Raw genomic sequence first — 128660 nt, 5'->3', positions numbered from 1 at the left:
TTTAAAATCGCCCTCCTCCAGCCCCCCAGCCTCCTGAATGCCGTCCCCGGTATCCACTATGCGCTTTATGCCGATGACCTCACTATATGGACCACCAGCGGCTCCAGCGGCGCGCAACAAGATGCCCTCCAGCAAGCCATCGACACCACCGTCGCCTACCTCCACCCCATAGGCCTAACGGTCGAACCAAACAAGTCAACCCTTCTCATCCTTTGAGCCCGCAGCCGCGGCCGCCCAGCACAACCCACCCCGGACCCAAAGTAACCATCTACGTCACTCCCATACCCCAAGTCACCACCATTCGTATATTTGGCGTTCCTTTTCACCACGACGGCTCCGGCGCCATCCTTCCCCCACAGCCCCACAAGACGATCACCCAACTGACGCACCTCATTTGGCGCATCCGCGGCTCCACCTACGGCCTCAACGAATCCGACACCTGCAAACTCGTCCAAGCCCTCCTCATTAGTAGCCTCCCATACAGCTGCCCTTTCGTCACCCTCAAGATACAATAAACCAACAAGCTGGGCGCTCTGATCCCCAAATCCAACACACGCCTCCTCCAGCTTGGCACCTACAACACCCTCAGCGAAATATTGGAAGCCCGACGCACTTCCCACCTGCACCGACTCTCCTTCACACCTGCCGCTCGACGGGTATACTTCAGCGCATCCGACGCGCGCCCGCTGCCACGCCACACGCGCCCCAACGTATTCCCCTGTCCATTCGTCAACGCATTCGCGTCCCTCCCGTTCCCAAGCATACGCACCCCTTGTACAACCGAGGCCGCCGCCACGCCGGCGTCCAATTCCTCAGCAAATGCTGCGGCACGGTTCCCAACGCCCGCTATACCGACATCGCCCAGTCCTCCACCTGCCACAGCACCACCATCGCAGTCATCCCCAACGAGGGCCGCCCCCCCACCGCGGCCTCCTAGCGTCCCATCCCCACTCTCACCGCCGAGTCCTTCGCCATCGCCCACACTGCCCTGATCCACTGCCACCAACCCTACCTGACCATCATCACTGACTCGCAGCAAGCCTGCCGCCTCTACCAAGCCGGCCTCTCCCCGCAAGCAGCCATTCACCTCCTTCAAAGCCTTCCTGGGGAGCTGGACCTCTCCATCGTCTGGACCGCCGGTACTTCTAGTTCACTGTACCACCGGCCACTCCGGCCTATGAGACGGCCTAAGCCGCAGTCCGCGCATTCATTACCCAGGCACTTCCCTCGCCTCGTCTCGCCTCGCCTCGACCAAGCAACTCCCCCACCCCCCGACCCAGTAGCCCTGACACCTATTGACCCCTGTACAACTCCATCCTCTCCCACTACACCAACTCCGGACGCTGATACCTCCCCCTCCCTTCCCTCACCGCCGAACAAACCTACCTCCTCCGCCGACTACAGACCGAAAGCTACTCCAACCGCATCATCCTATCCCACATTTCCCCTTGTCTCTTCCCACCCGACTGCCCACATGGTCGCATTCCTCTCAACACCTACCACCTCGTCTTCTCCTGCCCCCAACACCCATATCCCCACCCCTCCCCTTCCCTTGAGCAGTGGGATCATCCGAGCTGACCAGCTCCGCACCGGAGCGCCAGGTCGTCCTGTTGCAGCGCGCCCTGGAGGCAATCCGGAAAAGAGGCCTCCCCGACTTAGGAGTCTAACCACACCCTTTTACCCCTTCCTTTAAGCTCAATAAAGATTTTACCATCGATCTATCCATTCTGCCCTACAGAAACAGACGGAAAGCAAAGGTTCTAGATGTACTATGTCAAACAAACCATAACATCAATTGGCACAGAGAAATGGACGTTAGAAGAGTTTTATTTTGTCGGAAGTGTAACAAAAATGACCGTGTGGTGAGCGTCTGCACCGTGGTTTCGAACTTCACTGGCGCGTTGATGACTTGTTGCTTTATTCCAACATGGTGACGGGGGTTGGCATGTTGGAATAAAGCAAGAACTCATCAACGAGAATACAAATTGAGAGAAGCGACCAAGCGTGTAATGCCCTGCATCTGCACAAAAATGCTTAAATTAATTGTTATAATCACGTAAATGAAGATACTGGTCGCGCGGAATTTCAAGAAACCAAATAGGGCATATCAACGAAAAAATTACCGAAGTTAACTTAATTACCAAATCAAACATATGCATCTTATACATCTCCCCACAAAAAGCAGACGAAACAATTCCCTGAGGTACTTAACTCTGCTCACGTGCGTTGAAAGCAAAAGCGTTGCGGTACATACCAACATCACATTTGCATCGTTTTCTTCACTTTCGCTTCTTTGCCGTTTGGCACGAGTTACTCAACCGCCTTATTTCCTGCTACACCTTTTATACGTCTCTTTCTTCGCTTTTGCCTCTTCTTCTTACGGTGCGAATTACGTCAGCAAGCACACTGGCACATGCCACTGCTGCCTTACCATCAGAGTTCTGCGCGGCTGGTATTCACCTGTTGTATTAATGTGCCATCATTTTCAGGTGTGATCCGCCGCAGTGGCTCAGTGGCTATGGCGTTGTGCTGCTGAGCCCAAGGACGCGGGTCGAATCCCCGTCGCGGTGGCTGCTTTTCAGAAGGAGGCGTAAAGCGAAAACGCCCATGTGTTGAGATTTTGGCGCACGTGAAAGATCCCCAGGTGATCAAAATTAATCCGGAGTGCCCCACTACGGCGCGTCTCATAGCCCATTATAGTGTCAAAAAACACAGGGGTCATGAGGCACTCCGGATTATTTTTGCTCATCCGTTCCAGTTTGGACGACCAGCTGCGGTTGGTGGAAAGGGCCGTCGCAGCCATCACCACGAATGGGGTCCTGAAATGAGGAAACCTCTCCGAAATTTTTCTTGCTAATAAAGAAGTTCATTCTCTCTCTCTCTCTCTCTCTCTCTCTCTCTCTCTCTCTCTCTCTCTCTCTCTCTCTCTCTCTCTCTCTGATAGCGCATATGTAGCTTCGGTGAGTTAAACTCCACAATCACTCAATCATGTTCAGGTCACGCGGGAGGCGTTACTAATATACAAATTTTACGTTTCAAAATGATAGCTTTTGTGAATCTTGCGAAACGCGCACATTGCCCCTCGAAGCTCTCGATTCCTGGCCAATCCCACAAGAGTGTATGTGCCACGAAGAAAGGAACAACGACAATTTTTGTTCTACGTTGGCAACGTGCGAAGACTGTGCAGACGCGGGTTCAAATCCCATCGGATCGCACGTGTGTTTTTATTTGCTCTTCACAAGCGCTGAATTTCTTGGCTGCACAAGAACTACAACACAAGCTGGGAAAAAAAGGCGAAAACCTCACATTGCGAAAATTGGCGACCCTTGCACTATGTCTTTCATCTGCGAAGTTACGAAGCCTAATTGCGATAATGGTGTAAATGGACATCAATGGCACAAAGAAACAAAATGGAGCTTTAACAAAACAAAATCATTCAGCGCGTTCGAACACTCACAGCGAAATATGGCTGTAAACAACTCGCCATCAAGGCATGCAAGAGGCGTAAGAATGCTACGCATTGGTGACAGCCCTCTCAATTTCTGCGCATTCTTTTACGGTGCCTTTCACCTTTTCCTCTGTCTTATTTTTCTCGAAATGTTCTTTTACTAGCCTCGAGCGCAGAAAGGGTATAGGACGACACTTCTCTGCCCTCAGGGACACTATTTAATCGCAGTGGTGAACTACGACATTGGTTCGCTGAAATGGTGCGGATATAAGAATAACGTCAGCAATGCATACTTACATGAGAAAAATTTTGAAGGCGAGAAAACTTCGGAGATATATATTGGTGTGAACACACATACATCATCTATCAGCGGCCTAGAACATGGTAAAAAAATCAATTTTAAAGTGTGCGAAACGCAACCAAGCAGCCAGCTGAGGACCTCGTGCAATCGACATTCCCGGGATGTGAAGTAACATCCAAACGCGTGACGTGTTTGTGTTGGCCGCTTCCGCGCTGCCAGCGTTTTTCGCCGGTTCGACGCTTTGATCGGAGGTCGGAACTTTTGCTCTACAGTTCTACAGCGATTCGAGGCACTCTATTTTATTGCTTTTTATTACACTGGACGCGAAAACGCGCCGGGGACACGACAAGCGCACTGAGCGAGCCGCACGGTCGCTGCGCAGGCGGCGGCCACGGCCCTGAAGTGGCGCAGGCCGGCGCAGGTAGCTCGAGCGATAGCTTAATGTTACCGCCGCCCGAAATGGAACTCAAGCTGCAAACAAGGCAGCACATACGAGAAAGCCCAACACATCTGTAGGCAGACCTGTAGGCAGACCGGCCGGCTGCTCCCAGCGCGCGTCTCCAGCCCCCCTCTGCCTACCCAGCTTCAGCTGGTGGACAGATCACAGGCGTCGCGGACTGCACTCGCGGCGCCTGCATCACGTCTACGGTCGCTTTTTAATTAAACGGCTGTCGAGATCAGTACGTAGAGGCATTAGCAGAGACTGCCGCCGGCACGGAATCCGCAGCGCTACGGCAGCTCTCGTCTGTGATATCCGTCCGACAGTCACGTGGGCAGCTTTGTTTATACCAACCCACGGTGTACACCGTGTACCAACCCCAGCCTTTCGCGGCACCCGCTGAAACCGAAACTGCGACTGGCCGCGTTAAAAACATACAACCTTCGCGCGCTGAAGCAAATGAGCTTTCTACACGTGATAAATAGGTTATTAACTACTTATCGCAACAAATGGAACGGAATGAATGACTTTATTATAGGAGGAGTACAATAGGCCCTGTTGTGGGACATGGGAAAAAGGGTAGGGGAAGATTGTTCATATAAAGTCTTTTCACTGCACTGTGAGCGTTCACTTAGCCCGAATGCAGAGGTGAAGTTGTGGCGATGGACACTCTAATACGACCATGATCGGGGTATCCAAGGAGCCACAGAGGGTGTGTTTGGGGGGACAGAGAGTGGGTGACGATCCGCCATCGTACTACTTTATAGGTTGTATTCACTGACGAGGCGCGCATGCCGGCAACCATGTCCGTCGCCTTAGAAACGGGGACGCGCGGCCACCATCATGGCGGCACACGCATCAGGCCGTCCTACCGAAATCAACACCATTACCTTATGGAGAAACACGGGTTTATTCCTTTCACTCTAAGCGACTTACGTCAAGTGTTCCTCTCCGCGGCGGAATGCACCCTCAGGTTTCACGTGGTTCCGCTGCGCGTATTCGATTACGGAGCCAACGGATGTCGCGTAGCCCTGTTTTCGCCACCGGCGTGCTCGGAGGCAACGTTGCTCGGAGGGACTTCGTTTCGGCGGCCCGTGGTTTACGTGGGCCGCCGCCCTGGATTTGGTTGCGCCCGGCTCTCGCCCTGCTGGTGTGAGCCGTCGAGTGCCAGCTCCCGTGGTTGGAATTGCCGCAGACTTCGCTCCTCGTCACGGCGAGCTCGCTCGAGCGCCTCTACGTTTAACCGTTCCCTGCGAGGCGTCTTGTCTCCCGGACGCAGCATGACGCCAGCCAGTAGCGTTCGAGGCTTGTTGTGTGCGACGAGATCAACCACAGTGGAACTACTCGTCTCTACTCTTTCCTCGCCTTTGTAATGTACTTTTCTCTATTCTATCCTAGCATCACTTCAAAATGTCGCTCGAGTCCAGGATTCCTGCCCAAGCGCCCCTAGTTCTCAAAGCTGCCACCACGTGCCGTAGCAGAATGGAATTTTGTCTACACGGGCTATTTTCCCTCATTCTTCTCGGGGCGGTCGCCGCGTTCGACCGGTTTGACTGTCAAGTGCGACGGCGCGGTCAACTCCTTCTCCTTAAGTTAATTGTTCGTCTGTGAGCGGGGAGTCACTTCAATAGAGTTCCCCCGCGACTATTGTGGGATGGCAAGCGGATGCCTCAGAATAGTTGAAGCTTGAGCCGGTTGGTGCAAAAGTTGGGACGAAGCGAAGACGAGACACACACAAGCGCTTTACCTCTACTCTGAAAGCGGATGCCCTCTGCGTTAGAATTTTGGCGGAGCTTGGAAAGGTTGTCCGCTGCGAAGTAATTCACAACAACTACTAGATATACGGCTTATGTCTATCTACGACGCTTTTTTCCTGTTTATCGCACATTTCATACCACCAGAAAAAAAAAAAAAGCATTCGATAATAATTACTTATTTCGGACAGCTACAACTGCGGAACGATATTTTCGAGTAAAAAATGCTACGGCAGCAGCCGCCGTTTCTTTCTTCCAAAATTTGGTATTCTTGAATGGCTTTTGAGAAAATTCAAATTGCAGGGACGCATCTATTTACGTGAGCAGAAAGCATGAAATTTCAAAACGCGTTCAAAACAGTACCTGCGAGCGATGTTCCCGGTGCGTCACCTTAGCTACTTCAATGAAGTTCTGGAATTGATTCATTTTATGACATCGTGACGTATCAATAATTAGTTTTAGAATTCCTCTGTCACTGCTCATTATTACCTTTCCGCACGATGCGAACTCACGGACACACCACTAGAGATAAAGATTTGTAACTAGTGTTTCAACTAAGGGCTTAGCTTCCATATGAGTAATATTCTACATATATTTATTTATTTATTTATAACTATCTCTCAGTTTCCTCGATAAGGCATTGAGTAAGGTAAGCTAAAAAAGACAAGTACAAGTTTTAGCATGTGTAACAAGTAATGCGTGAACGGGGTATATAAAAATGAACGCTAAACATAAGAAACGCATAAAACAAACCTACACATAAATGAGGATCTCACCTCATGGCAGAACAAAAACTGCAATTCACTGCACGGATATCGCGTCTGATGAATATTAAATTTTACTGCATTTCCTGCAAACGATGTCGATCGCATGAAGACTCCTAACGTTAGGTGGCTTCATTAATTTATGTTGTCGGTCGCCCTCCAAGCCCGTGGTAATCGCGAGAATTATTCGTTTTAAAAGTATTCACATATACTGTTTTCTTTTCCGTTTTTCTTGTTTTTCTAGAAATAAGAACTCCCATTGCCAACACGCCATTTACCACAGCAGAACGCCTTTGAGGCGATATAAGAATAACAAGGACACTGCGCTAACATGAGTGCTCACTGTATATGAACTCCGAAACGTATTGTAGAAAAATTCTGAATTTAAATCACCCCGAATATGTGTACTCCAGTTACAAGGCCGAATACAATCCGCGAATTGGAGTGAATTGGTAAACATTCATGTTGGATACACATAAAGAAGTGCGGGGGTCACGAGCAATAGCGTTAGGTCAAAAGGGGGAAATCCCCGCTTCACGTTTTATGAGGCGCACCACAGTGGATTCCTCCGGATTAATTTTGAACACCTGGGGATCTTTAAAGTGCGCCGACATTCCGGACACACGGTCGTTCTTGCTTTTCGCCTCCACCAGAAAAGCGGCCGCCGCAGCAGGGAATCGAACCCGCGTCCTTGTGCTTAGCAGCGCAACGCCTAAGCCCCGCTTTACCCACACCCTCTCTTTTCGGAACCGGCTTCCGAAACAACGACAGCGAGCCCCCTCATGACAAATACATTTTTTAGGCGAAGCTCATTTGAATATATAGTGTTTTTTGTATTTTGCATGTATGCAAACAAAAAGTTACGTATCTGAAGAGTGAGGCGTTCTTTACCGTGGGGCGTTCGAAAAAAAAATGTCCCGGTGTAGGCATTGTCAGTACACGGTCACCACCAATGTCACTCGCCGTTCTTGACCTCAAGCTTATGCGTCTCAAAACTCGATCGGCGCCATCAGTAGACTAGTTAATATGATGCGCCGTCTGCTCGTTCGCTAGAGTCAAAATAAAAGTGCGTGGATAAATGTACATGTCTTCCTTGAGGATGCCCATCGTCAACTTTCAACAGAAATTAAATTTGTTTACACCTTTCCGGTAAATTTGGTGCCACCTGCGTGTCACGTACCAAGATAAGCTTCGCTGGTAATCCACATTCACCTGGAATGTCTCGTGATTTTTCTTTTCGATTATTCCTCACAAAATTGGGAGCTATCAATCTACATTTATTCTACTATAACACTTACATGTTCCAGCGTGACCAATTCGACACTTATTGTTGCTGCAGACATACATTCTTACGCAGTAATATTACCACTCCAGGCACATCGGATAATCTCAAAAAAAAAAAAACTGCGAGCAAATTAACGGGGACAAAAACACACGAAGACAGCAGAGAACCCCGTTAATTTCCGCGCAGTTTTTTTTTTAGATGCATTATTACCAACTCGCCCAAATCTCAACCCTTTTACATCGGATAACTTGGAAACCCGCTCAAAACATTTTAAAAGTGTAGCTTTTCTGTGTGGACTCAACACGCAAACCCTTCTGTCCGTCTGGGGTGCAGGATGTGCCAGACTTTCCTGCATGCGAAAATTGTAAGAATAAAAGGCCCTGAACCTTCGTGTTTTAATACAAGAGCACTCATATCGGCCTTCCCAGGGAAATCGAGAAAACGGCCGCAACAGCACTCAATTGTCGTCGTCATGATTCCACAGCTCAGACGACAAGGACAGAAAGAAAAACGCAAGACAGGCGCTAAGTACGACCGGCGCATGCGATTCGCATGCGACTGATCCGCCAAAACCCGTCCTAACAATCAGTCGTAATGATCAGTCGCATGCGAATCGCATCCGCCGGTCGTTCATGTGTCTCCCGCTTTAAACAAGTCCTCGCCAAAAACGAGCATCTGCAGTATCTGGGAGCTTCCAAAAAAAAGTGAAAGGTATGACATCATGAAAAGTATGTCATATATGTGGGCTTTTGTTTCCGTTCCATGGATGTATTATATATACATGGTGGTTTCGTCAATAAACTTTCAGCGCCTGTTTGGTGTCCTTTCTTTTATCTTTTTACTGGCCTAAAATAACGTAAAATTACGAGCAACAACAGTTGTAATAAACACGTTCGATTTGCGTGCTTGCAACTCCCATGTTAACAACGGGCGCGGATTTTGCTGCCTCAAACGCTCGCTCGAATTCGTTTTCGTACCGAAATGACCTGTACCGAACCGCCCTGTACCAAAATGTCCTGTACCGAAAAGACCGTACCGAAACGCCCTGTACCGAAAAGACCAGGACCCCCGAAATGTCCGTGCACCGAAATGTCCGTGTACCGAAAAGACCGTACCGAAACGCCCTGTACCGAAAAGACCTAGACCCCCGAAATGTCCGTGCACCGAAATGTCCGTCCACCGAAATGTCTGTGCCGAAATGTCCTACACTGAAATGTCCGGATCCCCATTTGACTAAAATGCCACCTTTGAGCTGACACACAACGTTTTTCAAGACCATTTGATTGAAATGCCGTTTGAGACAAAAGAGCACGACTATCGACCTTTAAAAATCTCCAAGGCCTTTGAAACGCGAAAGCTTGTACTCTCGCACCCAGTTTGTTCGTGCCGATTTGCAATTATTTGCGAGTAAAACTTTGTTATTAAAGAGCTCGCTCATAATCACTTTTCTTTTGTTTTTGTTTACTATCACTCGGTCGACTACTAGAAAGTAGCTTAGACTCCCAACACCGGTGGTACGAAAAAAGAAAAAAAACTGCCTATCTTGTGCAAGTTTTGTGAGCCGCGGGATGACGTGCCTTCGAATATCTCTAAAAGTTCGTATGCACACGTGCTTGTGGGGTCGCAAATGATCGTCATTCAGCGGAATCAATGGGAAATTGGGTAGGCCCATTACCAATTGGTTCCTCTGTAGGACCCACACAACATGCAGTGAAGGTAAACTTTTGGCTGCGACCTGTCTGGTTGGGAGGCTACAAATGAAAAGCTATAATTACACTTCAAACAATGGTACAATAAATGGAGAAGCCTACGTTTCACAACCAGCTTTCTTTCTCAGGGGTGACTGGGGTCAGCCTGCTGCCGCGTCCGATAGCCTTTCAACGCGTTAGGTATCTCACAAAGCCCCTCTCTGTCTAGCGCAGGCCATGCGTGTACACAAAAGTGAGAGTCCCAAGGTAGGGATTAAGGTATTGTGACGTTGTGCCACCAAGTTTTCGTTCTCGACGATGGCCGTCCCGACGAAGTCGTTTCTGTGGCCGGGTGCATGGCAGTGCTATAGCTATACATGCACCATGAGCTGACATAATCTCTTTACTGCACAACAAAGAGCCACCGAAGAAGCCCCCGAGGACACAATGACCAGTCTCATTCGCCCCAGTGTCGCCCATCTCAAGGAACAGGCTTGCTCCCTGCACCCTTCCGCGCGTCGCCGTCATACCGATGGCGCCCCTTTCCAGGAATCGCTCCTTTTTCACCCCGTTGGCCTCCAAGGCTTCAAGCCGGGTATAATAACACTTCCGACATTGTTGGATGCAGACGTCTCCTCGCCTGCTCCCATTATAATAGGAAGGAACTTTTAATCGGCTGGTGTGGCGAGAGCTGCAACAGTTGTCTATAAGCTTTCGGAGCCCACTTTGCACAGTGGAAAAGCACAAATGGCACCCCCGACATAGGAGGCTGGTTCTCCAGCAACAACCCCCCCCCTCACTGGTCAATCCCCTTAGCAACGCCACTGTAAGTGCGATCGCTGATTATTTTTGAGTAGAACCAGAGTCCTTCAATACACCGAATGCAACGACGACGGGGTGATAGAGAATATCAGGAAAGGCGAATGCACACGTGCTTTAATTAAAAGGCACTTTGGTTTCTTTCCTTTTTATTTTTTTCGTGACGGTTGAGGGGCTCATTAAACGCGGAAAGTTTGGTCTCTCTCTTGGTCTGTTTGTCAGCCTGTCTTTCTGTTCTTCGATTCAGCCGCCCGGCCAAAGTTAATGCAGAGGAGAGTTCTAAACAATTAAGTCCGCTGGCAAAGTCAATACTTGTGATTATTATTGAATCGAAACAAAACATTAAGCATATGTGAAATAAAACACCAATATATAACAGATATTTGCATTGTTCCTTAGAAAAATTCCAAATGAGTAGTCCTTGAGAAGTTAATTATCTGTACGTATGCTGCAGAAAACATTATTACAATGCATTTCCAACTTCTGATAAAACAAACAATGCAAACCCGCCGCAGCCCCTGCTAACAACGAAGCCGGGACGGAAGCGTGCGGCGATAAAAAGAGAGAGATAGAGAGTAATTTATTGCATGGAAAGAAAACACAGAGAGGTCGGCCTGATCGTATAGTCTCTGACCTGCTACTTTGTGTGGGGGTGGGCAAGGGGGAAAGAGCATAGATGGAGAGGGTGACAGGTATGACGAATATAATTGGTACCTTCCGTAATGCATTTCTAAAAACACCTTATTAAGCACTTGCGTTATAAAAAAAAAACCAACGCATACAAATGCGGAATGCCGAGAAATTGCCCTACATCATTTAGCGGTCTAAAAAGGCACAGGTTCCTTTTCCCGCGCAGTGGCCCTCATTTCCGCAGCCTTTGTCGTAGGGGATCCGCAAAGTGTGAAAATAAAATAGTTACTCTCGCTGATTTTTGAAAAAAGAAAAGCGATAATAAGTCGTCAAAACACGACCGAGGAAATACGGTGATACTGTCACTGATTTGTTATATAAAATACTTAATAAGTCGCTACAAAAAGAATAATGAACAATTATGTTTTATAAATGCTACAAATATCCCAGCTAATATTCAACAAATAAACGGAAGTTTTTTTGGCAAGGCCGCACAACCAACTGCTGGCCTAAAATAACGCAGAACTGCGAACAGGAACATCTGTAATAATTAAGTACGAATTGCGTGCTCGCAACCACCCCGTAAATAACGCGCGCAGCCTACAGCGATGCCGGAATTCGCCTTTGTACCGAAACACCCGTGTCCCGAAAGGTCCGTGTCCCGAAACGCCCGTGTCCCGAAAGGTCTGTGCGCCGGAAAGAGCGTACCGAAACGCACTGTACCGAAACGTCCTGCACCGAAAAGACCGGAGCCGAGCGGGACGGCTGCCGGCGGCGGGCCGCCGCGGCGGCTATGGGGGCTGTAGAGGATGCCGGCCACTACGAGAGAGGGCACCACACGTTCCCACTCTCTAACCTGGCATCAGACTCCAGACAAAAAGTGCCCAGTAACATTTTTCTGTGAACCAATCACGTGGAATTTTATGGCGTCTTGAAGTTAACATACTGTAGTACTCAAATCCGGGAGAGCAATTGGATATCTGATCTTGCAGCGACACAGTGCTCGATTTAGGAGAGCCAAGTGGTCCATTTTTCAGAGATTGCCCATAGACGCCATTGACAAAAAGTTATATGCCCAGGTAACACGCATCGTTCGAGTTACATGATTGAAAATATACAGTAATGGAGAGTGAAAGCTGTTCTGCATACAACCGGGAGAGCAATTAGCTCACTGGTTCGGGTGAGGAGCTATTGATTTTTCATTTTTCGCTCCCTTCAGTTACGGAGCGTCGCGCCGCCACACGCCGACAGAAGGCGCTGCTCTCCGCGGAGGCGCTTGGGCAGGAATCCTGGGTTCGGTATTATTCATATCTGTTGACACCACGGCCTAAACAACGAATGCGAAGTGCAGCTGAGGGCAGGTAGAGCGCCACCTCATAATGTCAGTGCAATAGACGCCACCGCCTAGAATTTGAAACGTGGCAGACGATGCACGCTGGTGTTTTTTTTTTTTTTTTTTCTGCGAGATGCGGGCGCAAAGCGCATGCCAAGGCACAGTGGCCACGGACATGGCGGTTTTCAGTGTTGCCAAGCGAAGAAATCGCCCGCTAAACTTTTCAGTGAATACAACCTATAGAGACCTGTTTTGAGACCGAATTCTGCAATTTTCTGTAAAATTTTGGGGTTGTTTTTGAGATGTTGGACATGTTCTTCAGAAGTCGTCGGGGGTACTTGCGTTGTAAGGAACTGGTCGCGGTCAGTTGAGTAAGCTGAACATGCCCAGATGAGGTGGAAAAGGTTCGGTGTATTGTTGATGCCGCAGTAGGGGCACCGAGGACTAGCAAGGTGCCTATGCGTTGTCCACTTGGAGATGACGTCCGGAGTGTAGGCCGAGTCAGCGTAGTCTTTATTGGCAAAAGTTTATCCTGTTCTTGGCAGGGACTGCAGAGGAGCAAGAAAACAAGGTGGTGAGGCGACGGCAAGCCGTTGCCGGCGGAGGTTCTTAATTCGACGGTATTTTTTCTGCATGCCTGTCGGGGCTCAGGTCGTCCCTGGATGGACGCGGGAACCATGGGAGGATTGTGTAAACACTCCCGGGCAGCAATGCCGCAGCATTATGCACCGATAGGTTTCCGTCCGCTCCATGTGTGTGAGCAGGAGTCTAGACCAGGCGTATCTCGAACCCTTCGTGAGTGTGAGGTCTGAATTTTGTAAAGAATGTTGGTGGCCGTAGAACTGGGCGAGAAGGCCCTGCTCAGTTCCCGCAGAGGGACATGGCAGTCAGTGATGACACGGAACTTGTCGGTGGTGATAAATAAGGTCGCACTTTGTATGGTCTGAACAGCGCCGAGGATTCCGAAAAGTTCGACTTCATCAGTGAGACCATATGTGTTTGTCACGTTGCGAGAGCCATTAAGCTGGAGGATGTCAGGGCAGGTACAGGCAAACGCTGCTGTTGTGCCGTTCATGGCCGCGTCGGTGAAAATGTCTATTTCATCGGGAGCTTTGTCGTTGGCGAGAGTGCGAACATATTGTTCCCGTACGGCGCGGTTACGGCGAGAAATGGGTCGGCGTCTGAGGTGGCCCAGGGCGGGTCGCTCCCAGGGTGGAATAGCAGGTGGAAAAGTGTCAGCATTAAACGAACTGTTTAATGTGTCCCACTTCAAAATAGATTGCCGTTGAGGCATGTATTCAAGGTGCTTCTGAAAGCGGAGTCGTCTCTTCTACCAGGTTAGCGACGGGAGGAAGCGAAACTGCTTCCGACAATACGTCTGTTTTGCTATGTAGTGGAAGCCCCGAGATATGGTACGGATTAGATGTCTGTTGAGGATGTTCAGCTCGTTTAAATGGCGGGGACGCAATTCATAAACGGGGAACCCTTAAGTCAGTCGTCCGTGCGGAACGGCACGAGCAAGCATGAGACATGCATTCTGACGTGATCCGCCATATTTTCCAGAGATGCGAGTTATCAAGTGTAATGTGGAGCGCCAAGTAGCTTTTAAATGGCGAGTCCATGCAGCGGGACTATTACAGCTGCTTATCTGCAACCCCAGGAGCTTATAATGCCATTTTTAGAGGTAATAACCTTGTTGGCCACTTGAAGTTCGATGGTTTGATCCGGGCTCGTCGCGCGCTTGCCGTCCAAGCCGAGGAATTCTGTCTTTATTAGGAGATCGCTACAACAACAACAACAAAAAAACAAGATGCAAAATTTTTGGGTTAGTGCCCCTTTAAACGAACGCGAACGTTCGTTTAAGTATGCATTGCTGACGTTAATGAGTTGTGAATGCTTGAGCCAGGCCCACAGTTCCGGAGATCCTAGCTGCGGTTTCAATGGCCTTTTCTGTCTACAGTTAAACCTGAATGTAACGATCGACCTCTACGTAACGAATTCCTAGGTTTAACGAAGTTTTTCAATCCCTATTGGCACCCATATTGAAGCCCATGTTTTTACGACCTCTATGTGCCGAAGACGTTGCGGTGGTTAACCTTCACGCAACCTTGGTTGAAGGATAACTGCAACGAAAATTTACCTGCCCCAAATTCTGCTTCAACGTGTGGTATGCACCACTAAAGTCTCTTGTGACGTAATTTTAAACTCCACAAACGCGCAGTTTTTTTTTATTATAACCGTTCGAAAACACGCCACTTTAGCCGACAGAGCACCTAGCGAAGTGTCGCCACAACTGCGGCGAACTTCCGGATGTGACGTGCAGTCAGGACTCCCGTGCGGCCGTCGCCTCTCCTCAGTAGCCTTTTTACGCTGGCCTCACGCGAGTGAGCCTTGTAACCTTGTAATTCGTGCCTCTTGCGTGAATAATTGCTTTGACGCGTTGCCGTAATGCGAGAATCTGAAGAAGTTTTGGGTTGCCGAGACGTAAAGAGCAAATTCGAGGAGTGCCGGCGCTGGTATACGCGAGGCCTGTTCAGCGTCGGCCGAGGCCTGTTCAGCCTGTTCACCGTCGGCGAGCGAGTACAGCAGTTGCACAACGGCCGATTTTGTGCTCGCAACGGTGGCAGCAGGCTCTCGGTCCACTCGACGAGCACGCGCGTCGCGTGTACGGCCTACGCGAGGCGATACGCTGTTGGCGCGGTTGGTCCAAGGTATGGTTGGTCGGTGCATCGGCGGTCGAACGAGTACGGCGGTTGTGTGGCGCACTGCAAGATCGCCGCAGGGCGGCTCCACGAACGTCCGACGCGAGACGATACGCTGTCGTCGCGGCTGGTCAGGGCACGAATGGGTGCGGAAGCTGTGTGGCGGTAGGGCGTCCCTACGAGTGCGCAATACGCAGAACGGCCGACGCGAGACGATGACGCTGTTGCTGTTGTTGTCGCGGCCGGTCGGGGCGTGAACGAGTACGGCAGATAGCTGTGCGGACCACTGCACGATCGCGGCCGGTCGACTCTTCGGGAGCGCGAGTGGCGCGAGTCCGGCCGACGCGAGGCGATACGGTGTTGTGATGTTGATGATGATTAGTGGCTTTCTCTTTGAATTGAGGCGTCGGTTGTCAGCAACCGACTTGCCTGTTTTATTACGTTTACTTGCCCTACTCCTAGCTAACCTATAGATTTGCTTCCTCCCTCCCATCTCTCCCTCTTTTCTGTTTTAAGCTCATCGCCCCCCCCCCTTTTCTCCCCTCGCTGTTCTAAATTCTCATCCTTATGATTACTCCGCCTGCGTACCCACCTTTCCCTACTTTTCCTCCACCACCACTCCAGTCGCCTCACTGTTATCGCGAAGCCCCCTGGCGTCACATCTCTGCAGGATTGGCTGTATCCAAGGGATAACGCCAACGACGTGCTACTTGGACTGTGGGCCTTCGTGAAGGAGGCTTACCTCGTCAATAGAACTTAAGCTTTATCGACCCTGAACCCCTTCCCCTATTTCCCCCAACAGGCCAGAGTGCCATCCTTTCTATATAAATTTATTCATTCATTCATCGCGCCGGTCGGGGGAGGGGGGGACAAGTACAGAACGAGGCACGCGTTCAGCTCAAACAACTTCGTCAAAAAACAAATAAATACTAGCCTCTGTTGGCAACCCAGGAGAAAATGGTAGCTGCCCAGCTGGTAATTTAACCATAAACCAGCTGGGACCAGCTACCATTTTCTCTTGGTAACGTTTCTCTCACCAGTTAAAAAAAAAAAAACATCGGAGCACACTTGGCATCATTGAGCCTCGGGAAAGGTCAGTTTCACGACGCCAGCGAAGACACTGCAGTGCTTTCGTCGCTGCATGACATCATTACCTAAAGATTTGGCGAGGCACCCTGCTAACAGGAACAAAACTGCCCGTGTAAATAAAAGTAATAAAATTCTGGATTTGAACTTTGATATAACATGCGCTTAAACCGCATTCTTACACGCTAGCCCGCATGTTCCGACGCTTTCCTTCCGTGGTAGCTTTTTTCGTTCTTTTCTCTCACAAACGTACGGGATGATTCGATCGGCACAAGGCATACTGGCTGTGCTGGCGCCCATCTAGCGTTCCACACTGCTTTTTGTGTACCCATTTCCTAGCTCCCAACTTCTCTACGACGCCTCGCGATGCCTGTGCTTTCGTTTTACCGTATCAGCAGCTCACAGCGAAGCAATAATGGTTGCACGGACTTCCCAACCCCTTTCAGCGCAATGTTTGAAGAAACGGACAACACGAAGCACGTCGAATGAATGCGCGCCGTCTCCTCACAGGCAGCCGTGGGCGAATCCGCTGGCTGCGCCAACTCGATCATGGAGGAAAGGTGTAACTATAGTGCCTAGAATATTCTAGAATATCCTAGAATATTCTAGGTCGTCGATTTCGGCCGTTCGTAATGGCCGCCCTTTTTTCCAGTTTCGGTTTGAAAAGAGCGTTTTTGATCTTCGTTTACGATGCAGCGACGCATATTGGGGCCTCCAAATTTTGCATGTAGCAACTTTTAGGATAATACTACCGTAAAATAGTGCATTTAAGGAAGCAAAAATTTCGTTACAGTTGACCTTTAACCTTGACACTCTGTGTAGAATAGTACCCCGGTAAATAAAAATTGTTCACACGAGGTGTGCGAACTAAAGGTAAAAATTGTTCGCACGCTACGTGCAAATCAGATATAACAATTGTTCGCACGGGACGTGCGAATAGGGAAACCCCGTGAATTTTCGTGTGACAAGGTGACAAGTGCGGTGGCACCAGTGGTATGGTGCCAGTGGTACGGGGTAACCCAGGCATGGAACCTGGGTGCTCGTCGTGAGGATGTGGCGAGTGTGACGGTGGCCTGAACTGATTGGAACCGCGTCGAGTGTGAGTTGCGGAGAATCGTCGCTACCTGCGGCAACCACTTAGCGTTGACGGTAGAGTCGCAGGCTTTGCTGCAGTTCGGTGGCGTTAAAGCAGCTAAAGTCCTTTCTTACGCTTACGAAGGGACGTTAGTGAACCGTAAAAAGCTGTAGATTTGAAAAGCTTGTTTTCAAGTCCTCGAAAGTGCTGAAATTTGTACAGAACATTGAGAATTGTTCAATTTTTCATTATAGTAAGCATGGAAGTAACATGGAGCTATGTAGAAACTGAGTGAATGTTTGTTGCTCAGTTGATCTCATTTAACCACTAAAAGTTTCCGCTTCGTACCGTTAAACCTGTGTATAACGAAGTCGCCAAAAGGTTCGCAATTTTTCGTTACATGCAGGTTTTCGTTACATGCACGTTTCTTCGAGTTGAAGCTCGCGTGAATGAAGCAGAAACGAAACCAAAACGCTAGACATCAGTGATAGTGAACTTACCCTTAAATGATTTATGTAACAGTGAAAAATGGTGTAATTTGCGCGTGCTGCTTTCCCTCGAATTTAGTCACTACACACGGCACTCCAAAGTAGAAAGTTCACTTACCCCGTATTCACATACACAACTTGCATAACTTTTGTGTTTTGACACTTTTCGGTGCCTTAATTATAACCCGTTTCAAGGGCCAAACTTATGCGGAAAGGGCGCCTTTTCGCGAACTTGATGCTCTTTGCCTCACTCAGCATTTATTGAGAGGGTGCTAGCTGGGATACTGTACCGAGCGGCGAAGTTCTTCTTTCTTGCCGGCGGAGACGGCATTTGAAATTGCGAGCTTATCTGAAAAGACAAAACTTTTCGTTTACTGGCAGCAGAACTCATCACCGACGAACCGACACCACAGATAGCGGTGGCGACTCGCGACTACATGCCGACAGGCAGGCATAGCGCCTACCGTCACCGCACTGACACTGCATTGCGTTTCTCCAGCCGATTTTACAGAAAAACTGCAAAAAACAATGGGTCATCAGCGTAGTGGATTCGTTACATCAGGGTTAATCGCCGCCAGGGCCGTACCCAGAGGGGGGGTTTGGGGGTTCGAACCCCTCCCGAAATCTTTTCAGGCAGCGCGTAAACAATACTTACTGTTGCTTTCAGCAAAACTACCCCCTTCCCAAAATTCATAAACCCCCCCCGAAAAAAATTTCTGGGTACGGGCCTGATCGCCGCAACGCCTTCGTCACATGGAGGTCGCGAGCACGTGGGTTTCAATGGGGCCGGCAATGGGGAATTGAAAAACTTCGCGAAATCTGGGAATTTGCTGCATAGAGGTGCGTTACATCCAGGTTTAAAGGAGCCATGAAGAGAAAACACAAGTTTGGTTCATTCAAAAGATTGTCTTGTTAGAATCATACTGACACCACTTTTAACGTAAACTTCGCTCAAATAAGCTACATAATTAGGAAAAACGGGAATGGTCATGCGACCCACCAGCTCATTTCCCGCAACAGAACCTATGTCGTCACGAGCTAAGCTCTGCGATTGGCGGAGGCTGGCAGAAGCAGACGCAAATTAGGTAGAACTTACAAACTAGACGAACGAGCGATTTGCGCTTAAATTTAGGGCATATTCTTTACAAAGCAATAAGAATGATGGGACAAACAGTGGAAGTTACGAAAGCACATGTAAACATAGAAGTACTGATGCGTTCTGCTGTTCGTACTGCGCACAGCATGCTTGGTTTAGCTGCACAGCACTACGGGGCTTGGGGTTGTCTCAGACGACACTGGCCGATTGACGCAAGCAACGGTGTCTTACATGACCCCATTTGTCGAGCGAGCACTGTTTCAGGGAACGAATATTTTCTCCCAGAACAAAAACAAGCCAGGTTTAAATGCGGGCAAAAACAAACCAAACGCTTGCCACGGTATGGTGGCGCCATCTAGGTTACGGAACGTAAAGAAACGCGGGAACAAACCAACACCGCTGTACAGGGTGGAGACAACCTTTGAACGGGCCCGTGCCGCCGCAATTGGGCCAACGGGCTCAACGCGTTATTCTTTCCGTTTCCCACGAGACCTAGCAACGCGAAACAGACAATATGATTCAAACTTCTTCAGTAAACCGCGTTGCGGCGATAATTTTAGCGCGGTTTTGACACAATGACTTGCTTCGGCGGCGAGTGAGCAACCGAAAATGGCGGTGCCAGCGTATACGTGTCTCTACCCTGTACGGCGGATGCGTGAATGAAGGTACTCTAGGCTGCAGAGCGGTTGGTTCCAGTGATGTCACTTGGGACCACGAAAACGCACGATTGAGCGGGAAAATCAAAATTTTAACCTAAATTGTTTAATTTCTCAGTGAATAAAGCACCGTTTGTATCCGGACAAGCGCTGGGGGCACTATAAAACACGAAATCTTTCGAGTAAAACCAACTTGCATTTTCTCTTCATGGCTCCTTTAACTGTAGTACGGTGAAAGTGCCGATCCGTCGAACTGTAACGAGCGACGATGAGAAATCGTCGGAGAAGGAAATGTTGCTGTGCATCGTGTTAACTTGTTAAAATGTGGGCTTCAGGCACATTCCTATCTTTTGACGATTTCTCACTATTGCACACCTCCAACCTCCCCTGAACGCTGGTCTTTCTATACCCCTGCTACACTGGCGTCCAAATGTCATTTTTCTCAAATGCGAAGTTGTGCAGCGCTCCACTGGGTTTTGAAATGCCATTTGGCTTTAAGTGACATTCGAGCCAAATGAGCACCCAGAGAGACATTTTGGGCTCTCGAATGCCGTTTCTAGCATTCTCGCGCACAGCGTTACAAGTCAGCATAAACAAATACATTACTGGCGTACTTAAAACAAACAAAATATTTGTAATTGTGGGACTTCATTTACTTTTCATTCATTTACTTTTCATTGAATTATATCACGATGTAATAATTCCGTACCCTCAGCACCAGTGCGAGCAAGTGTCTAAGCAGTGTGGTGAGACAGCACAAAACAGCACAAAAAACCTCGATTGCGATCCAGAATTAAGCAAAAACCATGTGAAAGCTTACGTTATTTATAATTTGATATCATTTTAATGCCAAAGACTGCTGCTATATTTGATTGTTGCATTATTGTGTAAAAACAGAACTCAACAGCAGCAGCACTACGCAGCACGGCGAGCGATTTTTAAAGCTTTTAAATGCCATCGAAATTGTAGTGGAGCATGGCAGATTTTGAATGGCATTCGACCCTTATTTGAGTCAAATGATATTCTGTTCGAATGACATTCTAATGCCAGTGTAGGAGGGTCCTTGAAAACCCACACTAAGAGCATTGAAATTCCTTAAAAAACCCTTGAATTTCGGTTATTTAAACCAGCATCTCAGAGAGGGTATGTTTGGAATGAAAATCAGTTGTTACTCTGCGCTGGTCGTTGTATCTCCATTTAGTGTGCGCAAGGTTATGGTCGTGGATGCAAACCAGCTAGCCTACATTTCCAGTTTGATTTACCTACTTCTGCTTGAGAGCAATGGTGTTACGACCACTGTGAATGCAGCCTTCCAGCATGGAAGTCACCTTACGTGGTACAAGACAGGCCCTTCTAAGCCTAACGGCTTACCTGAAGACAAAGACCTGCCCTTCGCTGCGGACTCCCAGCAGCAGCAGGCTTCCCCCCCCGCACACTGCCTGTGTGGGGTGCGATTCTCACATTTCGGTTATTTAAGCCAGAATCTAAATGAGAGGTTATTTTGTAACCCAAATAAAAGCGATAGATTTTTTTCTTCTTTTCCCAAAATAATCTGTGTTGACACGTTCAGTTTCGCAAGCGGGTTGCGTTGTTAGTTACTTCAGGCTCTTAAATGAGCAGATATCAGCATGCGTGTTAAGAAATGTAAAACTGTAGCTGTCAGAAACTGCCAGACAAAGTGTAAATGATGTGAGTAAACCTTTCGCGAAAATTGTGTACAATTGGATGGGGGAAATGTGATGGGGGGCATGGAAACCATTTACAGCTGTGTAAGGAAAATTTTCACTGCGCCTCTGCTTGATGGTGCTTGGCTGGCATTGGTCAAAATACAAAGTTGAATTAGTTATTCATGGCAAGTGACCAAATTCTGGGCCTAAACTTTTTAAAGTATGGGCTTCATTCAAATGAGCAGGAAACAACTGCCTGCTGTTGTAGGCAGGGCAAGATGTTGGCACCCATATTCTAAGCACTGAAGGGCGGGTGTTGATGCTTGCAGGCGAGCCAACATGGAGCCGCAGCAGCGGCAGTGCGTCTCGGGACCATCACTGTGCCGGTCGTACGTGCGGTTCGTGAACAAGACGTGCCGGCTAGTGGATGTGATCTGGCTCAACTATGAAGGGCTGCGCATCAAGTACAAGAGCCTGGGACCCAACCAGGTATGCGTGCCTAGTGCTGGTGGCAGTGGCAGTGCTGGTGAAATGGGCAAGCCCAGTGAGGGTTTGGTGCGTGTGAATACATAGGGAGTGGGCAAAGCTGCCCTGGCGCCTCCATGGGCTTGAGGACATCATCCGATGGCTGCGATTCGTTTCTTTTGGCAGTTGAAAGACACGGCACAAGAACCTGAGAAAACATCCCATTACGATTTCGTATTTAATGGCATGTTTCAAGTCAGCCCTTAAAGGCCAACTGCACTCAAATTTCACCTTGGCCGAATTTATTTTGAACATACAGTACGTACCACCAAACCAACCGGGACATGACTGGTAGCCCCGTGAAATGTGGTGTTAATTAGTTAGAGAGGTTTAAAATAGCTCCGTCGCAGGCGACACTGCACTCGCTGGCGGATCACGCAAACAGCCATGAAGCAGAAAGGACATTGCGGCCGGCCAAGTGCTTCGTTCTCCGTCCAGCCATGAGAACCGGTCGAGCTCCGCTGGGCGTGCTTCTCCAAGGGCTGCTTTGAGGGCGAAGCGTTGCACGCAAGTTTGCTGCGGCCTGCCAGTCGCTTGCAGCCGCTCACTCGTCATCTGCGACGTCACTTCAGTCTGGCCGTAATGGCCGTGCGCTTCTCAATTTTGGTTTCAAAGTCGCCAATTTTTTATGGTCGTTTGCACTGTGGATACGGGTATTTCAGCTGTCATATTTTGTATCTTGCAGTCTTTTTGGGCAGACTGTACGGAAAGAAGGTTTTCAAAAGGTCGAAGTTTTGAGTGCAGTTGGCCTTTAACAAGATGTGCCAGGAGAGTTCTTTGGTGTACTCAGTGGCAACTGGAATTTGCTACAGTGCCAGTAATCGGATGAGGGAGGGCGTTTGCGAAGAGCATAAAAAAAACGTATATTCTCCAACAAACACAATGCAGACAAAAATACCAACACTGCAAACTGAATTACAAAAGAGAGCCAATACAAAATCAAAGCTAAGCCAAACGTGCAATAAACTAAAAAAAAATAATTCCAAAGAAAACACGTAGAAAAGGTTCCACCAAATGTTCACCCTGGTGAGGCAGAGCTGTCTGGGCGTTGTGCGTTCATGCGACAATGCGTGGTAAGGTGCGACGAGGCATCGGCAATGGCATCAGGTGTGCCAGGACGTTTACAAGGAAGAAACACCGTTGTCCTCGTTACAGCTGGTCTGCTCAGCAGCCGCTCACCAGGAGTTGAATCTCGGCCACAGGATGCTAAGGCGCCAGTTGGACCCCTCATGAGCTTGGGCTTCGACAAGCTTCAGGTCTCCCACCTGGACGTAGCACTCCTTGATCCTACCTCTTCCACTCCTCCCGGTGTTCTCCCATTCCAGCAAGGCCTCCCCGCTCTTTTCTTGTGGCCAGATAAGTAAAAATAAATGCAACCGTGGGGTCAACCGTCGCTTGCGCACTGTCGTCTGCTGCGCGTCCTCTTCGGTCTTCTGGCGACAAAAAAATAAGTTGCTTCGACGGCTTTATCCAAGCTGGAAATGATTATTTAGAGCCGCTTGATCGGCTACTGGATTAGTTTTGGCATACAATGTGCTGTAGGCCAAACGATAACTGCAAATTTAGTACTTCAGGTCGGACCTATGTTGTGCTGGAGTGCCCGCACATGCGCTAATGGGTCCAGGCAGTTGCGCGGACGCAGAAACAATCGCAACCTAAAAACCGGAGTTAAGATAGCAATGAATAACTTATGAAAGCCCAAAAATAAAGAATTATGCACTTTAAAACACAATTTAATGTTAAATTGTCAATTTGAATAATTACTTTGTTTTTTACCACATACGGTGGCGCAGTGGCGCCACCGTATGCATGATCCAGAGCAGGGGGGTCCAGGTGCGGGCCGTTTTTTGAGGCGGAGTTTCGCAACTGCCTACATCGAAGAGCTCTGCCAAGGATGTGCGTGTCGTCGTTCAGCAAAAAACAAAGTGGGACGTGTTTGCTTGGTGGTGAACAGAAGACTGTGTGGTGAAAGTGTAGCAAGCCAAAATAATAAGTTCTATGCATCACATGCAGGAATTCTTTGGATGCCAAAACATGAAGTATACAAAATCCCTTTCACTTGTGGGCTGCACCATGATGTAGGTCAGACTAGCAGGTGGATAAATGCAAGTCAGGAAGTGCACCCGTCCAGCTTGAAAGGACAGCATCTTGTGTTTGCCCAAATGAGTATAGTGTTCAACCACCCTGATCAAACTACCAGGAAGGTTGTCGAGGCATGGCAAGTGTCTAGAATGATGGGAGCTTGCGTGAGCCATCCATCTGCTACCTTATCTGAAAAGGAAATTTTAGGTGCTCAATAACATGAGATAGGGTATCGTGATAGTTGAATATTGTGTTTGTGTGAAATGCCAGAATGTGTAGGCATCTACTCATGCGCGGTGGTTACTGAGGGTATGTTTCGAATGAAAGTCAGGTGTTAGTCTGCGCTGGTCGTGTGTCCCCGTTCAGTGTGCGCAAAGTCACCGTCATAAATGCGAACCAGCTAGCCCGCATTTCCAGTTCGATTCACGTGCTTCTGGTTGAGAGTAAGTGTGCTGTGACCACTGTGAACGCAGCCGTCCAGCATGGAAGTTGCCTTACGTGGTACAAGACTGCTCTAACGGTGTACAGGCCCTTCTAAGCCTAGCTGCTACTAACAGCTTTCCTCAAGACCCAGACCTGCCCTCCGTTGCAGGCCCCCAGCAGTGGGGAGGGGTCGAGCAGCAGCAGGCTTCCCTCCCACGCACAAAGAGACCCTTTGATAAGTGACTTTCTTTGTGTCCCTTATGGCGGATCGTTTTTAATGCTGGGACGTGTGCTTTCAGCAGCACCTAGGGGCCATCGTGGAGACCTTTGGTGTTGCTAGCAAGCCTCCTCTCGTTGCCGTGCCATGCTCTGTGGTATTCAGCACATCATCATTGCGCCCTTCTAGTGATCACTGTGGATCTGCCACTAGATACAAATTGATTCAAATTGAGTCTTGATGAGGAAGCTGGTGAGCTGCACACACTCAAGAGGAGAAAATTCTTGAAATATACATGACCGCAAAGTTTTAATGGAAGCTACAAGTAGAGTTCTTCAAGCATGCATGTTCTGATGTGCATTCTTGACCAGATGCACACTGTCTAACTGCTGAATTTTTGTCCAGGAGCAGAAGGCATATATATAGCAGCGCGTATTCCCTATACAGGGGCATGCCACCCTCCTTGTATACCTGTTTGTATAATATATGTTTTTAGTTAATGAAGCAAACACATAATGTTACCAGATGCCGCTATATTGGCACACCCACATAATCCAGGAAAGTTGAACTACGCTGCCCGATAGTTCCAGGTAGCTTGAAAGACCTCGCACGACTGATTTTTGTGCTACAAAGTAGCAATTTGATAAAGAAAGTGCGTTGGTATTCGCCACTTTAAACAATTCATAAATGCTTTTCCAGTGGTTGAAAGCACATGGCGGAGAAGGCCATGTCTCCCTTCCTCGGCAGGGGTGAAACCTGAATGTGGGTTCAAGCAATGCAGGAAAAATTTTCATTCGTATTTTACTGCACGTTGGTGTTGTTGTAACCTGCCATATTTGTGACCCTTTTGATGGCCACAAATATGGCAGGAATCTGGCATCAATGTCTGCTCACAAAAAAGCGGTAAAAATCCACACGGACAAGCACCATCGTATGGACACATTGGCAGAAATTTTGAGGGGGTGGAAAGAAAAAAGTAAAACATAAAGCAAGTAAAACGGGGTGACATAAAAATGGACAGAGCAAATGTGCAACCTTTCTCCCTCCCATTTGGTTGCACGAGCTGCATTTTTCTTCTGCGGTCTTTTTATTTTTTTATTTTTCATATCTGTCTTGTGTAGTGTACACAGTGCACTTAACCTGCAGCAAGGTGCAAGTAAATGAAATGAATGGCCGCCTTGCCTCCTCCTCCAGCTTTGAAGCAGTGTTAACGCCCGCTTCTTTGCAAGAGCTGGGGTCGCACGTGAGCTTTATTTGTGTGGCCTACGGTGCTTGCTCTGGTAGCAATCTGCCGAAGGGAAATGTGAAGAGGGGAACCAAAGTGGCAGCAACCTCCGTGCAGCAGTGTGCCCATGCACTTCGAGATTGTGGGCGCCTGGCAGTGGCAGATTTGGAATAAGTCGGCTGCACATCACGGCACACTACGGTGAGAGCAGGCGTAGCCTGCTCAAAGCCTGTTGTGTGCCTAGGATTAATTGGTTGGCATCACATGGAACGGCTGGGAAACTACTATCGCAGAGACGCGTGTCTGACCTTGCCAGGTGCTTCGGGGCGTCCCCAAGGTAAATATAACTGGTAGCGAAGCTTCCATAGAAGCCCATACGTTCAGAAAATGGCGGCTCTTAAGCTGCTCATGGGGCTTAGCGCCATCTGTGTGAGGAGGGAACACTTCCGGCGGAACAAAAAATAAACAGGATGTGATGCAAGATCCGGTCAGAAAGTGACGTCATTTTGGTAGCATTAGCGGGAAAATTTGACTTCAAAATAGCCTTAGCAGGACTCTGATCGCTGAGGGCTCATGTCATTGCCATCTGACGCAAGTTGGCGAGCCCTTGGCGTGTGTGCTTCAAGTCAACCCCAGTTTATACTCGTGACTAGAGAAACGCACTTTAGCATACTGTCGTATGATTCGCCTCGGTGTTTATAAAAACATCTTGCATCTTCTCTGAACCTTTATTCTGTATTCATGCCTTCCACTGCTGTATAAAAGCAATCAGTTGTTTATTTTGATTGCAGCGGGTGGCAAACGTACACCCCCCCCCCCCCCCCCCCCCCCCCACGACCAGAATTTTTTTTCTGCCTTGTGATACAGAGCCCAAAATGACACTTTACCACTCTCCCGGCCCCCCTTTTATATAAAAAACGTGCCCACTCCTTACCCCGATACCAATTTCTACCAACGCCACTGCTAAGTTTAATTTCGTCGCACATACGCAGGTTGCGTGCGTGCCTTAAGTATAGATCAAGGTTATATAATGCTTGCTCAGTTTGTGTACTTCTGTTCTAAGAGAAGAAATAACGCATAGTCATGCTGTAATCAAGACATTTGAATTTTATTCCAGGATGAACATAAAACAAATTTACCACACTGCACAAAATGAGCACATATACAATAAGTACAAAATGTTCGTGGGCACTACATGCATTATGATTTTCCTTACGCACCGAAAAATTGACTTTACCCGTAACACATAGCATTATGAGCAATGAAAGCGTCAACGGCAGAACTACTTCCAAACAAGAGAAAAGAACTAGGCACTGCATCTATACGCAGAAAACCGGGCCGCAGGAATGCCGATTCACGAAAGTGCAGCGAGCACCCTGCAGCTGTCCCGGCGTCTTATCAAGTAGACAAGGGTTTCTACAGACCTTCACTCAGCATTCACGCCTGCAATTTCCTGGTTGCATTATTAGGCAAGTGTCGCAACAGATAAGTAAAAAGAGGAAAAATGGATCAATGCAAACCAAAGCGACGGCAGTATGTAAAAGCACATAGCAGGAAAGATCTGGCAGCAGCGCAGCACGGAGCAGCACAACACAGTACTGCGATGGAAATAATGCTTGCGCATACAAGTGCCGGAAGCAACGAGCACTACAAGCGTTGTAATGCCATAGAGAAGACACTGAGATAGACAATTAAAGCGACTCGTTTAAATTCGAGTGGTACTACGCCGAGAAGTCCTAGAGTAATTGACACAACTTGCTCTGAGCCAGCCTGAGGTGAAATCAAGAGATAACTGTGACATAACAAAGCTTTAGACCCATTTTTTTCGAAGCACCACCACGTCCCCTTACACAACCCCCGTGCACATATTAACAGTACAATAGTTTCGCGTTACCTGAGGAAATGAGAGGAAAATGGTGCAGTAAAACGCCAGGTGTACGGGAGTTGCTGTTGCAACTTGTACAGCACATCGTTTCTGTAGGTACCGACGAAAGCGCTCTGCTCCAACCGTTGGCAGCATCGTCCCGTAGTTCACCGTGCCTGCCGGGCACGGTACTAAACGTGTTCACCGACAATACAACGCACCTCGCAAGTCCACGCACGGAAAAAATTAAGTTCACACCAAATTAACAAGGAAAAACTAATGCAAATGCGCACCACCAAAACACACGAGGCGCGTTTCCTAGCAGACGAACTTTAGGAGCGCCTTTCCGATCACTACAAGGACTGCATCACAAAGCAATGACATGTGCCATTCTTCAGAGGGTGCTACAAAAAAGGTTTTTGAGAATGAACGGCATTTTCATAAATTATTTATACACTGTGCCTAAATAAATGTGATTCAAAAATAAATATAGTTCGTAAAATATAATTGTTGTTTTATTGTTGAATAAAACTTGGTTTTTTGTTACTAGTGTTTGTTCCCTCCTCACCTAGTCGCGCTTCAATCGCCACTCCCATAAGCCCCCATGCTGATGTCGCTGGCAATAGGTTCTGAACCGCTTTTTGCCCGAACCTTCGCTACCATTTATATTTACCTTGGCGTCCCACTCTCTCCGCACCGCACCATGCTTGGTGGGCTGAGTGTGCTGCCAAGATCTGAATGTGGGGAGCGTTTGACCTGCTTGCCTCGTGTCCCAAGCAGTGCACGGCTCGACCTGTGGCGGTTACGCACAACAGTCAGTTGAGCCCCCCCAGGTGCAGCGTTTTGTGCCCTGTTGTGCCCAGGTGTTTGACGTGGACACCTTTGTGAACCACCCGTGGATCTTCCGGGACTCGGTGACGCGGGACCACCTGGTGGTTGGGCACCAGGAGGTGTTCCACCCGCCCAGGCCGACACGCGTTGGCCCCGACGGCCGGCCCGAGTACACACGCAAGGTGTTCCTCATCACGGTGCCAGGTCAGTGGGCGAGTTGTGCAGGTAACAAGCAGCCGAGCTGGAGGGGGGGGGGGGGGGGCAGCCATGGGAAGCGCTTCGTGGCACAGGCTCGCCGCTCGCGTGGTCCGTGCTCGTAGCACTGATTCAATATCGGGGGTTCACAATCTGTGCCAGCTTGTGCCAGGGTGCACAAACTGTACCTGAAACTAGCCAATGGCCAGTTGCAGGCACTCCTTCACGGCAGCTTTGGAAGTAGCCGTCAGTGGCTGCTGCATCTGCAGGAGCATTTCACAGATCGCTCCTCCTGCGCTTACCGCACTCATCGACCCCGTGAACCACCTCGGCCCTTGTTCTGCCCCCTCGGGACTGGAGCTTGTCCTGATTTCCGCAGTAACCCTGAGGGAGTGCAGGCAGAATATGGAAGGATGTGCTGTCTGATCCCTTCAGTGAGTGGTTGCATTGTTGGGGTCCTTCCACCTGAGTTGAGTGCCTGCATGCACTGCCTCACGAGGCCCAAGTCATCCGACACCACATTGTGAGGGAGTAATTGTCCCTTTGTGTAAACTTGTTTGCATTTTGCTGCCGTTATGTTGAAATGGCAAAACGTATTGAGGCCAAGCACATATAGTGTTCAGTGGCCTTGAGGTTTCGTTACTTTATTTAGAAAGATTTGCATTATACTGAACAGCCTGCTAATCGAGGTATAACTGTGCAGATAGGTTAAGTGAAAGAACCGCCAAATCAGGTGCCTTCATTCGTCAGAAATAGCTGCACAAACATTATGGTGCAGTCAGACCAGCCCAAGAACGTCGCCCCCATTTTTATGCTAACTTTAAGTGCAGTTAAGGAATATGGGTAACTACTAGGGGTGTGTGAATACTTATTTTTGCTTCCCAAGCAAATAATGGTTTTGTTCGATAGTTGTGAATCAAAGTAAATATTGAGCCATGTTCAATAAGAAAAATGAAATTTAGAAGTTCTGAGGAATGCTTCAGTAACTAACTAACTTGGAGCAAAATAAAAGGCTCGCATAAAAGGTGTGGCAAGCTTTTCATTTGAAATAAAACAAGCAGAAAAAATCTCTCCTGCTGCTCTTAGCTGTATTGATATTAGATTAGATGGGGGAAGTGTTCACCTCTTTTGGCGACTTGAACCACACGTGCTTTGGTGCACTGGTGTCTCTTTTTTTTTGACTAACCATTTTATTAGCACATTTTAAGACTGAAAAATGTGAATTACAGTTTCATGGATTTTGTGAAAAAAAAGGAAAAAAGCAGCACGGCAAGGCTTAAAAAATGAGCCCGGTTCACGAACCCTTCGTGCTGTGGTGGTATTATCCCTGCTTGCAGTGGCTCCCACTGCTCCCAGTACTCGTCAATAGTATGGCTTTTAAAAGAGCACTTACACCGCACATGTCTTTGCGCACACCCAGGAGAATCCTAAATGTCGGTTGTCAGAAGGGCATGTCATGCCAAATATAAAAATATGTCAAAAGAGTTGATGCCAAATTGGCACAAGTGCATGAGGACAAACGTGCATGGCAAACCAGCTTCACAAGCACCGCAGTGTCAGTGCTAACTAGTCAAAAAAGCTTTACCTTGGAGTCTAGGGACATGAAACTTGACAAGTTCGTTTTTTTATGTACTATATATAAAAAAAAAGAGGAACATTGCAGGTTTAAAATCCTTTGCACATAATTTGATCAGAAAACCCATGACTCGACTGGGGGCTATGATAGTACAGTTAAAGCCCATATTAGCAAAGTCACCGGGAACCACGAATTATTCTGTTAAATCGAGAACTTTGTAAAATTGGGACTGCCATTTTACAAGCAGTTGATTCCATAAACTCGATATCTAGAGGGAGGCGCATCTCAGAAGCTACAATGACATTGTAGTTGTGGCAGCCGCGGCGCTTGCCTGGCGATAATTTAGCAGTGTGCCAGAAGTCCACGGTGAAAATAATAACAATGAAAAGCTCGGGGTTGTGGGATAAACGAATTTATTTCCTGGCAAGAAAGCCTGTGATTTCTGCCTGTGTGCATTTCGTTAGCATTGGGTGGACGTACTTTTCGTAGCAAATGCACTTTCAACGCGTCCTTGGTTCCCCCAGCAAAGTGCCTGAGCAAGACAATAGCGTCCTTCACCTGGCTTGGAGCGGGCACAGGAGCTTCAGCAGTTTCTGGGTTGTCGTCATCCTCTGACACCTCTTGTGCGCCGGAAACTGACTGTACGATTTCTTCACCGTTCAATACCTCCGTCGTGTCGGTGTCTGCATTTGTGACGGTGCTCAGATAGTTGTGGAAGCCCAGGTCTGCTGCCGCCTCATTAAGCCGATGAAGCTGTTCCCAGGAACTGGGCAGGATTTGTTTTTTTGCTCGTATTGACGGCTTGCGGAACTCGAAATACTTGCTTAAATCGGGAATGGCACTGAATCTATTTGAATTCATAAAAGCATGGAGCCGTAGAGGTACCTGCGTGGGAACCCGAGCTTGTTTGTTATATGGGAAATTCGTAAGATCGAGTTTCGTTAGATCGAGTTTTGACTGCACAAAGCTGGGCTTTCTTATCTAGACTGGTGGTGCAGCTTGAGCGCAACCATGTTATAGAGGAACAGAGGGGCAGAGTTGGCCCCATGTGCGGAGATAAGAGGCGCTGCCCAACAGCACCTATTTTGTCTTTCCATTTAGCCACCGGAGCAGTGCGGGAAAGCCCATTGCCGGCAGTGGGGAGTGCCCGTGCATGTTTTCGAACTTCGAAATACAGTCAAACCCCGCGATAACAAATCCCACGAGTATGAAATTCCCGTGGCAGCAAAAAATAGAAAGAAGTCCATGTATTTCATATCTCTTGGCAACAAAATGTTTTTGGACAATGATCCCGCATTAAAGAAATGCGCTCCAAGTCCACGCACTGGTACTTCTACACTTACATGTTCGTTCATAACGTTCGTTGTTTACCCCACCATTTTTGCGGCCATAAAAAGAATGTGCACTAAATTTAAGCACAAATAGCTCGTTCTGCAAGATCGAAGTGATGAAAACAGCGCGATGGATGGGACACGCGAAAGAAGGGACAGACACAATGCAAGTGTTTGTCCCCCCTTTCTGATGTCCCGTCAGTCGTGCTGTTTTCATTGCTTCGATTATGTACCAACTAGCCCAAGTTTCAACGCTTTTTTCATTCTGGAAGCTTATAATCCTTGTTTAATTTGCATTGGATTTTGTCGGCCTCAAGCCAATTGCAATGAGCTGCCCATAATACGTCGCAAGTTGAGTGTGGAAAAGTAGTTAGGCTGTTGCGTGTCTTTTCTCCGTTGTCCTCATTATATAGCTTATTTTAATGAAGCTTGCATTCAAAAGTGGTGTCAGTGCTTTTCTAACAAAGCAATCTTTCGAGTGAACCAAACTTGTACTTTGTATTCATGGCTTGATAAACAATAAAAGGTGTGTTTATTTGAACCAATCTGTGGAATATAGACGGGAACAGAAGTTTCCCAAGTTCACTTCAGTTTTCCTTTAAAGGTGAAGTTCAAATTTATAATTATCTATTGAGTGCTCAAGGAATCTGAACATTCCGGCTGTTTTGGTGCTGTCATTTTTTGCTGTCAGTTTTTGAGGTCAGCGTGCAATTGAACAGCATGCATCCCTGTGCAGTGTTGGAAATTCCTTGAATTTATAGCACAGACATCGGGCAGGGGATGAGAGAGGATTACACGTGGGCATTGACCTCCAGTAATGTTTGTTTCGGGGCAATAGAAATGTATACATAATTTGTGCTGATGAAAATAAAAGAAAGAAACAATGTCGTTGTTACGTTCAAAAGCTTGCATCAAAGAACCCAGCAACACTTTCTTCAACTTTTTTCGAACTCTAAAATCCTTTCAGAACATAGACAACAAGTGCAGCAAGTGCATAGAATAGGGTCCCACAAAGAATTTCATGCGAAAATTTCTGCTCTATGCCTATCAGGTAACTAGAAACTTGCTCAAAAGATTTTCTCCTCTTTCTCAGTGTTGGCATTGGTTTATGCGCTCGAATGACATCGTTTGAGCGATGTCTCGAGTATTGGCCAGCCTCCATCCAGTTGCAGCAATGAACACATTCGATAGCCACGTTAAAGAAATTTGCCACAAGTGCAAAGCAGAAACTGTAAGGTGAACCCGCTGCGGCGAGCAAATCACTCAGTGCCACGCTGCTTCCAGGCACGAAGGAAAGAGTGAAAGCGTTTGTCGGCAGTGTTGCAGGGGCCTTTTAATGCAGGAAGATCAGCTTCTCATTGCAAAGCCCGGCAGGGTGCAAACACAGGCAGCACCTGAGTTTGTCTTTGTGCTTGCCAGGGGTGATAAAATATTGAAGCTGGCTTGCAGGGCACCAGCCGCAGTGTACATCCAGGAAGCCAGCTTGTCCACGTGCAGCAGTGAGCTGGGCGAGCTTGTGGTTACCGCCAAAATGCACTGGCTGCCTTCTGCAGGGCATGTGCAGCTGGAAGACGATAGGGAAGGGTTGTGGGCCAGCAGCACATTCCGATGACGTGGCTGCACCAATCGACACCTCCTAGATAAGGAAGCCCATGCACTGCTTCGCACAACCACTTTGTTTCAGTGTCCTTAAGGGACGCGAGGTCATTCAGAAGGACAGTGAGTGAGCCAAGGTTTGGCGTCTGTGGCCCCCTGAGGAAGTGTTTCCCTTGGTACTGAGGTTGCCGACGTTACGCAGCACTTTGTCCCCGTGCTCTCACTAGAACCCGTATGGAAATATATGGGCATGAAGTGTCCTTGAAGTTGAAACAACCTGCCCGACATAAAGGTTAAAACGAAGCATTTGTGTCCTTTGTGGGGAGTGTGTGCAAGTGTGCACATTTTTGGCACAGGTGTTCCCAATGTAAAACCGACACGTCAGCATGGAGACCGGAGCTCATGCGCAAAGGGGAGAGTCACCAGTAGTAGTAGATGTGGTTTGAGGGAGCACCTGTGGGATATTTAAAGCCTGCCCCAATTTTATGTGCCTTGCATTCTGTACGCCTAGGTAGTTTATTCCCTAGAAACTCAGTGAAAATTCGTGGCACTTGTGCACCTTTTTTTTTTCTTTGTTCTTAATAAGGAGAAGTTAAAACTATAGTTTGTTATACATAATTATATCTAAGAAAGCGAAGTGAAAAATGGACCCGCATATAAGGCAAGGTGAAAAGCACAAGGTTTGTTGACGGCACAAGTGCCCTTTGACCATTGTATGTTGTCCACTTGACATCATTGCCAGCAGTTTGACATGCCTTGGAGGCAAAATCCTCTTGGCATTTTTAAGTTACAATCTCTGGAAAATAACAGTAACCACACGCAGGGCACCTACCTTCCAGTGCTGTAGATTGGTGTGGCACTATACCAAAATTGCTGGGAAGGTGTGCTGTTCCTGCCAAGTTGTGATGCGATATATGGCCTTGTTTAGGGCGAACTCTGTTTTAAAGAGGCCACGAAGACGAAAACCATCTTTGTTTTGTTTAAAAGAGCTAGCCTTTGGTAACTCACCCAGCTCAATTCCAACCACAACAGACGTTTCTTTAAAAGAAAAGACGCAAGAAATATTGCGAAACTTTAAAATTTCGCCTTACAGGGACGTAGTATGGGCCCACACTAGAAGCATAGTTATCGGTTTATTAGCTACACATTAGCATTCAAGTGATGTAGTCAAACTGGACTGGATGCACCACTACAATTGCCCAGTCCCGTTTCTTGGCGATGGCTCCGGTCAGCGGCAGCCAGTGGCACAAACATCATTCGGTGACGTATAGAAATCGCCGGAAAGTGGCTGGGGAGGCACCACTGCTTCGTGTGATTTCTTCAACATCCCCATTATTTATTTGAACCTTGCTATAAAATCGGCGTCATTGTTATTAGGACTAAGCACTATTTTTAATGAACCAAGCTTGTATTTTGTCTTCATGGCCCCTTTAAAGACCAATAGCCTTTCGCGCGCTCCTTCAACCCGAGAATTTTGGTCCGTCTGTCTTGGTTCAGCCACCTGGCCAGAAGTGATACAAATTCTGAAACGAGAAGTTTATATAGGTAAGACCTTTCCAAACCAGTCTAACACCATACCTCCTACTTGTCGATATTGTTGAGCAAAAAGAAAACGTTCGAGACAAAACGTTGATGCACAACTGGTGCTAGCAGTGTTCTTTTAATTGAAAGTGGATGTGACCTTGATTTTTGTGGTAGCCAATAGGCACTGAAAACGATGTTCTGACCCGAAAATACAAGAAGGGCCAAGCCGAGACCTCGTGGCGGCATTCAAAGAAGTCTGACAGTAATGAAAGGTTCCAGTAGGGATGGTGCGCGAGCGGTAGAACACAAGAAAATTGATTCGGGTTGGGCAGACCCCCACTGTGTTTATCGTGGGAGGAGCAAAGCAGAAGGGGAAGGGCGAGGGGGGGGGGGGGGGGAGGAGGAGAGTGGCATTTACGTGTGTGTAGGGACAGCAGAAGACTGTATCATCTTTCGACGACATTTGCATCAAAGTGTGCAGATACGTGGCCAATTTTTTATATCTTTATGCTTTAAGTGAAATGAATGAAATTTAGATGCTGCTTCTGGCTTTCTCAAATCACCGTTGACTATGCTGTGTAATGCTCAACATTTTCGTTGTTCTCTGAAAGCTGTATCAGCTGCGGAAATGTCCAGCAGCTGATATCTCCCCAATAAATATTGAAGTTGGGAAAAAGACCTCTGTACTTTAAGTAGGTTTATAAGAGGATACACCGGATATATTGAATTTTTCATGAATGTAATAATGACAGAATTAACCCTTTGATGCCCAATGTTGCAACAACTCAAGCAATTTTTTTTCTCACACTTCGTGGTTTTTTCGACATTTAACACCATCTGTTGACAGAAAAAGGTTCCCGGACCCTTCAAAATTAAAAAAAAAAGAGAGGGAAGCCCGTACTTCCATGTGCTAAAAAAAGTCTTGTTTATGGGTGTCAACTCGCATCGAGCCCGAGGGCTCAATGGGCTAGTGACGGGTAAGCGAAATTGTGAAATTTCGTTGTTGTTACAAATGATAGCAATACAAACTTTGCATTATTGTCTTCACTTGAACCATAAATCATGCTGATCAGGTAGATTTCTTCTTCAACTAATGTATGGGCAACCAGTGCCGAGTGTTTCCGAGTTCCCTGGGTCGTTGTGCCCGTCGTAATGAACCAAATTTTTTTCTAACTTCATATTTGTGGTGTCAGAAGTTCTTTTAGATCATAAAAATTATTCAAAATCTTTAAGCTAAAAACTGAAGTTTTGGGCATCAAAGGGTCAAGTCCCAGTAGGGAGAAATTTTGAATTCGAGCGGTGGTGGCAGAGCTGAACCTGTCGTCCTCCCTGCCTAGCGGGACGTGGTGCTTCTATTCTTGGAGTGGTGACTGAGAGCGCGCTGCCTCACTCCTCTCTGTGCAGTGTACTCGCTGAAGGAGAACTGCTTCCAGGAGATCCGGCGCTGCATTGTGTCCCCCGAGGCCATCTACCAGACGGAGATTCCCCAAGCCCTGCAGAAGGAGTACCTCGTCTACTTGCAGCAGGAGTGAGGCCTCCTGCTTGAGCTGCTGTGCCGCCCGGGTTGCGCCCCCCGGCTGTTTGAGCGCAAGTGGGCAGCAAGCATTCTGCTCGGCCCAGCGCCCAACTAGAGCACCTCCTAACCACTTGCAAGTGCTGCTCCAAGCTGGAGCGAACCAGGGGCTCATGACCAGGGCTTTCTTCCACTTGGCACACCAAGTGAGCCACGTGTGCAGGAGGCTTGGGTGCTGGCCACCCAGCTGATGTGTTTGTGAGCAGTCTTTGTGGGCTGGCTGCTCCAAGAATGACGGGACAAAGCAGAAGAAACGCACAACACAGACACTGGTTACAGAGTACCAGCATGCCGTTTTGCCCCGCCAAGAGCTTGTGGCAGGAAAGTGTACAAATGTGATGCAGCATGTGCAAGTACAGCTGAATAAATGTGCTTTTTAGTCATACCACTTTTGCTTGCTTAACAGTCCCCCGGAATTGATGCATGTTCGGAGGTGCATCATTGTTTGAGGTAAGCATTTCCACTTTTTTTTTTTTTTCGTATTCTCTCAGCAGCTGGTTACTTGTGACAATGCTAGTAGTTTTGCATTGCATGCTGGCGGTGTTGATCTGAAACGGTGTCATACCAATCTACCATAGCTTGAGGTTTGTGAGCTGTTTGGCTAAGCTTCATGCTTCACGCCTCACTCCGGCCCATGCCTGCTGAGACTACCTGTGCTACACGAGCGTTCGAAAAGAAATTTCAGTCGAATGACCTTCGAAATTTCAAATGCCATTTGAACTGGAAGGAGTTCTGTTGATCTACGACAGTTCTCAAAGGCAGCTGAAAATTTCTGCGTTTGTCCATCATGTTTTGGTGTCGCCACTGCTGCGTTATTGACAAAAATTTAACTTTAGAGTTAAAATGAGCAGAAAAAACAATTATTAGGTAGAAACTGATAACAATTTACAAGTACACACAAAACATGCGCTGACAGCCAGTTCTTTTTCTCCTTTTATCGCAGCACCGGTGTTGGGAGTACCAAGTTACCTTGTGATCGTACAGCGAGTGATAAAAGACAAAAACAAGTGAGAAATTATGAAGATTGTGCACTTTAAACCCCAATTTTTACTCGTAAATAATTGTTTTTGTAATTATAGCATGCAGAAACTGCTCCCGAGAGTACGGCCGTTCGCGTTTCAAAGGCCTTTGCTAACCTCGAAGGTCATTGTGCAAAGGTTACTTTAGTTAGTTACACACACAAAGGTTAGTTACCGTAGTTACACACACACGTTCATTGTATGAGCAGTGTGCACACACATGTCAGTGCTGTGTCCACAGAGAGCCACATGGCAAAATTTTGCTTTTGAGGTTACTTATTGTGTATTTTTTTGAGTGCAGAACTCGTAGCATGGAAGAATACAGAGTTGAGCAGAAGCAGTGTCTGCAGTTCACTGCTTCCACTGATTCCTCGGAAGTTGGCGGAGCCTGGGTGACATCTTTGCATCTTCTGTTGTGTTCAGGCTTCTGCAACTGATACATGGATACTGGAGCAAACAGGAAATGCAGACACTTGTAACCATCTGCTGCGAGAGCGACGCAGGGGGAAGCTGGCTCGAGAATAGGGGCCCAAGAGACGCATTTCTATAACGTGCCGCGCAATGGATTCGGAAGACAGAGCAGCAGCAGCAGGGCTGTCCCCCCCACAGGTCACCCGCGAGGGGAAGTGCGGCCAGAAGAGAAACAACAACATGGGCCGGCTCGCATTCATCATGTGGTCGCTGCGTTCACACTGCCCATGCTTTGGGTGGTGGAGCATTCCTCATGGCCCCAGTGCTCCTGCGAACCAAGTTAAAAAAGGTGCCGTAATTATAATGATAAATTAGTTGTCGTATTCTTCTAGCCATTACTATTGCCGAGAGCACATTTTATTTGCTTCCAACGAAATGGTTCCTGACATGTCGTTGCTTTGGCATTTTGTCAATCTGGCACAAATACTGGCGACTGTGTGCACGGAAATAGGCTTGCCCACGTATAGCCGGTTGGCCCTCCGTAGCGTAGTGTGCCGCACTGCAAGTATCCAGTGCCCATATCTAAGACGCCAGCACACAATGGAAAGTGGCACACCTCTTCGAGTGGGGAGCCAATAAGACGTTTGTGTAAAATGCTATCTCAAATATATGCTTAAACAAATGTATCTCAAATATATGCTTAAACAAATGTACTTCTATTAAAAGTCGAATACGGTGAAAAGCACCACTGCATGTTCCACGCAAAATGTAAATGACCATTTAGCGACAATCCCTCAATACAATGCAACAGGCATGCATGGTTGCCACACGCCACGAGTGGGAATGGTCCAGCATCCACTTGCACAAGAAAGCGGGAGAATATGCACGAATCACATAGGTGCGTGGAAGGAAACGCCCCGCCCGTTGGAGGGGTGAGCAAGCAAAGACATTTGCATCAAACCTAGTCTCAAAATTTCTTTATCAGCTTTACTACTTTCACTTCAAATTGTCGCGGGAATACTACATCCAAGAGCCTTTCAAACATTCAGCGAGAACACATCACAGTAAGACTATTAGGCAACCGATTAGCCACATTAATATGCATAAATTTTCTTTGTTTCCTCGTGCGATTTCTTACTGGAATATGTTACCTCAAAAACCAGTGAACTCGGTGTCGTTAGAAGTGTTTTCTTAACGTATTGGTAATATATTTTTTGGTTTAAGTGATGTTTCAAAACTGGAATACATTATCATTGTGTTCTTGTACACACCCGTTTGTGTCAGCATATTTACACCTCCACCTATGTGTGTTGTGCATTTTAAATTTATGTCAAGCAACATTGATGTATTGTCGAGTTATATGTTGCATTTCTGTCGATGTATTTCTTTGCATTCACTTTTGCATAGGCCCGAGAAGGGCCTGCAGTATCTGTAAATAAATAAATAAATACAGTTGAACCCTTTATAAGAGACACAAACCGGGGAGCAGTTTCTGTCTCTTATACAAGATGTGTCTTATAAGCAGGGAACCATGTTTTCGCTAACTGATTAACCCCTAGTTCAATGTGGGCACTGTACGACTAAAATAAGCTCAAAAGAACGCTACAGCATGTTGCAAAAGATTCATTCTATGTTTGGCCCCCAGAATTTATGAAATAGTTCTGCCTTTGGAAGCACACAGGTGGCATGCAGTCTCTGGACTTGAAAGGAATTCTGGGGGTTTACAGTGCGAAGCTACACCGAAATCTCGACACATTCGCTTTTCATCCCATCAGAAAAACGGCTGCCGCGGTCAGGATGGAACTGGCGTCCTTGGGCTCCTTAGCCACTGCAGCAGGTTTCGAGACTTGCCGTGATACACAAATGCACGAACAGCGAGGCTGAGCTTGTGCTTGGCAAGCTGTGCGTAGCTGTGCCTTGTTTTGAAAACGCAGCAGAAGTGAAGTACTTCACTTGATGCCGCCATTTTGAAACCGATATGATAATATGGCTGCTCTTCGTATGGCATTCAAATATGCACATCAATGGCAGTTTGACTGAATATGTACTGTGCAACCACAAAATGTAGCATGTGCAAAATGTAGCATGTGCGAATAGTACTTATTTCTTTTCTTTGAAGAAGAAACAAAGTTTTGAAGCAAACGATTGGAAAAGTTGCAAGAAGGCAACCAGCAAGCATGAAAATTGCTATGACACCTGGCCACTCGTTTTTATCGCAACAGTCAATAACCGCAAAGTGATTAAGCTGGTGCCTTGAGCAGGATCGCTTTAGCACCAGGACTGGCTTCCAATGCAGAGCTGTGGTCACCAAGAGCTGCTGCCACAGACCTACAAGGGAGCATCATTTGACTGCACGAGTGGCGGCACAATGCTGCATTCAGCAAACCCAGAGCACTGCACAACTGTTTGAGCCAGATTTTATTGGTTTTGTGAAACAAGGCTCGCTCGCATTATTTTCTTCTAATTGGTCTCCTTCAGTGCACTTCACATCCGGGTGTACTATTATGAGCAATCTGAAAGGGAACACAGGAACGCGTAGAAAACACCCTCAGACCCAGCTATGAGCGATACGCAGCGGCCGCTGTCGGAAACAAAGTGGAAAGGGGGACGCTGTTCTAACAACTGTTCCCATTCCCTCCGTGCGTCTTATCGGCTGTCGGACGATACCATAGTATCGGCGAAATGACATAAGCTGCTGCTTTAGAGAAATGCCGGCGTGGTGGGAGTGCCAACAGTTAGTGGAAGAGCGCCCTCCTTTCCCCCTTTGTTTTTCACAGCGCCATCTGCGTATCACTCCGAGTCTGTTTCGAGAGTGTTTGCCACGCATTCCTCTGTTCCCTTTCATATTGCTCATAATAATACATTTCAGGTTGGTGAAACTACCTAGTGAATTTCTTGTGCAGAAATACGAAACCATTTTAGAATCTTATTTTCCCACCAGGCCACACTGTGGGAAAAAGACCTCTGAAAGTTTCCCTACACACACCATTACTCCCCAAGCATCACCGCAAAATGAAGTAGTGCTGCTGCTGCAACCAGTGCTCACCCTAGCTCGTCGAAGAAAACGTTCCGCAACCAGGAAGTTTTACCGCATCGGGAGATCTATCATGCTTTAGAGCCTAGTTGGAACCAGCAAGTTTTTGTACTAGTATATTTGAAGGTTCCCATTGTGCGGAATTATCTGCCCTCAGCACTACCAAGAGCGATCACCTTCAAACTCTACGCATCAAAGGGGATCAAGATAAAGGGCGTGTTCTAGGTGGATAGCAGTGTGTTCAAGTAGACAATGCAGCAATACCCGACTGCATTTTCCTGATCAAAAACTGGGGTGCACTCATTACACGACTGTGTCCAGGACTTGTGGGCGTATGGAAGTCTTCAAAAATAGAAAATACAGGCGCTTGTCAATCGAAACAGCATACAAAAATAGTGGGAAAAGCATTTTACGTTTGCCAATCTAAGTTGCCAATCTAAGCACACTAGCACTGTGTGCTTCCTTTCATTACAAGTAGTGCATATTTAGTGTGAAGTGTCGCTCTATAAGAGATTAGAGCTCATGTGGAATGTGCTCTTTGTCACTCAACAAAGAGACCATAGCACCAAAACCGCACAAGGAACGAGAGGACACAACATACCCTCTCTTGTTCTTTATCTGGGCTTTGGGATCCCTCTCTCAAAGGAAGTGCACTTTTTTCTGCTATTACTTTTGTGGGCACCACGTGTATCCCCATGTTGCACTGTGCGGCGCCATCAGGGCTAGCAGCCCAATGCCATCAAGGGTACACTGCCTTGGCAGCAAGGACGCTCGAGCACCGGCCCCCTGGTGGCCTCCCCACCCCCCCGTTGGGAGACCCATCTCTCACAAAGTGCAAATGCTTTCTCTAGGGTTCTTCTGTGAAGGTATAGTGTACTTGAAGGCAGAGGCGTGTCATCAAAGGCCGGTAGAGTGGCGGGGGGAGGGGTCCATTTTGCAACGAATATTCTAAAAGATGGTTACAGAAACTGCAGGTGGTGCTGGCTGCAACTGGAGTTCACCAGTGAACTCTTGCACCCCACACAATTTTTTTTTTCGCAAAAAGGACTTGCACAACTCAACTCCATTCCGGTACATTGCAGCGAAGGTTGGAAGCATGTGTGTAGGACTGGGAACGCTCTCTTCCTGGACCCCGAGACCAGGAGAGTGCCCCATTACGGGACGAACCAAGTCTGTGGCCACGGACTGCTTGGAGAGCTCGAGACAGCCGCTCCAGTGAGCGTTCCTCATTTGGACTGAGCAATAAAGCTTGACTTTGTTGACTGCACCAGCCTCTGAGCGCATCCTTGGCACCTTCCGCTTAGCCAATCATGGGGGATAGCGGCTTTTGTTCTCGTGCTCTAGCTTGCTGGCCAGGTATTATAGATGTCATGCATCATGGAGTGTTTGCTCCTAGAAGCTGCACGGACCGAGTGCGTGCAAAGCTGGGCTGCGGCTCTGTGTGTCACGAGATTGCCAATGAGACCACAAATGCAATCCATAAGCTGAAATTTCAGCCCAAAAGCAAAGCTAACCCAAGCAAAAACTGAAATTAAGGGTTGTACGAAAGCCAGTCTGATCGGGAAAATGCACGACAACAAATAAAAACTGGCACCGACCAAGAATGTTTGTAAAGTAAGAAAAAAAAAGCAGAAACTGAGTAATCGCCTTGTAATGAAAACGAAATTAAGCACTTCTTACGGGTTGTGAATGGGAAAGCATGAATGTCCAGTTGAACGCCCGAGACACCTTGCTCCCGCCTTGTATTGTCAAAGGGCTTTGTAATCGTGCGCTTGGGACGCACTCGCCTGCCACGGTGGCTCAGTGGCTATGGTGTTGTACTGCTGAGCCTAAGGACATGGGTTTGCCCTCAGCCACGGTGGCTGCTTATCTGATGGAGGCAAAAAGCGAAAGTGCGTGCGTGTGGAGATTTCGGCGCACATTGAAGATCCCCTGCAAGTGGTCGAAATTAATCCAGAGCCCTCCACTATGGCATGCCTCTGCACTCTGTGTAGTTCGGGTGTAGCTTCTGCATGTAAAACCCCACAATCAATCAATCAATCAATCAATCAGCTTCAGACAATCTGATTTGCAATCTGCATTAAGACTTTACCCACCATTCTATATAAAAAGAATATGCATTAAATTTATGCGCAAATAGCTTATTCTGCAAACTTATAAGCCCTCCCTAACTTGAATTTGCTTTTGCCAGCCTCGGCCAATCGCACAGCTGCCCATAATACGTCATAGGTTCTAGTGCGGAAAATGAGCTAGTGGGTCGCATGGCCATTCTTTTTCCTAATTACATACTAGCCTACTCAAGTGAAGTTTACGTTACAAGTGGTGTCAGTGTTATTCTAACGAGGCAATCTTTCGAATCAACCAAACTCGTATTTTGTTTGCACGGCCCCTTTAATGCTTCCACATTAAAATCAACTGGTGACTGCTAAGTGGCCCAGACACTGCTACTTCAATAGGTGCATGGAATGGAAGTTGTATCTGCAAGCTGGAGTCCCCAGAAAGGCCTAAACCAAAGTTGAGCTGCTTTTGCATGACTGCAATTGAATCTCCTTGTGATGAGACAGCAACATCTTAGTCTTGCTTATTGTCCACTGTCAGTGGTGCAGCACCCACAACCAGCGAGGCAGAGCAGGCAAGTGCAGCCGTAAGAAATCTAAGAAAAAGGTGCACCACACTTGATGCAGCCAAAAATTAAATATGTCCAAGGCTTGGCTCATGATGGCAGTTGTGGAGCAGTTTGGCCACCGTGGTGCATGACGGTGATATCTGGGTGTACTGGCACAGGATGGTAAAGGTGAAGAGAGCATGGCACCAAATGGTGCAGCAGTTCTGCCACTGCGCCAAGCACACATGCTGTGAGATAAAGAGGGTTGCTACGCCATGGCATGCCACAACACGGGCTTCCAAGGTTGTAGCTACGGTGCTGAAACCCCAGCTAGCTAGCAGAGTAGGCAACAGAATCCCCAAAAATTCCCCAAGAGTTCGTGACGTCCCAGAAGGACGCCTTGACGGGTTCGACTTACTAATAGAGCGACAGCAGGCCCCAAAGGGCCAGGACGAACCAAGAGATTTATTTGGCCGAGTGGTACAGTGCACATTGATCATGGCTACTGGGCCAAGAGCTACACTATACCAATGTACGCTTCAAGGCCCGGCCCAGACGGGTGACGGTGGCTGATGCTACGCGTGGGCCACAAGCGATATAGGCCTACCTGCGCGTACGGTCGGGGCCAACGGCTCCATCCCAAACGAGCAGTGGCGAGGGGGCGAACAACCTGTGTCTCCCTCGCGATCTTCGTTCCTTATCAGTCCCCCTCCCCCCTAAGTGTGCGGGCAAGGAGGAAGGTTCCTGGGTGGACAGGAGCGACGGCAGGGCAGTTGTCCCTGCTGGCTCGTGAGATAACGTGGCAAAGTGACTTAGCTTGTGGGGGAGGTAAAGGGGATCTAAAAGATCCCCACAGTGCACAGGAGGACCTTTCAGCACCGAGTTCCTTTTATTGGGCTGATGTAGCCGTTGCAAGGAAACGGCTCCACAACTCACGTACCAAAACCTAAACTATGCATTTGCACTTCATCTATGATCCATGTCCCTTGCTTTCATTGTACATTTCAGACCTCCTCGTATTAGAACAGTCACATGCACACCAGCTTGTGTACAGCCATCTGGCATGGAGCTAATAAAAGGGGAGAAGAGGCGGTGCATACAATGCAGTGCAATCCGTCCCCACACAGTTGCCGCTCAACCGTCAGCAGATGCACTTAGCTTCTGGGCAAGTCCAGACATGGGTCACGGGTGCGATTAATTGCTGAGTTTGTATTCTGTGAGCTCTAGTAACTCTAGAGATTGTAACAATGGATGCCACTCTTTCTATGAGCAGTACAAGAGTGACGATGAAAAAAGGCTGAGACCATGAGACAACGACATGCAGCTGAAATGGACGACCAAAGGCGATGTCATTGGCGATGCGGTGATGATTTGTTTTAAACCTGTAATCAGCATCCATTTCATAATTTCTCGCAAAATGGAAATAAATGGGAGAAAACGAACGCCAACACATTACTGTCGCATGAATTTCATTGATTGCCGCCAGTTTTTTTGCTTTTGCGTCTGTGTGTGTGGGTTACACCGCGCATACTGAATTAATAATGGTGCTTGCTTGCATGTGATTGTGTCCAAACATGTTTGCATAACAAGTGCACGCCTTCATTGGCAACAAAAATATGAATTCTTTTCCCCCACTGCACAACAAACAAATCATGCTTCCTGAACAGACAAATGCAGTTCAAATGCGCCATTAATGGTAGTATGCTCACCGCTGCACAGGTTACCCGCGGGAAGCTTTATGGGTAAAAAATGCTCACACACTCGCCACGCCTGTTGTGCTGGCCTCTTAGCGCATAGCACGGGCAACAGGGCACTGTGCAAAGGGAGTTCCAGCCACGGGCTCCAGCTACAGCAAAAGGTACAAGCTAGACAGAGCTGTTCTGGTCACTGAAGGCACAGTGTTCAGCTGGGCGCGTGGAGTCAGGCCGCCTCTTCCAGCAGGAGGAACCTCTGTAGCCGCTCGGGCACGGGCAGGGCGGACACGGCCGAGGGCAGGTGGCAGGGGCCGAGGCAGCGGCGCACAGCGCTGCGGCCCAGCTGGGCCAGTGGCCGGGGCGTGGTGCACAGGGCGAGCAGGCGTGTGCGCATGCGCTTGTCGCGGGCCAGCAGCGGCGGCAGCCGGCCCTCGCGGTCGCGCACCTCGACAGAGCCCATGCTGCGCAGCAGCAGCTCGAAGGCCCGCTCGTCCACCTCCAGGCCCGCCGCCAGCAGCAGGGCCAGCCGCGACAGCGGCACTAGGCCCGCACAGTTGCGCACGTCCGGCGACGCATTGTGCTCGAGCAGCACCTGCACGCACGGGTAGTGGCCCTGCACCGGAAGCTTCGCGTGAACAGTGCTGCCAGTGCAGGCTGCGACTGAACGCTTGCTTTCTTGTGACAACATCCCCGGCCCACAAAAGCTTTCTCCGTGCACGGTACCCTCTCCAGATACCCAACAGGCCCCCATTTCAGAGAGATCGTGCATCCTTGTCTGATGCCTATTCTGAAGGAAACTTGTCACAATAAAAAAATACTGCACCTTTCCATTCTCCGCATGTGTCTACCTTACGTGAGTATGCTCAACTCCCTTGTCACTGGCATGACTGAACCGAGTTGCACTGAATCAGATCCATTTTCATAGTAGCCGTGTTATATTCTCAATTCTCTCGCTGACAGCATACGTAGTTAGTATGATCCTGGTAAGGACAAATGTAGGGTTATATGGTTACCCATTAGTTTTGTGAACTCTGTATACAACAGACAGCAGGTGTGGCAGAGGAAGTGAGTGTAAAGGTGGTACCGTGGGTTATTAGTAAGGACTCATCCGATTTCAATTATACCACTGGCGTTGAAGAAAATGGTCACATTTACTGGTCAAGCATCACTTTGAAAAACCCAAGGAAATCGGGCAACTTAATTTGGGGCCCCTTACCACGAAGACTACATACAACGTTGCTTCATTCGAAAAACTGCCAAGCTGCAATGGCAAGCACACTGTGCTCGCGCACTTTAACACATAACGCTAAGCTAGATACTGATTGGAAAACAAGTGCTGATGCCTGGGATTGGCTGAAGCTGTTCAAAGACAACCACAAAGTAAAGATTGCAGTCGGAACTCAAAGAAGTTCTTCCTTAGCAAGAGAGGCCATTATCGATTGACCATAGTTACAAGCTGTGCAGCACCCACAGTGATTAAGCAAAGCCTTCATGACAGCATGAAACCAAGGCAGTGGCTCTTTGTGACAGCCTCCAGCCTGTGAAGGTGGCACTGGTGAGGCCCCACCCATGCTATCCACTGCCCTGCCCCAAGGGTGCACTCTGATGCAGAGTGACAAAACCCTGCCCCAAGCTGAGGGTGGAATGTGGCGACGCGAGAGAAAATGGGCACCATGGCCGAGGCGTACCGGTTGATGGATTCCTAAAGGAGTGCCTTCTAGTGGATCAATAAGGCGGAAATCACCCGGATGCCACGGTTCCTCTAAGCTCAGCGCCCACAGGGGCCCCACCTTCATGGCGGCCCAGCTGAGCGGGGTGTCGTGGTTGAAGTCGGTGCAGTCGGCGTCTGCGCCGTGCTCGAGCAGCAAGCGGCAGCAGTCGGCCCGATTGCGGAAGGCCGCCCAGTGCAGGGCTGTGTTGCCATTGGTGTCCACGTTCTCCGTCTCCGCCCCTGCCGCCAGCAGCAGCGCCGTGCACGAGGCGCTGTGCTCGGCTGCGTGGTGCAGTGCTGTCCGGTGGTAGCCGTCAAAGCGATTCACCTGCGTGCGCCAACCAAAGCTGCTGCTGGCTCCTTGTCCTGTCACACACTGGTCGAGTGCACTTCAAGCACCCCTCGCAATGGTTCTATCGGTGTGGTCACACGGTTCTCAACCCAATAACCCTTTCTTCACCATGTTAGCAATGGTGCGTTTGTGGAGAACAGCAACGGAACGCCAGAATGCCATAATTTTGTTGGCACCTTGGCTTCACTGTTTAATGGTCCCAAAGGGATGCATCATAGAGAAAAAACCTAATCATCGTTTAAATGAAAAATGTTTCCTCTTAGTTTGTACACCTAATTAGTGTCCTAGTGTTCCTTATTTCATTCTTCATTTATTGCTTCTGTTCGCTAGCCCCCATAAATTGACAAATGTGTTCCCTTAGTTTGCACACATCATCAGGGCCCTAGTGTTAGCTTATTTTGTTCCTAATTCGTTGCTTCTGTTTTCTTGCCCCATGCAGAATATGATGCCCGAAAGATCATCTGCCCCGTGACTTAGCGAGAGCCTAATGCGAGATCGGAATAGGTAAGTCTGGACAGTGCTCCATCGTTGAGCAACAAGCATGGGATTAACCGGAAAGGCTCGACACTACCGGGGCAACACTGGTGCCGGCTGGTTGCTTCGAGCCCGCTGCAACTGCAGATTTTTTTCATGTTTGGCAAAAAAAAAGCTGAGGAGCCACTAACTAGGCTGAGCCTGAGGTCCATTCGCAGGGCCCCTCGAAGTGTGCCCCATCGTGGAACCTATTTACAGTGCTTCAATGATGACCACTCACAGAAAGCCGTGAATGTGCTTCAAGACCTGTTACTAAAAAAGCATTACAAAGTAAACAACCTTAAACTTCAAAGGGCACAGTTTAAACTTATCTATTGCCGTTAATCATAAATATAAATGCTGTACAGAAATCGACTCTGTTATGCAGGTGGCTCAACGCTATACCAGTCGGCAATAGCATGTTAAGCTTAGCATATACGAACAATATACATAATTGACAATAAGGGGGTGGCTTGTTGAACAAACACCAAAAGGGAAGCCAGCAGTGAAGAATGTCAAAAAGTGTCCTGGTTCATTACATTATTTCCTAAGATTCAAAAATACTTACTTCCACACGAAATGATTGATTGATTGTCGGGTTTAACGCGCCGACGCAACGCAGGCGATGAGGCGCACCGTAGTGGAGGGCTCCGGATTAATTTTAACCACCTGGGTATCTTTAAAGTGCGCCGAAATCTTGTACACATGGGCGTTTTTGCTTTTCGCCTCCATCAGAAAAGTACACGAAACAGGAGGAATTACCCTTACTATGCTGTCATTAGCAGTCCTCACTTCTGTCTTTCCTCTCTCTCTCTCTTTCTCTATGCATGTGCGCGCATGTGGAATTGGCGTTTTACATGCCGAAGCTACACCTGGACCACGCGGTGTGCATAGTAGGGGACTATGGATAAATTTGGACCACATGGCAACATTCGATATGTGCCGAAATTCCACACAAACACGCATTTATTTCTCCTCTCCAGGAGCAAAACAAACGCTCTGGCACAGCATCAAATGTGTGGACTCGTCATGCTCAGCAGCAGCCCAACAGCCACTACAGGCAATGCGCAAGTAATGGTGCACGCATATGCCGTTGCCCGTTCCCCCCCCCCCCCTCCCCCTCTCGGAAAATATGCTCACTGCAGTATTTCACAGAAGTGCAATAATGCCTTTTACTCCGAAGCTTTTGTGTGCACTCTTTTACTGGACAAATCCTGGCCAGTTTCAGTGGCAGCTAAGACGGCTTGTTGTTGTTGGTTGCACTCATTGGCATTTCATGCCATGCACATATTTAGCCCGAGCTGTTAAAAGGGGCCGTGAAAACAAAATTTAAGTTAACCTAACTTGTCGAGCTAGTTGGTTCATTTCTGCCGTAAAAAGAATAGGGCAGTAAACAGACGAAGATGCCTGTATATGCTGTTTGTGCCTACCTTCATTTTTGTCTGTTTACCGCCATATTTTTTTTTTTACGAAATACAAGTAAGACGGTACTTTCCAAGTTCCAGTGACTTGACAGTGGCAGGCAAGGTGTGCCGCAGCTAGCCGCCATACTGCAGCCACCTACTAGACAGGCGTTCACGATGGCGAACAATAGAATCCAGCGAGCTGAACTTAGCCGTACTGACAGCTCTGCATTTTTTATTGATGCGAATGAGGGAATGGGCATGGAACTTCTCAAGAGCAAGCACATTTTCTACGCATATGAACAATGTGGCGATACACACAACTTCGCCGTCAAAGGAGACTGCATCCATCAAGCAAACGTAAACTCTGTTAACAAGGAGCCTTCCACCATTTCAAATCATGTTGCTAACCACTTTTATTTTACTTTGACGCTGCTTACCTGTAAATAAATGCTAGTGCGACTGCTTGAACCATGAGCCCATCTGACATTAAAAACTGGGCAAAAAGGAAGAGTTACTGCACACTGGTTCGTTCTTGCACCTCCTGAACTAATGAACCAACACCTGCTTACTTCAGCAAAAAAGCATGTGCTTATGTTTTGAGGAAATTGTCTTCAAGTGGTTTGCACGTAGAGCACTGTACTTTTGGCGCCTCTTGTTGCTTAGGGGCCATATCGAAACCAAAGCCGATACAGGTCCCACGACAAAAGCGCAAGAGAAAAAACTTAATATGGTGTTCACTGCCGTGCAACTTTTGGAAGCGAGTAATGTTAACCTGCTGCAATCGGTAAGCAAAGTGCTATGCACTCACATTGTACTAAGAAACAACCTAGAATCGCTGACCAAACGCATACACGAAATAGAAGGCAAAACTGAATAGTTTTCCTCAGAGGAATTAATCTCGAGTCCAGATGTTAGTCTACCGAAAATGTAAAAACAAATTCAAGATTTAGAATCACAGTTGTGCATCAGGAGCATTGCCCCACTCTCCCAGCAGCAATGAGCGTGACATTGCTACGATGCAGGACAAAATAAACAATTTAGAAAACCGCTCCAGGCGCTCTAATCATCTTTTTTTACAGTATTCAAGACACGGGCGAATCAGAAGGCTGAGAAATATCCGAGCAAATAATAAAAAATTCTGCGAAGACCAGCTGGAAGTAACAGCAGCATTGATCGCATGTGCGCATTGCCGTGGGTGAATTTCAAACGAGCTCACTCGACCCATAATCATGAAGTTTTTCGAAGAAAAAGAAACTGACACAGTACGGAGTAATGGCCGCAAGTTGCAAGGTATGGAATCGGGCATTTCTCGAGATTGCTCCGAGGCAGTTCGTGGAGGAAGAAAATGATTATGGCAGTTCTCAAAGACCACGAAAGACAAAGACCACATCAACCTTGTCTCTAATAAGCTAAAAATTAATAAGGAAGTTTACATATGGGATACCGAAGCCGATTCTGCAAAGCTTGTTTTCCCTGTGGTTCCTCCCAATTGATGCAACGTCAGCCATTCATCCTCGGTTAAGCTGAGACAAGCGAGCATTAAAAACTGCAATATTAGTACTGAGGATAATTGTTACTTCTTATACACCAACATTCGCATTGTTATTAGTAAAAATGTTGCATTATCTTCATTAATCAACTCAACATCTGCAACAGTAATAGCTTTAACTGAAACTTGGTTAAATACTACTATTCCTAGCGATAGCATATTCGTTTGTGAAACAGACTTCAATATTTTTCGCTGAGATAAGCAAAACTACCGCTGTGGCGGTGTCCTTCTTGCTGTAAGTAGACGGTATTTGGTAGTGCCAGTGATCATTAGCACTTTCCTTGAATGCGTACTGATTTCTTTAAAATTCAAATCAAGTAATATATTGTCAGGGCTGGGCACAGATGCTTCAAAATGTATTCTGGAATACAAATATTGCGATACATGCGTTGGGTGCCTCAACATGATGTTCTGCAAAGTGTTCTAATATTCTTGGCTTGGTTCTGACTAACAACCCAGATATATGCTCCAAAGTAACACCTCTTAATGGTCTATCCAATCATGACGTGCTAACTGGTCAGTTTTTTTTTTTTTTTTATCAAAAGGCAAACACTGACAAAGCTCATTAGGTTTACAGGAAAGCTAACTTCAATGGTCTTAACCATGAACTATCACTTCTTCCTGTTGACTTTCTGAGAGATAACTTGTCGTTACCATTGAACAAAACTGGCTACTATAAATAACGGTCTTACTAATTTGATAGATAAATGGATCCCATTCATTTGCTATAATCCAATAATACTGCTTTTTGGTCTTCGCAGAAACTTCGCCGCCTAAACAAGAAAAAAAAGACTATTCAGGCAAGATTACAAAAATAAATTATCTCAATCCTGGCAATAGTACAATGCATGTGAAAGAATATCAAAAATTACTCAAAACCCTACACAGGCAGTCTTTCCAACGCGACTTATCATCGATGCTAACAAATAACAATCAGCCTTTATGGGGTGTCAATCCCAAGCCCAATCCTCACATCGTCTTTACTGATCAGAATGGCGAAATAATAACTCGCAGTGACTGTTCGGAACTACTGAACAAAACGTTTTCCTTGGTACGTACGCTTAATTGTTTCGACCCACAGGCCACCATATGCAGTCGCGCTGATGCATTCATGCCAGAAATAATGATTGATTGATTGCAGGGTTTAACGCGCCGACGCAACGAAGGCGATGAGGCGCGCCGTAGTGGAGGGCTCCGGATTAATTTTGACCACCTGGGGATCTTTATCGTGCGCCGAAATCTCGAACATACAGGCGTTTTTGCTTTTCGCCTCCATCAGAAAAGTGGCCGCCGCGGCCGGGAATCGAACCCGCGACCTCGTGCTCAGCAGCACAACGCCTTAGCCACTGAGCTACCGCGGCGGGTCATGCCAGAAATAACATTAACTGATGCTGGCACATATCCTCTCCTCACTAAACTCAATATTTCTTCCTCTGCTGACAACACTGGTTTAAATAAAACAATTGTGAAAAATATAGCACAAAGCATCTTCCCAATATTATCCACCCTATTCCAGCAGTCACTATCAACCGACGTTTTACCCTATGATTGGAAGGTAGCAAAGGTTGTTCCGTTCTTCCAAACTGGTGATCATACCTCACCCCTTAACTATCGCCCCATTTCTTTAACCAGTACCATATGTAAACTAATCCCATTCTCAGATCATTAACTACCTCGAAGAGTATAGCCCTATATTAAGGCATCAGCACGTTTTCCACAGAGGCTATTCATGTGAACCCCAACTAGCTGGCTTCATTCATGACTTACATTCATCATATACGCCGGCATTCAAGTAGACACAATTTTCTAAGGCTTCTAGAAAGCATCTGATCAAGTCCCTCACCGTTGGCTTGATCACAAGCTCACGCTACTGAACACCGACCCTAGTGCTGTAATATGTATAAAAGGCTTGCTTTCTGACAGGATGAAATTTACATCAGTTAACAATCACTACTCGTCTCTAGTCCCCATAACATCTGGTGTGCCCCAGGGAAGAGTACTTGGGCCCTTGCTTTTCTAATTTATATTAATGATATACCAGACTGTGTTAAATCTAACATCAGACTATTTGCTGATGACTGCAAAATATAACGTAAAATTCAACCTAACCATGATTACGACATTCAATCTGACCTAAATGCTATAAACACATGGTGCTCGACCTGCATAGTGCCTCTAAATCTTGCTCAAACAAAATCATTGTCCTTTGCTAACCAGGCCTCCCAAAATTCAAAAGTCAGCCACGTGGAGAAAACTAACCAGTACCTTGACATGGAATAATTTCATTAACTATATTCTTGCACCTGCTAAAAGTTCCCTTAGCTTCCTCAAATGTAACCTCAGACATGCTCCCGTGCACTTATGGAAGTTGGCATATACTACACTAATACGCCCTAAACTAGAGTGTACATCAGCCATTTGGGACCCTCATCAGTCATATCTAATAAATGACTTAGAAGACCTGCAAAACCGTGCTGTATGCTTCATAATTTCTGATTACTCACATTATACCAGTGCAACAGCATTAAAAATCATGCTGAGCTCAAAGCCTTATCGCATCATCGCAATATATCTTACTTAACACTATTTCGTAAACTGTACCATCGTGTGTCCCTCCATAACGACTTCATCTGTGAACCCACAGCCATTTTTCCATGTTGGACCATTCACGCAAAGTCGAATGCATCCCGTGCCATACCCTTGCATTTTTCCAATCATTTTCACCATTTACCGTAATAGAACGGAATAATCTACCATCGCACGTTATTACTGAACCAAATACCATGACATTTACTGATGCTTTGCGCAATAATATCCGTGTATAATATATATAACTTCACTGCCTTCTTTTACTCAGTTCTTGCACTAGAAAATGACATCTCGATGACACCGTTCATGCTTTGTGTCGTGCGTTTCAGGTACGGTACGGATAAATGTTCTTATTGTTGTTTTGCATTTTACCTGATTACAATGATGCAATGTAATTTATTTTTATCATTTTTTTGGTTGTTATATCTGTAGTTTTTGTGACAGCGATGTAACGCCCTCCCCAGAGGACCTTTAGGGCTTTTGTGAAACAAAAAATAATTAAGAAAAGCGCTGCCGAAAAGCTCGACGTTTGGCCGCACGTCACCGGAGCAATGAGGGAAAGCCCGTCGCCAAGAGCGGGGCAACGCCGGTCCATGTTTTTGAACTTCGAAGTGCAACATCAAACATTCATTAGAAATCTTCTAATAGCGCTACTCGATTCGAAGCCGAATCGAATTTTGCGTTACCTGCTTCCATATTCCAGTGTTTCAATTATTTGCGCACACCTACTAATTTTTCCTGGCAGAAGCACTCAGTTTCATCTTGCCAGAAAGAGCGCAAAACGACGTAACACAGTGACGAAGGAGGCACAGACTACTCGAAATCCCTGAGAATTCCCGGTTTCCCTTGTTGGTAGACACCCTATGCCACATGCTTTGTAGAGAAACTTTGCACGGTCAAGTTGCGTAGAAACACCGTTGAACCCCACAAATGAATCGAATTCTGTCTTTACTTGTAAAACTACTTCCCACGCAAGTTGGTCAGGGAGATATCACGCACGCATCAGCTGGCAAGCGGCTAACAGCAGCAATGAGGCGGCGCTTGCACATGATTAGATAACTTACGTCGGCGCCCCACTTGAGAAGCACGGCGACGCTGGAGGCGTCCCCCATCATGCAGGCGCAATGCAGCGGCAGGAAGGTGCCGTGCGCCTGGTTCACATTGGCTCCCTGGCGTATCAGCTGCTCGATGTCCTCCTGCCTCGTGCCGCCCACACCGATAGCCCGCAGCAGCCTCTCGGACAGCGTGTACGATCGCTGGACGTGCTCCATCAGGTACCACATAGGGTTCCCGCGAGAGCCGCGGCGGTTGCACGGGGAGACGCGCGCTTTTCCCTACCAGTGAGCATTAGCAAAGCAAGCGCCTCCCGGGTTTTCCCGAAGTCCCGCAGTACAGAGCAGTCGCAGGCCTCATCTTAGCCGCCGTCACTGCTGCTGTCGTCGCTGTGCGGATGCTGCGCGCTTCTCAGTTACTCCAAGCCACCTTTGAGACCTGCATATTGTTGGCAGTACCTTTGGAAGAGACGATCAACGGGCACGGCGGCGGCTTTGCAGCTGTTTACATAACAGCGCCGCGCCAATGCCCCAACCAATGCCAACGCTGCCTACACATTATGATGGTGATGATGATGATCGATGGCCTCTCCTGTGATTTTGGGCATCGCTTCCTGTATTTTTACAATTGGTGGTGAGATGTGTGAGTGGCGCCCCCTGGCTCTGACGTCGGCTTAGGACTCTATGGGCTTAGGGACTCGCTCCGCTGTCGTCTGCGGCTGTCCCTATCCGCACGCCTCGCGCGGATAATTTTTAAAACTGTCCGCACGCCTCGCGCGGATAACTTTTAAAATAGTCCGCACGCCTCGAGCCCGAATGCAGCGCCGTGTGCCGAGTTTCTTTTTCTGGGTGTTATTATGGACGCACCAGCAGCACCAGTTTCCTCCGCTCTCAACTTGGATGCTATCCTCGTGTTACGTTGTCGTGGCAGGTTACTTTAGCGTTCGCTAGTACGATGATTTCCTTACTTAAACCAAGTGCAGCGTCGGTCTGCTAACGCTCGGCTTCGCGTTGTGTGCTGTCCTGAGCCAGCCAGCTCACGGGTGAAGCCGGCGTGCTAAGCCCTCTTCGGAGAAACGGCGACCACGACGACACCGACCCATCTCCTGAAGAATCGAGGACGAAGTTTGCCATAGCTAGTTCTGCACTTCCTATCCTACAAGCCACGTTGCAACAATGTGCCAGAGATCACCACACGAACAAATGCCGTGCTGGGATGTGGCGAATACTGTGAGGTGAAGATGATTGTGTGCATCGGGGCGTAGAGCTCGACGTACTACCACATTCGGCTTGTGATTGCGGTGATGGCGTAGCACATGGTAAATGCGCGAATGAGGTGGGGCCGAGTGCAGGGTGTGTTTTCTGCGCTATCGCCCTTCATGTAGGCGCATTCGGCGGCTGAGTGCGATGCTTGCACGGGCAGCGATTGTTGCAGGCAGCCGTTGCCAGCAATGCGCGGTTGTAGTAGTCAGCTACGGTCGCCTTGGCGTTTGTTTAGCGCCCGAGGTTCTTTCTTTTAACGTAGCTGCTACCCGCGTAACATTGAAGGAAAAAAAACGCGATTATTGCACGAAACTGATAAACTGAGCATGCGTGTGTGGTATATTCTGTGCCATCGCCTCGTGCAGACCTTGGGTTCTTAGTATTGTTCGGCGGGTGCTTGCTTGCTACTGCTCGTATTAGTTTTCGGGCTAGGGGAACAGGCACAGTGCCAAAGCGATACTAAATCAAGTGTGCATGCATTGGTTTTGAAAACAACACGAGGGTACGTAGAATAACGCTCACAGCACAAAATAAAAACAACTAATGGAAAAAAAACTGGCGCTGTTTGCTGTCCTTTAATCTGCCCGTTTTTTTTTTATTGTGAGCATTATGGTTTACCCACTAGCTGGCCCCCTCATGTCCTAGCTGTGTTAGATGTGATGAGGCGTCAAAGACCCTTTGAAAACACTGCGTAAGAAAAATCAGTCGACTTCTTGCCTATAAAAATAGAGTTCAAAATTACAAGCACTCCATTTTAAAGTACTCGCTTTCGTGGAAACTGCTGTTGTGGGAAGCAAGTCTGATGCATTTAAACAACACACATCATTGCCACATTCTTTCTAGGTAGCGGCACATTGTATGCACTGCTATTATGAGCGCGTTAAAGCATTATAAATGTGGTATTCATGCCTAGAGAGAGAGAGAGAGAGAAATCTGTACTATTGTACTATATAGGCAGTCTCCTAATCTTCATTAGAAGACGGCTAGTCTGCAAATCTCCCAGAGTTCCTCACTAGCCCGAATGCCATGACCACCAGAAGTTATTGCATCAACTTCACGTCCACACCATAATCCGCGCTCAGCCAGTCTTCCCAGGAAGCATGTGGCGGCAGGTATAGTGGATGGCACCCCCAGCAGAGGGGTAGTACTGGTGGGGTGTGAAGGGCACTTGGTTGTCGGGCAAGCGGGGCAGGAGGATTCCATTTGTATAGTGGACACGAGGCTGGGCAAGAAGGGAAGGGGTTTGTACATTTCGGACCACAGATGCAGCTTCACGAGACAGGGTGAGGTGGGGGACCAGGAAAGACTGCCTACTGGTTCTAGCACATGTGCAATATGTGGGCTTGGATATACAAAGCTTCTCAGCAAAACTGTACACAACTCGGGGTCTGCTATGATGCCAAAGAGGGCAATGGCAAGCATTTCATCACACGAGTTCTGGATGTGTCGCGTCTTTCCCTTGTCATTGTTCCAGCCATGCTGTTTTTTTCCTGTTGTGCAGAACCAACACACTGCCACTGTTGTATATTTTACCACATGATGCGATATGTGTTGACTCCTAGCCAAAAATTCTGTGTGCGTACATCATGTGTCGGTCAAAATTTTTCTGTTCAGTATACTCTATATGGTAATAGAGGAGCTAGAGCCAAAAGCAAACACTTCAAAAGCTGATAATTCCAACCTGTGCCACCAGTGTATACATTCACTCTTGAAAAGGGGAATTATATCACAGTCATCACACTGTGTGCCTTTGAAAGTTCTTTCCAGAGAGGATGTATCCGTTAATCTTTTGTATTATGAGTGCATGAGGCGGCACACATATTAAAAGAGTAGTTACTCATAATGTTCAGTTCTTCCTATGAGACTGAACTGGGCAAATCGTTTTAGACCATAGGCAGTGCAAGTGTTTCAAGGTATGTACTCGCTCGTGTTGAGGCGTTTATCGATTCCTTTTTCTTGGGTTGGTGTTCTGCCTTTCTTCAGACCGTTTTGCCTTTTGAATACGTGCGAAGCTTGAAATTGTTTTATACTTCTGAAAGAGAACATACACAAGAAGCTATTTGCATAGTTGCTCAAATTGGAAATTTAATGTCTGTAGTCCTTTAAATCGCCTTTATTCTTCACAGGGGCAAGGAAGATGAGAACAGGGCTGCTTTCGACATAGGTGCCTTAGTAACACCACTCTTCACTCAACACAAAGGAAAAAGTAAACAAAATTTCGTTTCAGGTTGCTATAAAAGGACCATTACCTTGTTCATAATTTTGTAATGAAAAGGGAAATAGGTGACTCCAGTGCCAGAAAAAGGTGCGCGGAAATTGTTTTAATTCATGTCAAGGGCAGGTAAAATGCAGTAGCTTCTGGTGGTATTATGCAAAGGGAGGGGTAGTAATGTGGAGTCATATGCGTGATTGTTAAACACATTATTGTTGCATTTTATTGAGTGCCGGAATCACCACAGTTGAAACACCTTACATGATACAATTTTAATGTCGAGGCAGTGCTGTTGCCTAACTCACCGTGCTTGTGATGTCAGCTTCTGAAATGAGAGCAGCCTTAGTAAAACTTTACTGAAATAAATGCTGAAGATAAACTAATCTGAAATCCCCTTTCACTCGCTAGTAACTTTTTTCCGAAAGAAATTGAGCACAATAAAGCTTTTGCACAAACAGCATCATATTGTTTTCATTTTTTTTCTGGATAATGCTCCTCACCTTTTCACCCACAAACGATAACTCCGGGTGGTTGATGTTGGCCTCAACTGTAGCTTATGGTCTAGTTTTTAGGTGAAACTGTGCAGACATTTAGAGGGTGTTTTTTGGATGGAATTGGTGCAACAGAAACGAAGAGAGGGGAAGAAACATAAGGACGGCCGCTGGTCTAACAACTCACGTTACACATGTTGGATTTATCACGTAGCCATAGCTTTAGCCATGAAAAACATTATGGCTCCTGAGTGCACGACAAACTTTCCCACTGCACTACAACTAACCTGAAGTTGATATTGGAAAGTGTTCGGTATTTTTGAGCAGGCTATTCGATCGAAAATGGTACTCTGGAGCCAATGTGCAGCGAATTCATACAGTTTCACTAAGCCTGTCTGTGCAGAAGAAGCTAACATGAGGCCAAATGTGAAGAATATGCAAGATTTTTCAAGTGACAAAGATTTAGTCTCATCTATATGCATTAAGTTGACTTAATTCCTGAACCATATACTGGGTCTTTGCAGTGACATTTCAACCGTTGCCCACGGGTAGTCGCAATATTCTCCACACCACAGGAATACATGTGAGCAAGAAATGCCAGATTACCTCTCGGGGAGTTCGTAGAGAGTCCAGGACTGATAATTGAAAACCCCTGCCGTTGTTGCATAACGACTTCTGTTGAGCACTATTTGGCTTGCAAGTTTTTTCTACTCCCCCTAAGCATTTTTTCCTTCCTTCACAGGTTGCCTTTTAGAGTAAAAAAGGGTGACCTAAATGGGATTGAGAAGAAAGTGAGCGAAAGGGTAGGAAAGGCAGTAAAGGAAAGGACAGTGAAGAGTAATCATAGCGGGAATGGTGCAGTGCTATCAGCAGTCCCTCACACAGGTCAACAGCCAATAGACTACCTTCACTGCACACACTGCCAAGAATGTCCTTGGTCCCACAGTGGATGATCAGCACCCTCCTCAGCTAAAGCCCCTGTATTTTATCCTCAGCAATAGGTCGGCCGGTCAAGACTGCATTTGTGTGAGAGGAGCTTCCTTCTCCCGGAAACAGCGCAAGGGAGGGAGGAGGACATCAGAGGGCAGAGATTTTTGAGCCAAAGAAAACAACAGAACCTGACGGCGGTAACTTGGCAAGGATTCACATAAGGCGAAGGGAAAATGTGGTCGGCAAAGTGGTTACAAACATTCAGGCTGTGCTCTTGCAACCACTGTGTAGAGATCTTGAACAGCGACCATGGATACGCTGACAAACTCAAAGCATCACCAAGCTACTTCAGGTGCTTCACTGTGTTGATTGAACTAGCATACACGTTATCTTGCGTCGTACAATGCTTACAGCATTGACAGCACAACATACGTCTAAGAGTACGAGTACAGGTGACGACGTCTGGGTGGGTGAGGTTGCGGGGGTGATTCCCCCTCCTCTCAGTGGAGCGGCTACTTCTGTGTGCAACACAAAGTGGGCCTGAGAAATAGTAGCAATGGCTGTACACCACCACGGGGGAAGGTGTTACGGTTAGAGGAGGCTCGCTGTGAAAATGAGGATAGAGCAACAAGGCCATTAGCAACCGGAGGAACTTCGCTCTTTTTTGCTCTCATTTACAAAGTTTACGCCGTCACCGCAATCACAAGACGAATGTGGTAGTACGTCGAGCACCCGATGCACATAATCATCTTCATCTCAGTATTCGCCATATCACAGCACGGCATTTGTTCATGTGGTGATCTCTGGCACATTGTTGCAACGTGGCTTGTAGGATAGAAAGTGCAGGACTAGCGATGGCAAACTTCGTCCTCGATTCTTCAGGAGATGGGTCGGTGTCGTCGTGGTCGCCGTTTCTCCGACGAGGGCTTAGCCCGCCGGCTTCACTCGTGAGCTGGCTGGCTCAGGACAGCACACAACGCGAAGCCGAGCGTTAGCAGACCGACGCTGCACTTGGTTTAAGTAAGGAAATCATCGTACTAGCGAACGCTAAAGTAACCCGCCACGACAACGTAACACGCGGATAGCATCCAAGTTGAAAGCGGAAGAAACTGGGGCGTCCATAATAACACCCGGAAAAAGAAACGCGGCACACGGCGCTGCATTGGCAGCATTCGGGCTCGAGGCGTGCGGACAGTTTTAAAAGTTATCCGCGCGAGGCGTGCGGACAGTTTTAAAAATTATCCGCGCGAGGCGTGCGGACAGTTTTAAAAGTTATCCGCGCGAGGCGTGCGGACAGTTTTAAAAATTATCCGCGCGAGGCGTGCGGATAGGGACAGCCGTCGTCTGCTACATTCGCGCCGCTTCTACACCCGCGCCGCGGCCGCCCGCTTGACTGGCAGCAGTTCCTGTACTAGAAATCGCCCGCTTTGATGCTTTGGGGCTTTAAAAAGCGTATTTTCAATCAGATTCTGACAGCTCTGAATTATTTCAAGCTTTATACCCCACAAGTTTACAACACACGAGGAGAGAGAGAACGACTTTCATAGAGCATCGCTCAGACGATCGTGTCTTTTATTTCTTTCGTTGTTGTTGACTTGTGTTAGATGAATGTTTTTTTCTGTGCCCAATGCATTAATTTTTCTGCACCGTCCCAAACGTCCTAGGAGGTTTGGGGATGTTTGCGAGGCTCACAAAGTTCGTGTGGATATTTTCTTCGGGCTGTAAGGTATACAGTACTTTCTTCGGAAATGGGCTTTCCTTATGGCTGCGCACAAAAGTACATACCCACAGCGTGAGTTGTTTATTCACATTTAAATGCAATGAGAAGTTTTCAGCTATATACGCCGTCGCGAAACGGTGCAGATAACGTTGTCCAAAGTACTCGAAGGCGGCTTTTGAGCACCGAATTTCTATCGAACCATCGTTATCGTGACGAACTAAATCTCAACCCGAACAATTATGTCATGATTACGGTGTTGAAGGCTTGATATACTTGCTAACGAACGCTAATAAATAGTATACATGCCGGTTTTCAGTACAACACAATTCGAAACCGATGAATATGTCCAAACAGCTCTTTATTGTTTTCCTACCCCTTCAGTCGCACAGAACAAATCCTGGCCTACTCGGGATGACGTTCGATGAATTGAAAAAAATTACTCTTACTCCCTCGTCTTGGCCTGAGGAGCCTGCCCACTAACCAGCTCGATTTTACTGTTAAAGTTTTCTCCTCTTCCTCGTCCTCCTCCTATTGAGTGCAGTTTTACTACAACGCCTATTGGGATGATATGGCTGCGGCAAATGCACCGAAATATCCCTCCAAATCTGAACAAACATAGTCTTACTGTATGTTTGCCATACAGCTAACTCGTTTTGCTCAATAGGCCTCCATACTGGTTAGAAGCCTGGTATAAAACCAGCGCGCGCCTATACACGTATACACAGCAGGTTTTTAAATGCAGAGCATTTCAGTAACTCACGATGTCACCCGCGTTGTCCCGTCGTAGTCCGCACCGTCGTTGTCCGCACCCCTCCCCCTACACTATATAAAAGAAAATACTATCCGGCGCCTGGTTTCGATCCCTCGACCCTGCGGGCGGAACGCTCTACCCACTGCGCCACAAAGCCGACACAGAATGGGACGCTACGAACGCGCCTTATATCGTTGACTCATTCAAATTACTGCTGACGAGCGCTCTCTCGTCAGCAGTTGCCACAAGTGCAACAACATTAACGTAACGCAAACTACTTAACGTCGTGCGCCCCCGGAAATTCTCTGCATTTGATCGTGCCCCTCGCGAGGGGGATGTTTCACTGCGTCGCCATGCGAACAGTTTGCCGCGCTTTAGTTTCAGTTCTTTCTTTGCTGGGGTGCCGACGAGCGGCGCCACCTCCTCGCACTTCGCCGCGGGAGGATCCGCGGCGGGGGCGAGAGATGGCGCTGGCGTCTCCGCGGCCGCGTCTGCGGCCTCCGCGGGCACCGGCGCCGGCGCGGGGTCATCGCCCTTCTTTAAAAGTTTAGTTGGCACGCCACGCAGGAACAATTTTTTTGGAAATCAACCTACATTATTTGTGCCCCATAGTTCATGTCGGCACACTTTCATGCCGTGACAACGTAAAGTTACTTGATACAATAGTTTCGAGCGTTAGGTAAGGTTGCAAACCTTACATACGATTAGCTGGAATCGTAATGCCTTCTGCCAAAACCGACAGCCCCGAAGGCCTGGAATTTGTTTTGGTATTCCATTTTCGCTGTTGTCGGTTGTCAGACTCCGGCGGTTACCTTTGTTCGAAAGATTGCTGAATACAGAAGCTGACGCCTAGCTCCGACTCTTCGCGCTCCGCACAGGACCAGCCTCGCAGCAATGCATGGGCGACGCCGGCAATGTTTTTTTCCGGAGCGGTATCAAAAACTATACTTAAAATCACGCATTGAGCTAGTTTATGCGATTTTAAATCTTTTGTTACGAAAAAAAGGTTGCGCATACGCGAGATCTCCTACGGACAAGCACAAAAAGTCAACCGCGCGCGAAGAAACAGCAGAGAGAGGGAGCCCGAGTGAAGCAGACGACAAATGCGAGAATCCCTAAGCCGACGTCACGGTGATGATGATGATGATGATGCTTAGTGGCTTCCCCTTTGTAACGGGGTGGCGTTGCATAGCGGCCTTAGTCACAACGCCACTGTACAATCACCTCGCCAAAAAATTACAAACAAAATAAATAAAAAATATAATGTCAAAATAAAAAGAAAATACTTTTACGAAATTTTTGTGCTAGTCTGACTTCTTTGTTCGCATGTCTTCCCAGATTGTTCTCTGCTCTTTTCCCACGAACATTCTAACCTTCTTTTACTAACCTCTACTGCTGTCCAATTCACCTTTCCGCTAACCTTAAAGCCAAGGGCTTCCGGAAGCTGGATGGCTCCATCACTGACGGATACTTTTGCACTCCGTTACAATATGTCGCATGCTTTCTGGCTCATTTCCGCAGCCTGCGCATAGTTCTTCCTGTACCGGCTCGCGGATAAGCGTTTTTGTCCGCAAGCAACCCGCCCGGGCTTCAAAAAGCAATGCACTCCCTTTGACTATAGCAGCGCCATCTGGGAGGGCTGACGGACAGCAAGGCCACAAACCCGAATGACGCATTGGAAGGTCGCTTGAATACACGCGCTTCTGACGTCATTTGTGACTACGAAAACCTATGATTTGGAGGGAGAATCAAAATTTTAACCTATATTGATCAATTTCTCAGTGAATACGGCATCATTTGCTGCCGGACAAGCGCTGGGGGCGCTATAAAACGCAAAATCGTTCGAATAAAACAAACTTGCATTCTGTCTTCATGGCTCCTTTAATAAGTTTATCTAGCACCTGAAGCCCATGCTGTCATCGTTGACGTGGGCCACTTTTGTGCAAAAACGTTTACAGCAATTCGATATAAACTAAGTTGTTCTAAACGGACCGTTTATCAGTATTGAGCTGATATGTGCAATGGTTTGCATTTAAATTTGCGTGTTATCGTGGCTAATGATACCCTGAACTGGGTCTTCAGGCTATGAATCGACGAGGAAGGTACCACAGAAAACAGCAGTTTCAAGTCAGGACCTGCCAAAATAACCAGTTGATGCAGTTGATGCAGGCACCTTGCCTGATTGGAACTTTTGAAATCGGGGACGAACCACCCCTGGCGCCGACTCATAAGGTTCGCCGTCCCCTGCGTCCTCCTGCCTCTTCTCCTGGCCGCTCGCCTTCTTCGGTCCAGCAAGTAGGCCTAGCACGCCGGCAAGAACTGCGGCAGCAGCGCGCTGCCGCTGCGCTGCTGCCCCGCACTTGGACCCAGCGGAGCAGTCAAGGCAGCTCCCTCGTAGCGTAAAACGCCCCTTTGTCGCCTCGTCGCGAGCTCTGCCATGGCAACGACGTGAAAATGGACACATCAGAACCACAAGTCAGTTCTGCTCCGGTCCCACAGTCAAACGCTGTTGAAAGGCCGCCTGAGTCTACAAGCACAGCAGAAAATGCAATGCAGGACCAGTCTAACCGATCCCTCCCGTCACCTTTATTAACAAAAGCTGCGATCTCACGAGAGGCATCATCGTATAAGGTGGTCATCAAGTCCCGAGATAACTACAGTGCCCAGTCGGTTTATTCAAGCTGTAGTGGCGACATTCCTGAACGCCCTAGGTTTCCGTGGGTTTGCCGTTGCACAAGCCTACTAATACAATTCCGGTATGGGCGCCCTCCTTGGATTTGGCCACCACGCTCCAGACCTTGAACAACATACAGGTCTCGCAGACAGACAGTGTACAGGTCCAGGCATTCTTGGCCGCTGGAACTGACTTGAAGCGCTATGTGATCTCAGGCGTAGACTCTGGTGAGACACATGAACAGCGTCGTCAGGAGCTCTCCTGCTCTCCCCACTAAATAGTTGCCGTCCAGTATATGGGCACAAGCCGCACCTGTCTCGTCACCCTGCAAGGTCCGCCTTCTCCCCCAGACCGTATATAGTGTACTATGGATATTGTTCCCTCGGCCATTCAAGCCATCTGAGCTGCTAGTCGTGCTACAGGCAGGGGCACATGAAATCCTCCTGACCTTATAAAAAAAAACCCTAAGGATGCCACAACGTCGCAGACACACCTTCGCTGTTTGTAAACAAACATCAATGCGCCGAACGGTTCGCCCCAGAAGACTTCTGGTGCGGCACTTCCGGTAATGGTTTTAAATGGTCGCGGCCGTCGCGGCGGTGTTTGCCTTGTGTGTTTGAGTTTGTTGCTGCATTATTTCTGGCGCATTCCTTAAGATGTGTTTAGAGCGATGTCTAGCGACTGCATGAAGGGGCTCGACGTCGTCGTACGGGAGACGTACAAGCAGAAACTGCAGTGGCGAGGACAAGAGTTGCCGGATCCGCTGGATGGCGGGGAAGTTGTGCAGTTCATCTTTTCGACTGGAGCTAGAAACCTGCCTCCTGTCACAGCCGCGGACACTTGTATGTATCTGGTGGAAGGTGTGTGCTTCTACACGAAGGAACAATTCAAGTGCTACAAAATCAGTGACGCATACAATGTGATTGTAAGCGGTAAAGTGAGGCAGCTCGTGTCATCTAAGCGGGTGAACGCGGCGACGGCATCGTTATTCTTGCGGCAAAAGTCGAGGCAAGCCAGATGCTGACGAAAGAGTACGAGCCATGGTGTATTGTAAAAGATGACGGCACTGTTCTTACTGCCCACTGCACCTGTCTGGCAGGGTGAGTATCGATTTCATGCACAATCAAGTGAACTTGGGTTTTCGGCAAGCTCGTTCAATGCTTGATTGCGAACATGTTGCTGATGCTTCGTTTCAAGGACAAATATACAGCTGTGTGCTTGAAAGATTTTGAAACAGGTTGTTAGAAAAGAAGTTTTAATTATTTCCTTTCACCACAAACTTAAACATGTAGATGGGGCGCATACCCCACTTCGTTAGCGGTTGTCTAGATTTACTTGATTTATAGTTTTTCTCTTCACGTTTCTACAAACGTACAAGATCTAAGGCGCACAGCGCCTGACGAGGGCTGTTCTACCTGCATCGTAATTTAATATGCTATGGTAAACAGTGTGAAAAAATTAACTGTTTGTTATACTTCGCACTATTAGGCAGTTTTAGCATATCGTTACCGTGTTTACGTTACCGTGTACCGTGTTTGCGGGAGTAGACTGTGCAGCGCGAGAGTTACCGCGAACGGTAACTTACCGGCACAGGCTTCACCGTCACCAGCGCTTCCGGTAACACGGTAAACGGTAACGCAAACACGGTAACTATATGCTAAAACTGCCTATTTAAAACAGCAGTGTCGTTGACAGCAGATAGGACAAGAAATCGACATTGGACATTCCAATTCCTTCATGCGTACCTGGAGCTTAACGGTTAGCCACCGTATGTGTTTTAACATTTTCCATTTTTATTGTCCACCAACTCAAGCATCTTTTCTAGTCTCCTATATTTCTTGTCGCTGTGAGGGCCTGCCCACCAGTGAACGCGCTATTGCCAGTACTTGTAGGGCAGGGTTTTTGGCTGTATACGTGTGCAGAAATCGAACATTCCTTTAAAGTGCGAATGCACTTTATAAGCGACCCCAAACCATCCACCGCCGGCGTCGGCGGCGGCGTCGGCGTCCGCAGTGCTCCTCTATATTTAAAGAAGAAACAGCATCCGGCGCCAGGTTTCGATCCGAGGACTTTGCGGGCCGCAGCCCGACGCTCTACCGAATAAGCCACGGACGCGACGGTGATATTGTCAGTAACGCGCCTTATATCTTTAACGCATTCAAACTACGTCGTCAGCGGCGTGCGTTGGCGACTCAGCGGCGTTATAGCGGCTTGATAACTGCGTGGTGTACACGTGATACTACAAACCCGATGGAAGAGATGGAAGAGAAGGCGGCGAGGCGGTGGGCTGCGGGGGCCGAGCGCAAGCGCCGCAAGCGGGCCGACAACCGTGCATTCGCACTTTCACATTCTCCCCCTCGGGGAAATGCGGGGGAATTTTTTAACATAGTGGTCTACATTTCCATACTCTTATCTTGCTTTCATACTTGGAGAATGTTGTACACACGTTGCTGCACAGCTGTTTTGCAGTGAGGCCCAAGTGAACTTGGACATGAACAAGGTGTCGCCAACTGATGTTCCATGCAAGTGGATTGAAGGGTCAGGAAAAAGTATAGTAAGTTTCCCATCAGCTACTTGCTTTGTCCGATCATTCCATCTTTTTAAAATGTACTAAGGCAAACAAAAAATTTTGCAAGCTGCGCCAGTCAGCGAAATTAATTTCTTCAAGCCCAAAGTTTGGCACCAGTACCACAGCCAACACCGAGGGCCCAGCAGGATGTGCCACTGTGGACAGACAAGCGAGTTCGCAGTTTTTGCTCTCAGCTGAAGGTGGGTACTGGGGTCAGCATCAATCAATGCACACACATAATACGTCTGCTCTGCTTCATTGACTGAGACATGAACAGGACTGATTGCTTTGTATCTGAGTTATTACAAGTGTTTGCCTGATCGCATGTACGTTTTCTTGATCGCAAAAGTCTCATTTTCAACGTGCGAAGCAATGTGCAGTACATACCTTTATTACATAGCAGTATGCACACATAGCACCACATCTTAAGTTTTACAGGTGCCTTCAAACTGGACTGAAATTTTCTTTGCCACTAATACTCATTGATTGAACTTTGCAGTCAAATGCCCCGACAACACTTTTGGTGACATCAGTGAGCGGCAGTGAAGCCACCGATTCAGCTCCCGAGACAGCTGAATATTACCCTGAACCACCAACCAAGCAGCCGGAGGCATCTGCCGCTTTACCACTGCGATATTTACAAAAGCATTGAAAGCTAGAGACGGCCAAAGGTATGAAGCTTAGTGCTTCCCAATGTGCGGCGATGGAAGAAAATACACTTGGACAATCGAAGTCGTCAACATGGCTAGATGAGCGAAAAGGCCGCATAACGGCGTCTATTGTGCATACGTGGCAGCATGCAAGAGTGGTGCTGATGGACTTGTCGCCGAAATAAAGCAACACGTGTCGCAAACATTCTTTGGGGATTGAAAGTGAAGCAAAAATAGCTTTCATCAACTATGAACATGACAAGCATCGTTAATTTATGCTAAGTGAATGTGGTTGACATGTGTTGGCTGAACTGCCATTTCTAGCAGCTTCGCATGATGCTCTTGTATCATGTGTAAGCTGCGAAAAAGCTGTGCAGGAGATAAAGTGTCACGCATCGCTCAAAGCCAACCCACCTGTAATAAATTTCAGGAGGCAGGCCTATTTAGATGAAGACCTAAAGCTAAGGCATAACCATGGTTATTATGCCAAGGTTCAGGCCCAAATGGCTGCTTCATGGCTGCTTAAGGCATACTTTGTTGTATTTACACAGGAATGCTTAACTGTAGAGGTTCTTTGCTTAGACGAAACATTCTGGGCAGCTACACTACAGAAAGCGACTGCTTTCTTTTTTAACCATGTATTCCCCGAGCTGCAATCACAGAGAATCCGCAATCAAATAGAAAGTTCTAAAAGGACATGCGAGTGTCATGGCTCCAAATCTGGTTGTGTCGTTGAAGGTCGAATATGTAGTACAGCTTTTCACTTGAAGTGCGTAAAACTCAAGTGCACACCAAAATCAAGGGTGTGCATGAAGTGTGTAAATACCTGTAATGTCTAAAACATTGTAGCATGTAATATTAACGCCAACTGCACTCAAATTTTACCTCGACAAAATTTATTTTATACGTGTAGTGCGTACCCCAAATCAACTGGGGCATGAGTGCTACCCCTTTGAATTGTTCAGCCCCTCCTGTTGGCATCCTGAAAATTGTGATTCTTGATGAAATTCGTTCACTTTGCAAATGGTATATTCAGTCAGTGTGTCATTAAACAATAATTTCAGATATTTTGAACGTTTTATGCGTCATTGCATGCACAGTTTGTTACACGCACATCACCAATGTGTTACTGGTTCAAACCAGTTAATTTGCTCAGTACAGAAACTCTTCCCGTCCCTGAAAGATATACTTTGTGTGAGATTATGGAACTTTATGTATAAAAACAGCTCATATTACTATGCGTTACCTGCATGTAAACTCAACAGCACTGGTAGAAAACAGTTTTTATTTATTAATTGTCCAGTTGGAAGGTGTACTATTTTGTACCCTTAAATAGGCATCCTGAAGTTCATATGAAGAGAAAGGAATCATATTGCTCACACAGGGCACGAGAAGGAAACATCAAGACAGGAAAAATCAAGACTGGAAGGAAAAATCAAGACAGGCTGATTCGTTTGCAGTTGCGGCTGTACTGGATGGGAGCAGTCGGTCTTGATTTTTACCCAACCGGCCAAACCGCTTCCGCTCACTGACTAGCCAGAGTAATTATTAATAATTACCAGTGACTCTGGCTGTCAGTGAGTGGAAGTGGTTCGACCGGTTGGGTAAAAATCAAGAGCGACTGCTCCCATCCAGTACAGCCATCCTCGCTGGTGTCGTTTCGCAACTGCAAACGAATCAGTCTGTCTTCATTTTACCCAACCGGACAAACCGCTTCCGCTCACTGACAAGCCAGAGTCATTATTAATAATTACAGTGACTCGATCTGGCTAGTCAATGAGCGGAAGCGGTTCGGCCGGTTGGGTAAAATCAACTATGACTGCTCCCATCGCCGCCCACATGCGACACTAATTAGACTGTTGCCGTACAGTTTTCCCGTTTGATCCCTGCAAGCCAGGCGCTCCTTCTGTCTTCATCCCTCGGGAAACAACATTCTGACTTCCGATAGCAAATTTTTTCCGGAACGCAGACTACATCCTGGCACAACACATCAGTGTCCGAGTCGCGAGGGCTTCATCGGAATAATTTTATCCGCCGAAAACATCGAAACACAAGCAGCTGCCGCCACCAACGCTGGCTGAAACCACGGTAAAACGTAAAACAATGTAAACAGGAAGCTTCTTAAGGCACGTTTCCGGTGAACGCACCATGTTGCCAGAGACCGATGAGCGCTGGTGAAACTTGTGAAACCGTGTATTCGAAGCGGCCTCTGCAAATCGAACGACCACGAGATCTCTTCCCGGGCGAACGCCGCTTAAAACAAAGTAAAAGGCATACCGAACCCTCAATGCTTGAACAGGGGCCGATTTCCAACCGATACGCTGCTTTGACAACCTTAAAGGAGGACTTACCCGCAGCAGAACCTGAACCGTCAACAATGATGACGTACTGTTCGGCAGTCAAATTATCACGTGCTAGCCGTCGATGTTCGCCTCCTGTGCAAGAGCAACTACCAGTTCCTGATTTAGATGATGACTGAAATTGAAAACACGCTAGATAGTCTGAAAAAAAGATATTCAGCGTCTCAAAGAACGTCGCGCAATACTTCAGTGCCGGCGGGCGAGTACCCGCCCTACAGACACCCAAACCTGGACGAACGTCTCTGGTCCTCTGTTCCAAACCACGAACGTCCGCTTGTGTGGAGATACTTCCGGGTCAATGCTCAATGTCTCTTGACTTCTGCGAAGTCGAGGAGCATGAGTAAGCTAGAACTTTCGCTCTGGATCGAGCCTGTGAAGGCGTTCATGTCGATTCTGCGGGTCAGACGAATGCAAGGCTGCAGCTTGTTTACGTGCTCGGTAGAGTATCGCGGTATCATCCTGCCTTGCGATGGTATAGCCAAGAAAGTTCCATTGTGGTATGCCTGCTGTGCTTCTGCATCCGCCAACTCATTTCCAGCGATGCCACAGTGACTTGGTATCTACTGAAGTACCACCGCGTCGCCCTTTTCACTCAACTCTTTAAACAGGATAGCGACATCAGTGGTCAGCTGTTCATATGCGGATCGCTTCGTTGGGGTTTTTAGTACCCTCAGCGCTGGTTTGCAGTCACAAAAGATACTCCACTGCTGTGGCCTTTCTTAACTTGACTTTCTTTCTTAACTTAACCCCTGCTACACTAGGGTCCAAATGTCATTTGACTCAAATGCCAAGTTGTGCTGCTACACTAGGTTTTCAAATGCCATTTGGCTCAAATGACATTCGAGCCAAATGAGCACCGAGAGAGACATTTGGGATTTCAAATGCCATTTCCAGCACTCTCGGACGCAGCGTCTTCGATCGGCAATAAAAATATAATACTTCCGCACGTAAAACAAACAAAATATTGTTGTTTGTGGAACTTTGGTCATTATTTATTTACTTAAAATACGAAATCAACATATTTAATTTTCATACTTTCAAAACCAGTGGGTCAGTTGCAAAAAAAAAAAAAAAAAAACAACGCAAACAGCCACCGCGTTAGAGTCAAAACTGGTGTCTCTTCTAATTTGATATCATTTTACTGCCTCAGACTGCTCCTAAATTTGATAGTTGTATTAGTCTACGAAAACGGAACGGAGCAACAACAGCGCCACTACAGCACAGCGAACAGTTGTGAAAGCTTTTAAATGCCATCGAAATTGTAGTGTAGCACGGCGGATCCTGAATGGCATTCGAAGCAACCCATTTGAGTCAAATGACATTTGGTAGAACGTAGCACAAAGTAAAAGGAGGTATTGAAGAATGCTACCGAATTTTGTTCGCATCAAAGGAATTGATCGCTGCTTAATTTTTTTCTTTCAGTGCTATTGCTTGCTACAGTCTTACCTGATATAAAGACTTGTTTTGAAAACCCTTGGATGAATACAAAATATGCATTAGGCGATTATTTATTAACTATAGTACGAACTCTCAATCTTACGCCAGAAACAACCTAAAAGCGCAATACGTGCCTATAAAGAGAGACATTTTATGACATTTATTTTGTCGTCAGCTAAGAACTTTCCGGCTTCTTTGTGCGCAACTAAATTTTCTACTTGTTCAAGAAGGAGAGCGCCGCAAAATTAGGAAATTCCTAAAACACCCAAAATATAGATGTTGATTCGACCCATTAACCGGTTCTGAATTGTTTCTTTGATTCGTTCCGGTTCGGGTTCAGTTCCAAAATGGCGGAAAAAATACGGGTTCAGTTCGGTTCCGGTTCCGGTTCGAAACACTGGCTCTCAGGTAGAAAAAAATAAAAAGAGCGTCCAGGACCTTCATATTTTGATATATTGAACGGCTTTTAGTGACCCTCATGGGACGTCTTCTTAGCAATGTATTTATGTTAAGAGGCGAAGCCGACTACAGGGAGATTAGTGTAAGCTGGTTTTTGTGAGCTGGTGTTCCCATATTGCCTGTTGTGCAGTAAAGCATGACCACATACGGAGGAAGTGTGAATACAGAAAACGGCTCTAAGTCTTGTATTATCAAAAGTATCCCAACAGGAATTTATGACAATTAGCCACTGAGACGACTCTACCATTGCGCCGATTTTTATTTAATTGTTAATAGTTCGCAGTGATGTTGTAAACATTACGGAATTACTGTCTGCTGTCAATACATGGAGCAAACGGCTGTAACTACTGTTTCACCGGAACCCCCCGGAATCAATTTATATGTCAGGTGGCCGCAAAGGCGACTCTAACATTACGCACGAGAAAGAAACCCAAGTTAAGCGGAATCTCCGTAAAGATAACCACAGCTGCGCTGTTTCAGCGGTTTTCACATTCGGTGGGACTAGGTTCACTTTTTGTTATGCACGAGGAAAGTAAACATACCCTATTAAAGGAGCCATGAAGAGAAAACACAAGTTTGGTTCATTCAAAAGATTGCTTCGTTAGAATCATACTGACACCACTTTTAACGTAAACTTCGCTCAAATAAGCTACATAATTAGGAAAAAAGGGAATGGCCATGAGACCCATTAGCTCATTTCCCGCAACAGAACCTATGATGTTATACCAGACAGCTCTGCGATTGGCAAGCTTATAAGCTTGCCGAACGAGCTATTTACGCTTAAATGTAGGGCACATTTTTTTTAAATCCCTAAGAATGGTGGGACAAACAGTGGAAGTTACGAAAGCACACGTAAACATAGAAGTATCGATGCGTACTGCTGTTGGTACTGCGCGCACTATGCTTGGATTAGCTGCGCAGGACTGCGGGGCTTTGGGGTTGTTTCAGACGACACTGGCCGATTGACGCAAGCGACGATGTCTTACGTAACCGTATTTGTCGAGCGAGCACCATGTTTCACGAAACGATTGTCTCCATGAACAAAACAAGCCAGGTACAAATACGTTCACAAAAAAAACCAAAGGCAGAAAACGGTTTTCCGCGGTGTGGTGGCGCCATCTAGGTTCACTAACGGTAAACAAGGCCCTGTGATGTCATTGCAGACCACGAAAACGCACGATTTAGCGGGAAAATCAAAATTTTAACTTAAATTAATTTCTCAGTGAATAAAGCATCGTTTGCCTCCGGACAAGCGCTGGGGGCACTATAAAACACGAAATCTTTCGAATAACACAAACTTGTGTTTGGTCTTCATGGCTCCTTTAAAATTCAGAAATCTGAGTAACAATATTTTTATTTACCTACAACATTTCTAACAAGCCACAATCTTCTTAGAACGGGGCTTCGTTCTACGAACTGCGCATGCTACAGAAAACACGACATTCCTCTCACGTAGGGGCACTTCTGACTTTCTTTAACGAAAATTAAATAGTGGAAGCATAACCCTGCGCTCGATGCTTTTTTGCTTGAGTAGTCTGCAAAAAAATTATGGAGGATGCTTAGAACCTTCTAAGAATGCGAAGGCGAAAGCCCAGTTGGACCTTCTGTATTAATACTAGCAGAGAACCTTATCTCGCAGAGAAATGGGTGTGGTTCCTCAGTGCAGGAGCCCAAATGATGATTTGGTGATCTTTGTCCTCGAGACCAGTGGTTGCTGGGAGTCCAGGTCAGGTTCACCCACAACTCGGGTACGGAAAGTGGTGAGAAAAGAGCTGGGAGGGCTGGGTTATGAGCCACCCGATGATGATGTGGGTTAGGGTGCCTGATTGAGGTCAAAATATTCATCGTGTGGGGTGTTGGGTTTGTTAAAAGCGGTGACGCCAGGGGGGAAGGCAAAGTGTTCGTGTGAACTCGACGGAGAGTAGTTTTTTGTGTTTGAGTAGGCGAGGATGATGAGGCGAGAGTGATTGTCTCAGGGCGCGGTAACGCTGTGTGACGTCTTGGAACTGACTGCATTTTACTAGCGAAAAAGAGACGCGGACGAAGAAGTACACAGGAAAGTGGAAAGTGACCAGGGGTGGAGTGTCCGAATCGTCACCGGTAGCCTGAGAAGAAAAAACGCAGGCCGTATGGTGGGAACACCTGTTGCCCTCTAGTGAAGTGTGACAAAATCAATGTTCCGAGTGAGGTAAGATGGCTGAGTAGGTGGACGGTTGTTGGGACCACCTTACCCGAACAACACGCTACGGCAGGCAGCGTGGGAGTACTGGGATCGGGGACCTTGTTTGGGGGATTATACCAGAGCTAAGAAAGAGAGAGAACAGACTTTATTGTCACCCCTCTTAAGGCGAATGCACCGTGCGGAAAAGTCCGGTGTCTTCGTCCCATCAGACGGCGGTCAGGAACCCGTGGTCCCTGGCGGCGTCCTCTGCCAGTTGGATGACAGCAGCTTGTATCCCGGGAAGAGAGCTGAGCAGTGCGGCCTCCCACTGCTCACTACTTCTTTTATGTATTACTTCTTCAAAGGCCCGTGGTTTATTGGGGCATTGCCAGACCATATGTTGTAGTGGGGCTGCTGCAATGTTGCACCACTTGCATCTGTCCGTGTACCTACCGGATAGCTGCGGTGACACAGGGCGGGGTGAGGGAGCGTATTTGATTGCAACTTGCACCAAGCAACTGTTTGCCATTTGTTTAGAGCAGTGTGTGCAGCAGAAAATTTTAGTCGGCTCAGCCTATAGTGTTGGGTAATCTCTCGGTAAGTTGCCAGTCTCTCCCTCACCTTCGTCACAGACGGCACTTTGTCGGATTCGAAGTCAGCCTGGTTCGTGTATCCTCGGGCTGCTTCATGTGCCATCTCATTCCCCGGGAGAGACGAGTGAGCTGGCGTCCATACCAGCTGGATGTGCCTTGAAACTGGGATCGCGCTATTCGTAAGGATTTTGGCGGCTGTGGTGGAGATCCTACCGCGCGCATAGTTTCGCAGGGCGGCCTTGGAGTCCGAGATGATGGTAGGAGCCTGCGTGCCCGTAATTGCAAGAGCTATGACCCCCTCTTCACCCGTTTCTGGGTTGGACGTAGGGATTGAGCAAGATGAGATCGCATTGCCCTGCTGATCTACCACCACGGCCACTACCACGTGCACGTTGGCCAGGATAGTCCGCCGTGTAGACGTAGCATACCGCTGGGTTGGCACTGTACTGCTTGTGGAGCGCCTTCGCACGGGCAAGCCGTCGGTCTCGATGGTACTCCGGATGCATGTTTTAGGCAGTGGGGCTACACTTATTTCGTCTCGTAGGTCCGCTTCAATGATGCCTCTGGTTCCATTCTGGTCCGCGAAAGGTATGTGCAGCGACTCCAGAATGGCCCGCCCAGTTGGGGTCCCCGCCAGCCTGTTGTATTGGACAATGCGTTGTGCTTCTATAAGTTCATCCAACGTGTTGTGAATGCCCATCTCCAGTAATTTTTTTGTGGAGGCAGCCATTGGAATGCCAACAGCCGCCTTGGTGGCTTTGCGAATAATTCGGTCTATTTTCTCTTTCTCTGCTTTCTTGAGTTTCAGGTACGGAGTAACGTAAACTATTTTACTGATGATAAAGACGAACTAACCGAAGGAGATTGTGTTCCTTGAGGCCATGGTGTTTACTGGCTATCCGGGCGATGAGTCTGCCAATTTGTACGGCTGCATTGTGCAGGGCCTGTATGGTAACCGTGTTGGTTCCTTTCTCATGTATTCTAAGCCCTACAATTCGTATGCATTCAGTTCTGGGTATTGGGCTGCCCTGCAGCAGGATTTCTATGTTGGGGTCATGCCTTTGTCTCCTGCCGGGCCTAGCTGGATTGTAAAAGAGGACTTCCGATTTTTGTGGTGAACATGCGAGGCCTCTTTGGGTTACGTATTCTTGAACCGTGTCAGCGGCTGCTTGCAGGCGTTCTTGTCCCCATCGCTTCGTCCTACGGTCCAAATCGTGATGTCATCAGCATAAATGCTGTGACTTACATCCAGATTTTGTTGTAGTCAATCAGGCAGCTTAATCATTGCCACATTGAAAAGAAAGGGCGATAAGACCGAGCCCAGTGGTGTTCCGCGGCTGCCCAAGCGTATGGGGTCCGACTGGAGGCCTGGTACGGTTTGTTGTGCGGTTCGTTGCGCTAAGAAATCCGCAATATAGTTATAGGCCTTCTTTCCCACGTGGATGTCACTCAAGTTGTGGATAATAGCGCTATGTTGCACGCAGTCAAAAGCTTTGGTCAGATGTAAGGCCAAGATTGCTCGAGTGTCTAGTGGGGATACAGCGGAGTTATCGATGATTTGATGCTGTAACTGGAGCATGACGTCTTGCGTTGATAGTGATGGCCGGAAGACCACCATAGTATGGGGGAAGAGTTGGTGTTCTTCCATGTACCGATGCAGGCGGTTCAACACTACCTGTTCGAGCAGTTTTCCCAAACACGAGGTCAAAGAAATGGGCCTAAGGTTCTCAATCTTCAGTTGCTTTCCGGCTTTAGGAATAATCGGCGAGGCTCGATTAATAGTCGGCGAGGCTCGACTATCATCTTCCAACCCCATCGACGACGACATCGCTCCCCGGAAATGACAAAAACAGCTTGCGGACCAACTCGCTCTTCAGTGGGCACGGGAGCAGCGCATCAAACATGATGCCTGATCTACGTGTTTTTTTTTAAGTGTAGAAAATGTTCTCTTCACGCTAAAAAATCGAATAATACCTGCCTTTTGCTGTTCCCGTGCCCACGGGTGTTGTTGGATACCATTTGCGAGTGCTTTTCGACTGCTTTCCTATTATTGTGTTGCGGAGATGTTGAAGCTAATCCCGGGCCAACAACGCGTTCTGAAGCGCTATTACAACTTGAAACGCTACCGGAGGACCCCGCTGAACAAATGAGTGTGCTATTTCAGCTCCTTAAAGACGTTCATGCGCGTTCTGTGCAAAGTTCCAAGAATCACGCTGATCTAGCCGCTGACGTAAAAGCCATAAAAAACGGCCAAAAAGATGTCGAGACGAAAGTAACCGGAATACTAAAAAGACTAGAGAAACTAGAAAACAAATCCCAAATAGCGGAAAACCTCAAAAGCGAGCTATCAAGCATGCACGATTTGGTATTGGAAACTACTGCTCAAAATAGCTTGTTACAGGCTCGCCTGGACGAGCTTGAAGATAGGTCTCGACTTGACAATTTAATTTTTCATGGGCTTCCAGATGTCAAAGAATCATGGGAAGAAACTGAAGCAAAGGTGGTCACTGAAATTACGTCCGTCATAGCTTCATTTTCACCAAACTCTATCCATTAGGCACACCGATTAGGCTCATTTTCGCCAAATCGATGCCGTCCTATTATTGTGAAGTTTAGTGGCACCAAAAGTAAGGATAAAATATTGTCTGCACGCTCCAAATTTAAAGAAAAAGACATTGGCGTTAGCCAAGACTTCTCTCCCGCTACGCGCATCACCCGAAAAAAGCTTATTGACTTCGCAAAAAGTCTGCCAGAATCCCCACAATTTAACCTTCGTTACAATAAGCTATATGTTAACAAAAAATGCTACATGTTTGACACTAGCGCTGGGCAGGTTATTGAAGTAGAACGGCCTGGTCGAGTTTTCGAAAATGACAACAACCAGGCAAATGTCCCTTCCTAGGAACGCGCGAGGGGTAGTGGCCCTAGATCTAACTCAAGAATTTCTGTTCTGTTCACTAACATCAGAAGCCTTCTAAACAAATACGGTTCATTGTCTTCCGCAATAGATACCTGCGATGCACAGATAATTGTGTCGACCGAAACATGGCTCCGCGCACATGTGCAGGACTCGGAACTTTTTCATGATGCGTGTCATTTTACAATTTATCGTTGCGATCGAACTGCGCATCGGGGAGGCGGTGTTCTCTTAGCGATATCGAAAAACATATCTTCGTCTTGCATACACATTAACACCACCCTTGAAACTATCTGGGCTTTGCTCACTATTGGCCATCAGAAAATCGTCCTAGGCGCATGCTATCGTTCCCCTTCGCCGTCGTCAACATTTGTTAGTGAACTGCACGACGTTCTGAACCCCATCGTAACACGTTTCCCTAATTATCCCTTATTTTTGCTCGGCGACTTTAACTTTCCGAATATAAATTGGACTTCACAACCAGCTTCCATTTCTCCTTTTTCGATACAAGCTTCAGTTTTTTAACTTTTGCTCCATCTTCTCTTTAACGCAATTAGTAGATAAAGAAACTCGAATATCCTCCCATGCAGCAAACACGCTTGACTTAATTCTAACTACACGGCCCGATCTTACTTCCAATATAACATACCTGCCTGGCATTAGCGATCATTCTCTTCTCAATTTTTCTATTAGCGCATCATTCCAAAAAAGTTTCAAACAACAAAAAAGTAATTCGTGACTACAAAAAGGCGAAAAGGCAAATCACGAGTTATCCATCTTTCTTGCTACTTTTCTGACAAACTTCGATGATCGTTCTGTTCAAACTAACTGGGACATGTTTGCTTGTAAATTTCACGATCTAACAGCAAAATTCATACCGAAACGCACTATCACGTGTAATCCACGCGCCCCGTGGTACAACGCCCACCTGAAAAGGCGCCTTTATCGTTCTGCCAGGAAATCGCCAACTGATTCACGATGGTACGCTTACAGATTAGCATCGAACGCTTACATATCTGCACTAAAAGCTGCCAAATCTTCATTTGTATCGCAAACCTTGCCATCCATGCTTAATACTAACGTTACAAAGTTTTGGAAAGTAATTAATCCGTCACATGATAACAGTATCTACTTAGAAGACGCATCGGGTAATTCCATTCCTTCGAGTGACTGTGCGGCTGTGCTGAATGATAAATTCACGAAAAACTTTTCTGTTGCTTCCACAATTAATGCTCCTTGTGCACAAACATACAATTTTCCTGCAATGTCCTCCATCCTTATTGAAGCGCCAGGTGTGGCTAAGTTAATTGCTGGACTTAAATACCACTCTTCTCCAGGTTACGATTTAATAGACTAAGTTTTTGAAGAATACAATTTCGTTTAGTTCTATTATTTTAACAAAAATATTCCAGCAATCACTTAACACATCTACGCTACCTCTACAATGGAAAATAGGGAAGGTGGTTCCACTCTTTAAATCTGGCCAAAAAACATCGCCCGCCAATTACCGCCCGATTTCTTTAACTAGTACCTGCTGTAAATTACTGGAACATATCATATTCACAAATTTAGTCACTTTCCTTGAATCAAATTCGTTTTTTACATCAGCGCAGCACGGTTTTCGCAAATCACTGTCATGCGAAACAGAGTTAATATGTTTTACTCACAAGTTACATCGCATTTTAGACCAATCATCAAAAGCTGACTGTGTTTATTTAGACTTTTCCAAAGCCTTTGACAAGGTGTGCAACAAACTGCTTCTGCACAAACTAAGCAAACTGCAACTTGATGACATCATTATGAAGTGGATTGAATTTTTCCTTAATAATCGCTCGCAATTTGTTTCAGCCAATAATCATAACTCTTCACTCAGCCAGGTTTCCTCTGGGGTCCGCCAGGGATCTGCTCTTGGCCCTCTTTTGTTCCTTATTTACATTAACGACCTGCCTTCTCTTATATCCTCTAATGTTCATTTGTTTGCCGACGACTGCGTTATTTTTCGGGAAATAACTACTGACTACGACTCCTACTCTCTCCAATCAGATCTAACTAGTGCCAGTAACTGGTGCAAAGAATGGTTAATGGAACTTAATGTCACTAAATGTAAAGTAATGCGTGTTTCAAGAACTACTAGTTGTACGCCTGTATATTACCTGAACAAAATACCACTTGAAATCGTTTCCTCTTATAAGTACCTAGGTGTTCTAACAAGGTATTACTAACAATTTAACTTGGACGCAACACATCGAATTCATTATTAACAAGACAAACCGCATGCTAGGCTATTTGCGTCGGAACTTTTCCTCAGCCCCGTCTTCTTTAAAACTTCTTCTATACAAAACACTAATCAGATCAAAACTAGAGTACGCCACGCCAGTATGGGATCCGTGTCATGACAATTTACTTACCGCACTTGAACTTGTTCAGAATAATTCAGCCCGTTTCATTCTATCAAATTATAACAGGACTGCAAGTGTAACGACAATGAAAGGTAGTATTGGCCTCCCATCTTTGGCATCACGACGTCGCATTTTTCGCCTAACTTTGTTTCGTAAAGTTTATTACCATGCTTCTCTCCACGCTGAACTGCTTTCCCAGCCTCAGTACATATCACGCCGAATTGACCATACTCATAAAGTTGGAGTTGATTCATCTAACACAAAATATTTTGCTGAGTCGTTCATTCCCAAAACATCCCGAGACTGGAACCACCTTCCCGCCGATATTGTTTCCATACGCGATAATCATCTGTTTCATCTAGCATTAGCTAACATTGTATAATCAGGATAATCTATGTTTTTGTATTTGAACACATGCACTGCTTTTATGATTTGTACATCTTGTTATACCCACTCCCCTCTTAAATGTCCATGGCCTTGAGGGTATAATAAATAATAATAATAATAATAATAATAATAATAATAATAATAATAATAATAATAATAATAATAAACGTAATGAAAGCGCTTTTCCACGTAGGAGGAAGACGGCTGTTGTCCCACACTTTGTTCATGTAAGCTGTGAGGTCTTCCATGGATGAGTCGTCCAGATTGGTAAGTAGCTTGTTAGTGATGCCATCAGGCCCTGGCGCAGAGCGGGTGTTCAGTTTGGTAATAGCTTCACAGATTTCGGCTTTGGTAATAGGCCTGTCCATTTCGGGATTGGGATTACCAGCATATGCGTCTGCTGACTCCTGAGGGGCTTCTTGTATGTAAAGCTCCTGCAGTTTCTGCAGTAAAGTAGATCCCTGCCCTTGATGGGCATGTAGGATGGTCAGAAGGTTGCTACGCTGGGTTACCCGCCGCCCGTCCGGGTTCAGAAGGCTGCGGATGGTGTGCCATGTTTTAGGCGTATTCATTTGTACGTCCATTCTTTCGCACAGTGCATTCCAGTGTTGGTTAGGAAGACATGCCGCGTGCTTCTCGATCTCCTTGTTTAGGCGCGCTATCCGGCGGCGTAAGGACCGGTTGTGCGGCTGCCCGTGCAGCCGTTTCTGAAGGCTGCTATTTGCTTCCCACATGTGTAGTAGGCGAGAGTCGAACTTGTCTAGGTTCGCTTCCTCTGGTACGATTCGAGTAGCCATCGTGGCGTGTTCCCGTAAGCATTCGACCCATTTTTCCAGATCTTCAATGCCGGAGTTTTCTACTTTTGAAATATCGGCCCTCCGTATATTACGGAAAACATCCCAGTCGATAATTTTTTAAATGCAGAGCATTTCTTTAACTCACGATGTCACCCGTTCTAGGCGTCCGTAGTAGTTCGCATCGCTCGCAGGTGCGCCCTTTCGGCGCGATCGTGGCGTGATAAAGGCGGGTGTCGGGGAGGCTGGAACGCACTCATCGCCGCGCTCTCTCGTCAGCCCCGCTCCTCCTCGCCTACTCTCCGCTCGCATCGCGCGCTCTCTCCGCGGTCGGTTCGCGCCCAACAGGTGGGGGAGCGCGCGTCGCGGGATCAACAACATCTGTGGCGTGATCGTGACGTCAGCATCACGCGCGCGTGGCGCGATCGTGGCGTGATAAAGGCGGGTGTCGGCGAGGCTGGAACGCACTCATCGCCGCGCTCTCTCGTCAGCAGTTGCCACAAGTGCAACAATATTAACGTTAACGTCGTGCGCCCCCGGAAATGTTCTGCATTTGATCGTGCCCCTCGCGAGGGGGATGTTTCTTCCATCAGGAAAACGGCTACCGCTGGCGGGAATCGAACCCGCGTCCTCAGGCATTTGATAATCGCCGTTTTTTTGTTTCCGGCCGCTGTACTTTGGTGGCCCCGCAACGAGTGCTGTTTCCACTATACAGTGGTCACTACCTAAGTCTTCAAGGGTATTTGTCCACCACGCATCGGAGGCATTTTTTACGATGGTAAGGTCAGGGGTGGTGTCGCGTTGGACACTGTTACCTCTTAGGATGACCATGGGATGCGTGGAGGGCTTGTTGGAGGAGCTGTGTAAGATTACGGGAATGTCGGGGCGCACTGTATACATTCAGTACGTGTAGCTTCCGCTTTTGCCTTGCTGATGTGGGAAGGATTTCCATGAAAACATATTCTGGTCCTGTGCTGGAAACATGCAATTGATTAGCGGGTATACTCCTATGCAACAAGGTGGTTACTCCTCTAGCTTGTGGAGCATTCATGTTGGATACGGACGAGTGGTACGCTTCGTATCCCGATAACTTGGCCGGTAATGCTGTCTCTTGCAACGCTATGACATCGGGTGCCGATTGGGCGTTTTGAACAAAGTGGTTAATGTGTTGTTGCAATGCTCCCCGCTTAGATCTGTACCCCCGGCAGTTCCATTGCCATATGTAGTATCGATGCTTATCTCTGTTCAGGTGCATATTATCCAATGTTTTGACCTGAAACAACTTCTTGGATGGTGGCACTAGTATGTGGCCCTTCGGTGCTGGTAAAGATGGACGGATGTACGAGCCCAGTTGGGTTGTTCTGCGCTTGCGCCAAGCTGTATTCTAGGGCGGTAACCTTTCCGCTGATCTTTTCTCTGAAGTTAGCGAGGGCTCCCGCCGGGGTGGTAATGCTGTGATTCAGCTTGTTGAAACGCTGGTCGAGTTTCTTTTCTAATTTAGCTTCAAGAGAATATAAGGCCTGTTGTCCTGTCGGCTGCTGGTCAACGGTTTCCTGGGCACGTCTTTTCGGGGGCGAAGGGTTGGATTCCGAGGATTGTGAATGCTGTGTTGGGGGCGGCCTCACGGTAGTCGTCGTGGGGGTGCAGCTACTTTTAAGTTGTGCGAGTTCAGCTCGAAGCTGTCTGTTCTCCGCCATTACCTGCTCTAATGTGGCTCGTATGTTATTTAGTTCAGCAGAGGTGGTGTCGGGGGGTGTTTGTAAGGGAAGTGCGAACGTATGGGCTCTTGAATTTTTTATGTGGGAGGCCTTAGCTACCCAGCTCACCTGTGAGGTTGCCGCTGGGGTCCTGGTGCTGCTCTGGTCTCTTAGTTGAGCCACCCGGCCCTTGTCGGATCCTCGTTTCTTTGAGAGGGAGCGAGACTGTCGTTGGGCTTGAGCACGGTTGTCGTCTCGCCTTGGTACTGTGTTTTAAGGTGTCTCAGCGCGGGACAATCTTGGGAAGGAGGCGGAGCGATCTCGTTGCACCCTGGACTCCCCCGCGTCGCGGCTGTGCTGTCGTTCTCTTCGCCAGTGGCGTTGTTTTACAATTAACGCAGGGCGGTAACGTTTCTTGCACTGTTTGTCCCCGGTGATGTGGTCCTTTCCACATAGGGCGCACTTGACAGTGCACACATGCTCGTCCATGGGGTCCGAAAGTCCGCAGGAACTGCAAAAGGCTCGATCCGGCCAGGGGCAAACGTCCATTCGATGCCCAAGCCTTCCGCATGACGAGCAGACTTCGTGCCTCCTCTTGTGAATATAGCACCGATATTCCGCAGCCCGGTAGTACGGTAGTACACAAAATAAGGAACTCTGTCACCGGAAAATGCAATGGCAGAGTTGGTGCGGTCCATGCGCCGTGCACGCAGGTCGGTATACGTTTCTAGAGTAAACGACGCTCTTGACGATGCCCTCCGCCGAGTCATATTCGGGGATGTTATGGATTACTCCCTTGACCAAGTCGCGAATTCTTTGGTGACCCTGCTGAAGAGGGCGTTGGCGGGGACGTAATCTTATCTTGAGTAGTGACCACTGCCCGATGTCGAGACAGGGTGGGGTAAAGGCGTGTATCTGTGGGGCGCTTGCCAAATGACCTTTGGTGGGTTTGGCTACTAGCATATGACGTCTGTCTGGTTGTAGTGCGGAATGCATATTTTTGGGTATAGGGTGAGCAGGGCACGAACGAGTCGGATGAGGATCTGTTTCGTTGATTGATTGATTGTCGGGTTTAACGCACCGACGCAACGCAGGCGATGAGACGCGCCGTAGTGGAGGGCTCCGGATTAATTTTGACTACCTGGGTATCTTTAACGTGCGCCGAAATGTCGTACATACGGGCGTTTTTGCTTTTCGCCTCCATCAGAAAAGCGACCGCCGCGGTGAGGTTCTGTTTCTTCATGACCCGGTGTCAGATAGAATTTCGGCGGAGCATATGAGAAACTTGATTAAATGCTTGTATGGAAATGAGCGATGGTTAGGTTGTTGCCAGTGTTGCCCTCAATAGCCGAGCCAAGAATACAGAGTGAAAATCAAGAGTGACTTGCATAGTTTCGCGAATAGAGGCTCACCGAGGCTCACTGAGGCCCACCGAGGAGGCGTGTTCGTTGGCAACATCTATAACATGTGCCCTGCCAGATGACAATGTCTTTAGCGTGCAGGGCATGATGGACGCGAAGAAAGGCGTGGAGTTTTTTTTTTTCTCTTGGGGGGGGGGGAGGGGGGGGGACGTTTAGCCTTTGTGACAGCGCCCGTCACCACTTGCTCAGCCCCCTGGACAGCGCCCTCCGGAGCTCGTTCCGCTCTCTCGCCATCGCCAGGAGCCTCCTGTTTGGTCCCGTCGGCACCTTCACATCTCAAGGCGACTCGTATTCCACGTGCGGCAGAGGCCTACCCTCCTCCCGCACTTCTGTTTCCCTTCCTCAGCGCGCGATCGTGCTCGTGCCGCGTGCTCCGAATGGCCTAGGAAAGGAGAGGGTTGTTGTTTGGAAGAGCTCCGAATAAAAAAGAAAAAAAAACGGCCCTGGGCTTTGCTTCGGCGTCTGCTTCGCGAGAGAGAGAGAAATGACCTTTATTGCGTTGTCCGGCGGGGGGTGCGGGTCAGGCCACTGCAAGGCTTCGCCGTCACCCCTGTCTATCTACCTATTCTAGGTATCGGGCTGACCTCGAGGCAATGGGCCTGGCCTGCGGCTCGGGCTACTAGGGGTGTCCCCGCCCCGCCCCCTGTCACCGTTCCCGAGGGAAGCAGCCGGGGGGGAGCGCGGGTCCTGCTTTCGCCGTTGCCGCGCCAGAGCAGCCTCGAGCCGCTGGACGGCCCTGAGCTGGAGTCCGTGCTCCGTAGAGCCGATCATGTCGCGAACGTCCGGTGGGAGGCCGCGGCCTCCGTCACGCGCACAGTGTTCTTCGCAGCCCCACATGAGATGGTCAAGGTCCGCGGGCACTCGCGCACACACACTGCACTCACTTCGTTCGTAGAGGTTCGGGCACACGTGGCGCGCGAGCGCCGGCGTGAGAACCGTTTCTGTCTGCAGTTGCCGCAGGAGCACTGCCTCCCCTCTCGTAAGCCCCGGATGGGGGGGCGGGAAGGCTCGTCTCCCGTGCCTGTACCACCGGAGCGTGGCGCCGTAGGCGGTCAGGGGCTCCGCGTCGTCATCGTCGTCTTGCTGTTCTTCTCCGGGCTCGGAGGGGGGTCGGGCGAGGGAGGGGGGCGCGGCTCGGCACGTGGCGAGGTCTCGAGCCGCGGCGTCCGCCTCTTCGTTGCGGTTGCGGTGGCCGTTGCGCAGCTCCCGGCCCGCGTGGGCGGGGAACCAGCGGATGCTCGTGCTGTTCGCGCGGGCTCCCTCTCCGATGCTGGAGAGGAGCCGCGCGGTGCTCTTGCACACCGTGCTCCGGGCGAAGTTCCGACTTGGAGTCGCTGAGGATGGTCGTCGTGCCCGGCCGGACCAGGGCGAGGGCGATCGCCGCCTCTTCGGCCTGGCGGGCGGTCGTGGCCCGCACGCTCCCGGCGCTCAGCAGTTCTCCCGTGGTGGCCTTCACGACCACCGCCACAAAGGTGTCGGCCCGCTCGCGGTGCTTGGCCGCGTCCACGAACACTGCGCCTTCGCGCTTGTTGTACTCCTTGAGTGCGCACGCTCGCGCCGACCTGCGCTCGACGTTCCGCTCCGGGTCGACGTTCCTCGGGAGCGGCGGCACGATGACGCGGCGGGCGATGTCGTCCCGCAGCGGAACGACCTCGTCCTCCGCCGCGGGTCCGAGGGGCGGGCTCAGGCCCACCCTCTGTAGTATCTTCCGGCCCGATCTGGTGGTGCTCAGGCGTTCGAGTTGTGACACGCGCTGCGCCTCGCTGATTTCCGCCAGGGTGTTGTGCACGCCTAAGGACAGGAGGGCCGCGTTGCTGGTGCCGTTGAGGAGGCCCAGGGCCGCCCGGTACGACTTGCGGATGGCCGCGTCGACCCGGGCCCGCTCTTGGGTCCTCCACTGGTGAAAGGCGCCCACGTACGCCACGTCGCTCACCACGAAAGCTTGCAGCAGACGGAGGAGGCTGGCTTCCCGCATCCCCCGCACGCGCGTGGAGACTCTCTTGACGAGGCGCGTGGCGATGCCCATCTTCGTTGTCATTCGCTCGATCGTGGTGCTGTTGGTGCGGCTGGCGTCCACGTGCATGCCGAGGACCCGGATGCTCGGAACCTTCGGGATGGCCGTGCCGTCCCCCGCTCGCACGATGATGTTGCGCTCCGCCTAGGCGGCGGCGCGCTTGCGGTACCGGCCCGGTGGGGGCAGGATCAGCAATTGGGACTTCTGCGGGGAGCACCGGAGACCCGTGCCGGTCAGGCTGGCCTCGATGCTGTTCACCGCCTCTTGCAGCGTCGACTCGATGTGGCCGTCACTGCCGCCCGGAACCCACAGGGTAATGTCATCCGCGTAGATCGCGTACTTGACGTCGGGGAGCGCGTCCAGGCGCCGGGCGACCCCGATCATCACCAGATTGAACAGGAGCGGCGAGATGACGGAGCCTTGCGGGGTGCCAGTGCTGCCGAGTTCTCGCTCGTCGAGCTGCGTTCGGCCGATCTCCAGCCGGGCGGTGCGCCGGGACAGGAAGGCTCGGATGTAGTCGTAGGACCTCCGCCCCAGGCCGAGGCGAGAGACCTGGGCCAGGATCGCAGAGTGTTTCACCTTGTCGAAGGCGCTCTGCAGGTCCAGACCCAGGATGGCGCGGTTGTCCGCGGTGGGCACGGGTGGGAGTGCCAGCACCTCGTGTTGGAGGAGCAACATGGCGTCCTGCGTACCGAGCTTCGCGCGGAAGCCCAGCATCGAATCGGGATACAGCCCGTTGTCTTCCAGGTAACGTTGCCACCGGGCGTCGAGAACGTGCTCCAGCACCTTGCCCACACACGAGGTTAGGGATATGGAGCGCAGGCTCTCGACGCCCGGCGGCTTGTTGGACTTGGGAAGCAGGATCGTTTTGGCAGTCTTCCACTGCTTGGGGAGGGTGCCCGTTTGCCAGCATTTGTTAAAGAATTTCGTCAGGGCTGTTATGGCTGCGTCGCTCAGGTTACACAGCGCCTTGTTGCTCACTCGGTCCGGACCCGCTGCCGATCGGCAGTTTAGGGCCTGGGTCGCCTGGCGAACCTCCCACTCCTCGATGGCCTTGTCGAGGGTGGCGTTGGGCGGCCCGGCGTACTCGGCGTGCGTCTCGCTCGGGGTGTCGGGAAGGTAGCGCTCGTTCAGGCGTTTGTGCACCTCCTCTTCCCCCAGCCTCTTGGTGGCGGTGTATGTGATCTGGGCGAGCCGGTGGCGCTGGAACTCCTTACTCTTGCTTTCGTCCATCAGGTGGCGAAGGAGTTTCCACGTGCCTCCCCGGTGGAGCTGCCCGTCGGCCTCGCTGCATAGCTCGAACCACTGCTGGGCGCCCATCTGGCGGCTGTATTTTTCGATCTCGCGGCCAAGCGCCGCGATCCGCTGGCGGAGGGTGCGGTTGTGGCGCTGGCCCTTCCAGCGCTGCTGTAGTGATCTTCTCGCCTCCAGCATGTGCGCCAGGCGGGGGTCCATGCGTGTGGTGTCCTCCGACGTCTCGATCTCCGTCGTCGCGCTCTCGGTAGCCGCTACAAGGCCTTCGGTCCACTTCTCGATGTCGTCGATCTCGCCCAGATCCGCGGCGCGAAACTGGTGCCAGTCCGTGAGGCGGTGCTTGATGTGCCCGGCTCCTCCACCGCCGCCGCCGCCGTCGCCGGAGCGGAGCGGCACTGTGACCTCGATGATATTGTGGTCGCTCCCCAGGTTGTGGCCCGTGTTCCTCCAACGCGCGGTCCTGCGGCCGGGCAGGAACACGAACGAGAGGTCCGGGTTGGTGTCCCGGACCGTCGACGTGCCGATGCGCGTCGGTTGGGACGGGTCCGTGAGGAGGACGTATCCGGCCTCGGCGGCGTCTTCCAGCAGGCTTCTGCCCTTGGCCGTCGTGACGGTGTAGCCGAGTTCCCGGTGCTGTGCGTTGAAGTCGCCGCACACGACGACGGTGGCGTCGGCGTGCTGGGAGACTGCGTTGCGTGCCTTGTGTAGTAGTGCGCGAAACTTCTGTTGGCGATGCTGCGGATTGCTATAAACGTTCACCACCAGGATGGTGTCGCGCGTCGTCTTCTTCTTCCTGTTGTGGGTGGGGGTGATCGACAGCTCGGTCGCGCAGTGCTCGATGGAGCTGCCCCGGGGACCGAGAAAGTGCTCGTGCTTGATGAAGGCGAGCCCCCTGAGGACGAACGTGCACACGCCCTGCGCCGCTCCCTTCCCGCAGGTGCGGGCGCTGAGCGGGCTGGCGTGCGCGCGGTAGCCCGGCAGGGACATCGCGTTGCCGTCTTCTGCGTGCGTCTCTTGGACCATGATCACGTCGGGGAGGTCCGGCGCGGCCAGGGTCCGCAGGTGTTGCTGCAGCACTGCCTTTCGGCACCGGAAGCCGTTGGCGTTCCAGTGCCAAATCTTCAGGCTTGGGGCTGTGCGGTTGTGGCTTGGCATGATGGTGGGTGCTGGGCGTCTCCGTTGTAAAAGTTCTTTAACGACGTCGAGGATGAACGCCTTCATGTTTTCGGGGCTGATTTGTTGTGCCAGTTGATTAATTGCTTGATTGATTGCTCGATTCGTTTGGCTGGTGATACGTCTCTCCATGCCCTCAAGGTTCTTGCTCCAATGGTTCATCACGTTGGAGAGCTGGCGGCAGCGGTTGTTCAAACCCGCGTACCCGGGGGTCTTCGTTTCGCTGGCCGTCTGCATCGACGCCGGCGAGACGATCGACTCGGCGTCGTCGTCATCGTCTTCCTCCGTGTCCAGCGTCTCTTCTTGCACGTTGTGGTTGCGGTGCTCCTTCTCTCGCCGCTTGGCGGGGGTCGGGGAGTCCTGGTCTTCCGCTGGCGGTTGTGGCTGCGGTGGCTGACGCGGCTTAGGGCTGGTTACCCTCGTCGCCTGCCGCTGCTGCGGCGCCCGGGCTTGCCCTTGCGGGGGGCGCGCTGGCTGGCTCGGCGCTGGGCCGATGGCGGAGGTGGTGGTCGCGGCTGCCGCCGCCTTCTTGCCTCCCGTTTGCGAGATCCGGAGCTCTTCGAGTTGCCTGGTGAGCCTGTCTATCGTGGTAGTGAGCTTCTCGATCGTGCCTTTCGGTTCTTGAACCATTGTGCGTAGTTGCTGCAGTTCGTCCGGGGCCGCGGAGCCGGCGCGTGCTGCGGCGGGGCGTCTCGTGCTGTTGTGCCGCGAGCTGGAGCGGCTCGCGCGCCGCGCTTTAGACTTTGACCTTTGGCGCGCCACCGCAGTTGTGCCGCCCGTGGCGACGGCGGCCCACGTGGGGTCGCGTGATTTGCCTCTGCGCCTATCGCGGCTCGCCGCGCGGCCGGCAGACGGGCTCCGGTTTGTGCTTTTCTCCCGGCCGCGGTTATCGGCCTTGCGCGGGGCGAGTTCCGGGAAATCATCCCTTCTGGATATTCTGACCTTCAGCGCCGGCGGCGACGGCGGCGGCGGCGGCTCCACGTGGGCCTCCTCGGCTTCGAGCTTGCGTTGCCACTGCCGCTTCTTCACTTGAAACGGCGTCTTGAATTTATTTTTGCAGTTCTTGGTGCCCGTGGCGTGCGGGCCGCCGCACAGCTTGCAGTTGGGCTTGCAGTGCTGTTGGTGGTCTTGGCCCGGGTTCTGCTTGCCGCAGGCGAAACAGACTCGGGCGGTGGGCGTGGGGCAGACATCCTTGCGGTGGCCCACCTGGCCGCACGTCTTGCACACCTCCCTGTGCTGACGGTAGAGGTAGCACCTCACGATCATGCTGCCGTACTTGATGTAAGACGGGACCTTGCCGCCGTCGAAAGAACGACGACCGCCTCCGACTGGCCGAGGCGGTGGGCGTCCAGCGCCGTAGGGTTGTGCTTGTGCACGACGCGGCTGTGGATTTCCGCGGCCGTCTCGTTGATCCCGATGTTTCTGATGATTCCCCGGGCCGTGTTCTCCGGCGCCGCCCGGTATGCGTAGGCTTCGAAGACTTGGTCTTCCATGGCGATGGCTCGGATCGTTTCGTATCGCCTGGCCCGCTCTTCGCTCGGCGTGCTGAGCACCACAATGTTTTGCGCGACGTTGGGGCTCGCGGTGTCCTCCGTCGCTTCGCTTGCGCTGATTCCGGCCGCTCTGACGATGGCGTTCGTCAGTTCGGTCGGCCTCGCCTTCCCGACCATTAGGCCTCCACGTGGTCGGACGACGACTCTGTGCTCGTCTCGGGGGGCGAAGTTGGGCATCTTGGCCGTCTTCGCCATGGTCGCGTTAACTTTGCGGGCAAACTGCGCCCGCGTGGGTTCACGAGGGGTGCGAGATTTCGAAGCGGAGTCGGGGCTCGGCTTACCGGTGGGCGAAAGGGGCTGCTGCGGGAGGGACCCTTCCGTGCCTGCTTGCGACTTGCGTCCGCGCCGGGGTGCGACGTTAATCCACCCGGCGCGACCTTCTTCGCCCGGAGCGGCGGCGGCGGTGGCGCGCAAATCCGCGCCGTCGTCGTCGGCTGTGCCGGGAACCGTGATCGTTGTTCTCCCCGAACTGCGGTCCAGACTGGGTTGCCGTCGGTGGAGGCCGTCGGCGGGGGTTATATCCATGGTCGTGATGTCATCGTTGTCGTCGACGGCGTTGCGTCGTCCTCCGTCCCCGTCGGGAGCGACGCCGGGGGCGTCACAGGCGGCGGCGGCCGTCGACGTGGCCGTCGCCATGGCTCGGAATCGTCGTAGCCCTCGTTAGGCTTAGCTCGGGGGCCTCGCCTCACTAGGGAAAAGCGGCCGTAAAACGCGCAGGAATGGGCGAAATTGCCCAAAACTGGTACCACTGGGCAGCGGGTGCGAAACCTAACACGTACGTACTGTTTGGGACGGTTGAGGCGGGATGGTCCTCCGAAATTCGGCATAAACGACGGAGCCGATTTGAAGTGCGTCCGCTCACCTCGGCGATCGCAGCGCCTCTCCTCTGCTTCGCGAAGGGAGTGCAGCGGTGTCGTGACGCGATTGGTCCAACTGTCGCGTTCTCAGAAGTACGAAAATAATACGACGCGCCATTTTTTCTGTCCCGGCAGTATTGTGCATGCTCTTGGTGCTCCTAGCGCGGTCACTCATCAGCTCCCGTACCTTCGTTGGACTCGGGGACCACTGCAGCCAGAAGGTGAGTTGCTTGCTTTGATCGTGCGTTCCGTGACTTCTGCTGAAGCGGGCTGTCGGTTACGGTTGTAGGATTTAATGTGGGGAAACGCCATTACAAAAAAAAAAGTCACATTTAGGGGGATTTCGCAGCTTCACATGGGTAGGGTACACACCGAGACACCGTATAGACCTGGGCTATGAACCCTCTCCAAATTAAGTTTGGTCTTTAACGTGCGACGAAATCTCGACACAAGGATGTTTTCGCTGTTCGTTTCCACCCGAAAGGCGGCCACCGCGGCTGAGATGGAAGCCGCGTCCTTGGGCTCAACAGCACAGCTCCTTAGCCACTACGCCACCGCAACTGGCGAAACGCCGTTACACCGCCGCTTTCTGCGGGAACGGCGTTTGAGCTCCATAGGTTCGAGTCAACACGTGGGGCGTTTACGAAAAAATGACGTCGTCTTATCCACGGGCGAAAAGAATGGAGGATGGCGCAAATGAATCGATGCACGTCATTGCGAGATGTGCATCAAAATGCATGGGTAGGGCGCATAAATTTAGTGAGCGACGTCGGCTGCTGAATTTGATAGGTATATTCACATTCCTCCTCACCTCCAGCGATCTTACCGGCCGTGGTGGCTCAGTGGCTAAGGCTTTGTGCTGCTGAGCCTAAGGACGCGGGTTCAATTCCCGACCGCGGCGGCCACTTTTCAGACGGAGGCGAAGCGCGAAAACGCCCGTGTGTTCGAGATTTCGGTGCACGTTAAAGGAACCATGAAGACAAAATACAAGTTGGGTTTATTAGAAAAACTGCTTAGTCCCAATAACAATGATACCAATAACATCGCAATCTTCGAACAAATAACGGAGATATGCAAGAAGAAAACGTGTGAAGCAGTCGCGACCCCCTAGCCAATTTCCCGCGACTTTTCTATGACGTCACGGAACCTTGTTTGTGCGATTGGCGGCCGCCTAACTGACCTGTCGCGACGACACATGACTGGACGTCTGTAATGGGGCCTCTAGTTCCATTTGACCGCATCACTTGAATGCTAACGTGCAGTTAACGCTCTGAAAATTGTTTTATTGTTGGCCCGTATGACGTCATTCTTGCTCATTACACGTCACTGTGGCGCGAAATTTGGAAGTTTTTAAATGCTTCTTGTTTTTTTTTTCGTTAAAAACACCTTTTGTGGCTGTAATGGAGCCGAGTGAGATACTGAATCCTAGTTCTTTCAAATTAAACCAAGTTGTATTTTCTCTTCATGGCTTTAAAGGGGCCCTGAAAGGCATTTTGAGCACACTAAATGAACTAGCGCAACCGTTAGATTGGGTCGTCAACGTCCTATGTGCCAAGTATTACTCCTTTACGCGCAGCGGAAAGCTCACACTTTTGTTGCAAAGTTTGTCGTTTTTTTCTCACCCTTTCCTTCGTGTTTTTGGACGCCGCCATCTTCACATGTCTACATGTCTACATCATCGATTCCCAGATGTTCGTCATGAGCTAGACATCCTGCTATTGGGCGGCTTTTTCACGCACTTCCGGCAAAGAGATGAGTCGTCTGCTCAGCGTCGGCTCGCCGGCTGATCTGCCAGCGGAGTGCCGGAGTGCTTGGGCATTTTACGACAAACGAAACAAGTGTAAAACAAACGCTTAACCGTTTGTATTGAATGCAACACGGCCATAACACGACATGGATATTCTCTTACCTGAGTACGTTCCATAAAGAAAGCGTTGAAGCCCCGTGGCACTTCTTTCGTGCAATCGCAGAGAACGCCCTGAGCCGAATGCCCGGGTTTGACGCATACATTTTATTCAACTTCAAAACAATCCAGAGATGCGTTTCTAACGAACACAACGTCACAACATGCGTTGAAAGTCTGAACCACGATTGACAGAGGATGGGTTGCCTCCTGCCCGTCGTAAATTCGGTACTCACCTCGCGCGCGGTTTGCTGGGACGAACAGCAAGTCACTTAACTCTGGCGCACAAGCCGATGGCTTTTAGCCACGCACACTGCACATACCCCATGCGAGGTTGAGTCGTACATCGCTCGAGAAAGATAATCCAGGCCATGGGAAGCACTATCCAGCCGCAGAAGCACAACGTCGCAGTTCATCGCGAAACAAAGGCGTCCACAACACACACACCATCGCCTCCTGTAATGCCAAACGCATCTCGCACTTCCAAATGGGAGTGAGTGGTACGCCTGCAGTGCCCACATGTCGCCAAGTGGAGCCCCAAGCTGAACCGGGATCACGCAACCGTAACTGACTTCTAGAGCGGTTTGTGCCTTGTTGCCAAGGCAACCGATGTTTGAGATTGTCAAAGAAATGGCGCTCGCTCCAGCGCTAGAAAGCTCAGAGCCGCGACCATGGAGAGGCCCCCAGCTATCCCCGCGCATTGGCAAAAGTGTGGAGGAAGTCACGTGTTTTCGGCGGCCATTTGAAGTCGCGTTAGCAACGGCGTCCTAGCAACAGCCCGCCCTCCGTTCGCCAGTCATGGAGGAAAGGCAGCGCCTGCCCTGTCGTCCGATTGCGAAGATTGCTGCTTCGCTTTGCTGCGCTGTGGTCTTGCGGAACTCGAAAAGGATGCTGCGAGTTGCGACAGCTGCGCCGATGTGAATATGTCATTTAATTTCTACTTGCAAGTGCACCTTGTACCGCGTCAAGCTTTTGCTCCGGTCGCGATCACGACGCGCCTATTGAAGTGCAGATATCGTGAACGCGCCGTCCCGTCGTACGCGCGGACACCCGTCAGGTAGATTTTCGGGAAGTGATACACGGTGTGCAGTACGTAGGCGACTTGCAACCGAACGATTCGCAACTCAATTTTTTGGTTATCGCCGCTGCAATATATAGTTTGCTAGGCCGGCAATGCGCGGCAGTGCCTTTGCAACTGTTACAAGGTAGATTCCCAGTTGATATAATTCCATCGTCCTATTACCTTAGTAGGTGTCCGTCTGTTGACTGGAAGAGTGCTGGATCTGGAATCTGGATCTTTTTGTGGTCTCGCTCTGGATTTCGCTTTTCTACGCTTCATACTGCGAGGTTAGTGTATGAACGTTTTCAACTGATATCACCTTGAATTTATTGACACTGAGACAAGTTGAAACTTGGCGAAAAAAAGTTTATTGACGCCACCCACCCTCTCATTTTTTTTTACTCAATAAAACGTTTTGCCTCCTCCTCCTCCTCCTCCTCCTCCTTCGCAAAAAATTCTATCGAAGGCACGCGAACAACGGTAAAAACATTCCACAATTTTTTAGCGTGAAATCTGCATGAAGTACTGCTTACCTATATATATATAGAACGGCCGTTTAATTGACTAGTCATCTCTGGGATTGCCAGTGAAACTGCAACGCAAACTTGGGCACTTTCCACTCCAGTAGCCGCACGGCGTTCGCCCACTGTTTGCGGCGTTCTCCATCGCTTGGGAACCTATAAACGGCGGCGATTGCAAACAAAGCATGAATGCACACCAATGTACAGCAATACTTGTCAGCGGAATGATGCACTAACCGGTGGAAAGTGACGCCCAATTCCTTGGGTACCGACATAGCCTCCTATATACTTTCTGTGCCTGCGGCGTGCGCCGCCAGCGACCGTCGGCCTTCCGCTCGCCGACTGCCACCGGCCGTCGAGTGGCGGCGCTAGTCACGTAGGGCTGCCGCCGCTGCCCCGCGGCCGCCGCCGATCTCTGTTCCCGCACTAGCAGCTCCGAGCGGGCTGGCGTGCTGCTCCCGCACCGAGTTCTTTTCTTGGAAAATCGCATGTTGCTTCTCCTCCACGTGCAATGTTGAGTACCTGGACCCTTTAGTGCACGGTTCTTTCGTTTCGGACGCCAGAGGGATGTGGAAGAAGTCCTGTCGTCACCAGGAAGTCGATCTCTGTTCGGCACTCTGCGGAGATCACTGCGTTCCAATGACCAGTTAGATGTTCGTTAGGCAGCTGTCAGCGAACAGCAGCTGTCGCACATGTGATGTGCGACAGCTGCTTTTTGCTGACTACGGAGCGATGAGCCACTGCAGCAATTAACACGGAACCGGCCGCGGCGGTCGCTTTTCTGATGGAGGCGAAAAGCAAAAACGCCCGTGTGTACGAGATTTCGGCGCACGTTAAAGATCCCCAGGTGGTCAAAATTAATCCGGAGCCCTCCACTACGGCGCGCCTCATCGCCTGCGTTGCGTCGGCGCGTTACACCCTACAATCAGATCAGAATTAACACGAAACCAAGACAGAGGCGGACTGCGGTACCCTTCTGATAAGCTCGTCTATGTCGTGGACATCCTGCGCCCGTTCATAGAAAATGCCCCGAAAGAGGAGCCGAAGCTGAAGGAGCCATTGAGAACACTTCATGAAACGGCTATACTTGCCATTGTTGATTCTGGCCTCCTCAGCTGCCCCCACAGTGAACAGCTGCAACAGGTAAGGAGCTGGCACAGCTGATCTGCCTGAAATTTTTCAGGCCACTACTTGTGAACCATACCTGTGCAGCCACCGACAAAAATGACGTGTATAAGTCATTTTAAAAAAAAAAGCCCTTTTGCAGAAAGTATGTAAAGCTTTAAAAAGCAGCCTTTATTTGTTGTCTCTTGTTCTTGAGAATAAAATATTTGAGTGCTTTTTGGTTTCCACTGAATGAGTTAATTGCCTGGTCTTTTGCACTGCTTTGCACGATGTCGCGGGTTCGATTCCCGGCCACTCTTCTGATGGAGGCGAAAGCAAGAAACGCCGTGTGTACGAGATTTCGGCGCACGTGAAAGATTCCCAGGTGGTCAAAATTAATCCGGAGCCCTCCACTACACCTCGCCTCATCGTGTCTCATCGCCTGCGTTGTGTCGGCACGTTAAACCCTACAATCAATTAATCAGTTGCCTGGTCTTGCTTTCTGCCCACTGGGTTGCACCCCATTTCAACTTAACATGCTTTCCTGCCTGTTTCATTTGTTTCACTTAGCATGCCGCAAGCTGGAGAAAAAAAAAGACTTGTGCGTCACGGCATCCATCACGGGCTTCTCCAACAAAAAAATGCGATGCTGTTTGTAACAGCACGTTTATATGCACTTAAGCATTTTATTTGTCTTCTTTTATAGTTTTTTTTGGGTCGTGGTAATCGTAAGCCAACTCCGCACAGTGTCCACCGCAGTCTGTGAAGGCGTCGTCCTGCTACGCATGATGCTGGTTCGATTCTCGGCCGTATAAGTGTGTATTAAAGATTACTCTTACGTTTGGCACCACTTGAACCATTTGAATAAGGGCTGTACCTCTTCCTGTATTTCCACCAGTAGAGATTTTGTTAGAAAGCACGCAACCTGCAAGCAAGCGAGCTCTATAACGATGCGTTAACGGTTAATTGATTGATTGTAGGTTTTAACGCGCCGACGCAACGCAGGCGATGAGGCGCGCCGTAGTGGAGGGCTCCGGATTGATTTTGACTACCGGGGGATCGTTAACGGTGACCGAAATCTCGAATACACGGGCGTTTTTGCTTTTCGCCTCCATCAGAAAAGCGGCCGCCGCGGCCGGGAATCGAGCCCGCGACCTCGTGCTCAGCAGCGCAACACCTTAGCCACTGAGCCAGGTGCGTTAACGGGCGCACGCCGGCGCGGCCGTCGGCGCGCCGACGGCCGCGGCACTCTACGTAAGTGGCGCCCCTACCAAAGTGAGCGGCGGCTCTCCGCAACTCGAGCGACGGAGCCCTCCTATTGTTCTCCCGGCGACGTCGCAGGCACAGAAAGTATAAAGGAGGCTATGGCACCGATCGCGACTTGCAGCCTGGCACCGAGCCACGGCCGCTGGATGAGAGCGCACGCAAGGTCAGTGCGCCTCTCATCTAGCGGCCGTGACCGAGCATTGCGGCATTGTTAGAGCGAGCCGCTTCGCAAACCTGCTGCGGCCACACTGAAGACGTGTAACAGTGTAACCGCGCGTTTAGGTTCACGGTCACGCGCTGCAAAACGGCCTTCTACCTGCCTATCAGCTGATTTCCGCCGGCTCGGCGCTGGCAGATGCAGACGACAAGAGAGGCGATACAGGGCGGAGGAGGCGGAGAAGGTGCACCGAGAGAGAGAGGCAAAAAGAGTCCGCCAATGGCATGGAGGGCCAATGGTCCGCCATTCGACTTACAGAAATGGCGTTTCCGGCTGCGCTGGGTGTGACGTCAGGGCCTCTCCTAGCTTTTTTTTCCTCCATGGCCGCGACGGAGCATGTTTTGCCAACGTTGCCGCTCTCCACCACGCGTCGCCCCAAGCTGAACTGGTCACATGATTGAAGCGTTTTGTGCACGGGTTCTGTATCGGTTTAATATGACTTTTTCACATGCCGCCGGCAGGAATTACCACCGCCGCCCGGCACCAGCGGGGCCACATCTGATACGGCGCTTTTTGGATAAACAGTGCGCGGTGCATCAAGGGAACGAGCGCACGACCCTCCCCGTGCGGCTGCGAGTTCGCCGCCGATAAAAAGTCATGTGCCGCCAGCAACGTACACCGCGAAAGGACAAGGCCAGGCCGCCGCATACATGCTGTCAGATTTTTCGTTCGCTTTTCCAGCCTTGAGCGGCGTGCGGGTTTCATGGTGTCAACAAAGCTTGCCCGTAGCAGACGACAGTCTGAACAGCGCAATAGCGGAATTACGTCACCGCTGCGGAGTGCAGCATCATGGGAGGCAAGGCTCGCGCGCCGTCAACAGCGGAGAGTAAGTCGAAATGAGGAGGAAACGCGGAGCGACGATAATGCGCGGTTTTTGATTTACGATTTTTCAGCTAATACTCATCGCTTTAACAAAATTCTTGCGGGAGGAGATTGCAAATACACTGCTTTATTTGGGTACATGTACATCCATGCATCGGCGGAAGGTATTTCAGGACCCCTTTAAAAATCCCCAGGTGGGGAAAATTAATCCGGAGCCCTCCACTACGGCGCGCCTCATCGCCTGTGTAGCGTCGGCGCGTTAAACCCGACAATCAATTGTCACGTAGGATAGAACACAGAGGTAAAGAAAGGACTTTTATTTAGGGCGAACTTGTGCCCGAACAGGACGAGAGAAACGAGAAAGGAGCTCTGCGTCTCGGTCGACCTCCGAGAACACACTGCCCGTGTTCGTGGCGGGATCTGTGGCTTGATCTCCTCCTCGCAGTGCACGTGCGCTCGCGCCTCGGTTGGCGAGCACAGACATGCTCGCGCTCCCGGCGCCGAGTTTGCGCTGCCGGTTGCAGCCGCTTCTTGCGCGTGCAACGCGGCCCACTTCGCGAGAGTTCCGTAAGCATGCGGCGCAATCAATCAAATCCTGCGATGTTGTGCCCACTGCTGCATTCGTGTCGGACGCGTGCCATAGTGGTAGGACCAAACATTTCGGGATAATTGTGCACAGTTTGGCAAGCTTCGTGGAGCACTTGAATGCAGTCGCCAGTTTCATGGCTCGACCTATAGTACCCTGTGGGAGTTCGTGTCACTTGGCGTCGGTGAACACGTGTCCAAGCCTGACGGATTTGCGGGAGCGTCTGCTTGCGTCTACTTGTTGCGCGATATTTAGATGCGAAGCATCTCATGGTCGGGGCTATGTCCCTCCCTTGTTGTTGTTGCGCCGTCCACACCCCCACTGCGCATGCTGGGCTTGCTGAACGCCCGGTGGTGTCTTACGCTTTAATGGCTCCCGGAGTGACAGTGTTGCCGGTGTCTTCCTGGGCCGGCACGAGACGAGCACGCTTCCCCTTTAAAAGCTCCTGGAGAGACAGTGTTGGCGGTGTCTTCCTGGGCCGGCACGAGACGAGCATGCTTCACGCGCCTTCGACGTTTCATCGTCGTCGGCGGCGGCGGCGTGCGTCGGCGAGTCTCGGCGGGCCGTGATTACAAGCAGCCCACAACCATCCGGGGAACGCGCATCGACCTCATCTTCAGTACCTTTAGGGTTCATCCACTACAACAGCCCTTGACTACCTTTCACAGACCATAAGGCGGTCATAATCAAAGCGGAACGCCAACCACAGCTCGACGTCACCTACGTTGAACATGATCATGATAATGCCTAAATAAAGACAAACTCATACCACGTACAATGTCTCTCTCTCTCTCTCTCTCTCTCTCTCTCATTCTCTCTCTCTTTAGTGCCTCTGCACTCTAACGCCCCCCACCCCACTCCAATAAAATTACACCATCTTCCCGTAGGATGCTTATGGTCGAGCCTGTTCCCTCCCTTGTTGCGCCGTCCACACCACCACTGCGCATGCGCGTCTCTCCTCCATTCTCCTCCTCACAGCCGTAAAACCAGGTGTGCACACGCGCTGCGCGCTACTCCACAGCGCATGCGCGTCTCTCCTCCATTCTCCTCCTCACCCTACCCCCGCGTCTCTTTACTCTAACACCACATACCAACTCTACTTACACTATAGATACTTACTTCAACTCTACTTACACACCAACCAACCCCCACTGCTACTTCGCATCCTCCTCAGGGTTCGCCCCAGGGGAAGATGGTGAAATTTTTTTAATGATAGATTGAGCGAAATAACTGGCGTCTGCTGCAAAAAAAAAAAAAAGGAAAAAAATAGAGCGGCTCCTTTGGAAGCGTTTCATCGTACGAGGAGTTCATTATCACGAGGCGTATCCTGTCGCGAGCTTTGCGAAGCCGGCGTGCAGCATCGGCGCTCCCGATGGAATAACGACCCCTTTCGCGGCGTTCCAGCACGCAAGCTGAAACTCATCTCAGCTAGTATAACAGCAGATGGAAGGCGGCGAAGAACAAGCAGCGAGATTCACCGTCCGTGCCAACTCTCCCAAATATATACACGGCGGTATGAACGAGCAGCGGTGCGATGCACGCGTATGAGACAGATGGAAGCCATCCGAAAGCGCAAAGCAGGTCTGTGGTCTCCAGCGGCAACATTGCGAAGCACATCGACGAAGCAAGGCGAATCAATTGCATCTCAGGCGTTCAACTGGACATTTGTGGTTTCGCATTCGTAACCCGTAAGGAATGCCCATTGGTGCCTTCCGATATTTTTTTTTCTCTTGGGGGTTCTGCGAGTGAGTGTCCACTTCCTTCGGGCGCACCGCGGCGAGATTTGAATGGGTTATCATGAAGACGAATCGGTTTAATTTTGAAGTTGTCATATGACCACGCTTGGGCACCCGTTGCAACTGAAAATAGGTCGCCTTGCTAGCGTATTTGAACCCATGAACAAAATCAGCTTCGCTTCTATTTGGTTTCTAACGGCACGCTGATGGAAAAGACAAAATGATAGAGGGGGGTGGGCAGTATATAGTGGGAGCTGCTAAAACATTTTTCGGGCACTTAAGTCTGCGTGCGTGCTTTGAAGAGGAAAACCCGGCGATACTTATGGTCTTACCGCTGCATTCTGTAGGCGCCTCTGTCTTCGCTTTCGTTCGTTTTTTCGTCTTTTGCGCGAATTACTTTGACATGCAGACCGGTGACACACCCCGCAGCTTACCCAGAATCGCAGTCTTGCTAGGTGCTGCAATTCTTCTAACCTGCCGTCATGGTCACTCGTCGTGAGGCACGCACAAGTATTGTATAACAAGCGTTCCACCAGTGGCAAGCCAACGTGCGTATATATCGTGGCGGTTACGCTATACTCGTGTTTAAATCCCATGCGAGCTCAGAGTAGCAGATTTTAAACCGAAAACTTTCTCGGTGGAACCGGTGGCGTCCTGTAAAAAAAGCAATGCATTTCCCCGTAGATTGCTTGGTTGCCCGGAAAGCTCTGATAAGATCGCCGGACACACGGCGCGTGCGTGCAACCGGGCTTCCACCTTGGCAAAGCGGTGACTGGAAAATCGCGAAAAGGGAATTCAGGTTCCAGATAAGACGGTACAGGCATCGATACCGAAGGAGTGCAATAGTGTACCTTTATCTCATCACTCACGTATTGCTATACACTTAGATCGTTCCCAGACGCGTTTACTTAGTGTGCGAGGAATCGTCTCATGTGTTCACTCTTCGTTAGCGATTTGCGTCTTTGAAGGTTTGGCGATCGATTGGACGCACTTTCGGCGCAGTTTCGACGTGAGAAAGCTATCGGCCTTATCTCAGGTTTTTTCGGGTAGGGATGGTTACGTTTTATTGACGTTTTAGAGTAGAGTTGTGAGCCGAGCCTCCTTCGTCCAGAAGACCACGAGCCTGCGCTGCACCCAAGGCAGTAGTCACGAGGGTTTGCCGCTGCTCGGGCCATGTTTTCTTTTTTTTTTTTTTTGGTCAGCGTGGTCTTCCATTGCGCAGGGCCGGGTGTTGTTACAGGCTTTTAGTGGGAGGTGAGGGGGAAGCCACAGTGCTGGCATAAGGGTTTCTAGAGGGAGGGGTATGTGTGGGGAGTGTAGTGTGGTTATAAAAGGAGCCTGTCTGGAGGGTGCGCTAGACGTACGCCCACTAAGTGGGCCGGAGGGCATCGCCTTCTGGAGTACATGTAGTGGGCGAGGATATCTTTATTTCTACTCTTTGCAGCGGCGGCCAATAATAATAATCAATCAATCAATCAATCAATCAATCAATCAATCAATCAATCAATCAATCAATCTCTTTATTATAGTGCCCAGGTACAGCCGTAGCCTTTGTTCTGGCGCACTAAAGAAAAAGACAGACGACGACACAAATACATCCACGCGTGAGAAGAACAACAAAATACAAGCGAAGAAAAAAACTAGAATGAAGAATAAAGGTCATTTAACAAAATCAATGATTTCGGCACACTAAAGTTTGAACAATCACGAAACGATAAAACACAGTGTCATAAAAATTTGACAATACAAACGGGCAGATATAGATATATATGAGTAGGAACAGTAACAAAGGCGAGCAACATAAACGAAAACAGGGCAATGAAAATAGAATTAAAACTGGTCGGAACCAAATCGGGGAGAGACAGAAGTCAGAAGGTCGCACACGTAAGACCCAAGGGGTGTATGAAACAGGTCAATATTATGGGAGTAGAGATTGTGTGTTTCTTGAAGGCGGTACAATGTGCAGTGTCTATTGCATGTCTTACGGGTACTAAGTATAGGAGACTTACGGGTAAGTTTCGACGGTACTTTAAGATTTACATTTGCAAGCAACTCCGAACAAGAAATAATCCCGTGTACAAGTTTAAATAAAAAAATTAGGTCAGCATTGGTTCGTCTTGACTTCAAACTTTGGAGAGGATTAGAAGTAAAAAATTCCCGCGCATTTCCCCGAGGGGGAGAATGTGAAAGTGCGAATGCACGGTTGTCGGCCCGCTTGCGGCGCTTGCGCTCGGCCCCCGCAGCCCACCGCCTCGCCGCCTTCTCTTCCATCTCTTCCATCGGGTTTGTAGTATCACGTGTACACCACGCAGTTATCAAGCCGCTATAACGCCGCTGAGTCGCCAACGCACGCCGCTGACGACGTAGTTTGAATGCGTTAAAGATATAAGGCGCGTTACTCACACTGATATCAGCGTGGCGTCCGTGGCTTAGTCGGTAGCGCGTCGCGCTGCGGCCGCAAAGTCCTCGGATCGAAACCTGGCGCCGGATGCTGTTTCTTTTTTTTTTTTAATTTCCCCGCATTTCCCCGAGGGGGAGAATGTGAAAGTGCGAATGCACGGTTGTCGGCCCGCTTGCGGCGCTTGCGCTCGGCCCCCGCAGCCCACCGCCTCGCCGCCTTCTCTTCCATCTCTTCCATCGGGTTTGTAGTATCACGTGTACACCACGCAGTTATCAAGCCGCTATAACGCCGCTGAGTCGCCAACGCACGCCGCTGACGACGTAGTTTGAATGCGTTAAAGATATAAGGCGCGTTACTGACACCGATATCAGCGTCGCGTCCGTGGCTTATTCAGTAGAGCGTCGGGCTGCGGCCCGCAAAGTCCTCGGATCGAAACCTGGCGCCGGATGCTGTTTCTTTTTTAAATATAGAGGAGCACTGCAGACGCCGCCGCCGCCGCCGCCGGCGGCGTCCGCAGTGCTCCTCTATATTAAGTGCACCACCGCCGGCGGCGGCGGCGGCGGCGTCCGCAGTGCTCCTCTATATTAAGTGCATTCGCACTTAATATAGAGGACTTAATATAGATGGTTTGGGGTCGCTTATAAAGTGCATTCGCACTTCAAAAAGTCTGAACCATTGCCACTGTGGCGGGAGAAACGATGTTTGTGGATAGATATGAACTTATTTTGCACTTTGTCAAGTATATTACTGTTCGACTGGCACGTGCCCTTCCAAACAACAGAGGCATATTCTAAAATAGGGCGGACAACAGACAAATAAAGCTTTAGTAGTGAGACGGGGTTGCAGAATTCTCTTGATATTCGACAGACAAACCCCAAGCGGCGAAGGGCGCGCTTAGAAATAGAATCCACATGAGCAGAAAAGTTTAGCGCACTGTCAAATACCACTCCAAGGTCAGATATTTAATAATAATAATAATAATAATAATAATAATAATAATAATAATAATAATAATAATAATAATAATAACCAATCAATCAACCTTTATTAAAGTGCCCAGGAACAGCCGAAGCTTTCGTGCTGGCGCACTGAGGGAAAAAAAAGGCCGCATTGAAATACACCAGCGGCTATCACATAAACAGCTAGTAAAAAGGTGGGTGAGTGGGTGAGTGAATAATAATAATAATAACATCGCACTCAGGGCGGGTACGGTCAGGCGTACAGGGCCGCAAAAGGCCGAACTGCCCATGCCATGCCATGAGGCTTGCGTACCCTACCTGGGACCCAACGCACTAGTACTGGACAACTACAACAACAACAACAAAAAACGACGGTTTTTTGTGCAATAAGTTCAACGAGGATTTTCGTTACAAATCTGGCATCGCAGTACGTTATAGGGGTTCAGGTTGCGAGTAGTGGTGGTGGCGTAAGGGGGGAAGGGGGGGGGGGCGGGGGGGGGGCGGGGGGGGGGGCGGGGCGGAGGCGTGTATACGTGCCGTTGCTCTCGGTCCCTATAGCCGAAAAATTGCACTGCAGATCAGCAGAGAGCACGTTTTATTTTATTTTTACTGTTTAGTCTTGTAACTGTAGTACAAAATCCGCAGCAGTGCCGGGATATATTTATATTGCAGGCAGGTAGCATCATTAGCGATCATCCGCTCGCTGCGTCTGATATTTTTGTGCCGGTAAAAATTTATGTCCATGCGTCTATGCTGCAGCCGGTGCTGCGGGTTTTCCGTATCGGATGCTATCAGCACGAATCTCGCAGGCGGATGCACCTGCTCTTACTCGGAAGTGGTCGCTGAAATGTAGGTTAGAAATTTGAGGAGCTTTACTAACAAATTTGTTCCAGTAATCATTTTTACGTATTCTCATGCTGTCTCTGGCGATTCCTCCTAGGGAATTACAAACTGCGAGTGATCTTTCAGTTACAAACACCTTTTAATTGGTAATATATTTAGTGCTTCTGAATCACTTCTGAGTTGAAGGAAAATGGCGCTATGCTTCGACCTTTTTGGTTTTGGTCTCACGATGGGCGCTGATGTTGGAGCGGATTTTTTGCTCAAAAAGTTGCTGCTTTTGCAGCCGACTCGTGTTGAGTAGCAGCCATGAAATCTAGATGTTGCAATTCTTTCCACAATATTTGGCGTTCAATATTAAAAATGCGACAAGTTGAGCGTGTTTTAAACGTCCTAAGCTGCCTCTCAGGGTTAATATTCACGACCTTATTGCAGCGCACTGTTGACAGTACTATGCTGCCCATGAATTTTTAATATCAAATAATCGAGAATGTTTACGACACTCATAGTTTTCTTGCTAACGCGATTTCGCTAATCATTTTATAATCGGCAGAATTGATAGCACAGTGTGTAGCTTTGCACTATTAATAGTAATGTAGCTAAATTAACCCATACTTTTCCACTAAACTACTATTTTCGTATTAATGGCAAACCTTGTGTACGCGTTTGAAGATACGCGTATTAATGGCAATTTTTGTTGGAGAGACAGAGAGAGAAAGTAATTATTTTTATTTGGCTGGTGTATGGTCCTCGCCCCATAGATAGGCAGCCTTATTCCGGGATGCCTTGACTTCGGCTGGCTGTTCTTGCTCGAGTCAACAGTTTGATGTGTACCCGGGTCCGGGCTGGCCAGGGAAGCCCTGCACTGCTCGAATGGGGGGTTGGAAAGTGGGGGCAAGTCTGGAGTACGTTGTCACTGCCATACTATATGGTAGAGGGTGCCAGGATGGGGCCAGTGAGCACACGTCTAAAGGAAGGTTGTTGTGTGGGGTAGATTAGGTGGAGGCAGGTGGGATGTTGGTAGGCATTCATATGTGGAGCCGCCGCCAAGTTGTAGCTTCGTCTCTGGTGAGGCGCCATTGTGGCGGTGGGACGCTGCGGCGAGTTTGCCTGTAATGGGCGAGAATCTTTGTGTAGCCACTCAGTGGGTGGGGTTGATCTTGAGGGGGTACACATTTGGTCGGCAATGGTTCGGTGTATGAGATCGCGTGCCGCGTCGTGCGCCGCTTCATTGCCGGGGATGGCGCGAATTCCTCATCCGTGGTCTAATTTCCAGACTTTCGAATTGAACCAGTTAACAGGCTGTTCAATTGGCTTAATGTAACATAAATAGTACAAGAACATGTAATGACTGGACTAGATTCGTATAGCAAGTATTCCAATGCTAGCCTAAAAGGACAGAACGGCGGGAAAAACAAAATAAGTGGCCCCATAAGTAAGTTCAAATCGCCGAAGTTTTCCTTAAGCGACTTTTCCTCGGTAAAAGGAAATTGTAACGCGTGCATCTGTGAGAAATGTGATAAGTTAGCTCTGTAAATCGTGGCGACATTCACCACACCAAGCTCACTCCGTTACCGTTGCCTGCGCCACTGATAGTGCGCGAATGTTCGCGATATTTTTTCTCACTTATCGTCCGATTGACACGAACGCAGGGTCGGCATTTGCGTGCACACGTCGCAGCCTAAAGATGGAGGTGAAAGACAAGTTCCCGGACTTGGTCGAAGAGACTCGGACTGCTCAGCAGAATGACCCGGAGCCGGGTGTGTCAGCGCAAGACGGACACAGCCAGGTACTCGAGTCCGTAGCGGAAGTGGGAAGGAACAAGCCGACGGAGTCGGTTTGTTCCTTCCCACTTCCGTCCGTCCAGGACTAGTCCAGTCATTACATGTGCCTGATCGGTGGCTGCAGACGCAAGAAGGGGAGAGCTACTCGAGCTCCTGGGTGCTGAAGCAGATCACCAGGAGGTGGTCGGGGGCGTGGCGGCGGTAGCTCAGGAAACAGCCGAGCGCCAGGACGGCACCCAGACATCGTCTGCAGCTTCGGCAGCACGTCCGCGAGAAGGGCAAGACATGTCCCCCGTCGTCGCGCAAGGGTCGCTGCATAGGCGGCCGCTGAAGCACCGCTGGAGCCTGTGGTTCTGCCGTGAGGAAGCGCACTGCAGCGGGGAAGAGAACATGATGGAGGTGACCTCGTTCCAGACCCTGGAGGACTTCTGGGCCCTGCAGCAGTACATCGAGCCACCCAGCAACCTGCGCCAGGGCTGCGACTACGCCCTCTTCCGGTACGGCATCGAGCCGTCGTGGAAGGACAGCCGCAACAGGGACGGCGGCCACTGGCTCGTCGCCGTGGACCGCAGCCAGAGGAACGTGGACAACGACTGGCTCGAGGTCCTGCTGTGCCTGATCGCCGAGGAGTTCGGCGAGCACAGTGGGGACGTGTGTGGAGCCGTGGTCCAGGTGCGCTCCAAGGGGGACAGGATCGCCGTCTGGACGACCGACAGCAGCCGCGAGGTCGCCAACCTCGTGATCGGCCGCACGCTCAAGGAGAAGCTCAAGCTGCACCCTCGCAACGTGATCTCGTACCGTTCCCACGCCGACATCATGCAAACGGAGCGCGAGGCGGAGATCAAAGCCAAGTACAAGGCTTGAGGGCGTCTCCAGAGAAGTGGGGTTGGCACGTAGCTTCAGAGCAGAGGACTACAACAAGGTCTTCACTGATCGTGTAAATAGCTCTCTGATGAGTAACTCCTTGAGAAAGGTTTCGACTTTTCTTGTACTGAATAAACTTCATTTGAAGGCCAGTTGTATCTGTGTCCGCAAATGAATCAGAAGAAGTCCTCAGTCTTGAAGTGCATAGATGGGGCTGGCCGTTCATGCCCGTCTCACCTGGTCAAGCTGGGAGCCAGTTTTAGAGATAGTCAGCTGTGGCGCCCGCTATGAGGGAAAGCGATGGGGAATGGGAGGTAGGCGGGGTGTGTGGGATCATTCCCACGCGATGTGTTAAAGGGTACCTCCTTCTGAGAAAAACTTGCATGTGGTGAGTGAGAAGTAGTGAAGATCATGTACCAAAGTGTTGTGAGGAAGGTGCACGTATGAAGATAGCGGAGAATGATTTCATCAATCTTTGTGATCGACAAGTGGTGTGGAGGAAAGGTGCGGCAAGAGGTCTTGTGGTGTGTGAGAATATCGCTAAGGAGGTCGTGGTCCGAGGTGGGAGAAGGGGCTGGGGGGCAAAGCCCCGGGGTCTCGCTTCTCCGGTCCGGTGGTCACCGCTTCATTGCCCGCTAGCCTACGCTTACCAGGGGCCTCCTATATGATGTAGCGCTTTTGAAATACGTGCCGGTAACGTGCCGGTAAATACGTGCCGGTAACGCGCACAGGAGTGAGAGGAAGCAGATCTTATTGTACGTCTTGACAAGCTTCCTGCGAGACCGTGACTACTCTGACGTGGTTGTGACGGTAAAGGTAAGATAATGATTTCGAAGAGAAAAATAACGTTAGCTCTTCACTTGCCCAGGAACAGGTGAGGACGTGGAATCCGCATCAACAAAACCAACCAGGAAAAGCTATAAAAGCTTGACAGCTAGCTAAAAGTAGACACAGAGCTTCTTTTTGTTGCTTTCTCACATGTATCGGTTTCATGAGGGAGGGCTAGAAATGAAGCATCGCAAATTCTAAATGCTCATGAGGGAGCAAAGATAATTATTAAAGTAATTTAACTGTAGCCCATTGTCGCCTTTTCGCCGGAAAAAGCGTTGCGATGTATTTGAAACACTTTAAGCTCTATCCTCATTCCAACAAAACTATTTTCATATTTGGTTAATTTCATCGGCGTCAGCTAATCCCGTAAGCTAGATGCACACCATTTCAACTCATATGCACGAATACTTGCGTTGAGATGCAACCTTCTTTTCTGTTATCCTCAATATGTTGCCTATTCCACAGAAGTTCACGTGGAAACTGTTCTTCGTGGAAAATGTTCTTCCGACGAGGTGTATTTGAACCAAAAAGAAGTCTTCATAAACTACTTAATGCATGCGTTCAAGCTTGCTGCCGACATGAAATCCAATTTTTTATTACAAAAAGAAATAAAAAATTCAGATGTTTCAGCAGCAGCACGCAGACCTTCCCGCAAGCCAGTATGACGGGACGTAGTCCATGGACGCCTTGTAGTGAAATCACACCCTTCCTGCTAACACTCGTAGACGCACCCAGCCACTTCGGAGACCGCAGCGTCAACGAGATAAGGCCCACCCAACTGTGTGGACTGTGCGGCAACGAAAGCCATTTAAAGGCTTCTTGTTCGGCAAAAGACTGCGTTGCACAAAATGCCGAAAGGAAGGCCACTTCCAGGCAGTTAGCCGGTCATCGCCGCGTACACCATGCGGAGTGCAAATCAAGACGTGGGGCCTGGCAGCCCACGTCATTGAATCGGGATGTCACGCCGCGGCCCATGACCATGGCAATAAAGAAAGTTTATAGACACGGGTGCAGACGAGAGTGTTGGCATTCTAGAGCGCTTGTTGGAGGAACTTCTCCAGAACGCACGTTCCTCTCGTCCCCACAAAAAAAAGCTGACTGATAGCGTACATGTTCGCATTGGGCAGATTTATATTCACCCTAATAACCGAGAGAGTGTTTGATGCTTAAGCCTAAAAGGGGCTTCGAAAGTAATTCATCTTTCGGCAAGCCAGCTCTTATTCATACCGGGTTCCACCCGCTCAACCGTATTTGGAGCTTGATCGTTGAGAAAGGATCCCACTAAAACCCCGAAATAATGTCGGGGGCGGCCTCATGCCAGACGGCCGGAGCGGTTTGTTGCGTCAGGGTCCGTTAGCCCACCAGGCAAGAGGTACGGGGGTAAGGGTAGGCGGGACACTTACATAAGGAGTGTTAAAACATGTCCCGTTCGTGGCATCTCGGACACCATTCAAAGGAAAAAGGACTGGGTGGGAGTGGTGTAGTTCCACGTGCAATGTGGGAAAGAGTGGGTTTGCCGAGTGTACCGCCGAATCGCCTCATGCACATCACCACACAACATCTAGGAAAAGACACCGTTATCAAGAGCCTGGAAGCCAATTATCTGCCCGACACACCAATGGAAACCCACCCGCCGTACACAGGCCTGCCCAACGCGTGGCTCGACCGAGACATTACCATGTCAGAGGTATGGGCAGCGCTGCATGGGCTCAACACCCGCTGGGCAGCCGGCCCCGATCGCGTTACCAAGATGCTACGCAACATCGACGATGCATGTCTTGTGTTACTGCCCGCAGCACACAACTCAACGCAAAACAGCTAAAAGAACTCTAGTGCGACTGCTACGCGGAAACCCTTTAGAGCTACATCACTTTCTTGGTCCATGGCAAAATCACGCTGACGTGGCGCGAGGGACAAAGGCTGTCTTAACTTTTCTGTCTGACACGGGATTAATCGATGTTCTTTAACCTTGGGATCCTCAGATTTTTTCTCCTAGTGCTGTAAATTGTTTCTACGCTTCTAACTGATTTTATTTTCTTCTCCCTCTTATTCATTGTTGCTGCGCACGTCTTCCCCTTTTCTTTTTTTTTTCACCTCACTATGTTCACCCCCACCTGAAGTAGCAAGGCCCACCGTTTGTGGGGCTAACCTCTTCAGTATTCATTAAAGTTCTCTCTCTCTCTCTCTCTCTCTCTCTCTCTCTCTCTCTCTCTCTCTCTCTCTCTCTCTCTATCTATCTATCTATCTATCTATCTCTCTCTCTCTCTCTCTCTCTTTCTCTCTCTCTCTTTCTCTCTCTCTCAACGATGCATCGATCGAGGCCCTACCCCATTACTAAAACGATTTCTGGCGTTCGGGAAAGCTCCCCAAGACAGTGTAAAACGGCAAGAACGATCCTGATCCAGAAACCGGACAAACCATGCACCGGACATCGGCAACCTGCGTCCCGTCTGGCTCACTTCCTGTGTGGGCAAGGTGCTGGAGCACGTGGTAGCCAACCAGTGGAAGGACTACCTGAAGAAGGAAGGCCTCTACCCGGACACGATGATCGGCTTCCGTCACAGACTCAGCACACAAGACGCCGTGTTACAACTCAAACAAGAAATCATCGACAACAAGACAGCAAAGTAATTCTGCGGCTCAATTTACAAAGCGCATTTGACAAAGTGAAACACTCAGCCATATTAGCACAAGTATCAAGACAAGCATCAAGTATCGTGGAGGTGACGAGCTCAATTACATCCAAGACTTCTTGAACAACCACATGGTGGAACTGTACTCCGGAGACCTCACGCTCCCGGAACGCAAGCTTGGCAGCATGGGTACCCAGCAGGGTTCGGTCATCTCGCCGTTGCTCATCAACCTCGTCATTATTCGGGTAGCGAGGGCAGTGGTGGGACCGGTGACCGGCACACGATCTACGCCGACGACATTACCCTGTGGGCGGCCGGCGGCACCGACGCCAGCATCGAGCAACAGCTGCAAGCGGCGGTTACCGCTATCGAATAGCACTTTGAAGGCACCGGCATAGTGTGCTCGCCCGCCGAATCCGAACTGTTCGCCCTCACACCGCTACGACCGGGGCGGAAACGCGCGCCCGCTCGGGAGTGCGATCACATCAAGATCGTGACGGCATCGGTGCAACGTATCCCCGAAGTTCCCAAGATCAGGGTCCTGGGCCTGCTGCTAAACAAGAGCGGCCGCAACGACGAGACCATCAACAAGTTAACCACCAAAGTGATGGATAATCCTGGTCATAAACCGAGTCTCGACGCGACGGGCGGGAATTCATGACGACGGTCTTGTGCGCCTCGTCCAGTCGTAAGTGATAGTAACATCGCGTACTCTGCGGCCTACCTCAACTGGCAGGTCACCGACAGGACCAAGATCAACACGCTGATCAGACGGGTTTACAAGACGGCGGCACATGGGATTAAGGGAGACCACGAGTAGGGCTCGGCTCCTGCAGCGCGGCGTCGAAAACACCCAGGAAGAAATAGCTGAGGCGCATCTCACCACGCAAATGGAGCGCCTCTCTACCACCAAGACGGGCGCAGTATCCTGGCGTCCCTGGGTAATGGGTTACAACCCCCGAGCTCCCAGCTGGCAACCGTGAGAAATCAGCGAGGATGCACGGGCCCACATCCGCGTGGACCCCATCCCGAAGAACGTGCAGCCCGTGTACAACCAAGAACGGCGGCAGGTGCGGGCCAAGGCCCTCTCCGAGCAACGAGCTGAAGGTCCGCACGCCCGGTATGTAGACGCATCGGAATACAAGCGGCAAGCTCAAGCTCCAAGACCGCGGCAGCACCATCCGTATCAAGTGGTTCCCAGCGCACGTGGGCGAGTGCGCATCCTCACCGAGCCACAATGAGACGGCCCATTCGGCGGCACGAGCGCTTACCCTCCGCTCACCAGAGAGTGACAGTTCCGTGTGGTGGTTCGAAAACAAGGATCGAGTAGCCAGTTATGGCGAGGTTACAAAGTGCTACCGCCTAGCTCGACGGACAATGCCGCCTCCCCTACCCGGCACTTAGTCGTAAAAACGCAGTCATCCTAAGGCAGCTACAGACCGGGTCACTCCCCGCCCCGGCAGTGCTACACGTGCTTCACCCACAACTCTATCTGAGTGGTGTGTGCAGTGTTTGTGCAGTGGGTCCGGCGGACCAATGGCACATCATGTGGGACTGCGCCAGGTTCCCGACCGAAGCTACCGACAGGACAAACCCACCGGAACTTCGAAGCGCAGTGCAGTCTACAGTCAAGGACACTCAACTATGGACCGTCCAACAGGCCCGGGCCCGTGCGCTCGAAAAGCGCAAGCTTCAGGACCCGCCACAAACAGGCCGAACTTGGGAATTGCAGAGTAGGACATAACCCCGGGTCAACGGCTTGGCCAACGTCACGACGCGTTAAACCGTCGGTTGCCAACATTTTAATAAATTTATTCCTAACCGATCCTACCGCCTAACCTACGCCTTCGGCGGGTGAGGCGGTGGTGTTGCGTGATGTCGCGGTGGTTAGGGCGTACCCGGCGACCTAGAGCATTCCTTGCGTAAGACCAGGAGAAGTACTGGTATGACACTAGGGCCAGCTGTTCAGCCCCTTGTTGGTTCCGGTAGCATCCACAGCAGCATCACGGGCTGATCGGGAGGTCTTTGGAGAACGTAAGCGCCGGGCCAAGAGGCTACCTTTCTTATAGTTTCGCAGCGCCTGCTGTAAGTCTGATATCTTGGTTGTGACGCGAGTCAGGGCTTTTGCTTTTGCAGCGGTGGGGTTTTGTGGCTTTGATCGTTGGTTCCGTTTCTGTTGCGGAGGCGATGCCTGCGATTGCGATTGCAGCTCTGCCGTCTTCGTTTGGCATTGTGGATAAGGGGTCCATGAAGACAACATATCACCTTGTTTAATTTGAAAGATCTAGCCACATGGCAACCCACGTAACTCAACGTCGGCTGGAAATGGCGTTATTTTCAACAAGATCACAAACTTCAATCACCTGTCCAATTTCGCGCTGCAAGCGTCAGCAGCCACGTGTTAGGGAAATACTAGAAGCAGTGTGATTAGTGGCAGAACGTCATGCTATAGCATTGAATTGGTACGACCAAACGGAAATGGTACCGTCATCTTTCGCGGCAGTGATACTGGTCGGCTGCCGCCAATCGCACAAACAATTCCCTGTTTCTTCATAAGGCTTAACCGGAGGTGGCGCTGCGGTCGCCTAGGTGTGTGAACGTTTCACGTCGGCTCTGCTATTAATGTCCAATTATGCAGTGTTAATTATTTCCATCCACGAAGATTTTAGTACCATCGTGTTCGGAAAGGTGTGGGTCATCGACTGACACCGGATTTTCGGCACGAGGTGCGGTTTTCACCAATTTATCGCACTTTTCATTTTCGCCGCCGGCGTGGCGGGGCTAAGCCTAACGCGCTAGACGAAGGCTACGCCTAACTGCCGGCGTCTCGCCGGGCGGGATGGACGGAGCCGCGTCTACCTCGCCAGCAATGGCGGAGCTCGTGACCGAGATGTTCGTGCAAGTCGAGGGAGAAGATATTACGCCCGAAGAGTTCCACAAGTCCAGCGGATGGCTTAGCGCCGGCGGGAACGGCAAGACATCGAGACGGCGAGGAGACCAAGGTGAGCTGGCTGACCTTCCCGGCATTGAGAGTTCGGCGCTTGACAGCAAGAAGGACAGGGGCAAGAGCGTGAGGAGAGAGGTTATTCGGGCCGCCCGCATGCCAAGTATGCCCGCAGAGGAGATCAAGGTTGTGGTGCGACCCCGCGGGGGGTTAGACATAGCAAAGAGTGACCCGGAGCGTGTGGCGGAAGCCATCATGGCGGCTGCCGGTATTACCGAGAAAGCGGAGAGGGCGGAAGACATGACGTGCCCTAATTTTCTTCAAAACATCGTGGTGATCAGCACGCCAAGCATGGCGAGGGCGAAGAAGTACGTCCAAGTAGGAGAGATAGAAGTTCTAGGCAAGAAGCATGAAGTCAACGCGTACGGGACGACCGCACATGGCACCGTCAAGGGAGTAATTAGGGGTGTCCCGGTAGAAGATTCTGAGAGCAAACTCAACGAACAGATTGTGACAAAGTATAACCCTACTGCAATAGGGGCCAAGCGCATTGGCACGTCGAGGACGGTTATTGTCGCTTTCGAGGGCGAGAAGGTTCCAAGATTTGTGAGGTACGGGTCTATGCTTTACCAGTGTAGCCTGTACAGGAAGCAAATTGAGGTATGTAGGTGCTGCGGCACAGTTGGACACCGTGGCGACGTATGCCCGACTCCCAGCGCGAAGGTTTGCCTGGCCTGTGGGGTCAGTAACCCAAGGGAAGACCATACATGTGTACCCAAGTGCAAGTTGTGTGGCGAGGGTCACCCAACGGGTGACCGAGCCTGTAAATCAAGATACAAGATTCCGTACGTAGTAAGAAAAAGACGTTGGGAACGAAGAAACGTCGAACAACAACAAAGGCAGCAGCGGCAGCGGACGCCTTCACCGGGCTCCTTCCCGCGGCTTGGAAGCGCAGGTGGCGTGACGACACATGACGCAAGCCGTGGACGACGTGCATCACGAGGTGAGTCACAGCACCTGCGGTCAAGGTCACGCGATGTGTCACGTGAGTCCATTCGCGGAAACAATGGCGGCGGACAGAAGCAGTCGGCGCAGCTCCGCGCGGGGGTGAGCTGGGCGGCTGCCGCGCAGGACAACGGCAAGACAGCAGCGAACGGATTCAAGAACGATCACGGTTACGAGCAACTACGGAGGGCCAACGATCAACTAAGAGCAACTAACGAAAAGCAACGGGCAACCATCGAGATGCTGGCGAAGCGGCTGCCAGAGGTGGAAAGAAGACTGGGGTGTCAACAGTCACAACCGCAAGGGCAGCAGCCATGGCATCAAGGGCAGACAAGACCAGCGGATGCAGAGGTGGCGGTTCCAGCGCAGCAGAAGCAGGTACAACAGCAGAGAAAAGCAGAGCAGCACCAGGAAAAAGCTGTGGTATCGCAACAGCTGCCGATGGAGGTCGCCGGAGACGAAGAGGAAGAAGAGGCATCCGAGGCGCCCAAAAAGAAACCACGCAAGTCAACAAAGGTCAACCTCGAAGCCCAGCTCGAGAAACTAACGGCAACGGTCGCTACTCTGACGACGGTGACGGAGCAGAAGGCGGGGACAACAGAGCAAAGGTTCGCCAGACTTGAGGAAACGATTACTGCAATGGCAGGTTTGGTTCAGAACTTGAACGCGAGGTTCGAGCTGGTTGAGCAAACGCTCAAGCCCAAGAAGCCCGGTGTTTGCGGCGCAGTTCGTCAACCACCCGTATCTACAAGACCAAGTGCAGCAATCAGCAGAGCAGCAACCATGCCAAGACGGTCCCATCGCACAGTAAAATCGGGGGCGGCGACCACGTCGCTCACGATCTGGCAGTGGAATTGCCAAAGCCTCAACAACAAGAGAGCGTCGCTCCAGCAGCATGTGCGGGGTGCGGCGAAGAAGCCAGACATCATCATGTTACAAGAAACGGTGGTGAAGGACCCTGCCTTGCCGGGGTACAGGGCCCACGCTGACACGTCCGGTCGGCGAGGGGTGTGTACCCTGGTAAGGAAAGGCTTAACCGCCATTGAACATCAACTACACAAAGGCAAGAAGAGCAAGTGCGAGCAAATGTGTGTCGAGATCGCGCCAGGTAAATGCTGCAAGCGCGCCGTTTTCTTGGTGAACGTATACAGTAACCCGAAAGACCACAGCCAAAAGTTCAAGACCCTGATGAGAGCGGCGAGCAACGAAGCCAAGAAAGAGACACTGGTGGTGGCGGGAGACTTCAATGCCTCGCATCAAGCGTGGGGCTACATGTATAATACGGCCAAAGGCAAAGACCTGATGTACGACGCAACCGATCAGGGTTTCACCCTGATCGCTCACCCCAACCAACCAACGCGGACGAGTGGCTCCTCGACTCAACGGGACACCACGCCGGACCTGACCTTCGTCAAGAACGGGGGAGAGGTGACGTGGCGTAACACCGGGGAGGACCTGGGGAGCGACCACCACATCTTGGAGATCGAGCTGGTCGGCTGCGGCGGCCGCAAGATGGAGCAGAGGTGGACCGACTGGGACGCGTTTCGCAACCATAGGCGAGAAGACCCGGTGGCGCTAAAAGACATTGTTAATATCGAAGAGTGGACGGCCGGCATCAAGGAGGACGTCAAGCGAGCTACAAAGTCGATCGAGACTCACGATGACATACCGAGTGCCGACAGCAAGCTGGCGCACTTGATCGAGGCAAAGACATCGATCAAGGAGCGGTGGAAGAAGCAGAAGTGGAACAGGAAGCTGCGGAAGAAGGTGACTGAACTGAACCGCGCAATTGCGAGGCACAGCGCGTTGCTCTGCAGACAGCAGTGGGACGAGCTGTGCAACCACATAGATGGCAGCTTGCATCAGGGCAAGGCCTGGTCGTTGATCCGCCATTTATTGGACGAAACCAAGACCAAGTCGTTCCAGCAGAATCGCATGGCTCGGGTCATGCACGAGGCCGAAAAGAGCCTCGGCAGGGACGAGCTGATTAAGAGGCTGAGTGCCAAGTACCTACCTGAAACACAGGCCGAGAAACACCCGGCATACGCAGGGGTCTCGAACGAGAAACTAGATCGCGACATCACGACGGCCGAGGTCAATACCGCTCTGCGGGAGCTGAACACCAGGTCGGCGGCGGGACCAGATGGAGTTTCGAACGAGGCCCTGCGAAATTTAGATGACCTGTCGATCGAGGCGCTTACAAGATACTACAACGTGTGCTGGCGGAGTGGCAAGCTACCGATGCAATGGAAGAAGGCGAAGACGGTATTGATACCGAACCCGGGCAGGCCACCAGGCATCGAGAACTTACGCCCCATCTCGCTGACTTCGTGCGTGGGGAAGGTCCTCGAGCACGTGTTGGCGAACCGCTGGCAAGATTATCTAGAGCAAGAGGGGCTGTATCCTGACTCGATGATCGGGTTTCGGAGGGGCCTAAGCACCCAAGACGCGATGATACAACTGAAACAAGAGATCATCGAGAACGAGACGAGAGACAGCAGGGTGATCCTAGGATTGGACCTGCAAAGCGCCTTTGATCGGGTCAAGCACTCGGCCATCTTGGCGCAGGTGACGAAGCTCAACATGGGCGAGAGAAGTTATGAATATATCAAGAACTTCCTCTCGGGGAGAAAGATTGAGCTGTTCGCAAAAGAGATCGAGCTACCAGAACGAGATATTGGCAGCGTAGGCACGCCCCAGGGGTCTGTTATCTCACCGCTGCTGTTTAACATCGTCATGATCCCGGTCGCCGAAGCGGTGGCTGGCGTCAAGGGCGTCCGGCATACCATCTATGCTGACGATATTACGCTGTGGATGACCGGCGGCACGGACGCCAGTATTGAGAGGAGGCTGCAGAGAGCAGTCTCGGCTATCGAAGAGCGGCTTGACGGGACGGGCCTGCAGTGCTCGCCATCCAAGTCAGAGCTCCTGGTGTACTCACCTCGCAATGCCGGCCGACCTCTGTTGCCCCCGAGAGAGTGCGATCGCCTGGTTCTGATCACTAAGACCGGTCAGAGAATTCCCGAGGTTCCTGAGATCCGGGTGCTGGGCATGCCGATCAGCGGCAACGGCAGCAAGGATACTCTGATGAAGAAGTTGGCGATCAAAACAGCAAGTACCCTGCGGCTAATCCAGCGCGTGTCGTCCAAGCAGGCGGGCATGCGTGAGGAAGGGCTCGCGAGGCTGGTACAATCCTTCGCTGTCAGTCACATAGCGTACACGGCGGCTTACCACAAGTGGTCGCAGACGGACAAGAACAAGATTGACACCATGATCAGAAGGTTGTACAAGCGAGCGTTGGGGTTGAAGGAGTCAACGAACACCGAGCGGCTGATGCAGTTGGGCGTTCACAACACCCTGGACGAGCTCATCGAGGCGCTGCTGGCGGCACAGCGAGAGAGGCTGGCGGGGACCAAGACGGGCCGGGCCATACTCGAGACCTTGGGGTACGGCTATCAGGTCACGGGGAGGCAGCTTCACGAGCTCTGTGATAAAGTTCGAGAAAACGTGCGGGTGAGTCCCATCCCGAAGAACGTACATCCAGAGCACAACCGGGAGCGGAGACGAGCCAGGGCCAAGTACATCATCGAGCAGTACAGCGGTGACCCGAGAACGAGATACGTGGATGCAGCAGACTACGGAAAGGGCAGATACGCAGCGGTTACCATCAATGCGAGAACGGGGGAAGTGTCCACGTCAGCCAGTATGCGGTGTGTTAATGCAACCGAAGCAGAGGAGATCGCCTTCGCCCTAGCAATATCCGAGCCGGGGTGTGACACCGTCCTAAGCGATTCGCTAGAAGCCGTACGAAACCTAGCCAACGGCCGGATCAGTGACAAGGCAGCCAAGATAATCGAACGAGTGGTTGCGCAGGAAGAAAGAAGAGTAGAAGTAAGGTGGATCCCTGCGCACGCGGGTGAATGCTCTCCGAATACACCCAACCACAACGAGACGGCCCACAGGGAGGCGCGCGCTATTACTCACCGCGCTCCCAATGTGGACAGTCGTCCCGAGTGCGAATGGTGGTCGGAGACCAAGGACCGAGCGAGAGGCTATGGCGAAACACTCAAGAACATGCGGCTTTCGAGACGGGCGTACCCGCCGCCACATCGGTCTCTGGGTCGCGAGGAAGCAGTGTGGCTAAGAAGACTGCAGACAGCGTCGGTCACATCACCGGCAGCGTTACATCAGATGTTCCCGGATGAATACCCCGAGGCCCTGTGCAGTGTGTGCAAAAAGGGACTGGCCAACCGGTGGCACGTTATGTGGGACTGTTCCACCGAACTGGACAGTGCCAGTTTCGAGAAGTATCCAGCGAAACTTCAAGGAGCCATCGAGTCAGCCAGCAATATAGATCAAAAATGGGCCATCCAGCAGATCTTCACCGCGCTTGAAAGGCATGGGCTCCGGAAAGGAGCTAGTGCTCAGTAGGGCTGCGACAGGGGATGCAACGTTAGGCCGCGTTGAGGCGGAGCCGTAAATCGTCCCCCGCCTACTGCAGGATCTTTGTAAATAAAGTCTTTTCCAATCCAAAATCCATAAGGCTTAACCCTAGCCTTGAGCTTACCCCACCCATAAACAGCTCTGTGAAAGTGAAGAACGAGGGGTGTTACCTGGCAGACGAGTGATAAATGATACCGCCTTTGAAGGCATGTGCAGAGAACGGAGCACGTATTTCTTCACTTTTTGAAAGTTTCATACCCTAAAGTAGGGTTTTTGAGCACCAAAATAATTTTTGCAAGCTATCACAGTAGTGTAATTCATGTGCTTTTGATGGACATATTTAAAACAGAGATGAAGTGATCAGTGAAATCAGATCCCATGAATTTCGGCATGCTTACTGTGAACCCGTCAGGACCGGGAGCCGAAGACTGAAAGAAAAGATAATAGCGACACAGGAAACAAACCTGAATTAGAATATGAGTGGTCTTATGGTCGACCCTCCGAAGACAAGAACTGCAGGCTAGGTCGCGTGCGAGTACGTCAAGTTTATCCTGAGCTTCACGGGGAGACAGTACGACTGAAACAACTGACATAACCTACTGGAGGTTTGTTATTTGCCATGAAACAAGTAATTTCTACGTTTGGTTTAGAAAGGGCGCTATTTAGCTCTGAATAATATTGTAATTTAGACTCAGCCACCATTCGCTTGAAATTAGCTGCGTCAAATTTGTAAGTAGACTAATTCGCATGGCATTGGTTACAAAGCAGAAACTTCCACGCTGCCTTATGGCGGCGCTGTGCCCTACCGCACTCCTTATTCCACCATCGATTATGTTTAGTTTCGTTGGATGCCTTAGCGTGAATTCAGAGCTATGGATTGCGTCGTACAAGATATAATTAACCTGAGAAACCACTTCGTGTGTGTCAACCATATCAAGGGACTGGAATGAGGCGAGAACGGCTTTCTTAAAGCTTCACAGAGTTTACAAATTTACGTTCTAAATGAGGAACAAATCGGGGGAAGCGATGATAGATTATGCCACAGGTTGGTGGTCACTGTTCGACCCGCAGTCCACCGTAGCCCAGTTAGGCAGAGAAATTCCATTCGAAGCAAACGTTAGATAAAGGGCCGATCGCACACCACCACGCAAGAACGTAGCGGAGCGAGAATTGACGCACTGAAAATCATTGCCCGATGTCCATGACGAAAGGCACCTGCCTCAGCTATCCTTGCGGTGGCACCAACAGACACCATGCGAATTAAAATCTCCAGCTAGGATTAGATGTATTTGACTGTCTGAAACCATGTCATCTAAGCAAGCAGTGAAGGTGACACCCATCGAGAGGTGAACGTTTGCAATTGACAATGATCTGATCCCATTAATGTTCACATCTAATACTAATGCTTCAATTATTGGAGACCTCGATTGATACGAAAGAGAAACTTTGTGGCAAAACTTTGAAAAGACCACAGTCAATTGGCCACCGCCTCTACCCAGGGCCCTACCCAACCGAAATGAGAGAAAAGTATGCAGCCTAAACATTTGTTGAGAAGCTAACCAAGTTCCTTGAATTCAGACAATATATGGAGACGTAAGGGGAAGAAGGTAATTGAGATCAGCGCAAGCAGCGCCAACAGAACGGCTATTCTACTTGAACACTTTAAGGACCGCCACGGTGAGTAGCTAAGCCTAAAACAGTCCTTCCGCAAGGAGATGTTGACTGCCTTTACAGAGTCCCTTCTTTTGTTTATTTCTTGGTCACTGGGACACCTTGTTAGGACCACCTACACCTTCTATAGCCCAACTGTCTTCCTCGCCAGTGGAGGGGACATCGCGGACGTTTTCAGAACGTTCTGCCCTGGTCGTCATTTTAGGCACCTTATCTGAGGGCAGCGGAAAAGTAGGTTTGACAGCAGGTACTAGGGGAGTTAAAGACACCTGTATCATGGGAGAGAGAGGTGGACTTGCGCTCGAAACTAGCTGAGTTTGCGCTGAACATGACCAACATCGGTTCGATGATGGGAACTGGGCGAAATTTGTCATACGTGATGTGAAGACCCGTTCAACCACTTGGCATAGCCGCTTTTCAATGGACGCAGCAATAGACTGGGCAAACGTAGCATCCGCAAAAGGTAGTGCTCGGCCTATATCCCCTGCATACCCAGTAGCACACTCATTCAGATGAGCAATTGTCCCAGCACGAGAGAGAGAGAGAGAGAGAGAGAGAGAGAGAGAGAGAGAGAGAGAGAGAGAGAGAGAGAGAGAGAGGTGCCCTAGTCCGCGGCTCCTGGTATGGAGCTGAGGTAACACCGAAAGTTGGGCGAGTTGGTAAATCATCTTGAAAGAAACACACACAGCGCGCAAAACAACAGGACGAAAGACGGAGGGATGTGCAACACAAGCACAGCGCGCAAAACAACAGGACGAAAGACGGAGGGATGTACAACACAAGCGCTTGTGTTGTACATCCCTCCGTCTTTCGTCCTGTTGTTTTGCGCGCTGTGTGTGTTTCTTTCAAGATGGAGCTGAGGGCCAGCTCTGCCCGTTCAGTCAGTTGTCGCTGGCCTTGAGCGCTCCAGTCGGCCAGCCACTCCTCCCACTTGGCGAAGGGGACGTGAGGTATGATTCTGGGTGCAAGTGCAAAGTGTGTGATATATGTCCAGGTGTTCCCCGCAGTGTGGGCATCGTCGCTTTTCTATCAGCTCTGTGGTATGCGCTTCAATACCTACCGCTTATAGCTAAAAAACATTCGTAAGGGGGATTTGCCGAATATGGTTGCACCGAACATGCCCATCTGTTAAGCTCGCTTCATAATTGGCATTTCAAAGTTAGAGGGTTGCACAATACTTTCTGTCTGGTCTTTCTATTTGCGTATTATATAGTTTCAGTTAGTGCCCTTAAAGGCCAACGGAACTCAAAATTTCGACTTCTTGAAAACACTATTTCCGTATAGCCTGCCTAAAAAGACTGAGTCACAAAATATGGCCGCGGAAATACGCGCGCGAACGGCGCAAACTACCAGCGAAAATCGGCGATTTTGAAACAGAAATTGAGAAGAGGGCGGCCATTACGGCCACGCTGGAGTGACGTTGCAGACGGGCAGCGAGAGGGCAGGAGCGGCCGGCCGGCCGGAGCAAACCTGTGCGCAACACAGCTTTGCACGGGGCGACAGCCCCCTGAAAAGGGCACCAAGCGCCACTCAACCAACTATCCTAGCTAGCCGGAGGAAGAAGCCCCTGGCTGACCGGCATGTCATTTCCGCTTCATGGCTGTTTGTGCGATCCTCCGGCAGGGGCAGCGTCGTCTGCGGCGGAGCTATTTTAAAATCTCTGACTGATTAACGAGGCGTTTCATGGGTCTGCCATTCATGCCCCAGTTGGTTTGGGGGTATGTACTGTACGTTTAAAATAAATTTGGCCGAGGTGAAATTTGAGACCCCTTTAAGACCCCTTTTGGGGGCAATTCCCTTGAGTGGGCATGAGTCATTCCTTTCTGGCTCCACCGCCACCCCGCCAGAAAGCCACGATGCGCGGAGGAAACAGTTTCGCCACTCCCTTCCTGGCTGTCGCCACTCTACTGGCGCTGCGGCCGCGAGACGCCGTCCTTGCCGAGAACACCACCGACTTCCCGACAAGCGCCTCGAGCCCGTCGACCAGCGGCACGCACGCCTACAGCGTGCCCAATGGCGAGGAGGCAGGGGATGCATCACTACTCGTCGATGTACGTGCCTCGCATGCAGTGCAACGGCACTTAAGGGAGGTTGCTGACGGCGTAGATAATCGCGCGCTAGTGCTGGCATACCGTGAGTTTGTAAAATGTAAGGCGGCGGAAACAGCACATGGTTATTAGCTAATTAATGTATGACAGATATTCTACCGCACCTGACATTCACATCCTAACATAAATCTGCTGTATCTGATTGAAAGCGCAGAAAGTAAATTTACTACATGATATCGTAGCGACCGATTTTGTTCTGTCCGCTGCGGTAGTGTGTTCAACCCGGCGATGAAGTACTAGGGGGATCTTGAGGTTCTGGGGTTAACTTGTCTAATGCAGTCACGATGACATTTGACTACATCTCAAGCATACGTTTAAAGGTTACAAAATGTTTACATGAAAACAGAGAAATGATCAAACACACTTTGCTAAACGTATCTGACTCGCGAGGGTCTCCCAGCATCTGCCGTCCTTCGCTCTCGTTCGGTCGACTGACCCTCGCCACTAGTTTCCCAATCTCTAGCTTTTCCAAAGCGCCAAGCACTTCAGTTTTATTGCACGAAACCCACGCCTTCAAGGGCCGTGCTACAACAGAGAGTGGGCAGGGCCCACTAACAAATGCACACTAGGCCACTGATTGGTCACGACAAACATTCGTAGGCTTGTATACAAAAGTCATGTCACCCAACTCTGCTCTCAGGAGGGTACTCAAGGGCACTCTTTCCAACACGAGTTCACCAAAACACGCCAACGAACAAACACAAGAAAACACGACTAAGAAACTCCCAGTGCAACAATCAAGTTCGGGTGGTACGCAGCCTACTTAAAAGGAACACGGAATAATCACTTCTGTTTGTTATGTTTGTCCCCGCATTTCCGTATTCCTAGCACAGCGCGGAAACAACAACACGCGACCGTCTTTCCATTGACGTATCAAAGACACACCGGCGGCACACCCCATATCTTCGGGTAGTTTAATACTGGCGCGCTTCTCTACTGATACTTGGTGACCCCTCGAATGACCCCTCAGCTAGCATTACTGTAGCGACCAGAACGCATTGCACTCTGACAACTAGAAAAGAGGCATGCAGGGGTTTCAACCTCGCTCTGAAGGAACAGCTGCCCTTGACCGTACTCGCGTGGAAGACGCAGAGACCCTTTCACACAAATTATCGGCCCTTCTTCCCGCAAGAAAAGAAAGGTGCGGCTCAGGCTTCGATGACGAACACTGACAACCTTCCCTGGCTGGGAATACTTCTGTCGGCTAGACGCGTATCTCCGCCCTTTGCGCACATACATATACACGGCCTTCCGAGGAAAACGACGAAAGGCCAAAAGTGTTCCCGTGGCTGGGTTGTACATCCCTTGAGCGCTGCCTAAACTCAAGCGGCATGAAAGCAAAGAAACACAAAAAGCTACAACAATGATAACTGAGCGGCAGGCGGTCTTCATTAATTCATTCAGGTACTTGAACTTAGGAGCTTGCCTTCGCCAAGTCACCTTTCAAGCAGACACAACGTGTCTTTTGAGCCAACTGGGAAAATAGTAAGGTGAACGAAGGGTTCGCGACAGTATACTAGAAGTGTACAACATGTCTGCTGCGCATGCTTCCTCTCGACCTCTGATAACTATGGCGATACATGAAACCCACTAGGTGAAAAAGCCGGACTGCAGCGAGAACACAGTCCGTTTACTGGACGTGCTTACACCGTATTATTACTACTGGCTGCTTTACGGCATCATATCCCCTCGGCTTTCATAGCAAACCTCTCATCCTGGTCTGGTTTTACGTCGTGAAAGTAGGCAGTCGGCGCTCCGAGCGGATGGAGAAACCTTTCCTTTGCTGACAGCGCGAAAGATTCTTAATTGGGTGGGAGGTTGGGCGAGCAGAGGTAGGCACTCGGCTACCTTCTATGATTTCCTCCCTCACCTTCAATCTTTATTTCATCTCCAGATACTTCCCTTCACTCAGTTCCCCACCCGAACATCACGTTGCCAAAGTCATAAAAAAAATCTTCGGCACAAGATATACTTGAGTGCTTCGAGTGCGAAAGTAGTATGGCTTCCTCTGGCGACACTTATTAAGTACTCTGCGTCGCACCACACGCGCTCTCATCCCACCGTGTGGAACTGACCTTCCCAGTGGGCTCGCTCACTGGGAGGAGGTCCTGCTGCGTAGACTTCGAATTGGAGTGGCCCTCTCTCCTGCGGCAACCCGGGCGTGGCCACCGCGATACCATGCCCCGTTTACCAACAAGTGCCCCTTCTGTACGGCTCCTGCCGAAGACGCTGACACCAATCACCTGCTATGGACGTGCCCTTCCCTGAGTGCAGCGAGATCCCGACACATTCGCCGCACAGGCCTGCATCCTGGGAGACCACCCGATCGTCAGTGATGGCTGTGGGGGCCCCACCACCGCTGTCTTCTAGACTTCCTCCGGGAAACGGGTGCCAACTTGTACCTGTAGGACCTTATGCCAAAGGGCATACTATCGCAATTAAAAAAAAAGTACTTTTCTACTGCTTCATCGTGCGCGCATCTTCCTTTCTTCGTTTTTATTGGTTACCATGCCGACAAGCATTCGGGATACGCACGGAGAAGCTATGAGTCTGTATTAAGGCAGCTTCATAGAACCAGCATAAAGTATCGACAGGAGCTGTAACATTCAAAGTATGTAAACAGATATAGGTGCCCGAAGAATTTTTGCCTCCTTTTGGCACCCTTTCGTTCATATACCCGGAATCTTTGTTCCGTGTGGCATCGAGTACGGCTTCCCTGCCTGCCATCCCTGTGATCGATTCCCGCCACAGCTGGCTCGAGTTTCAAAATAGTTTCGTTTTTGGATCCGCTGCTCACTACGCCTGGTTCTTCGCCTTATGCTTTCGCATTAATTAGAAAACTCATTAGCCCTCCCGAACCCCAAGGTGAAGAAAAGTTGCCCTCATTCGCGCATCGTTTCGATCGCGACACACGACACGATGGCGGTGTGTTACTGCTTGTGTGTAAAGATTTAGCTTCAAGGATTGTTCACATCACTACCAGCATTGAAACTGTTTGGGCTATCGTCGATATACCTCACCCAAAAATTGTTTTAGGCATGTGTTATCGTCCACCCAATTCTCCATCAGGCTTCACAGCTGATCTACACAATTCAATTAACTCCGTCGTATCTAGCTACGCAACTCTGCCGTTGCTTCTACTCGGCGATTTCAATTTCCCGATAGTATGGACGGGTATGTACTTAAGAGAGGTAAGATCATTGACTTTCGATGAGAACATGTTCCAGTTGGTTTGCACGGTACGGCTGTCGAAGCCGGTGGTGAATACTGGTAGAAAATTGCTGAGTTCGACGTTGATTGCTTGGAAGTTTGCATTGCTGTAATTTCGAATAACTTTAGTGTCCCTTGCTTTCTTAGATCGTATCAGAATAACGTCAAATGTGCTTTCGTAGTTCTTATCCCAATAACGTCAAATGTAAGCAATAAATAATCGCTCAGGTCTAGGAGACATTGGAAACAAACGAGATCATGACGAGATGTTGGAACCAGATCGAGAGTGTTGGAAACCTACTGCGTAATTCTTGTGGGTTTGGTGATGAGCTGCGTTAAGGAAAAAATGAAAATAATGTGCACACATCCAGGGAGTCGCTTGGTAATGAAGAAAAGGGTTGCAGAGTTGGGGTAGACTTTGCCACAATTTTAGTGGCAAAGTCTACCCCAACTCTGCAACCCTTTTCTTCATTACCAAGCGACTCCCTGGATGTGTGCACATTATTTTCATTTTTTCCTTAACGCAGCTCATCACCAAACCCACAAGAATTACGCAGTAGGTTTCCAACACTCTCGATCTGGTTCCAACATCTCGTCATGATCTCGTTTGTTTCCAATGTCTCCTAGACCTGAGCGATTATTTATTGCTTACATTTGACGTTATTGGGATAAGAACTACGAAAGCACATTTGACGTTATTCTGATACGATCTAAGAAAGCAAGGGACACTAAAGTTATTCGAAATTACAGCAATGCAAACTTCCAAGCAATCAACGTCGAACTCAGCAATTTTCTACCAGTATTCACCACCGGCTTCGACAGCCGTACCGTGCAAACCAACTGGAACATGTTCTCATCGAAAGTCAATGATCTTACCTCTCTTAAGTACATACCCGTCCATACTATCCCAGTTAACCCAGAAGCTCCGTGGTATAACGTCCAGTTAAAACGGTTGTCAACCAAAAAAGCGCTTGTACCTGTCGGCTAAACAACCGACAAATCACGCCCGTTGGCAAGATTGCAAGCGAGCTTCAGAAGAATGTACAGGAGGTCTACAACGCACCAAAGATAACTTTTTCCGCAATAGCCTACCAACCATGCTTACAACTAACGCCAAAAAAATTTGACGCGTAATAAACGCTAACAATGACACTACCATATCGCTTGTTCATAGCAATGGTGATCCCATTCCGGACGAAGAGTGGGCTTCTCTTCTTAACGATGCCTTTTCGCAAAACTTCACTTTCGCCGCGAAATACCACACACAGAATGTTTGGATTACTTTACAATGCTGCCGCTAATAGTTAATAATGATGATACAAAAAAATGCTTTAAAATTGTTTGAAATACTTTCAGCCCCGGTCTATGATAGTTATTGATGGGCATACTGTTTTTCTTCAATCATAATAACAATGATTTTTCAGCAATCACTCACCGAAGGTTCTCCCATTGCATTAGAAAGTTGGGAAGGGCTATCATTTCATAAATCTGGTGGCAAGCATTCCCCACTTATCTATGATACAATTTTGCTTACTAGCATTCCATGTAAGATTGTCGAACACATCTTGCATTCACAACTGGCCAATTTTCTTGAGACAAACTCGTTTTTACACCATCCCAACACGGCTTTCGGAGCTCACGTTCATGCGAAACTCAGCTAGCATCATTTGGTTGATTGTGGGGTTTAACGCGCCGACGCTTCACAGGCGATGAGCACGCCGTAGGGGAGGGCTCCGGATTCATTTTGACCACCTGGAATCTTTAACGTGCCCCGATATCTCGAACACACGGGCGTTTTTGCTTTTCGCCTCCATCAAAAAAGCGGCCGCCGCGGACGGGAATCGAACCCGCGTCCTCATGCTCAGCAGCACAAAGCCTTAGCCACTGAGCCACCGCGGTGGGTACCCAGAGAACAGTGACGTAAGAATTCTCGGCGTGGCGCTAGAGACAAGTGGTAGTGCCAAACAAACAATCGCCAAAACATAATTTTTTTATTTACCAATTTACCAGATTATGAATCGCCTAACCGAGACAACAGCAGAAAAGATAGAAGAAGAAACGATAATAGTCATGCAGCCACTTGTCATGAGCCGAATATTGCAGATCCCACTGTACCACAAATTTACCCGCACCGATGAAAGTCAAAGAAACACCATAATCAGGACAGCATATAAGGCAGTCCTCAACCTCAAAATTTCGACCATGAGGCGAACTAACAGTAACAGAATGGACATGCACAGACAGTTCTAGAAGAAGGGGAAGGCCATTAAATCGATGGGAGAATAAAATAACAATATGCGGAGCAAAGAATGAATTCGGAAAGCGCAGGACAGGAGCGGGTAAAGGTCAATTGGAGAGCCACCCTGCAGTAGCCCTAAATAGGATGTTAGTGATAATGGCGATGAATATGTGAATATGCCCTCAAATTTTGTCTTCCGAACGCATTTCAAGAATTCGGAGAAGCCACTCTCCTGGTACTAAGAGAGCGGCTGGAAAAAACTTCGGGAGGGGCCATATGTATAGAAGACAGGCAACCCCCCCCCCCCCCTTTTTCAGAAGACACGACAGATATGACACCGATCCAGCGACTCCGCATTAAAACTCTCCTCTACCAAACAATATGGATCCAATGTACGGCCGGCCGCCGCGGCTCTGCTACCGCGCGCCTGGAGAAAGAAGAAAATACTGAGTGGTAATAAACCGTGTTCGCTGTAGCTGGAGTCACCCGTCTGTTCGCCTCTGCGTACACCAGCCGAAGTCGTATTAATCATGGTGTCAGAACCGGTGCGCGATCATCCGTAAGGCAAGTTGCTTGGAGGGATCCGCCTGGAACGGCATCAAACCTGGACAACACAGCAAACAGCACGGCCGCCACTCCGACTGCCACG

General features: G+C 49.6%; 2 protein-coding genes and 1 pseudogene across 7 annotated transcripts; 2 read left to right on the top strand and 1 right to left on the bottom strand.

Moving 5' to 3' along the window:
* Positions 1-17195: 17195 nt before the first annotated feature.
* Positions 17196-36578, top strand: LOC144136924 (von Hippel-Lindau disease tumor suppressor-like). Of its 2 annotated transcripts, none has more exons than XM_077669434.1 (4): positions 17196-17348; positions 21561-21720; positions 28431-28602; positions 36025-36578. In XM_077669434.1, exons 2-4 carry the CDS (start codon positions 21571-21573, stop codon positions 36150-36152), a joined length of 450 nt encoding a protein of 149 aa, XP_077525560.1. In that variant the 5' UTR covers positions 17196-17348; positions 21561-21570; the 3' UTR covers positions 36153-36578. The 2 variants fall into 2 exon arrangements, with proteins under 2 accessions (XP_077525560.1, XP_077525561.1); XM_077669435.1 differs by having other exon boundaries at positions 17199-17398.
* Positions 36579-37530: 952 nt separating this feature from the next.
* Positions 37531-100723, bottom strand: LOC144136868 (ankyrin repeat and SOCS box protein 8-like). 5 transcript variants are annotated; one of them, XM_077669431.1, is made up of 3 exons: positions 100514-100723; positions 46645-46995; positions 37531-45569 (listed from the first exon to the last, which is right to left on the bottom strand). In XM_077669431.1, the coding sequence occupies exons 1-3, from the start codon at positions 100673-100675 to the stop codon at positions 45183-45185; spliced, it is 900 nt and encodes a 299-aa protein (XP_077525557.1). In that variant the 5' UTR covers positions 100676-100723; the 3' UTR covers positions 37531-45182. The 5 variants fall into 5 exon arrangements, with proteins under 5 accessions (XP_077525557.1, XP_077525555.1, XP_077525556.1 ...); XM_077669429.1 differs by lacking the exon at positions 100514-100723 and adding an exon at positions 54141-54715; XM_077669430.1 differs by lacking the exon at positions 100514-100723 and adding an exon at positions 54141-54715 and having other exon boundaries at positions 37531-45548.
* Positions 100724-105966: 5243 nt separating this feature from the next.
* LOC144153674 (eukaryotic translation initiation factor 4E-1A pseudogene) lies at positions 105967-107043 on the top strand (annotated as a pseudogene).
* Positions 107044-128660: the final 21617 nt, after the last annotated feature.

The sequence above is a fragment of the Haemaphysalis longicornis genome, unplaced genomic scaffold (assembly GCF_048455015.1).
Source record: "Haemaphysalis longicornis isolate Haplotype H1 unplaced genomic scaffold, Haemaphysalis longicornis Haplotype H1 scaffold_1, whole genome shotgun sequence".
In the NCBI taxonomy this organism is placed as follows: Eukaryota; Metazoa; Arthropoda; class Arachnida; order Ixodida; family Ixodidae; genus Haemaphysalis; species Haemaphysalis longicornis.
The sequence above is the reverse complement of the archived record's forward strand: the minus strand, read 5'-3'. Positions and strand labels throughout refer to the sequence as shown.

Coding starts and splice junctions, on each gene's coding strand:
- LOC144136924 (XM_077669434.1), top strand. CDS start 21,571: ATGGAGCCGCAGCAGCGGCAGTGCGTCTCGGGACCATCACTGTGCCGG. Junction 21,721..28,430: donor AGAGCCTGGGACCCAACCAG/GTATGCGTGCCT, acceptor TGTTGTGCCCAG/GTGTTTGACGTGGACACCTT. Junction 28,603..36,024: donor GTTCCTCATCACGGTGCCAG/GTCAGTGGGCGA, acceptor CTCTCTGTGCAG/TGTACTCGCTGAAGGAGAAC.
- LOC144136868 (XM_077669429.1), bottom strand. CDS start 54,359: ATGTGGTACCTGATGGAGCACGTCCAGCGATCGTACACGCTGTCCGAG. Junction 46,996..54,140: donor TTCTCAAGTGGGGCGCCGAC/GTAAGTTATCTA, acceptor TGGCGCACGCAG/GTGAATCGCTTTGACGGCTA. Junction 45,570..46,644: donor CTTTAGGAATCCATCAACCG/GTACGCCTCGGC, acceptor CTTCCGGTGCAG/GGCCACTACCCGTGCGTGCA.